This window comes from Gymnogyps californianus, chromosome 2 (genome assembly GCF_018139145.2).
Source record: "Gymnogyps californianus isolate 813 chromosome 2, ASM1813914v2, whole genome shotgun sequence".
Classification (NCBI taxonomy): Eukaryota; Metazoa; Chordata; class Aves; order Accipitriformes; family Cathartidae; genus Gymnogyps; species Gymnogyps californianus.
Genome location: NC_059472.1, coordinates 120,779,751 through 120,909,060, shown reverse-complemented (window position 1 = coordinate 120,909,060; position 129,310 = coordinate 120,779,751). Strand labels below are relative to the sequence as shown.

The 129,310-nt window shown below is 41.9% G+C and overlaps 2 protein-coding genes across 6 annotated transcripts; one reads left to right on the top strand and one right to left on the bottom strand.

The window, feature by feature from the left end:
• The first annotated feature begins 30,314 nt into the window (after positions 1 to 30,314).
• On the top strand, positions 30,315 to 86,322 carry SH3BP5 (SH3 domain binding protein 5). Its single transcript, XM_050892679.1, has 9 exons — positions 30,315 to 30,395; positions 32,527 to 32,589; positions 42,817 to 42,945; positions 64,726 to 64,890; positions 73,017 to 73,147; positions 78,392 to 78,434; positions 80,419 to 80,638; positions 83,929 to 84,189; positions 84,871 to 86,322. The coding sequence occupies exons 1-9, from the start codon at positions 30,315 to 30,317 to the stop codon at positions 85,050 to 85,052; spliced, it is 1,275 nt and encodes a 424-aa protein (XP_050748636.1). The 3' UTR covers positions 85,053 to 86,322.
• A 2,974-nt stretch (positions 86,323 to 89,296) lies between these two features.
• CAPN7 (calpain 7) lies at positions 89,297 to 123,454 on the bottom strand. Of its 5 annotated transcripts, XM_050891168.1 has the most exons (21): positions 123,353 to 123,454; positions 118,976 to 119,084; positions 117,116 to 117,273; positions 114,824 to 114,891; positions 113,505 to 113,705; positions 111,894 to 111,980; positions 110,853 to 110,979; positions 110,005 to 110,090; positions 108,985 to 109,078; positions 107,228 to 107,374; positions 105,377 to 105,483; positions 103,693 to 103,813; positions 103,306 to 103,450; positions 101,393 to 101,492; positions 99,664 to 99,799; positions 99,129 to 99,204; positions 96,640 to 96,785; positions 95,879 to 95,941; positions 93,079 to 93,209; positions 91,749 to 91,841; positions 89,297 to 91,667 (listed from the first exon to the last, which is right to left on the bottom strand). In XM_050891168.1, the coding sequence occupies exons 1-21, from the start codon at positions 123,452 to 123,454 to the stop codon at positions 91,523 to 91,525; spliced, it is 2,442 nt and encodes an 813-aa protein (XP_050747125.1). In that variant the 3' UTR covers positions 89,297 to 91,522. The 5 variants fall into 5 exon arrangements, with proteins under 5 accessions (XP_050747125.1, XP_050747126.1, XP_050747128.1 ...); XM_050891169.1 differs by lacking the exon at positions 113,505 to 113,705; XM_050891171.1 differs by lacking the exons at positions 96,640 to 96,785; positions 99,664 to 99,799.
• Between the last annotated feature and the right edge of the window lie 5,856 nt (positions 123,455 to 129,310).

Here is a 129,310-nt window from a genome sequence, read left to right as displayed (position 1 = left end):
TTGAGGTTTTGCAAGTCAGTTTCCCATTTGGAACTGAAATCAGTGAGTCAGAGTACTTTCTTTTATATCAAGTATAGTCAGCTGCTTCTTTCCTGAGCAGAGCTCTTAATTCTTTTCCATCCCTCTCAGGAAAGGTGTTGGTCTTTGCTGTTCTTATCACTAAAAGCCACTATATTGATGCTATGGCTCATAGCCTGCCACAAACTTAACTGCCTGAAGGAACTTCATTCTTTCCCTTCAACAGCCCGGGTGCTTTGCACTGCAGAACCTCTTCTTTGTTCTTGGATGATATAATCTCAAAAACATGTCTGGATCTTTAACCTGCATTTTGAACAGCTGCTCTGCAGCAGGGGAAGCTCATAGTATCCGGTGACGTGCAATGGGCTGTGCTGGTCTTGTGTAATGTACACAAGTTGCAACAAGGGAAGATCCAATGAAATACTAAGATTTTTTTATTTTTTGTGTGTAAGGGGAGGTCAGATACTGGGACAGGGCCCAGAGAGGTTGTGGAACCACTGTCCTTGGAAATACTTGGAAATAGACTGGGCAAGGCCTTGAGCAACCTGTGGCTTTATTTGAGGGTGGCCCTATTCTGAGTAGGGATTTAATCTCTTGCAGTATATATTAGTATGTGATTGATTGACTCAGGCTGTCATTCCACTGGACTTGTGTCTTGCTCGATGACCCAGTCATACACATCTGATGTGGACCAGAGGTGAGTATTTGCCTCTGTTTATGACAAACTAGCCATAAGATGTGACAATGATTTTTTTTTTTTCAGCACTCTTAACGCTGGCTGTGTGTGCATGGAGGGAAAGAAGTAATAACTTTTCCAGCATAAAGCCTAATGTTACAAAGTTAACCAGTCAGAATTTTTTGAACGAATTGGAGCTGCCAGAGGTCTTATTCAGTTTATATGTTTATAAATAAATTTGCAGCAGATCATTGCTTTGCGTCAGGGTACCACAGCTTTTTTGGTCTGATACTATGAGCCCCAAAGCTGAATTTATTGTATCATCAAACTTTGGCCTCAGAGGAAAAAGCGATTAAACCACACAATTCTCCTAATGACTCTTTGAGGAGGGTTATTACATGACATCTCCTTTTTTTATGGAGAGTATCATCCCAGGGATTTATGCATTGCTGACCCCTGCTGCGCAACCCATTAGCGCTTTCTGCCATACTAGTAATAAGTATCTAGTAACATTTATAGTAAATGAAAAAATAATGTTAAAAAGGGGTATAACAATGATAGCATTATTCTAATCTAAGCAATCATCATTTTGTGGCTTCCCTCAGCAAATGTTCATCTTTAGTACAGCAGTTCTGCAATGACTGCATGTAGCCTGAGCTCTGTTGATTTTTAGTGGGGTTTGAACCCTGTAACACCAAGTGCCTTACAGGACTGGATGTTTGGTCCTTTTAGAGTATATAGCGCATAAATGAGACTGAAGGATTGCCTTGCGTGGCGCCTGGTCACTTCACCATATGATTGTCAGCATATGCAAAGGCAAGTGCACTGAACTGGGCATCCCAAAATGGAAATAAAATGTAGGCAAGTATTAAAAATATTAATCAGAAGGTTTGAGTCAACCCAATAGACTTAGCTGCAGACAGCCATTGACTTCATTTTTACACTGAACTAACTATTGCCTGAGCAATAATACGTCTTTTTGTGGCTGGCTGTAGCTTCAGTGTTTCTGTGTATTTCTACTTAAGCAACTACTGTCACTTTTTGTGTAGCAACACATTAAACGGAGAGCAGTATGTTTAATTTTTTTATTTGTCATTCAGTCTCATTTCCAGTCAGACCTGGAAAATAATGTAGCATGCATTAGCACCCCTGCCAGAAAGGCCTTCAGCTTTAGTTGTCATAAAGCAGAGGTTATTTTGAGATGAATGGTCAGAAAGCTTTATTTGGTCTCTTTGTCTTTGCTTCTGTGAACTCTAAATCATTACAAGTTTTAGTAACTGTGGTAAAGTTTGAGGAAGTTGAGTCAGCTTTAAGAAATCCTTGCCTCATCATGTGAGACATGATAACTGATGGGGTGCATGTGGCTGTTGTAGTTCTGAGTAAAGTGGATATACTCCCCCCCGCAACCCTTCAGCCTTTCCAAGCTCATGCCAAGGATACCCATACCTAGTATCCTTACTTGAAGAACTGTCCTTAGGGAGATGTAGTAATCAGGGTAAATAGTGTCAAAAGGACTTGAAAAAAATATACATGCACTGAATCTTGCTCACCTTGCACAAACAAGCTACTACACTGTGATTGTAATAAGTGTCTTGATTGTTCTTTGATTTAGGTTGTCTTCAATCGATGGGGGCTGCTGAGACTGACTCAATTGTCTGTAGAAGATCTTCCTTTTGTTTCCCTTAAGCTGAAGTAGCTGCTCTATCTGGCAAGCATAAGTAGTAAGTTACTTCATGCCATCACCCTGTTCTGAGCAATATTTAGAATAGAAACAAGTAATTATTGAAGTAGTGGGACTAAGAAAACCCAATTTATTTATTTATTTTTAATTTTTTTATGGTTTGGTGCACTATGATTAAATTCTCTGATGTTTAATAAAGTATGAACTCTGGTTAAAGCTTTTCCTAAGTGTCACTTTCCAGTGTGGGATTCTCTGATGTCTCCTACTGGAATTAGACAGCATATATTAAGGGATCATGTTAATGGGGCAGTGCCTCAGTGAGGACATGAGTAAGGTCTGTCTGTTGGCTATTTTCATCAAGTTTACAGAAATATAATGTCTTTGAGTCTTCTGACATTTCATGTCCTTTACTGTTCTGTCAAATTTGGTTGATATTGTCCAATGTGTTTTACAACAGGCTAAGACTAGACGGAAATCCACACATGTATTGTGCATATACTGTATGCATGGGTAAGATTTCTTTCCTTAGAAATATGGGATACTGAGAAAAATGCATTTGAACTTTAGAGTAGTGATGTCACAGCAGGTTTTGTGTGGTTCATTTGATAGCTAAAATGCTATTTCTGTGCATCTTTCAGGTGCCTGAAGATTCCTTGGGTTCCAAAGGCAGAATATTTAAGCAGTTAATACAACACTATCCCCATGGTTGATTGTGCATTATTTCTATGAAACAAAGTGCTATAAAAGTGGGATCTGAAACTCTAGCATATATAAGCATCAGCAGCCAACTGTAAAACTTGCAGCCTTGGTCTCATAAGAGAAAACTGGTATATGACATCTGAAAGGTCACTTATAGGCCTAACTGATGTTCTTCTCTTTTCCTTGATCTGTTGTACAGTTTATACGTCTGAATATATTGAGAGATACAAATTACCGACTAGGAAGTGTTTTACTGGAAGAGTTGTTTGAAAGATAAATATATTTGGAGAGGCTATCAGTGTTGAGAATCAGTATGTGAAGGAAAAAAGGTAAGATTATGTCGAAGCTTCTGGCGAAAAAAAAGTTTTCTGAGTTTCACAGGCCAGGGATGACATGCCATTAAATGAGTTGTTCATCTAAAAGGTGAAATTTTGGAAATGAAAGCCTGCAGCTTCCAATACTAGACTAATGCTACAGACAGGCAGAAGGGTGACATCTAATTGTGTGTGATATTAGTAATACACGCAAGGCTATCTGGAAAGCAGAATTTTATATTGGAAATATAGTATTAAGATCCTGTTAGTGAAAATAGGTAAGTCTTTGTTTATGGATTTTTACCTCCCATAGTGTAGCTATGATGAATTTTTCACTGGTTATGCTTGTTGTTATTAGGAAGGATTGTGAGCCATTTCAAACATTTGGGAGCAAACATTTACTAGTTACACATTCTGCAAAAACATCTGGCCCTTGGGTGCAGTAGGTTCAGGATATGAGTATGTTTGCACTCTGTATTTGTAATGTGAGTTAATTTATTAGAACAAAGGCAGATGGTGAGCCTACACTGTGGGGAGGCACACAGAGGCATTACTTGCAAAGATAAAAGCTATTAGCCAGGTAAGATGTTCCATTAGAGAACCTTTTTCATTCCCATTGTGTTTGCAGCGGGGAAAAAAATACTGCTGCTGTGAAATCAGGGAAGACAAGGGCACAAGAAAAAGACTACGTGATTCTTCCAAACGACTAATGATTTTGTGTGCCTCTACTTAAATGATTCTGTTTGGGAACATTTACTCCGTTTTCCAGCAAGTCTTACGTCTCATCCTTGGAAAATTTGGTTGCTTTTGAAGGTCTTTGCCAAAGACACAGGTGTAACCAATGCATGCTTGTAGAATATACGAAGTGAAAGATTTGGAAAGGCAGCTGTGTCACTGAAAATATAAATCCAGGTTTGTTTTTCTCCCTTGACTTGTAAGAAGCTTTATACTTCGTTGTCACTTCAGTGCTTTTTCAGAGTTCCCACTCTGGGGTGTCTGTGCTGTCTTATCCTTGTTTAAGCTAGATGCACCATATCAAGTCCAGCTCAGTTTTCTGATGCCTGTAGTATCCAGAGAACTTAGAACGGGAATAACTGAGGGTAGTAGTAGGGACAAGTCAGAGACTAGACAAGTCACAGCCTGCCTACTGTCTAGGCTCCACTCAGTATTTTTCTACAGTCAGCTTCTCTGGACCCTTGGATTTCCGTAGTAGATTTTGAATAGCAGAGAAGCTGTTCTTCAATGGGGTAATGATGTCTTCATGCATATAGGATTGTTGTGCATCTGAAATTTAAGGATTTTGATGCGCCTTTTTTTTTGGCTTTTTTCCTAATTTCGGCTTCAAGCTTTTGTGTGAAAGATGACATTTAATTGGGATTTTTATCATCTAACAGAAGCCTTTTTCTTTTAAATGTAACAGACTTGTTGCTGTTTTGCTAAAACCAGAGTATTCAAAAGCAGGGTGGAAGAGGATGGGGGGAAGGAGAGGAGAGTTGTTTTCTGCACAAATACAATAAATGTTCTGTTCTACTTGTTTTATTAGCAAAGCAAATTTCATAGGAACATAAAAATACTTTGAAGAAGCCACAAAATGATTACCACTATTCTTTTTCTGAACTACCTTCAGAAAGATAGTTCTGAAATCCTGTACAACTTTTTAGACTTAGTTGTGACCAGCTGGCTGAAGTCTCTAAACACAGATTTCACATTCAGCATTCGAGGATGCTCTGTCATGTCCTTTAGGACCTGGCCCCAGGGAACATCATCTTTGTAACCTCTTGTCTGGATGAATGTGAGTCACTTATTGGAAGTTGAATATGCAGATGTTCTGGACTTTCCACCTGATACAGTAGCATACCCTCTTTGCTCCACAGTGTATGCCACTAAAGACTTTGGCTGGCTTTGGATCAGCTTCCGGTAAGAGTTTCAGGCTTTGTTTTTGATTTTGAAAGCAGCTAATAAATTAAGGATCAGCAACCATCTGTATATTCTTGATCTGTACTTGGCTGGGACACGATGGCCAAGAGAAAGCCTGTGAGAAATAAGAATAAAACTCAGAAGAGAGAAGAACCCGCTTCAAAGTAAACTGAAACAATCAAGCTGATACAGAGCCAGAATGTATTTTAGAAATACTGAAAACCTTCTTCTTACAGAATTTCCTCTATACAAAATATTAGCCTGCCCTTTTACTCAAGGGATCCTTTCCAAGCCACTAAATAAAGGTTTTTAAAAAAGAACATAACTGAATCTTAAAGGAAAAGAAAATACCACAGACTCTACAACATGAACCACATATATCTCTTAAAGTAGGGCAGTGGTGTTCTCAAAAGCCCACTGAAGAGAGGGTAAGCTTGTCAACTAGTACTGGTACTGAGAACTTTTACCTTGATTCCGTAATGCACAGTTTATACTTCATTTGTACAGACTTCTTTGTATGGGAGCTCTTTGTCTGATTTGGTCACCAATAGCAGATCAGTGAGATAGAATGATTTTGCAGTTATAACAGATAGTAAGGTGTATTAGTACTTCTGTAAAAGAAAGGCTTCTTGTGAATGGCTGATGAATTGAAGGAGCAAGACTGTTTTGTCAATGCCAGCGCCACATGGTTTGTTCATGTGCCAGGCTAGCCTGTTGTTTGGCAGGAAATGCAATGTCAGGCAGCATTTTGTAGTACTGCAATAAAAATGCAAAGATGAATATCCTTTAAAAAATTAAAAAAAACCAACCACCTTTAAAAAATTTAAAGAGAGGAGCTAGAATGTGCCTGGCATGCTCAAAAAGCATGCAAGTAAAACTGTAGCTGCAACAGTGGCATTATTCGTGTTTAAATACCGAACAACGCTGAAGATGTGCAATGCCAGACTTTGCTCCCGGGACACTCAAATGGTTTTGCAACACGGGCAGCAGCAGTGTAACTGTCTACTGCTGTGATGATATGGTTTGGTTCATGTAGCCTTGTAGAGAGTTGGGAATGTGTTACTGTTGACTACATTCATAAATATGAGTAAAATATGAGTCATAAATATGAGTAAAGTATGAGAAATTTGCTTTTGTGGCTTGATTTTACATTTCCAGGAGCCTTTAACATTGTATATCCTTACTTTAGCTAAGGTTTTTATTGCTATTGAGTTTTATTATGCATGTGTTGAATATTACAGGAGGTGGAAAGAAGTATAAAGTGCTGAAATGCTAGATTGTATGGGACTGCAGGAGGGTCTCTGAAACCAGGGTGAATGGAGCCCAAATGTCAAGTTTAACATATGGCATCTTCCGAAGAGGATTCTTTTGAACAAAGCCCTTCAAAAATGTTCACTGCATGCTTGTTGTAGTGATATCTGGAAACCCATGAATGCGACAGTATTGTTCTGGGTGCTGTAGGCACAGAGAGTAAGAGACAATCCCTGTCCTAAAAATTGTAACCATTCAGTTATGCAAGATGGGTAAGAAGAGGAAGGAAAGACATCCCATTTGTGATAAGACATCGAGATTAGTATTTTCCCTACTTCAAATTTAAATTACTGTGAAAATGGGACTGAAGAAATTATTTCCCATATCTTGGTTCAGTATCTAAATAGCAAGCCATCGTGCTGCAGGACAGATCCTCTGTTAATGAGAGATACTAGCTCTGATGAAGGAAAACATGGTTCCTGAATGTCTTGTCACTGCAATTTGAAAGACAAGAGTACCATTCCCAACCCTGCTGTTGGTTTCCTGGGTGATTTCAAGCCTTGCCTTTCACTTTCTACCCCGTAGGGAAGAGGGAAGGATCTTGGAATGAAAAATGCTACATAAATCTTCTTATTTTCCTACTGCTACAACCATCAAGTTTTTCAAAGTCTAGGAGATGAAGAGGTAACCACAATGCATCCTTGAAAAGGAAAGGATTGGGTAAAAGGGCAACACTGGAAGGTACTTTCCCAGATTGGAAATGGACATGGTAAAAGGCTCCTTCTGTCAAAGTCAGTGGGAAAACTTCACCTGACTTCCTTGAGAGCTGTTGCAACTCCAAGATGGCAAAGGGAATCGCACTTTAGGATGGGAGATCTAATGCATCCGTCCCCTTGCTGACCCTTGATGTTGGGAGAAGAGGATCCACTGATACAGTCAAACCTGATCATAAAAACTAATGAAGTGGGTACTCAAAATCCATCGGGGGGTGGGGGGGTGTCAGGGAGGAGAAAGAGATCTAAAAGTGCCTTGATGAGGGATACAAAATAAATATTTTATTAAGCAGAAGTGTTCCAGTTACAACTGCATGGTGCCAGGAGCAGACACTATAATAAAAATGTTAGAATGTTACAAGAAGTGGCAGTGCTGCCCTTCACCTGTTCTCTCCTGTCTTTTGCTGCTCTTCGCCTCATCTCTCCTGTCTTTCCAGTCTGGTCAGAACACAGTAAATCCAACCCTCGTGGAGTCCGTAGGGAGGTTGGAGAGTTGGTGATCCCTGTGTTTGGCAGCCTGCTGGGTTTATAGCATAAACCCCTTTATATTCGATAGTTTTAGTGCAACCTTATTTTCCACTGCTGTTTGAAGCCCGGGCACAGAAGAAACATAGGTTTTAAAAAAGAAACTGACCTAAAAAAGGAAGGAAAGTTTGTCTGTCAGTGTTGGTTAGCAAAGTCCGCAGCTGACATGATGTGTATTTCTTGAATAAGGGTAATATTAGGTATTGTTTGCAATGTAGTGAAGAAGGAATAGCTTCTCTTACTGTCAGCTGTACTGTAAAATAACTTTATTCTCTCTAGACTGTCTCTACTTTCTCAAGCTCTTATCTGGCCTGGTTGGAGGCTTAGTCTCATGTTTTGTGCCTAAATATGGAGCTCTTATAATGAAGTTACTTATTTGTGCAAAAGTTGGATTTTTTTTCCTCTACCCTGCTGCATAGGTACAGTTTGACTAAAAAGAGTGAAGGAAGGGTGCTTGGGATTTTGTTCACAAGATGGCACTAGCCACTAACCAGTGCTACCTTCCTTTTAATCCTAGCACTGAATTGTCTAAATCTTTGATGTGGTGGTAGGAAGAGCTGGTAGTGATTAACTATAGACAAGACAGCTAGAGTCTTTTCTTATATGCAGTTAAGTCATCTTTTTGTCTACTTAAATAGCTCCTGGATCTTGAAGAAAGAAAACAAAAGTTTTTTTAAAGAAAATATAGTTGCATCTCAGAGATACTTGTTATTTAGAGGGAATGTTCTTAGCACAATGTGAGGGACAGTAAGGTGAAATACTCTTACTGTTAATGGCAGCTGGGATCCTAATTGCCTCTACCCAGGAGGCAATAATTTGTTGCATTGACAACTTGCAGTTTGTTTCTGTTTAATTTGAGTCCTACTAAACTGTTACCTTAGAAACTGCGGTGACTTAAGATACAGATTTCAAAATGCAGTGCCTTAATAAAATATTTTTTTAACTCCTCAAAAATATTAGAAAAATTTCTGTTTATGTGAACTGCTCCTGTTTTCTTCCCACTTCTTTTGTTTTATAGATGAGCTCCTCTCCAGTTGAGCAGCCATTCAAGCAGAGCTGCGTAAGATGCACATGACCGGAGAGGCTGTATCTCTCTCATTAACTACTGTGTGAAGTCAGCTGTAGTTTAGTTTGCCATTTTACAGCTTCTCCTACTTTAGTAATCCCCATTTTGTCTCCAGCAAGCCCTCCTCATTTCAAGGGAAAGAGGAAGAATAGAATAAAATTACATTTACATCTTGCTGGCTTTATATCTCACTTTAAACATTGTGTGCTTAGTGTAATCCGTTACCAGGCAGCACTAATAAGCTACATGTAAAATTGCCTCAACTGCATTTTATGCAACAGTAATTCTTTTGGATATTAAATATTTGAATTAGTGTAAATGCTAATTATCTGCCAGTGCAGAAACCAATTTGTAAAAATGCAGCTCCTCTTCTTGCCTTTCTTACACTTTCCCTTCTCTTTCTTTAGGACTGGCTTATTCTTGCTTTTGCACAAGTGAGTGGGATCTGCTAATCCCAAAATAAGGAGCTCTGTGGAAAGGCTTCTTGGAGTGAAACCTGTCACCAAGCAAAGCGCAGAGGCTGTATCCTAGATGGTTCCTTCCCAGCAACTGGATGATAGGCAGAAATGGAGCAGACTGAGAGCTGCTTTTTCCTACTTCCCAGGACAGTGGTGAGTGGGACTAACGGGTGTGTTTAGCCCAGGAGAAGTGTCGCAAAGGACTCTCTCCCCACAGGCAGCCTCTTCAGGTACAGTTCTTTCCTGGCCCCTCTCCAAGCAGTATGTCTGTCTACTAAGTCGTCTTGTGGGCTTTCTTGCTCATAGCCTTCTTATTTATTACCAAGGGCCTGATCCTACAAAATGCTGAGTTGTGCCATTGATTTCTGCTGACTTCCATGGAGGGACCACGGCATCCCACAGGTTTGGGCCTTGAGACATTTCAAGAAAAGGTTACTTTGATGGGGAATTGCAGTAAGGGTTTACAAGTGACTATTAATAGCGGGGTACTGGAGTCCTAGCACATTGTATTATTCTTCCTTCCCAGTCCACCAAACTTGTCCTGATTTCTGCTGTGTAGAAGTAGTATGTGGCCTACCACTTCCTCTCTAAATAGCCAGTGATCAAAAAGAAAACGTGTCATTGTCACGTCAGCATTCATGTGTCTGTACAGGCTGAGAGCGCCGCAGACCCAGAGACAGCACCAGCTAAGAGTCTATTGGTGTAGTTGGGCAGGACGAGTTTTCCCTTTCTGGTTAACACAGGCTGCTGGAGTGTCACAGAACCATGGGACTGTGAAGTTTCCCCATTTAGGTCAGGATTGTGTTCAGCCTTGGCATCTCTTTTCAGTAGACACTGAAACAGCAGCAGAGCAGGGATGTTGAGAAGTACCCTGGACTGTGGTGTTTCTGTTGGCAGGTTGGTCTGTGTCACTGCCTGCAGCTCTGAGAAGCCATGGCCGGCTCACAAGGGAGAAGGATGAGACTGGATGCTTGCATCCTACAGTGCTTGCACCAAGGCAGGTGCTCAGAGCCAACAGCTGTACAGCCTGCAAGAGGGGTACTAAAACTGGCATCTGCCCTTTGTTCAACAGGTTGGATGATCCTGGCACATGCTTACTGAGGCTGCATCCAATACACAGCTAGAGACAACACCATAACCCCAGCCTTCCGGCTCCCCACCCCTCCAGCATTCTCTAGCACCAGGCAGGACAGTAGAATCACTAGGACAATTTGTATCCAGGATGTGCAGTGCTTTGCTCGGCTCCCAGCTTCATGGCCTCTTCCTTTCTGCCATGTTCCCAGCGTGAAACTGGGAACAAAAGGCATCCGGAGGCCTACAGAGTGGTCACTCCCTCGTCTCTTCAACAGAAGTTGAATGGAAGCATGACCGTTCTGTGTTGGAACTAATTGGTGGTCACAGCTGCCTGTGAGACTGTGCTGGAGCATTGTACCTCTGAGAAACCATGGCACAAGCAGTTGGAATTGGATGCCGTGCTATGTGGTGGCTCATGTTGTGCCAGGCTAAGCAATTAGGGCTAGTCCACTGAATAAAGCAGACTGTGGCCAGGCTTCTTGGCAGTGTATGACTATTGTACGGCAGATGGTACACGGAGTATAATGGACTAAGAAAATATTCTGAGTGGGGAAAATGTCACAGCTAAGAATGCCACCACAGCTGACGTTCTCTGGAAAAGCAGAGGCCAAGTGAAAAAGCCTTTTATGCAGACAGCGGGTACCAGCAAAAATGAAGACAGTAATGAGATTTTTTTTTCTCACATTCTGAATCAGTCGATGTCTCTCAGACTTTTGAGGCATGCTTCACCCTCCATGACATTAACCAAATAAAGATAAGAGGGGAGAGTGGGTTTTTTTGTTTTGTTTTTAACACGGGAATACAGAATGAAAATGCAAACTGAGGCACCAGCTTTTTCCATCAGGGGAGTTAACATAGTCCCTGATGAATTGCCATACGCTGACTGGGATCTGAGACAAAGCAATCAGAGAAAGATTATTACTAGAGAACACAAAACTGACCAGTTATATTGATCAATTGTAATTTGTAAAGCAGAGGAAAACACCCAGACCAGTTTCTGAAATTTATGAAGGCTGAACAACTGTCCAATACTGTGGAGGTACTGGAAAATGAAAACTACAGGCTACAAGTAAGGAGATCTAATGCAGAAAGGCATGCCAGAGCTCAAAACTGGATTCTCAAGAAACAAAATGTGACGATGCAGGGAGGCTGGCGAACATTGTGAGCCAAGACAATGCAACATTTGAAAGAAGGATACAAGAACACCTGTGGGTTGTATTACTTGCTAGCGGCAGCAGTGAGTATAGGTTGAACTGGAGGATAGTGAGCTTCAGGAAGGCAGGAAAAGTGGATAATGCTGTAGCTGAAGCTATATAGACTAATCTCCCCTAAAGCAAATAGGGCATGTGTTAGCAATGAGTTAGCCAGTGGGGCACAAACTGATATAACATCACGAATGGGAATATCAGCATTGAAACAGTGCCGGTAAGGCTGAAGAGAAACAGATAAAGCCTAAGTGATGATGGTAAGAGAGGTGAATTGACTATCTTGATAAGTTGTGACTGGCCACTATGACAGTTTGCTGGGGGGCAGGAGGGGGGAGGACAGTAATTGTTATGGGAATCTGGGACTTACCTAGTTGTTGACCTCCTCACATGGATATACCCATTAGAGAGGCAGGAGGCAAAAAAAAAAGAATTATAAAAGAATTTGAGAGTGTGTTCACAGATCAGCAATATTTGTAACACAGCACCAAACAGAGATACTCCAACTGTCCCGTAATTCACACCCTTAGTAAAGTTCTCCTTGCCCTGAGGCTGAAGTCTGGGGAGAGACAGGCAGATTTATTGCACTAGGAATCACAAAATCAATAGGGGAGCTAACAGAACAGATGCCCATTTGCTCATTATTGTGGGAGAGGGCAAAACCCAGAATCATCCACTTCATATATGAACCCAAAGAAATTTAATAAGCACTTAGAAAGGGAGCATTTTTCCATGACCGAGAAGAAAAATGCTTCAAGATGTCAAATATTTTTCTTAAGCTTAGTGTACCAGCAAAGTTCTGAAAGATGCTCCTAGCCTAAAAAAAGCGCATGCATGTATTCAAACCTCCTGCATTCCTGTGACACTGCTTTCTCAGGTGGTAGCTAAACTGTGGAACTCAGACCTGCACGCTGGCCCCCACATGACTGAATGTTGGGATAAGCTCATTTGTGCACCATTTCCCCTGCTCTCTCTTGAAGTCCTAGTTTTCATTAAAAAGGAGCATAGCTGTGCAGGCAGGGGAAGAGCCAAAAGGGTCTCAATGGGTACTTCCATGTGGCTGTATTATGGAGTATACTCATCCTGATAGCCTTAAGTTGCCATTTGGGATTTCTTGGCACTTGAGGGATTTCACTGGAAAACGCAAAGGACAATAAATGGTAAGAGGAGCAAAGATTTATACAGAGAGCTGCTTTGGCAGCCTGGGTCACTGCATGGGTCTCCTCCTCTCACGGACAATTGTGAGATAAATATTTTGTTAACTGACAGAAGGTCTGAGTGATCAGGCCCATGCAGTGTGTGGATGCTGATGAGTACCGACTGTGCACGGTTGGGAAGGAAAGCAGTGCTGCACCTTTTGGGAGGGTCCTCTGCAGAGTCCCATGTTGCACAGGGGTGCATGGTTGCAGCCTGCACTGCATGAGGCAGACGTCTGTTCCTGCTTGGCTCAGGGTGATTTCTGAACCAGGAAATTGAGCCCATAAGCAAGTCACCTCCTATCCATCCCTTTTCCCCCTTTTCCATAATGTCCTTCTTTCTAATTCTCCTTCCCTTCAGTAACTTGACTTCCCTGGCTTCTTTCTCCCTTCAGTGATACAAGCTACCATGTAACTAGTATTTGCCATTTGTATGTGATAAACATTTCCTTCCTCCTCTAGTTTTATTGCCTTTAGACTGCAAATGTTTGGGGGCAGGTTTGACTTCCTGTGTGTTTATGTGGTACTTAGAACAGTGGAACCCAAATTTGGGCTGAAACTACCAGGATTTAGTCACGTCTGTTCTTATTTATCATTTATAGAAGAGAAGCTCTACTGCTAAGTGCTCTGGCAAAAGCACTGCTGCCTCTGTTGATCCCAGTTCCTGCTGTGCTTCATTTGCAAAGAGGATGTGCTGGAGGAAATTGCTCTACACCCAACATGGGGTTAATTGCTCCTTATTATACCCTTATTCAACATCTCTTTGTTTTTTCTTTTAATTTCTCCTTTTTCTATTAAGCACTAACAAAAATGTTGACAATTCAGATTATTTTTCTTTTATGAGCAGTAGCAGCCTTCTCTGGCTCCTTGTTACGCTGACTAGCGAGTTCAAACAGTTTCATGGCACTCTTCACATACAGCTATGCAGAGTATGTCATCCAGCTTCTTCCCTTCAGCCGTTTGTTCCCACCTCAGCAAGCTCGTAGGCTACTAGAGATCCTAAATTGCATTAATTGGTCTGTGAACCTGCATGTAATGCAGCCTGGTTTGTGAGGCTGCACAGAAAGAGAGGAAATCTCATTCATGGTAAGCTTATGTTCTAATTTCTTTTGGCCAAGTGGTGCTTGCAGACATTTGTGCAAAGAAAGCACCTGTTCTCTGTAGAGCCAGGACCAGTGCCTATTTCCCAATTTTGGGTCATGTTCCCTTCAGAAAGTAGGGTGAGAGGAAGAGCAGCCCAGCTGAAAAGAAGAAGTGAGAGATTTGAGGATGAGCTTCAGCTGTTTGGCAAAACAGAGGACAGGCCTGCTGGAATTATTTGCTCTGGCATGCATGAGAAAAAGCACGCAAGCTGGTAGGCTTCTGCTTTGGTTCCAAAAATCAAAAGTTGGGGGATCTTGTAACCACCAGAGAAGCATGGGTAGAGCTAATTATTACCTAGAGAGTTGTTTCAGGTAAGGATCCTTACTGTAACATGAACACAGACAAAAGTCAACAGCAGTGCAAGATGACATAAGTGCTACTGCTAGCTGTGCGCTAAGCAGTTTGCTTTGTTACTAAGAGTTACCTGGCCAGTGGGATTTACACTGGCCAGGTAACTCTTGCCTAACAAACTTAAAGCTGGCTAGCAAATGGATGGTAGTGCCTTACACACACAAAAATCTGTTTGGAGAAACTTAAATAGCAGCTCCTGTTTCTTGAGGCAGGGGAACATTAAGCAGTAGAGAGTGATGGGCCATGCTCACTAGCAGATGCATATCACTGAGCTTGTATACTGAGACTAGCTAGGGCTAAATGGCTGCCAACTGTGCTGCCCTGCAAGGATATAGACAAGGGAGAAAATGCTGGGTTAAGCAGCTCTGAAGGTATTTTTGCCACTCTCACAGTCTGTTAAGGACATGAGAAAAGGACCAGAGGGAGGCAGGCTCTCGTTTTCCTTGAGGCTGGAGTTTCTTGGCTGTGTTTGCTTGTTTTCAGCTCTGTGGTTCTCTGTGTTCTCGGGCAGGAGTGTAGCCTGGGTGTCAGACTGGGCTGAGAGCTGCAGGCAGTCAGAAGTGACTCCCCTCTTCTTGTTTTCCCAAGCATCTCTAGCTGGTTCAAGGTTCTTGGTATAACATACCATACAGTAGCATAAGGCTCAAACTCTTAGTGTAAATAGTGAGGATTGCTCACTCGGCAAGACTTGGCTTTAGCTCTCAAGAAAGCTTTCATTGTCTTGCCCTGAGTTCCTCAGGTCCCTGCAAAAAAAAAGGTTGTTCAGCTGGCCTTAAAGTAGGGAACAAACACAGTACAAGAAAGACAAAACCCCATTAGAAGAGAAAATAAGCAAGGATTGTGGAAATCAGGTTTCATGAGCAACCTCAGCTCTCTACTCTATGCTGTCTTCCCAATATGCAGCCCACTTTCATAGTTTTCCTTTTTCTTTTTTCTTGGAGTCCTGGTTCAGGCTGTTGTATTCTTGTTACCAGAAGTGCAATCTGAGTTCCCAGTCCTCTGAGTTACAGAGCTTGAAACAATGGCATAAATAAGATAGTAAGATCCCCAAAATGAGGCTGTACTTTAAATCTATTTTAAGCCATTTTGTGGGGAGGAGGAGGATTTGACAGGAGGAGGATGTTTGGCTATACTGTGCAGAAGCTGCAGAATTCTCTTCCTCCATCCACAGTTCTTGTAGATGAAGAGGTGGGAAATGTACCATGTTACCTGGAGTTGCTGGGGGAAACCTATTTAGGATTTCTTGATTTAAAAACTGCTGGACTTTTTGTATTTTAACAGAAATATTTCATGAAACTCTGCTGTGATTCGTGTGTGTCCCTCTTCAGTGCTTGTGGTTTTTAAAGGTGTCCTAGGTATAATGCACATAAAATATATTCTGGATACTGCAGACAAGAATGCATGCATGTAATGACTGTTAGTATTTGCAGGATAGTAATCTAAGTCAGTAGGTGTGTTAGAAACACCTAGAAGAGAGATCTGCTCATCTGAGAAACCACACAGAACGGCAGACTTGAAAGCAAAATGTGTGGCAGATAAAAGCAATCAGTGTCTTTCAAACTTCTCACTTTTTATTGCTTGTCAGTCTATGTGTAAAACAGCTATAAGACCCTTTTAATACATCTTTTGGAAGGAAGAGTAGTTTTAAAACTCAGATTTTATTTCTTTCTCTGCATTTATTTTTCCCCTTCAGGGCATACAGGTGTTTCTTTGCTGTCTGTGCATGCTCATATTGCAATCTTCCATTTCAGTGCTTGAGGCAGGGGTGGTGGCAGCAGCAGCCGCCTGGTTCTCGGTCAGGCTGTAGCAAGCACAGGAGGAGGTATCTGGCAGATCATGCACTTGTTCTCCACCTCTGTTTTGAAACAGGCAGTGGGATGGCTCTAGCCAGCAGCCCTCCAGTTAGACTATGTGGATTTGTGAAAATATCAATTTAAAGTGCTTGGCTGAAAACCATGATTTAGGAGAAAAGTAGTTCAGTGTGCTTACTAAATTATTCCAATGTAAAGAATTCTTGCAGTTCTAAGAATAACCTTTCTTTACATAGCTTAAAAAAACCCCTACTGTTCCTTTTCTACTTTTTTCAAGCAGTTTCTCATTGTAAACTATAGAATACAGCTTTCTCAGAGAAAGTGTTTCTATTTTTCTACTGAATCGAAGAGTCGATGTTCTTTGTTGTGAAATCGGACTGTAAATATGTAACTCCTGAGAGTTCAAAGTTTCTCTCTTGCATGAGAAAGCAAATCAGGTCAGGAGTCCAAATTTCAAAGTTTTCTTTATGGGCGTTTATCTTAAGTTTTAAAGATTAGGATTGTGGAGAAGTAGGAGGATATGGACTAATAACATTCCAGAGGAGACTTCTGAGCTCTGAATTTGGTGTTCATCACCAATGTCCAATTTCCTAAAGTTTTGCTTATTTTTAAGCCATTTATTTACTTTGTCTGTAGTCGAATTATCATAAAATTAGGAAACACATTAGCCACACATCTGTTATCAGAGTGGTTCCATCAAAGCCTGATTACATTAATTTTTAAAATCAGATCCTGCAAGTGAAGTCTGTAGTATCTGTTTTCATCAGGATAAAAAGCAGCACTCCTTTTTGAAGAGGAATTGATCTGACTTTACACACTTGGATACCAATTAGGAACAAATTCTCACTGTAAAAGCCTAAGGAAGAGTGGGTGGAAGGTTGTACATCTCTTTAAAAAGGAACTGAAATAATACCCTTTTTACAGACATGTTAATCTTACCATATGAGTCACAGAATATACAATACCTTGAACACAGGCTTTTGGGTGTGGGGAAGGTGCACCTGAAAACAAGCCATAATTGATGAAAGGGTGCTGTGCTGCTCTGCTCCAGCAATGAGATACTGTTAAGTATTGTTGCAATGCATTTCTTATAGGTGAAGGTGTGATATGCAGAATTTTTGTACCCATTTATGTATTTTTGGAAGAGGGCCTGTTTCCTCCCAAAACAGCTGCAGTTACTGTAACCCTGTGTAAACAGTATCATTAGCTTAAAAGGAGCTTAGAATGATGTTGCTATTTCCCATATGGGTGCAAGGTCAGATCCATCATGTACATCCTGCATGAGACTTAGGTATTTGAGTCTCAGGCGTGCTCTGCTGTGTTGCCTTCATCTCCAGCCTTGTGTGTGACTGGGATGGAGGAGAGGCTGCAGTGTTATGGTGCAGCGGGGGTAGGTTTTGGGGCAAAGAGACCTCTTGCTAGAAGGTGATTTTCTATCAGTAGCTTCATACCATGGCCCTTCCTCCATCGTGCAGTTGGGAGCCAACCTTGTGCCCTGCCATGTGATGCAACCAGTGAAGCCTTGCATGTTGGACTGAAAGAAGGTGAGAAAGGTCTTCACCTTTGTGCCCATGGGGTCAGATGGGCAAGCAAGCTATAGCATGTGGGTGGCTCTGCAACAACTGTCCGTGGGCATACTCCTGTCCTTGGGGAAACATGGGGGAATTTGAGCTAACTTTGCTTGTCTTCTGGGTGTCTTTGTCTGTACAAAGTGGGTTGTACTACGTTATATCATGACTTTTGCCTGTAGGCAAGTCATGACTAAACCCCTTGCTTCTGTATTGTAACATTGTCCCTGCTGCTGACAAGGCTATGGGCAATCCTTCTTCTCCATAAGTGACCCGAAGGAGGTTACTCTGCACCCTCACCCTTTGGGGCTCTTCTGGCCTCTGTCCCCCCCAGCTCGGGCATGTTGGACTGGCTCTTCAGCTAGGGAAGGGGCACAGCTCCCTTGAACTCAGTGGAGCTCTGCTAATGTATGTGAATGGCAGATATGATCCATTATTGTTAGTGTTCCCAGGGGGTGATACACATCCAGATGCTGTCACTGTAGGCAGGGGATAAGAAGCCACAGTTTTGTCCTTAATCTGTATCTTTGTAACACTATGTTGGGGGGAAAAGGTGAAGAAGCATCTTGCCTCCTCTCACTTCTGCTAGTATTTACTCGTGGATGTGACAAGCTGTCATTTTCTAGTTTGTGTGAAGTGACACTTAATTTCCCTTCCCCCCATTGCAACCTTGCCAATATATTTGCTGCATGCAGATATAGATTTGTGTTCATTTCCCTAGCAGATGTCACAGTGATTCAGTGCAAAATCTGCTTGGGGACATGATTATAATTGAACTGTTCTGCAGGAAGGGGAAATGAATGCATTGGTATTTTCTGCTTCTGTTACAATACTAGAGCTTTGCATTTCAGATCTTTGATTCAGAGTTTTAACTTTCCATTTTGCACAAGAAAGAGGCAATGTGTGCAACTGTTTTAAACACTTCAGAAATTCTGTAGGACCAAATATAAATAACGAAAGTATCTGATCCTAAAAAATAACTTAGCTCTATGCCAATTTCGACGACAAGACTCTGAATGTCCAGGCGGTGGGATATAGTGCAAGCTGCTATTTCTAAGGTGTTTTAGGCAAGGCTGGATGAGATGTACTGACATACTAATGTGAATTCAAGATGGTGTTTCCTGCACATTACCTAAAGGTGTTTAGGAACTGACTTTATATTCGGTGCCATTGTGAAGTGACAGTTCTTTGATATTTAGATGCAAGAAAGTGTCTATGAGTACAACATGAATACTACTGTTATTTAAAGTAAGGTTTAATTAAATGCAGGCTCCTATTACTCAGAATTTTACTGAGAAAGCTTATCTCCTTTCTTTCACTTCTGCATCCCATTTAGATGGAAAAATCATTCTCTGCTAAGGAAGTGGCTCAAGAAGGTTTGGTATTCTTGTAACAACAACCCAGGGGCACTGCTTCCCCCTTCAGAACACAAGGTAATTACATAGCTGCAGCAAAATAATACAGGAGCCGAATTTAAAAAGAATAAAAGGCAATTATTAGCTGCTCACATTGCTCACATTGCTGCTGCTATGCTATTGTTTGATAGCTGTATACTCTGTGTGTGGCTGTGATATGCAATCTCTAGTTTGTGCGTGTGCTTGATGCCTATATATTCTTTCAGGAGTTCCCAACTGCCTGCTATTTTCTGTCGTTACGAGTGGATGCTTACATAGCAATGCGTCTCCAGCTGGCTCTTGACCAAGCCTTCTCAGGGCTTGTGGAAATATCCCTCCTTTAATAAAGTTAATGTCAGTGGAGATTGCCATCTTCAACCATTTTGATATCCTTGGCACAAAGGAAATGCTGTTTCCTCCCTCTGGAGGATTAGACGGCATTAAAGCTGCTCTGTCTGTGAAGATTAGCACACTGCTGGGTGGTTGTTTTTTCTCCCCTTCCCCCCCTTGAAGGAATTATTGCTCCAAAGGGGTGCCCGCAAGGGGAGAGCTGTACTGCAGACCACCTGACATCTGCTTTGTTCCTTTTGCGCTCTCTGCAAAACGCCTGCATCTGAAAATCAATTTCATCTCCTGCTGTTTGGAGAGGGTGTTCCTGTGCTTGCATCCCACTGCGCATCCCCAGCACTGTGCAATGGCAGTTGGAGGACCGATTGCACCACTGCAGCTATTGTTATACTGGGACTCCCTCCCAGTCCTGCTTGCTGGGACTGGGAAGCGGTGTGGATGCCAGAGTGAGTTAGGGTAACTTTTGTCCCCGTGTGTCAGGACTGCATTGGCACTGTTGACAGTTTTCCCAGTTTGCTTGGGAAATCTGAGAGACAAGCCTTCTGGGTCCCCAGGGTGTTGAGCACACTGAACCCTTTCTTGTGATGGTCACCAGGGAGGCAGATCCGTCTCCTTTCTGGTAGGCTTGCCCTTGAGAGATCTGCGTGTCAAACATATTCTCAGAATATTTTGCAATATGTAGATACGTCTCCAAACAAGGGCTGGATGATCCTCACACACCTGTCAAACACAAACCCCTTCAATGACCTTCCTCCTTATCTGCATGTTGGCTGGTGACCATGCTGATTTCCTGAGCCATTCAGTCCATTCGCTGAAACGGTCCTGGCAACAAATCACCTAGGCATCCTTTCCTTTCCTAGACACAGTGCCTGAACTCCTCTTTTTTACAAAAGCAATGTGCAAAGTTTAGAGAAGTGAAGGTATCCTTTCAGATCAAATTTCTGACATGTAAAATCCCACTGTCTTGCCCAGAACCTGCCCCAGGTATTCATCATGCCTACCATTTCCAGGGAATTCAGATACTTTGCATCACGGGAGAGTTGCTTGTGCCTTGGCAACTCATCAGAAGTGTGGGTGCAGGGGTGTATGTATGGCTTCTGGTGCTAACAGCTCACTAGCAAGGAGTTACCCTGTGGGAGGGTAGGAAATGAAAAAATGGGAGGAAATTAGAGGAAAGGCCAAAGAAGCTAAAAGGGAGGCTCAGGGGTCACATTTTAGATCAGCGGAACATAGTCCCCAGTGTGGAGTGATTTGTGTTCATCTGCATATTAATGAAGGACAATCTGTCAGGCACCCTGTGGTCCTCTTGGGCAGGATTTTCCGAAGGGCTGAAGCGTGCTCCCTTATCTCTTCCTGCTGTTGTGGAGCTTGCTCCTGGGATAGGTACTGCCTGTTATAGCTGGGAAATGGCCTGCCTGCACATTTGAGCTGGAAAAGTGCTGTTCTGATATAGTCACTGGCTGAGAATAAAGGAATTGTCACCTTACCTCCTTGTGTCAACAGAACAAGGAAAACAAAAAAATGAGTGGCCTTTTGGGATGAAAGGGAGGAGTTTTTTAATCCAGTTACCTGGCACATAGCAATCCTATGTACCCCCCACTCCGGAGGTCTAGAGGGCATCTCAAAAAAAAAAAAAAAAGAAAAAAAAAAAGAAAAAAAGTTTCCTGACCGTTGCGGGGGTTGCAGGGACTCCCAAGGTGAAATGCTTCACTTCCGCCCCCATGAACTCTTATTCAGTAGAATGGTAAAACTGCCCTCATATTGGAGAGATTTCAGTGGAGAAGAATTTGTTGGAGAAGCACCATATGTTAGTCTTTCCTAGGGTCAAGCATGTTTTCTGTGGTAAAAGAGACTCGTCTGGTCTGGGGAGGATCAACATACTCCAGACAGTACTGCAAAAATTCTCAAGTCTTGGGGTCTGCTTTTGAATTTTGCCATAAGATTCTTACGTGCCTTTTTGCAGTCATTTGGCCTCTTTATATCTTCATGGCTTTACCTGGAAAGTAGCTATAACAATAACACTAGTACAGGTCTTCTCTCAGTCTCTTACCCAAAGCTACTTCTGTTGGCGTTCTCTGGTACAGCGCGTGCTTTTACCGTCCAGGAGAGACCATAGGTAGCCTGGCCTTGGGAACAGATTTTTGCTGGTATATTGAATTAATATTTTTAAGCCTAGGTCTGGAACTTGTCTGCACCTGCTGGTGAAAGAGAAAAATCTGAAGCAGTTCAGCTAATAGTGAGACCAGAAGCATGTGGTGCAGGTATCTATAATCTGGTAGCTTTAAAGGTGTGGTCTTGTGCCTTCAGAGCTCTTCAGTTGATGGAGATCTGAACCACTCAGTGTCACGAAACTCTGAAGACCCTTTTCCCCCTCTGCTGCTGCGTATCTATGCTGTACTTTCCAGACATAATGTCAGTTTGTAGAAGCTGTAAGGATATTCCCTAATCCTCAGAAGTCCCCAAAGCAGTGGGCAGTTTTGCTTTCATTTTTTTTGCAGAACCTATGCTGTGTCTTCTTGGTGCTGCCTCTGTTCCTCCTTAGGTCCCTCAGGCAGCCCCAGCAGCCTCTGCTTTATGTCTGTGTTGTCTGCGTGGCTGAGGGACCTGTGGGGAAGAGCTGATGAAAAGTGGGATGGGTGAAGGTCAGCCTGAGGATTGGTGTCTAGTCTGGGCTGCAATGCTGAGAGCGCGCTACTGAGACTGTTTTGGTGGTGGAAAGCTGGGGTGTGGGGAAGTGAATGAGAGATGGGGTGAAACAGAGAAATGAGAGGAAAATTTTCGGCTGAGGAGAGTGAACAGCAAGTTCTGCTTCTAGGAGAGGGATTTCCAGGACGTAAAGTTGGGGAGATCGGAAGAAGGGAAAAAGAGAAATGAGGGACAAAGACAAATTAAGGAAGGAGGGAAGCAATGAGTTAAATGATACTTATGGTAGAAAGAAGGGGAAGGTATTAAGACTGTGGAAAAAAAGAGGCTGAGCTTGGATGGTGAGGGAGAAGTAGAGAAGACAGAGTTGAGGAGTGGGGAGCAGAGGTGAGAGAGCGAGCCCGTTATCTGCATTGCAATCCAGAAGTGTTTATTCAGCTCTTGGAGATGTGAGGCACTTGGTCAGATGCTGCTGGCAGCACGGTTGTGGCAGCAAGGCTTCAAAACCTGCCCTGTGCGTCTGACTTTGGATCAGGCAGGTTTCACAGCCTTGGTGCTGCCCTGGGCTGCTGTTGGGTACCAAGGTGGAAAGGCAGGGATGTGGCTCTGCAGCAGCATGCCCCTGCGGGTTGTGGCATGGGGGAAGGCAGGAGAGGGAACGCAGATAATCACTACTTCTTATCCTGATATATAAAGTTGGGTGCTAAAACAGACTACTTCACTCCTACACACAATGTGCTCAGTCGCTCGATTTTTATGTAACGGGAAGCACTGAAGAGTATGATTCTGCCAGGCAGTTGGTGGAGGGCAGAAAATATTGCTATTAATGGTAGGAGAGGGGGGAAAGGGGCTTTGTACACAGGAAGCATTTCACTTTTACAAAACTGAGACAGATTTCTTTTATTTGAATATTTTAAAGGCTTGTGGATTTCCATACATATCTGGAAGGAGACACTTGAAGTGTAGACACTTAAGATCTTGCAGGCATCAAACTCAAATTTGTTAAACTGACAATTTTTTCTGTATCTAAATACTTGATAAGCTCATATTTTCTGGCACAAAGTAAATTAGGCTATAACAGGCCTGGAAAGGAAACTAAAGAGGAGGGTAGAAAAAACATTTCCTATTTCTCCTGTCGCTGCTTATGGGTCAGCCAAATGTGGTTAGGAAGCAAAGAGACTGTGCAAAGACCTTTCTTAATACCTTACTAATGAGGCTTGGCTGTGGAAGGGTCTGCCCCCATCTCTGGGCTACCCAGCTGTTTCCTTCTTGGCTGCCAGTCTGCCTTCACAACTCAGAGGCAGGAGTTCCCCTTGGGTTGCCAGCCCCTGTCTTTTCTTTCTCTAGATATAGACCAGGGTTCTGCCTTTTCTCTTACACTTGAGCTGGTCATGATGATAATGAGGTCCCAAATCTTTTTGTAGCTACCTGGTCTACTCAGCTCCCTGTTTGAAAGCTCATTTTGAATAGGAGTCTGTTTCCCTGATCCTCTGGGCTATCCTTGTACTTGTCTGTGCTGTTTCCCTCCATTTAATCAATTAGCACCTGTAAGAAATGGGATTTGTGCAGGAAACCAAAGGGAAAGCTTCCCTAGATAGGTGATGCTTGAAGGGATGCTCTGAGATCCTCTGATGAAAGGTGTTCTGGAGGCTCAAGTTGTTAATGTTGTGCGCTCAGCAGCTTAAAATAGGATATGGGTGAATTTCCTGTCTGATTACTAAGAAGCGAAGTCTGTGGTCAGAGAACTTTCAGTGGTCATCAGGTTGCTTTTGCACAGAGCTGTGCTCCAGCCTGCATGCGCAGGGTAGCTTTGCTCTGTAGGAGATGCCTCACTGGCGGCGGGAAGGTGCCCGTGAACAGTGTCACAAAGCACCTCTCAGGAGCATTGCCTGTGACTGGGAGGTGTAAGGAGCCCCCTTCCTGCTGAGCTGGAAAATTACTCTGTACTGAGTGTATGGAGTAGCCATGCTGTGTGAGGGAAGGGTTGTGGAAACTGCCACCTTTGAGCAACCGTTCATGGCTCTCACTGAAGTACACCGGACACATGAATACCCTGAACCAGACCCACAGGAGCTTCACTACCTGGAGTTTCTTGGTTGTCATTACATTTTCATAGTGCTGTGTTACAGGGACTCCTGCCTTCGTCTATCAGGGTTGTGTTTGGTATCATGAGCAGTGTGGGCTGGTGGCAAGAGACCAGTGAGGGGATTTTATCCTTTAAATCTACCAGTGAGAAAGCTACTAATGTAGTTAAATAGCCACAAATATGGAATCAGTCTGAACATTAAGCAAACAAAGGACTGGAAAAATGAGATGTATTCTTGCACATGGCCAATGTTATTTGGGAATTAGAGGTAGTTCTTTAAATAAATGTTTTCAGTGTGGTTTGCATAGAAGTCTAAGTATAAAGAATGAAAGATGAGGGTGGGTGTTTTTGTACTGAATAGCAATGATGTATCCGCACCACTGCAGAAGCATTACTGAATTGTCAGGCTGGGTAGAAGAGAATGGCACTTGCATCTCATTTTGGCTCTCACAAGGCAACACCTCTTGTCTAAGGCCTTATTTTGAGTACAGACTAACACCTTTGTGTTTGATCCTGGTCCCACTGAAACTGATGGGAGACTAGTTATCGAGGAAAACAGACGGCAGAACTGGGAACCTGGGGGGATATATTCATCTTAAAAGGGTGCAGTATAGGGTTTTTCCCTGTTCAAGTATCAAGCACTCTAAAAGGGATCTTCCTTATTGTTCAGCAGCAGATCTGAGGAAGAGTCTCATGTTACTCTGTTATTTTCTAAATCTGCAAAAGCAGCACATGCTGTATTTTGGCCAGATGAGCAGCGGGGCTGCTCTGCTCCTCTGCATATGTAGTGTTGTTGTACTGATGGTTTCCAGTGGGAAATTCCACCCGCCACCCGCCTTGCCAAAAGACAGCTTGGAGGAGGAGAAAGTAAGTCCTGTAATGATGGTGGTTCTTTCCCAATGAAACAACAAGAAGCAGGGAAATCCATCAAGCTGTTAGTCATGCATTGTGTGTGTATATATATATAGCATAGTGTATGTGAGTGTGTATATATATATATATGTCCTAAACTACATTGCACTCACACTATCTGTATAAAGCATCATCAATATCAGGCTTCAGAATAATAAGAAAAGTAGCTCATGGGATATAAATGTATATCCAGTAGAAATTGGCCCAGCAGGTAATTTTGCTAATAATCCTTGTATTCAGTTTTTGTGAAAGATATTAAGATTAGTGTGGCTAGAAGATAGATTGTACCTCTTTAAATGAGCCTCCTTTCTTTGTAGCCCTATGAAGCCTAGAGGGTATTTTTAATCATCCTTAAATGGTGCTTGTTAAAAAGAAGTGAAATTAAGGGGTATTTTGGGATGTAGCTTTTTCTTTAAATACATTCCTTGTAGGTGGGGAAATCTACAATTGTTTGTACCATAGATGCTCAAGCACCATTAATGTGTCTTTGAGTGCATCATTTGTATGCAAGTTCATAAGACGATAGCATCTTACATACTGGTGTAAAAAAGATAATTGATTTTTAGTGCTTCCTGAAATGCAGAGCACAAGCATGCCGCAACCATTGTGAGTATGGAAGCATGAAAATTGCTTGAGAAATAAGCCAGAGGAAGTTTTGATTCTGACCACTTCTTAAGTATTTAATACCCTGCATGTGCATCCAGGGAATTTAAAATCTTTCATAAATGCAGCGCATATCTTCAAAAAATGTATGTGCTTAGCTTCTTATCAAAGATTAAGATATGGAGGACCAGATCTTCAAATGTACTGTGACAGTGGGCGAGATCCTACTTAATGTTTAAAAAATGTTTCGAACACGTGCAATATACTTCTGAAAACCAGGAAAGCATATGGGGTTTGAATGTTGACAGAGCAATGTCTTTGCTGCAGTTTAGAAGAGGGAGATGGTGACTTTGTTTTTAAATGAGACATTCCCTGAGCTAAACTAATTTCTGGTGTAACATTGCAAAAGTCAGTGTGGTAAACTGGTCTTCAGGATTAATTCAGTTAAGAAATTACATGAAGGATTTTATGCCCATAAATGTATTTGGGGGGCCATGTTTTATACACTTTTTTTTCTCCTTAGAATTGGACTGTTTATACTTTTTCTGTGTTTGTTTGATGGTAAGTTACTTAAAACCAAATTGCCACAGTGCATCAATATTTGAGGCCAATTGGAAGTTAGTCTCTAGCATCATAATCAACGAAAGCAGAAGAATTTTTCAGAGCAGAACTATTTCTCCAGTCCCCTTGAGGAGAGAGGCAGTATTCTGTAAGCAAGGCTCTGTCTCTCAGACTGTTTTCTCCACAAAGGTTTCCATGAACTGCAAATGTATCTTCAGTAATCAAATGTGTGTTAATTAGTCCTGAACTCTGCTCAATATGCTATTAGTGTTCAAAAAGAGGAGATACTTGTTTCTGAGGAAGGAAATGCAACTTTGATTTGTATTTTAGGCCCTTGCCTCTGGTGCTTGGGCAGAAGCAAGCTTTGAGGGCAAGTATGAGCAGCAATTTGAATATAAGATGAGATTTGGAAAAAAACCCAACCCTTCCTTAAAATCCATTCTGAATCTACCATTATCAAATATATGTAAAATTACACTATCCATTCACTTTGATTTCCCCCCCCCAAATTAGAGTCATTAGTATGTTTCCCCAAGCGTTTCTTCACTGATGTATACTTCTTCCCAGCTGATTTTATTTAAAATGCAACTTCTAGTTCCCCAATGTCTATTCAGAGGTATAGTACCTAATCTACAAACCATCCTCCAGAATGAGGGAGAGAATTCCTCTCTGTACTCCTCTCTTCAAGTACAGACGTTTCCTTCTTCCCCCTGCCAAATGCTGCCTGTACACTGAGGATTTCCGTGGGACCAAAAAATGAGGTTATCTAGCAACTTCCCCCAGAAGCATGACTGTAGCAGTGCTCTTGGCCAGAGCATCACCCTTGCCCAGGAGTTTCCGTGCTCCAGGATCTGGTCTTAATGGTAAGGCTTGTGCCACATATGCCTGCTGTCATGTCGCAACACAGAAGTGTTGCCTGGTGCAATTAAATTGGTTGTTCAAGTAACTTGGATCATGTGTCTTCCTGTACCGGTACCTCTCCTTGTGCTCTTTAGGTGAGCTGTACCATCTCCAGCATAGCTTGTGTCAAGCTGCAGCCCGGCCCGGTGGGTCTGGGCTAATTCTCCGCTGCGGCCACTTTGGAATCCCATTAGTGAAAGAGCAAGCTGTTTCTTCCTGCCTTCACTTCACAGTGCTTTGTTCAAATATTGAATGCTTGGGACCAGGGTTTTGAATAGCGATACAGGAGAAAGCACAGACTGTCTCAGTCAAGCCTTGTGCAGGCTTTACTCAGCCGCCTTGGCGCATGGGGGACCTGTGGGGGAAGCGAAAAGGTCAGTATGACTGGCTTTCTGGGAGTGGGGTGGGGTTGGGGAGGTGTCTGGCTTTTAACAGATCATGTAGGAGAGATTTGCTGGGATGAGATCACTCGTGACTTGGCAAAAGTAATACCCAAACGCCATTGTCCGCGGTTGACTTCTTGCACCGTATTGACTTAAGCGGAGCATGAAGCCTGCCTACGTGCTGTGCAGGATTGTTCCTCGGATACTCCCGGGGCTCTGCCACCCTTTGCATGTGGCAGCGGTTTCAGCCAAAACTGTTTCATGGGGAAGAGAAAAAACTGAGCATGCAAATAATATTCTTGAGTCTTTTATTGATCTTCATGTGTACTGAATAGTCTCCCTTTCCCTTTTCTGTCAAATCTTTCCCTTAAGGCCACTTTTCTGTTTATGCCTTAGTGATGTCGGCAGCGATGACAGACATATGACCTGTGCATTCTTCAGTGATTTTTTAATATATAAATCTTTCCGACATATTGGTTTGATATAAAATTATCTCAATGGCTTTGGGGCTCTGTGTGAGATTTCAGAGCTGTGGGGAAAAGGGCCTGTGTATTCATACCGTCTCTTGCACAGCACTAAGCTCTGCAGGCAGCTTTCCCAACATGCTAATTCCACTGTACGACTGAGGGAAGAAACAGCTTGCTCTGCCTTGATGGTAGCAGATTGATGAATTTGGCTGCAGGTTTTTTGAGCTGTGACAATCACGAGGACTGTCGCGGTGGCAATGGAAGAACAGGGTCCTCGCGCAAACATTACAGATCCCTTGGCGAGAGCATGTCTGCGCAGGAACATTTCTGTACCCCAAGCAGCGGGCAGTGCTTTGCGTGACATTGCCGCGGGTCAGATTGCGTAGATTTTTGAGAAACATGGCGTAGCTGCAGTAGCTGTTTTACGTAGCCTTGTTTTCTAGAAATGTAAGTGATAACAGCGGGATTGCCAGCATTAACTCCTCCATATGCTGCTATGTGTTTTGTGTGCTCTTTTAGGATGATGAGAACTTTGGGCGTTTGACCACCACTGTCTTGGCATGAGCCACAGCACACCGGGGATGAGAGACACCAGGGCCCTGGGAACCTCTGGCTGTGTGTACACATTGAATTCCTTTAATGGACAGCAGTAAAACACTTGGCTTTGGCTGATCTGTTTTTTTTTTTTTTTGCCTTTACATGATTTCTTCTGCTGTGAGAAATGAAGATGTTGCAAACAACCCATCTGCGTTTTTGCAACACCTCCTCTGTTCCTTGATTATTTTAGTTTGTTGGTGTCACTTTGCATGTTTATACTATTTTCAAATGTTTGTGCCACTCTCCTCTTCCTCCCATCTTTTTTTTTTTTTTCCGGTTGCTTTACAGTGTTTGGAAGAGCCTGACTGCTTTTCTTTTGCCTCCTTTTTTACCTTAGGAACATGAATTTTTATCTTCTTGTGCTTTGCTGAGATTTTTTTTCATCTTCGGTCTCACAAAGGAAGCTTCTTCACCACATCTAAACTTTTGTTTAATTTTTTTTTTTTAAACCTTTTGAGGAGTTGTCTAACAAAAATGGGGTTAAGTCAACAGCAATACTTTTAAGGTGGACATATATTCCTCATTTGTTTGAAATGACTTCTTATCCACCCAGAGGGAGTGAGGAAGCGGTTCCATGTGGTTGGTGTGATTTGAGGAAGGGCCTTGGCTCAGCCAGTTGCCACTTCTTGCCTTGTTTTTCCTATGTGGGTAGCCTGGCCCATGTGCTTTGGTGCGACTGTCTTCTCTGTGTCTTGAGGAGGGAAAAGACAAAGCATCATGTTTTTCCTTTTCAGTGACGAGGGAACGCGCTGTTAGTCTCTCTCTGGGGTTGCTGTGAGAAGGGAAGAGAAAGTAATTGTTTAAAATTTTATTTCTTTGCTGCAGCCCACAGAAGGGGTTTCAGCTGTGCCCGAGGCCAGCGAGATGAAGGGGTGCTGGAGCCCATCCCTGCTGGTACACTGCTAGTCAGACGGGTTCCCCACTCTTTTCCCATGAGTGTTGGGGTGCCCGTCTGGGCACTGCCCCCATGATTAAGGAGACCCTAATCTGAAGTGCTCTGCTAGCCAGGGGCCATGCATGTACATGGTACCAGTGCTTCTTGCAAGAAGTTCCTTTTTACTGACAACAAAAGGACATGTCTTTAGTATGTCTTTTTCTGCTGCTTCCAGTAGGTACGATAGTTGCTTGCCTCGCTGCCACACAATAGGAATCTGGGTTTCATTTGAATTTTCAAGGTTGTTGAAAGTGCCTTTATTATTTTTGCCTCCTCCCTTTCTCTCCCCTTTTCTTCTCCATAAACATGTCAGCCCCCAGCAGAGCCTGAAGAAGAGGAAAGAAGAAAAGAGGGGAAAAAAAAGGAAAAAGCCACTCAAGGTATCGTTAGCATTTCCCTGAAACTACTCATTTTGGTTTCATGCACTGCAGTTGCGTGCACTTGGTCCGCCCGGCGGGGAGGATGGCGGGGCGAGCACCGAGCACGGCAAAACACAAGCATTAACACAAAAAAAAAAAGGGGCGGGGGGGAGGGGGGGGGAAGGAGGGCTTAAAAAAAAAAAGGAAACCCCGCAATTTTGTGCTCGTTTCCTCCTTGCGGTGCGAATGCACAAAGAGACGGGGGGCGCTGTGGGGAGGGAGGGGTTCCCCCCGGAGGCGGGGCCGGGCGGGGGCCGGGCCGGGCCGGGGTGGCCGCGGCGGCGGAGCCGGAGCCGGTAGCGGCGGAGCGGGAGGCGCCGGGAGCAGTGGCCGCCGCCGCCATGGAGCCGGGGGGCAGGCGCGGCCGTGCCGCCGAGGAAGGCCCGCGCCCCGAGGAGGAGGAAGTGGACCCCCGCATCCAGGTGAGGGCCGCCGCGCCTTGCCTGCCTCTCCGGTGGGGGGGGGGGGCTTAATTTTAAAATTTATTTTAATATGCATATAATAATTGTTATAATGATTGCTTTCCCCCCCTCCCCCCCTTATTTTTGCTTTTTAATGCATATTTACGTACGTACACACATACATACATACATACATATATATATATATATAGTTGCCTGTGCCGGGCGGCGGTGCAGAGCAGCCCCGGGTGTCTCGGCGCCCGCCGGGTGCGGGGGGAAGCGGCCCCGGGGCGCCCCAGCCCTTTGTTACCCCGCGGCCCCGGGCAGCGCTCTGCGCCGGGCTCCGTTGGGCGTCCTTCCTTCTCCCGCTGAAATCCCCCTCCCCTTTTATTTTTGACCATGACAGGGTGACCTTGCTCGTGAAACAGGGTTGATGCTCAGAAATTCGTGAATGGGGGAAAACATAGATTTTTTTTTTTTTAAATTATTATTATTATTTTTATTTGTTTAAAAAAGGAGCTTTAGTGGAAGATGTTTTTTTCTGTCTATGAATGCCTTCTGAAATGCTTTTTATTCTTGCATGGTTTCTATACAAAGCTTTTCTCCCCAAAATCACGTCTTGAGCAATTGCCTGGTGCAAACTTCAGCACGCTGTGGTCCCTGAAATGAAATGTATTTTTAGGTCTCTGCAGATTTATGGCTTTTGCCTCCAGCGTTGCTGGGACCATTTGTCATGAGTGAATATAAGCATGTGTGTACATTGCTGAGAGGATGGATCCTTGGCATAGGGCCCTCCTTGCTGTAATTGTCATTCTTTTCTCCATCGTGAGCATTTCTTTTCCAGGGCTGAGCAGAGCAATTGCAAAATTCACAAAACATGGTTACACAGAGCGAGGCCCTCAGCCAAAAGCTAGCCTGTTATTGCCCTGATTTTGAGAAGCTGAGCTCCGTTAGTGCCTATTGATCTAATTTTGGCCTTAGCTTCTTCAGCTTGCAACATGTTTCCACATACCTGATTTGCACGTTATTGGTGGAACTCTTTTTGTTGAGTTTTCTGTTTGGTTTTAAAAACAGGCTGCTGTGTCTGCCTCTGTGAGAGCCGCAATGTTCTTAGCCTTACAGTAAAAGGCAATTGGGTAATTTCTGTATGAATGTCTGTTTCAGAAAACATGGATATGCAAATATGTATCTTCCAAATCCTAGGAGCTGGAAATTAAATCTGACCTCTGAGGATGAGAGAACTAAACTGTTGCAATTAATTCCTTTCTGATTGTAACCAGAGTCGTTCTTGTAATCTAGTGGGAAATCGCGCAAGTGACAATCAATTTACAGCGTTCGGTTTATACAGCGGAACAGTGTAAGGCGGATTCTGTTACACTGGTTGAAAATTAAATAACATTTGAGTTAGAGAACACTCCTGTTGAAATCGTAGGATCTTACATGGAGTAACATGTTGCTCGAATAAAGAAGGCTATTGGAGTCTGCTCCTGAGGGTTGCTTTTTGTGGTAAGAAAGTCATTAAGAATGAGCTTTGTTTTTACAGTAACTTCATTCATGCCAACACCACCTTTAGTAAATATTTATTCAAGGGATTTAACACCTCTGTTTTTGCTGTTAAGAGATCAAAATGTTGGCACGAAAGCAGAAAGTAAACATAATCGTATGTCCCATTGACTGGTTGTGTTCTAAAATGGTTTGCCAAAAGCGAGAGTAAAATGCCTCTGGTGCTGCAAGACATGTTTCTTATCAATGCTGTGCTTTCACTGTATGTCTCCTGTGATAGTACTAACTTTATGCTAATCCTTTTGGGGGGTGTGTGTGTATCTCACTGGAAACTAGCAGATACTGACTATATTGATTAACAAGACAGAACTTACTGTACCTTATGTTTATTTTTAATAGTGAGGAATAAGCCATCACAGGAAATGTACTGCCTTAAAATAGAACTATAGAGCTTCTCTGATTATTTTTCTTGTAAGCAGCAAAATAGAAGACCAGTGGCAAAGTTATTCTAAATGTCTCAAGGTTTCCTCTTTTCACTGAATTTGTAAGCCTTGTGAGCTTTCAGTGGGGATGCTGAATGAGCGTTCTCAGACACCTTTTTTCCCCTGATTTCTTAATATGCGTTTGACTTTTCTTTCTTTCTTTCTAGGGGGAGCTGGAAAAACTAAATCAATCTACAGATGATATCAATCGGAGAGAGACGGAGCTGGAGGTATAGAATTCATCCTTGCATTTTCCTTTTTGTGCATGTTGGATTTTGTGAGCAACAGAACAGTATTTTTAAGTAGGTTCCCTCCTGAATTGTGCCATCCTGAATGGTAATTTGGCAGCAAGAGTCTGGTGATGATTTTTTAAAGGTGTGAATTGAGCTAACAGCTGGAACAGAAAGGGAGAAGGTAGAGGGATGCTGACAGTGTAAAAAAATCTATGTGGAGAACCCCGCACCCCCTCCCGCCAAACCCTATTTTTAGGTTTTGAAACTAAACTTAGGCAAGTTCTGTTTTTACAAGTCACTCTTTTGGGTTTGTGTTCTTGTGATTACAGAAAGTGAAAGTTTATTTGGTTAAGCATCTTTGCCATACAATTACCTGCCAGGATCTCCTCCTTGGTGACTTTTTTTTTAGCTTGTTAGTTTTGCCTTTTTTGTCATTACTTTCTGAGTAAGGAAAGTAATGAAGGAAAATTGAAGGAGTTGAAGGAAAAGACTTCCTAGTTGGAAAAAGAGGTTTTCTTAGACACTTAAAAATCTAATAGTTCTGAAGAAATTGTTTCTAAGGCCCCAAATTTGAGCTTCAGCTATTTGGTAGTTGTTCTGGAAGGCTCAGCATTATTGCTCTAATAACAAATCAAAACAAACTGTCCTACTTGTGTGTCTAAATTTTCTTTTGTTAACTGCAAAACAAAGAAGATAAAGCCAGTGGAACTGCAAGATGAATATGCTGCTAAAGGAAAACTGGCATAAAATGCTACTTTACATCCTAAACAATTTTGATAACATTACAATGTTTTGAATACTGTATCAAAACATGCTGAGATTGCAGTGATGAACATACTCTGAAAGTACATCTATAGATTTCGGTTCTGCATCTTCAAAATGTCAAAGTCTGTGTTTGATATTCTCCCCCGCCCCCCCCCCCCCCCCCCCTTGTATGCGTGTTTCCATGAGATGGGTACCTGGAGCATGGGATGGTTGCCGGTAGTATTTTAAAATATTGGAGTATCCACTGTATGCACCAAACAGATTATAGGGTTATGAACTTCTTTGGAAACAAAGCAGCCTTGTCACGTGGCTATTTTCTTCTCCCTACTTGTTTGCATTTTCTGTGCTTTGTGGCATGTACATCATGAATTTATTGGCAAATAAACTTAGTGGAATGGGGGACTATTTGTTATGCAAAATTAAAATGTATTTCAGCTGTGAAAACTGTTCAGTGTCACTAACTTGATTTAAATTTTATGAGTGAACTTTAAAAATCAGTATGCTAGTCTGCAACAGTACCAATTAAATGGACTTCAGGACTCTTTATATACATGTATTAAAAAAAAATCATTATATATATCTTTTCAGTCTCCTTATTTCATGCTGAGGTACTGAAATTGAAAGATGGTGCTATGGATAGTTGCCTGGATTTCATTAATCTTGTCATAACCTTGCACTGAGGACATATTATGAAGCAAATAGAATAGTAATAATAATGCAGATGCATACTCATGAAATAAGTCCCAATGACTCAAGATGGGATTTTACTGCTTGATTAAAATTATTCATGTGTTCAAGTGGTTGCAGAGCCTGGAGATTTGTACCTACTCTGTGTGTGACACATGCTGAGCTCTAAAGGCTGAAAGGCTCCTGGACATATCATTGTAAATAAAAGAGCAGTGTTTCCACATTAGCTTTATCTTACATTGTTGCTCACTTAGTCTAAGAAATACTAGGTGTCAGATAGTGCAGAGAATAATTATATGATGCTTTCTACCTCTGTCATTAAAAGTTTACTGCGGATCTGTCTGTAGTACTTACTATAAGCAGTGTTTGATGGAATTAGGTTGAAATATCATCAACAGTATGCTTTCATTAATGTTTCCTCTTTGCTTTTCATCCGAAAATCTTACTGAATTGAAGCCGGTTTGTGCTATCATGCAACTGCATAATTTTTAATCCACAAAGATTTTCATTACTTTTGATCTGCTTAAATTTTGAGGACAAATGCAGTTGGATGATGTAAGCAAGGCTTAATTTATATACATGTTGATAAATGTATTTTAAATGGACTTATAACCTTTCTAGAGAAAAGATATTAAAAAAAAACAAACCCACAATGCTTGTGGTTAGAAGAAAATCCCTGCATTCATACTCTGGACAAGAAAAGAAAGCTTTGCCAAGCAGCCTTATAGGATAAATTCAGAGTTGAGGAGGGGGAGTTTAGAACTGGGATCATTCTGCTTCAAAGACTTCCAAAATCCTTGAATGCTGCTGAAAACGTGGGCTTCTGGAAGAGCCATGCTGCGTTTGCCTTTGAAGATTTGCTATTTTGGCTGTTATTAGCTGCTTTGGGTCCCTCTCGCTACCCCTTCCTAGTTTGTGGTGTTGCTGCTGTTGCACGGTATTTCATTAGAAGAAAGGTGTGGGTTTTTTTAATCAGACAATGGAGATATATTTATCCTATTCTTCTATTATTATTTTCTTCATCTTTTCAATATCCGATCGTAGTTGACTTTAACGGGAACATAGACAGTATCATTAGGCTATTTACAGGACAAGATGCTGATTGCCAGCTTCCTGTAGCATTACTTTGTGGTCCATACGTTCCCACTGGCGTGTTTTCCCAGAATAATCTGGAAAAGCAATGGAAGCATTTGAGTAGAAGGTATATTTCTTTGAAGGAAGTTCAGAAAAAGACACCCATGTGTTTGTGACTTGATGTACTCTCTGATAAGCAGGAAGAGTAACCTTGTGGCATCTAAGTACTGCCAGTCTGTTCTGGACTTCCTGTGGCTTTGCACGAGTCGCTCTAAATGGGACTGCTGTCTGTCTCCAGTTGCATTAACTGGGGAAAAAAGGCTGTAGATGTTAAATGCTTCTAAAGCTCATGCTTTTGTTCTCGCTGTGCCTCAGGTCTACATCTGCAAAATGGAAGTAAAAATGCTGCTTTACCTGATGGAAATGTTATGGGGCTGAAATCAGTAGAGGCTTCTAGGATTTTGAGACTACACTTTCTTGGTGTAGCAGCAGACATGTCCGTGTTTGAATGATGTGGAAAATATTGGCATTTGCTGCTCACAGAGGTGATAAAATGGGGAATTCCTTTTTAAGTTGATCAGCCTGCCTTTTTTTTTTTTTTAAAAAGTTCTGCACCCAAACTACATATGAGAGGGGTGGATTCACATGCGTGGCATGACTTGAACAGATACGTTGTAGTTGGCTACATCTATTCTTTTACTTGATATAATTACTCATTTTTTGCTCTTTTGACCTATCCTATTAAACCCTGGGGAAATATCCTGACCTGGTGATGCCTAGAGCCTGTTTGGGAGTTGCGGAGCTGCTAAAGGGCACTGAGTGGCTGGTAGTTATATGTTGTGTTAATGTATTGCCTGTTAATGAATCTTTGATTAGGCTTGATTTAAAATCCATAATGCTGCTCATACTAAGTGCAACACTGAGCGTTACTGACACAGCAAAAGGATGATAAGGGTCCTCCGAGGGATTTAACACTTGGCTTCGCTAACGTCCCTGTTTGTTTGAAGCGTCTGTGAAGAAGTGGGGGAAACATCTTGCAGTGGAGATACAAGTATGTTTTGGCCAAATGCAAGTTAGAGCAGCACCTTGCTATTTGAGCTTTTTTCCTGTTTCTTGGAAATGCATCTCCATCTGAACTCACATCAGCAGTTGCAAATGTACTTAATAAATGTGCATGACTCATCTGTCCAGCTAACTCACACATGTCTTTGGCTCCTGAAAGTACAATTCAGATGTAACAAATTCACCCAGGGACCCTCTGGCAGCATTGTGGGGAGGGGAAATACAGCACATACCATTAAAATTACCACTGGAATCCCAGCTATCCCAAATGTTGTTTTTGTCAGAGTTTTTGTGTTGCTGGAGCTATGAGCTTGCCAATGTTTGTTAAGAGGAGATGACTACACATGAAAATGAGAGCTGAACAGTGCTGCTTTCAGCAATGCTTGTTTTAAGTAGGGCCTGGTTAGGATCCTTCTTGTATGCTTGCCTAAATCCTCTAGTCCTGATCTGCAAGACTCTGTGTTACTTTTAGTCCTGGATTTATCCAAAAGGTCACCCTGGGTTGGTGGATAGAGTCAAAGGAAAGGGGTGTGTCAGCTGTGGTGCTCTTTCACTTGTGAGCCTTGTCAGCATTTGAACCCCTCTCAGAAGGGGAAGGGCTATTTTATTTAGAGTTGTTCTCCTTACTTCCTCACTAAACTACTTGGGTTTGGGGTAAAGCTCAAGCTTTTGACCCTGTCACACACAAGAATTTTAAGTAGACTTTTTAAAAAAAATCTTCAATCTTTCAAGTTAAGTAGACTTTTTAAAAAAAATCCTCAGTCTTTCAAGTTTTAGAAAAATGGCCTGTCAGTGGCAGGAATCTCATTCTGAGCACGCCTGCTTGGCCTGGGGAAACATCTATCTGTAGAAACATCCGCCGCCTTATCAGCATCCCTGTGCAGCATTTTCCAGTGTCCATAAAAGAGTACACAGATAAGGGAGAAACAGCTCACTGGCTGGTGTTCTTGCTGGTTTTTGGAGTGCGATATACATGCGTGATGGATTTGTCTAGCACTAGCAGGACAAATCTTTCTGTGTCTCTTTATAATCTGCTTGTTTCCATAGGAAATGGCTCCTGTGTGTGGATGGCTTGTTGTTTTGTCTTCTGCTTTCATCCATGGATGAGTAAGGAAAGGTTCCTTCCTCTGCTATGGCTCTGGAAAGATTTTGTCGCCCGAGTGAGTCAAAGGGCTTTACTTGATTCACGTTCTTGAAGCAGAGATGGGTTTCTAGCCTAAGGGAGGGAGGAAGGGTTAGGCAGAGAAATCTTGTTTTGGAAGGAGCACCCAGTGCCTTCCCCTGCCTGCTTTCCTCTCCCTTGTTTTAAGAGGACTAAAAATACCAGTGTGTTTGTAGTCTCAGTCTGTAACTGTCTGCAAGCAGGAGGTTAGAGCAACTTCCAAATACCAATTTTTATTGTTCTTAGATGGCAAATCAGTAGCTGCGTGGAAAAAAAGGCTTTTCCCCATGCTTAAAAATTGAGGTATTACTTAACCCCTTCCTTGCGCTTTGTTTTTAAGGTTTGGGTAGTCAGTCTGGTTTGCTTGAACTGCTCAGGCACCAAATAGATGTTAAAAATGTCGTTAACCTGTTCGATGCTCTGAGGTAGATTTCTGAGCACATGCGTGTGCATCTATCTGGTGTGTACGTAATTGGGAAGCCTACCTGCTTTCACACTTGGACGTTGTTGATACTGATGCTATTTTAACTTGGAAATGAGCTTTTGCAGCTGCTAGGTCTCAGTAGCAGAGGAAGGCAGGTATGGATACTGCCTGCCTCTTGGAAATAGATGAAGCCTACCTCTCAGTCAGCAATTTAATTTCCCATGCACTTCCCAGGCTGGTTTAATGGGTTGTCGGAGGTTCTGCACACCAAATTGTCAGAAAGGTCATAGGACAACCTTTGTAAATTAAATTTAGATGTGCTTAGTACTAAGATGCTTCATACCTGGTTGATGTGTTAAGTTCGCTTTAAAAAGAAAATTGTTTGAAAATACACGCTTCATTTGATGGGCAAAAATAGTTATTTGCCTGTCATCTGGCATCTAACAGCAGCTCATCACCATCACTCATGAGAAAGGAAAACAAGTATACTTTATTCTCCAACAGATGCAGTGTAAGTGTAAAATTGTATTTTAGTTTCTTTCCACATTTGAGGGTGGATCTCAAATGCTGCTGTCATTAAGTGTGGTCCCTCTTTTGGTGCAGCAGCAGATAGCTGCCCAACAGCAAGTTACTGGAAACAAAGTGTGCTTTTAATAATGAACTATTGCAGCAAAAGCATATATGGGGTAGAAGTCTGACTTGTTCCCTAGAACTGTGCTTGTGAAATCTATCATTTGGGAGAAAAGTGCTAAGGATTTCCAGGAAGAAAGTTGATCAGAGTAGAGCTTTTGCAGACGTAGAACAAGATGTTGAAAAGTAAACTGCAGCTGTTCACGTGATGCACTAAGTGCTATGCCTGCTAGAGCACGTGTATGACAAACACCTAGGTAGTGAGGGACTAGCTTTTAAGACTATAACTTAAGTGAGAAGTTTTGACTGCTACTTTTTTTTTTTTGCACTTTGTGACACGCATTGAGGGTAAAGTGCCTTAATTGGCTTTTGTTCAGCTTTAAAAACCTTTATCATCATCTCATGTGAGCAAATAGGAGGGAGAAAACGTTGGAAATGTTAGCCAGTCAGCTTTCATATCACCTTTCTGTTTGCAAAATCAGTAACAAGGTGTTCTTAAAAATTATCACAGAAGATTATGAGTGAGTAGAGGGGAAAACATGCTTTTGAAATGTTGTCTGGGTGTTTGAGATGTCTTTTGTCAGTTGCATTGCTTCTGTTACAGTTTATCTGGTCTGTGTATGTATTCAGTGCAGTGATGAGAAAAACAAACCCATGTGTTTTTTTTTCCAAAAAAAAAACCCAACCCAGAAATGGTGAGAGTGACTCACAGGGTTTGTACCTAAGGCTGCATGCTTGCTTTTGTCAATAACTACTGTTTCTGCTGGGAAGGCATCATCTTTCAAGGAACTGAAATATAGAGACTAGGAATTGAGGACTGTGCTAGAAAAATTGCATGGCATATGCTGCACTGTCTTGGTTTTGCTCATGGCAGCAAGTTGCAGGAATTTTCATCTTTTCCTTTCTCTGTTACCCATTTGTGCTAGGTAAAGGTCTGAATGAAGCAAGAGTTTGGCAGTTAAATAGTAACACTTGTAGGGAGGCACATCACACCAGAGGATTTGATAAGTAAGTTGAAGGTGGTGTGGTTGTCTTCCTAATACAGATGTAAGGCTTCTCTCATGCAGGGGACCATGGATGAACTGCACTGCAGTGCTGTTCCTGAGCCTCTAAGTTTTTGATTGAGTGTTCTTACAGAAAACACCATTAAGAGGATTTATAGCTTTGAACCACTTCACATGTGGGTCGAAGTGTCTCACTGAGAGTAACACAGGAAGCCAGACATAGAGCAGGGAATTAAATTGATTCTCAAGTTATTGCCTTGACCACAGGCCCATCCTTCCTGTGAACCACAGATGCGCTTTTCATGTCACGTAAGTAGCAAGTGCACCAAGCCCAGTGCTCCTGGTGCAATTGCCTTGGTGCTTCTGACCTCCCCAGTTTCACATGAAGAGTAAAAATAGCTGGTGCACCTGTATTTCTTATTTAAACTTCCCCAGGGGCACCTGCCGGGGGAATTTTGCGCTGTCCCAAGGGTGGTGACTTTTACAGATGCTCTGCCAGCGCATGGCAGGGCTGACACACTGAGCCGATGCACTGAGTGCGGCTGCGTGTTTGCAGGATGGAGCTGTGCCCCTGCTCACGGGAGGTGTTGCCATAGCTCCCAGATAGGAGCTGTGGTCACTGAGACCATGAGAGCTGAATTGGTTTGGACTGAGGGGGCTGATGGTGTGAATGCACTGGGTTGCTGCAGGAGCACACATAGTGTAGATATACAGTGTAGGATGATTTGCTTTTGTAGTGTAGTTGGGGCTAGTGGAGAGTAAAAGTGGTGCGTGTAGTGCAGGAGCGGGCATGGGTTTGGCATTACACCTTCTCAGAGACCTCAGCATCTTGTTGCTGTGTCCAAAGGGGATGGCTGGAAACCTTTGGTAGGGGGACTGATCCCAGCAGAGTACAACCATCCGCTTATTCTCTCATGCAGAAGATGGTGGAGCCTGCAGGCTTGTGTTCGTGACAGTCAGGAGCCTCAGAATAAATGACATTTAAAATAAGTCATGCGATAGATGACACGGGATAAAGTTCTAGGGTGTTTTGGTTTTCGTTACTGTTCTTCACTGGAAAAAATGAGGATGGTCAGACCCAAATAAAGCCTCAAAATATGAAGCAGGCATCTTTTGGGGACAATGATAAACTGGAAGTTCACACCAGTATATTCTTCAGCTCAAGCTCCCTATTCTGTGGAACTAGCTACTGTGTCAAGTGGGGCCGTGCTCATGGATAAACGTGTGCTTAACCATTTGCAAGGCCTATGCCTCGGGTGCCAGTTACAGGATTAGTTACAGTTTAGTAATTTGTATGTTCTTCATCTGAGTTGGTGGGAGATTAATGTGTACAGAAGTTGCTGTTAGTTTGGCTGCTCTGTCCTTGGTGGTTTTTGGTTTGTTTTTTTCTTTTTTTTAAACTCCGGGTGGAGACTAGTCCTCTTTTTCCTGTTGGATAAGAGTGTACGTAATTATCACAGGAATAAATTTGGGGTAGGTCTCTAAGCACAGATTTGGTAGTGATGGTTTCTTTGTTCCAAGTGCTTATCTTACAAACATGGGAATTGAATTTTTTGATGAATCACTGCGTAGGGCTTTTTTTTAGTTAATGCGTATACATTTATGTTTTTCTTTAACTATTTGCTTTCCACAACTAGTATCCTAATATGCAGCTTTCACAAAGAAAGTGAAAGACAAACCTTCAGGCTCACTCATTTAGAAATTAGTTTTTAGTTTTGTTCCTGCACTTGTAGGAAAACATGTTTTTGTTAAATATACTTCAGTACTTAACATTTTTCTTGCAATATAGTCATCGTGCTTGCAGTCTTACTTCAGTTACTTGTGAAACTCATTTTGAGCAGTGAACCATATATCGTCCAGTACTTTAATTGGAAATATTCAAACTCTTCTCACTGAGAAAATCATTGACCTGATACATATTGTCTGAATGATACATTTCAGGCTTTCACTAAGATATGAGATTATTGACTGGATTAGAGTTAATAAAATAGTAGGTTAATGTGCATTTAATTCTCCATTTTTGACCTTGTTACCCATTTGAATACTTCCTCAGAATAAATTGGAGTAACATAAGAATCTAAAGCTATTTGCATTAGACTGAAATATTACCAATGCTGGTTAAGGTTTTAGATAACACTAAAAAGGAAGCAAAGAAGCTTTTACTGAAGTATGTTGCTTTTTCTGTAAAAACTAATGTATTATTGCAGTTTTTTCCACTTCTGAGAGCATAGTGGTAGGTTCCAATGTATTTTAATTCTTCCAATGAATAAACAGTTGTGCATTCTAGAAATCCTCAACAATAATGACAAAACCCTCCTGAATTAGAGCACTTCTTCAAGCCAGCTGCTTCCTGATAATCAACATGTCACTCCAGCAGTCTGCATAAATCCTGCTCTCTAATTAGAATTACAAGGCTTGTCCAGAGCTCACATGGCCCTTCCTCTTCATCTCCTTAAATCCTGGGCCAGGTCCCAGCCTGAACTTGCATCTCTCTGCAATAATTCCATTGATTTAGAGTCTGTGTTGGACGCTGAGATCGAAATCAGAATCACTTTGCTTAAAGGTGTGGAAATTTCAGTGGAGCAGAGAAAGTATTTTAATTGCTTCAGCTAATCATGTAAAGAGGGCAACTCATCCAGTTTGGAAGTAGCTGGAATTTACTTTTCTTAAATGTAGTAAATAATAACAATCAAATGGAAGGTAGGTGTCCTTACACATTGATACAAACCATAGCTGAAAAGACTGGCTTTTATGGCAGGAATTCTTGCCACGAGGACCTGGAAGCTTTTTGCTGCTATTGAAGTAAGTAGGGTGTGTTTATAAAAGGAAAGAGGAGCTGACTTGAAAATATACCATGTGGGAAGTGTCCAGTTCTTCCTGCAGAAAGCAGGTCCTGTCCATCCTCACTTGCATTGTGAAATGGTGTGTCTGGGGGAATAGTACTACAAGTGTGATAAGAGATGCTGATTTGCCAGCCTGCTCTGTGGATTTTGCCTGCCTGCTAGCCCCATTCTAGCATTGTCTAAATGAGATGTCTTTGCCATTGAACTCCCTCTCAGAACTTGTTATGCTGTTGTTTGCCTCCTCACCGAGCGAGTAATTTACAAGCTATTCCTCTCTGAGAAACCCTGCCAGAGGTGACATCTAGCACAGGCTATTGCAGGCTTTGTATAAAAGCTGTCTCTGAAAGAACAGATTTGGTGTCCAGGATGCTAGCTTTCGGATGCGGTTCCGGGTTCCTGTTATTACCTCTGCTGAAGAATTCTGGCTTAGTCCAAATGCCAGTAACTGTTTTGAATGTCTCAGCTCATGTATGAATCTAAAGACCAACCTGAAGGTAGGAACAAACAGGTAGAAATAAATTTTAAAGCTCTAATCTGTCTTTGTTCTTTCTTTCCTTTCTGCAACATTTGAAGGATGCACGCCAGAAGTTCCGCTCTGTGCTGGTTGAAGCAACGGTAAAACTGGATGAACTGGTAAAGAAGATTGGAAAAGCTGTAGAAGACTCTAAACCTTACTGGGAAGCTCGGAGGGTGGCCAGGCAGGTGAGAACTTTCCGCCTGACAAGCTTGTGCTGGTAGTTGGAGAGCACATACTGATTTCATTGCTTTCCTGCTATTAATAACATCTTAAGCGTATGCACTTGGCTGACACTGGTCTATGTCTGGAGTCACATGTCAGCTGTGTGAATCGATGGCAAAAATGTGTTTCTTCACAGCCACAGCTGCACATGTTCTTCAGTCTAGGAACAGCTACAGCGGACACAAACTATCAATAGCAAAAGACTAGTTCTGTTCTCCCCTCACTGTCAATGGCCTTTCAGAGCCCTGCTCTTTACTATCAATAGTTGTAACTGTTTGAAAATACAGTGTAGACTTCGTGTATCTGCTTTTTCTTCTTAAAGCAAAATGCTCAGCAGCTAAATGGCTGTAACTGGAAGCTGCTGGGAAGGAGGCTGGAGTGGAGCAGACCTGGGGAAGCCTGCAGGGTTTGGTACTGATTAGGTTGTGCTGAAGCAGGAATGTGCTAAATGTGGCTCTAAAGTGTGTTGATTTTGGGAGAAACTGAGCTCTGCTTTCTGGACTGTCATCAGGACCTTACCTCCCTTGCCCCAACTACTATTTGATTACTGATAGGCACCTAGAATAGGCCCTTTCCAAACAAAAAAACCTGTGTGGCTGAGGCAGGGAAGGATGAGGAGTAGAAGTAAGGGTGTGATCTACTGGCTGCAGGGGAAGTGAGAAAGCTTGCGAGACGTCAGGCAGCTTCTCACCTTAGGGAAAAAGTAGCTGACAGTTGAGTGTGTGGTGGCTTAGGCAGTGCTTCTGCTTGGTGTCTGTGATGGGTTCTGCTGGTGTCTGAGGCTTTTCGTTTTTTCCCCAAGGGGGAGGCTGTTCCTGGGTGCTACTTCTATTTTCTCTCAAGGCAGGGAGAGGCAGAAGTAGGGGAAGAGTTGCCTAGAGCTGCTGCTCCTGTGCTTGGCTGGAAGGATGTGTGGAGTGGCATCTGTGGCTGGGTAACCAGGATGTGATTGTATTCAAGGGGAGAGTGAAAGAGAGATGGGGTAGCATGTGTGAAATATATAAAAATTACAGAAGGATTTTGTTTGTAAAAATAGGTAGGGAATGCGGTTGAGGGATGAGAAAAGTAGTGTAGGTGTGCGCCAGGAGGCAGAAAGTAAACTCACAGGGTAAAAGAAGGGAAGAGAAGAAAATACATCCTCAGAACAAGGCATAGAAAAGGGAGGCATGAACGCAAGCTTCATTGCTTTGAAAGCTGACGAAGCAGGAATTGGGTTGATGGGATGTGGCATGCAAGATAATATGTGACCATGTTGATCCTTTAAATTGCATGGCATTGTTTTGGAGCCATTGTCTAAGGCAGTGGGGATGATGTGTGGGGGTTATTAGGCTTAATCCTTCAGACTAGCAGCCGTGTGGCAAATAGGTAAACTCTGCTTCAAAGCACAGTAAGCATGGTATCTACTACTCATCTGTAACTGCTCTCAAAGCAATCCCTGCTCATAGGGCCTATGGTGTGTGCTAGAGATAAACCAGTAGTGTGCTAGAGATAAACCAGTAGTGAGCTAGAGAATGGGAGAAAGTTAGTAACAAAATAAGATCAAGGAATTGTTTATATTGTGTTAATTAGTATGTTCAATTTAAAAAATTTTAAAAAATTTAAAAGAAAAAATCTCCTAAACCCCGCCTCAGGTATGCTCTTATACTTCTATTACTATAAATAGCTGTGTAAGGCACAGAATGCATAGGACTTCAGGAGTTATACTTGGAAAAGTCAATGGTAGAAATGCGTACTCTGCAGTACAAAAAAATCAGATGACTTTGAGGTCTGTAACATCAGGCACTGAGAGCAGTGAACTTTGTCCTCTGTCCTGAAGTTGGCAGCAGACTATGTCCTGAAAATGGAATTTTTTATTCCTGCGTCTTTGCTGCCACTGAAATCCATTCAGTCATGCTGGTTCAAAGGTGTTTTGCAAGAGCACTAAAAAAACCAGACCGCTTAAGGTCCTTAGATTTGTAGAATCACTACTCCAGTATTAGGCTTGTTAGAGAGAACCATATTTTTCTCTCAATCCATTCTGTCATTTGCTAGGTTTAAATGCTACTTATCCCAGATCTGCTAATTTGCTACACACTCAATTTTCTTTTAATTCCTTGATAGCCTTTTTTTGTTTTGGGTTTTTTGGGGTTTTTTTTTGTTTGTTTTTTTAAGCAGGGATTCTCCTTCTAACTATTCATTTCAGTTTTTTCCATTTTGTGTTATGGAGCTTGTCATGGAACAGAGCTCCCTCTTTGTATCTCCTCAGCAGGCAGAGCTGGAAGATGGTCTCTGGTTTCCCTGTGGCTCTTTGTCTAATAAAATCTTGAAATAGAAAATGTGAGGGCCAAGAGGAGTATTTGCGTTGAAGGACAGCAAATCTACCTGGAAACCAGGTGATTGGAAAGATTGGTACTGATCATCAGTAAAGCATCTGCCTGAAGAGTTTTTCTAGTCTTAATTTAGTCTAGAAAAGTTCCATTTAACTGGGAACAAATTGCTATATTAAAGTGGGGAGAAGGGGTGAGTGGGTAAGGAAATATGAACTGGAGGAATATACCAGAATATTAATATGCTTAGGTGCCAGTCCGCATCTTTCTTTTTACTCTGATTTGTAAAACTGTAGAGAAATCATGGGAACAGCTTGATATTTTTCCATTCAAATTTATAACATCTAGCCTATGAAGACTGTCTTCCTCCTTCTGTCTTTACAGTTATTTTAGAGCCATTAGGCTGCCTCTGAAAACATAGGCACAAGGTTCTCAGTGGTTGAAACAGCCTTAATTAAACAATAAGGGAAAAATGCATGACTGTACTTGTAAGAGAAAGGGAAGTGTAGATTCTTGTTTGTTGTTCTCAGTAACGGGAAGTAAAAATATGACCTATAAATTGTCTTCTGGGAACAAAGAACTGCATAATTAATGACATCTAGTTTTAAAAAAATGCAGGAGTTGCCCAGAGTTACTTGCATTTAAGATCTCAGTTGTAGGGTGAGTTGCCTGATGCAAGCTGTATTTAGTCATATCGAGGAGCTTGTTTTCACTTGGCACCAGCATGATTCTCTTCTAGAAATACTTGTTTTATCTATTAAGATAAAACCCTTTAAAAAGGTATGAGGGCACTGATGTGGGGTCAGCAAAAAACAGATCCCCAACTCCAGTACTTCCCTGGAGGAGCTTTAGGACCTTGAGCCCTTTTGTCTACTCACCCTTACCCCCATCTGGTGCAATCCTGTGTTGGCAGAAGATGGTGAATTCAAAACAAATTAATTCTCCCATGCAAAAGTCCTGTAGCATCTTGTTTGTGTAACGTATGCCAAGAGAGCTTCAGCTTGGCCTATCTCAGGGTGAAACTTTGCTTTGACAGAACAATGGTCCCTTAACGTTAGGATTTGAGTGCTTTGCCCTCTGAAGTGGTGGCACAGGGAATCAGGATGCTGTCTGTTGGCACCAAAGCAGTAATGTTCAGCTTTTGCTGAGACTGAAGTGAGAGCTGGCTAATATTCTTGCCCCTGTAGATTTCACGCAACTTCTGCCAAGACAACTTTGTTGTGATTCCTCATTTGGTATACCCGTGGGCCTTTTGTGTTGATTGCAGGCACACCTTACTGTTTTGGAGCATTTTGATCCAAATTTGTTGTTTAATCAAATTTTAATGTATTTCTGCTGCAAGAACTTTTTTGCATTTGGCATATTGTCTTTTCATGTTGTTCTGTAACTTATGCCATAATGCGCATCTTCAGTGGAAGAACCTTGGCATATAGCGGAGGACTGTGTATGTACACAAGCAATGACCACTTTGCAGCAACATGAAATTCCTATAATCCAGAAGGTGGTCCAGGTTCTAAGTGTGGGGAAGATCAAACTTCCCAAGTCTGTTTGTTTTTTTGTTTTGTTTTTTTGTTGTTGTTTTGGGGGGAAATTGGTTTTTTGTTTGTTTGTTTTTGTTTGGGTTTTTTTGGGGTTTTGTGTTTGGTTTGGGGTTTTTTTGCTAGTAATCTGCTTCCCTGGTTGACTAGTTGAAGAATTAGACTTTTCTTGCCCAAAGGTAATGGGGAAGGAGGGTGAAGTTGTCAGGAAACGTTAATAATGTAAACAACAGTGTAGGTCTTGAGCCTCTGCGGTAAGGAGTGTCTTAAGCCACTGTTGACTTAGCATTCTGCAGGGCTGGGACTGGAAAGCGCCTACGCAATAGTGTCCGCAATAGTGTCTGAGCAGGTGATAGAATTTGAGAAGTGTGTTACCTCCCTAGTGACAGCATGCTCTGGGACAGGATGCTGTGCAAAAGCAAGTGTGGTCTATTGCGTAAATCATTGGGCTGGTAGGAGCCGATTTTGTGCTGCTGCACGGTGTAGATAAATTACTTCATCTCTCTCTTGGTTCCAATGTAAAATGGAGCTGTCAAGCTGCTGTGAAGCTGAGTTCATTAAGGGAAGTAAAAGCACTTTGGGGTCATTGGGTGAGAGGTGCCATTAAAACACTGTTATCCGTACATCATCACTTGGGAACCCAGGGATAAACTGAACAGGAGGACTTGCCTTTCTGCTTTGCTTCTGCTGGAAAAAAAAATCTGATAAAATGTGTTCCCACCCACCCCCACAAATAAAACAATCCATGCATTTGTAGTGACCCTAACCTGAATAAAAGCCCTGGGAGTGTTGCTTTTAATTAAGCTTTAGCTGCTATTACTGAGCGATATTTTTGCAGAGTGAGGAGTTACATTTTAGCTCGCAGGACTGGCTCAGATCGGGAGTAAGTGCGGATGCTTTGCTCAGCTTTAGTACTGAGCTTATTTGGGAGGGACATGGTTTTTGCTTTGTGATATTCCCCTCACCCTCCACCTTATTTAGCTTTTACAAAAGAGTGTCAGAAAACTTGCTTCAGGCAAAAACAGATGAAAGATCTATGCTAGGTCATATCTATATGCATCTCTCAAAGGGACCCATCTGTAGCAAGTGTTCAGAGAGCAATATGTTGAAGGGTGTGCATGTTCTGCTTCCTCTTGGGTCACTCTTCCTGGTTCAATTTTACAACTAATTCTTCTTTTCATGTTGTTGGCATACTTTCTTAAGCAGCACCCTTTTATCTCAAAAGGCTCGGAAAAACACGCTGGAATTGATATGTACAATGGTTCTTCCCTGCTGAAGTCTAGGCATACCTGAGAGGAAATGCAGTTGATGGACAAGTAGATTGTGTTCAGCAGGGACAGCTAACCTGTCCTGTTCACTGCAACTTTTTATGTAGTAGAGCTCCTTCCTCTCACCTCACTAATAATCTTTCTCTCATGTAGTATTTTATACTGGATTGCAACATCTGTTTGAAGAAATCAGCTGACAGAATAAAGAATTATCAGAGATGAGCTTTCAGATATTCAGACCCTGGGTCTCCATTCTGCCTGTCTTCATAAAACTTAGGGGAACCCAGTTACCACTGGGAAATCATTTCCTCTCTCAAATGTGAATTTTGGTTGGATTTGACCACTAGGGTCAGAAGTTAATAGTGGACACCAGTAGACCAAGGTGGATGTATAGGATTCACCTTGATTAGCTTTACCTACTGAAGTGTTTAGAGTCTAGTCTAAGATAATCATTTGGGCCCTTAATCACTGACTGTAATCAGTGATAAGAGGTAAGTGCATGTGAAAAGCCTTCTGAAATACGTCCCTCCTCCTTAAATACAGAGGGAGTTCAGACACCTCATCGTGGGTTGTTTAGCCATTTTAAAGTTGTCGGGTGAATCCTGCATCAAGTGGTTCAATGAATCTTATATCCAAAGTGAATCAGGATGAAAAGTAGCTGCTGTAATCTTGTAGAACAGGAACTGAGGAGGAACTGAGCCATTTGATGGTGAAGGTGGGAGGGGTGTAAGCAGATAAGAGCACACTTACCTAGTTGGAAGAGTCTTGCTCAGCAGGTGAGACTGATACCATTCTTTGCCAGTCAGGATTGCAGTGCCTATAAATGAACTAAACTTTCCAAAGTGGTCATTGCATCTCAGTTTCTAGGTGTTGAGCTTGAGATGTCTGAAAGTAATGTGGCAAGTGTAGAAAGTTACAGATGGTAACTTTCTTAGCTCAGGAGACAAAAGCTTTTTAAATTCATGTAACTTAGAGGTTCAAAACTGCCAATCACCCTTAAAAAATTAATTAGTAACTGGAAACCGTGGTCTTGCCAGTGTTGCTTCCTGCAGCACGCAAGTTTCCCATCCAAATTCACTCAGTGAGTGAGAGCTAATTGGATCATGGCACCAGCTGGCTCTGCTGTAGACAGGAGGGAAGTATTGAGTGTGGGTGACAGCTCCTGGGTCCAGATCAAACAGTGGTGAATATCCAGGTCTTCCCCTCTGATTTCTAGGCACTAGATGTGTTATCTGTCAGTATATTGGAGGTAGCCATGTCATAAGGCATCTTCTTTTCGATCCTACTTCTATGAGCTGAAGTCCTGATGCTCATGTTTAAGACAACAAGGAGTTAAGACTGATTTGTATTATCTGGTAAGCTTATCTTGGCAAAAAAGGTGGAGGGAGAGGGAACTGGAGAAGCAAAAATTAAATGTCAGCGGAACTGTGACAGACTTGCATTCCTGTTTGGCAACTTGCCATGGAGCTAGTAAAAAGCAAAATTATTGGCACAGTTACAGTGGAACAACCAACTGACCTTGCCTGGCTGAAGGAGTGTTTCTGGTTAACTGTTTAGAAACCAAAAAACTATCTGGTGGATTCACATTTTCAAAGCAAGGATACAGAAACTTGAAAATTGACTTTGACAAACCTTCTACAAATCCTTCCAACTGTTTAAGAAAAAATGCAAACACCCAAAGCACTTGACTGCTTTCTGTGGCTGTAGTTTGGTGCTGCATTATCATTGGTAAGTAATGATCGTCTGTGCAGCACTGCTGCTAATGGACTGTTAATTCTGGTCTCTCTTACAGTTTGTTCATCTCACACATGGAGAAAGCAATAGAAGGTGATGTGTGCAAAAGTGCCCCTTTTATCAAATGAGAACAACTCTGGTCAATGTGGGGTCAGTAACTGCCATAGGCTCCTAAGAGTATTTCCACCCATGTTTGTGGTGGTGGAGCCAGCAGAAGGTATTCTGTATGGATGTTGCTCCTCCAGCCATTTGCAATGACCAGTCTAGGCTGGCAGTATAGGTTATGTTACTTGTGGTCTGCCTACGCTGAGAGTTTGCCCTTTTAATTGAAGATGCTGTATTGCAGCTGCCCTGGCGGCTCTTGGGGAGCCTCACAGTAGTGTGAGGATAGAGGAGGTAACGATTTCTGGTTTAGGAAGGTGGGGTGAATGGTGTGAGAAGCGGCTTGCTCCCCAGGTGTGTAAATCAACCAGATACAATCATACAGAAATGGCTGTGATTTGTTTTTAGATTACTTAGGCTGGTGGGGTGGAGAGGCCACCCAGAGGCAGGGGAGCAGCTCCCTTCCTGAACTGGGACTTACCTGTTGGTGGTCAAGAAACTTGTCTGTGGGGTGGAGGCTGACATGATGGCCTCGGTTAGCACTGGGGCAGGCCAGGCATGGGAGGGAGGGAGGCAGGCAGGCAGCACAAGCCTTGCCTGGGAAGAGATGGCTGGGGTGCTTTGAAGGGAAAGGAGACATGGAAGTTGCCATGTGGGCAGTTGGGGAGCACAGCGCTGTAAAGAAACGGTAAGGAGATGAAATGTAGGTGAGCTGTGCAAGAAGTGGTGCCTGAAAGGATGAAGCATGGAGGCTGCGGGTTGTACCTAATGGCCTAAGAAGTTTTGTGTGTCCTTTTTCCCTTTCTGCTCCCTGTGGACCTGCTCTAGACCTGAATCCCTTCTTCCCACCAACTCTTTCATTTTTTTTTGTTACGAAACACATCATTAAATCTTGGGGAAACCATGCCGATGTGACATCAGTCCTCTTGTGAAATGTGGAGTTCCCATTGCTGTGATTGCGAGGGGTGTTCTCAGTATATTCATCTCCCTTTCCACATGGTGCGTGGCTGGCTGTGGGGCCAGGCATCCGTCTGAAGAGGAAATAAGCCAAGCCAGGGAATCTGACAACAGTAATTTTATTATTGAGGGTGAGGAGTCACTTCCTGGACTTCCACCAGGGAATCCACTGAGTTTTGTAACCTTTATTTCTACAGTAGGATGCACTTTGGGTTAAGTAAAGAAAATGTTTTGCCACGCTCAAAACTTGATGGACTGCCTCTTGTGCTCTCTTGTCATGTTTGCTCAGTTGTGATTGAAATCCAGGAGCTGCTACCCTGCGTTCATGTATGTGTGGCTCAGTGTTTCACTGCTGCCAGACGGAGCTTGTGCTTGGTGTGTTCAGTTTGCTCCACTTGAATGCTTAAAACCTGAAAACTGTATTTCAAGTCTTGCATTATGGTTCTATTGCATTTTTCTTCAGGCCAAAGTTGTGACGATGCCTAGGAAGCAGGGAGCTCAGGAAGACTTAACTGGGTCAACCAGTTGGGTTTTGCCTGGCTGATTTATTAGCGCTGTTATTTGAGGACTTAAAGTTTAAGTAAATAATTTTACATTTGTGTTCTGGCTCTGTCAGCTGGTTGAGCAGAGTGATATTCGAGTGTCTCAAACTAGCTGTCCTTAAACTGCTGAGAAGATAACAGATGTTGCCTGGTCGGATTTGGAAAGTTACGCCAAAGATCTGATCTGTGAAGGAAAGCTCCTGAATGTGTTTGTCTTCCCATCAACCCTGCTAATGCAGGATAGTAGGTCAGTGTGACTGGCAGGTTTCTACCCTCTTAATCCTGAGCAGCTGGAAATCTGCCCCGCATTTGGAACGCATAACAGCTGCGACTTCACAGATGAACTGAAAGAAGTCCTTACCTGATTCATATTTAGTGCTCTGTTACTTACATTTCCTGCAGACTAGGTGGCATCTGTAGCAAAACCATCTGCAAATGCTATGTTCTTGGCACCTTTGGATAGTAAGAATTAATTTTTAGCCACTTGGTTGTTGAAATACCTGTATCAATAAATTCTGCGCATATATGTGCCCCCTCTAAAAGTTAGACCACCTGCGTCTGTCTATGCTTTCTATGCCTCAGTGAACGGGTCTAGTTATTTTGGGTTGGTATTTATACATCCTACATTTTCATTTTACGTGAGCACTATTCAGCTGATGGATGATTAGTTTGTATAAGCTATTGATGCAAAAACTGTAATTGGTCTTCTCATCAGTAGTAGAACGTGTGCCTTGGAGAGCTCCATTTTTTAAATTTGTTAACTGTGCACTGTGAATTAGAGGTTCTTCCCTCTTCCACTTTTCTTTCCAGAAGCAGAAGAAAATACTGTTTTCATCTAAGTGTTATGAAGAATTCATCTAGAAGAGATGAAAAAAATTACTCTCTTTTTTGGTGTCTCTTTCTCCCACTTTCTCCAACCCCACAAACCATCCATCAGTTCTTAGCTATTCTGGATGGCAGCACTACAAAGCCAGCTAGCTGTTCAACCTCCTCTCCATTAATTGTCAAGAATGCAATGACCTAATTCTTTTCCCTACCCTTCAAGAATGTTTTTTCTTTTTCTGTTGTGAAATACTAGAAGTGTTGTGCAAGTAGGTCTGAAATACTGGAATACTGGGGTAAGTTGGTGTAGAAATGCCCTCTGTTCTTTGGAGTAACAAGGAGAGGGCTAGGGCAGGAAAGTTTGGGGCTTTTTTGTTAGATGTCAGCTGATTTAGGCAGAAAAGTGATACAGGTGATCTGGCTATTATGCTTAGCCACAGATGCAATGGCAGATGCTGGAACTGGCGGGAAGGTGTAAGCAATTCTCAAAGGGTGCTGGGATGTGAAAATGGAGATGAATTCCTTTTTCCTCTGCTGTTGTCTGAGGATTTGATTAACATCATTTTGCATCCTCTTCAATTTAGAAAAACCCAAGAGATATAGATTGTGGGTTCCTTTGCATAGCTGTAGCACTTCGCATTGCTATTGCCAAAAGGCAAATATACAGCATTTCAAAAAACAATAATTTAAAGGAAAGATTGCCTTGCTTTATTCTCTCTTACTGTTTCCCCTCCCAGTCTTTTCTGGCCACTAGTAAACACTATTTCAAGAGATTGTACGCCACAGACAGGATCATCTGTTAAAAATAGGAGCTGGCATTTGAGCCCAGGTGACTTGAGGTCAGGGTGATATCTATGTACCTTTTTTGCATGCTAATTGCTCGGGGATGACTGCTGAAGGCAGCACAAGTCTTGCAACTTTGGGGAAGTTGTTCAGCCACCCCAATCTTTATTGTGTACAGTGGTCTAAATAGGTGAGAGTTTATTACGAAGTGATAAATGTTCGTGCTAGGGGCTGCTGCCAAAACAAATCTGATATGGATGTTGGTTACTGCCTTCTGGGTGTGTTTCATTATGACTTCTAGTAAAACTACAAATTTATGAGCTCTTGTCTGTTCTTGCTGGAAAAGATTATCTGAAGAGTCTAATTCCTCTGTAGCATATGTGGGAACGGCTCTGCATTGACTGTTTCTGTAAGAAAAATCTCTCTTAATTGCAGCAAACTTGCAGTTCTACTGTTAGAAAATAAATTTCGCTGCCAGGATGTGGAAGAAATGTCCATCTTTTTTAGCTGTGTCTGCTTCTGATGTTTGTTTTTTTTCCACTTGGTAAAGGGTGCTAATGGTTTGTTCTTAAAGGAGGATTTTATTGCTGTCAAGTGGAATTGACATTTTGTCTGTTCGTGCTGCTGCCTAGACTTTTTCCTTCAAGGAATGGACTTAGCCCTTCATTTGTCCAGGACACCACCCCTTTAAGTGGAGCAAGCCTGTTATTCCCACATGCTATGAAGTCGAATACAATTCCACTAGGAAAAATTTTGAAGGGTCAGTAGATTAGTTATCTTCAACAGGTCCCTTAGGAAAATGACTGTCTCATAAGTAGCTGTGAGCATGCAGTCAAAAATGTACAAGGTCAGCCTGGGCCCTTCTTCCAGAGCGTGTCCCTGCTATTGAGGATGGGCAGTTGCTGGTGCGTGTGAGGCTTTCTGGGGACTGGGAGATGTCCAGAACAGCCCATCACCCAGGTGAAAGTCCTACCCACGCACCTTGTCTTTGCTTATGTCAGTATGCATGCATACACAAGATATGCTTTCAGAACCAGGCTGCCAATCCCTTGCAAACCCTCTGGAAACTTCTGCTTAAAAACATTTGCTGCTTTGGTGGCAGTTATGTGAGACAACGATCCGGTGTTTCTCCTGAACGTATCTGTTGCATCTGTATGTGCTGAACATTTATATTCTTGGATAATTAGCAAAATCCACTAGGGCAGGTGGTGTACATCTTGCAGCATGTATTTGTGGGAGTTTGTTCCTTGCTTCTATATTTGATTTCAGCAAAGGAGGCTGCTGCTAGGTGCAGATGAGCATGCAGAGCCTCTGTAAACCTAGAAACCAGCTGTAAACCCTAGACTCGTTGAGTCACTGCCTAAGCTCTCAGAATGCAGGTGCATATTGGGGAGAGGATTATCCTGATATTTCTCTTTCTTAATAAGATATTTTACCTTGGAGAGAAAAAACTGGACATATTCTATGATCCTCTCTTCCAGAAGGCAGCAGCTTTATAATTTTGGCCACAAACAAATGCACAACTAACAAGCAGATGGCAGCGAGTGCCCAAGAAGGCTGTGTCTGGATGGTATCAGGATGAACAATTTGTCATATTCTGGTGCCATAGACTCATTAATTAGTGTAAGTAACTCCAAGCAGACCAGCAGCTCACAACAACCTCATGAAAAACGAGGGAGGGCCAAAAGGCTTGGTGTAGTATCTCCCATACAATCTCTGTGCCCAAATGAGCATTACCTCCCTACTCCTGTGAGGCAAGGAGCTAGGTCAATTAAAAACAGCGAGGAGTCCAGTATGTTTCAAATGACTGAGTGCACAGTGGTGACGATCGGCTCAGAGATTATATTCTTGCCCTCAGTTCACAAGATCCTAGTGTGCAGCCTAGATGGTAGCCACTAGAGAACAGAGAAGGGCTGGAAGCTGATTGTTTGGTCCAGTCCAGGATTGATCTTAACAGCGTTTAAGGAAATTGTATGTTTAGATATTTTCTTTCTCATTTCCTTCCATAGCTCCTAAAGAAGGGAGGTGGGATTCTGTCTTTGAGGAGACCAACTGTCTGTATGTTGGTAACAGAAGTAGCTAATGAAGTGAGCTGCTGGTTGTGCCCTGAACTTTTTGTCTCTTGGAATATGGCTTGGGATCCTGTCTTAAGGGAGTTACACATATCACCTAACTTTAACACAGAGCTAATGTCTCTCAGAACATGCTTTCTAGGTCTGCTCTTATTTCCTGAGCCTTTTTATAGACTACAGGTTTACCAGGAAAATAAAACAGAGCCAGGAGTCAGGTCAGTTCTATAACAATTAAGCTGTTAGAAGAGGAGGAGTGGATGTATGGATGGGACCAAAAAGCCCAGCACAAGAACAAGACACCTAATGAAAAGCAGAGACTAAAGGACATCTGGTTATTGTATTCCACAGGCATTTCATTAGGTATGCAGCAGGGAGGAAATGGTTTGTGCTCCAAAAAGCTCTAGCAAGGCTTATTTTCACCTTCTCCTCCCCTTCGCCTTCTCCACCCAAATAAAAATCTTCAAATCTGCTTTTGAAAAAGCAAATTTTAACCCATGTACAATTTTATAGCTTTTCAATAAACAGCTTAAAGAATACAAGGGTGTTTCAGACTCTTGAGAGACTGTATTTTCTGTCATTAATCTGTGATGATTGTTTGCATTACTATATAGCTCACAAAGCCTCATAGATCTGCCAAAATGAGGTCACTCCCGAGGCTTTGGATTTTATAAGTTGTTTATAAGCATCTGTACACAGCCTATAGCAAGAAGGGGTTTCTGTTTTTTTACTGCCTCTCAGTTCTGGTTTGGCTTGGAGTTTTTAGTCTGTAGGGAGAGGGGAAAGGAAGTTCATGGTCCTTAAAAAAAGCAAACAAAACCCCCACCCCTCAACTGCACCACTAGCCTGATTATTCCAGAAAATAAATGCGTGGGTCTGAGAATCTAGGAGAACATTCAGCATCACTGCAAATTTTTTTGCAACTATGTTCATTCTTTTTTGAGAAACTGCGAGGAAAAAATGGTGGTATTCGATAGAAATGCTAGTTGTACAGGACCTCTGGAGGTCATCTGATTCCAACATCCTGCTCAAAGCAGAGCTGTCACCGTTGCTGGACTGTATCAACCATGGCTTTGCCAAGTCTTGAAAACCTCCAGAGATGGAGATTTGTAATCTCTCTGGGTAACCTGTCTGTGGGTCACACTGCCCTCCTGGTAAGAAAGACTTTTTTAATGTGCAACCTGAACTTCTAAGCCTCCGTATGTAGCTGTTGCTCCACGTTATATCATCCAGTACTGCTGAGAAACATTCTTTTGACTGTCATCTTTGCAGGTCCCCTTCAAATTTTAGCTGGCAGCTAATTAGATTACTCCTTAGTCTCCTCCTTGCTAGACTAAAAAAGCCCACATCCCTCAGCACTCCTTGTAGGAGTCATTGTAGTCCTCTGGACCCTGGCTTGACATCCCTCTTGAACTGGGGGGCCTGGATGTAGTATTCAGTGTGCAACCTCACCAGCGCTGAGTTGGGAGGAATGATAACTTCCCATGATTGGCCAGCTGTGGCCCTCACTGCAGCCTAGGATGTGGTTTGCCTTACTCACAACAAGAGTGCACTTTTTCAGCCTGACACCCGTTGTAATGCACAGGTCCTTTTTGGCAGGGCTGATCTTCCCATCTGTGCTGATCATGGGATTATTCCACCCCAGGTGCAGGACTCCACACTTCTCCTTGTTGAACCTTGTGAGGTTTCTCTTGACCCAGTCGAGATTCACAAGGTCCATCTGGGTTGAGGTTCTGCCATTTTCCTTTTCAACCACCTCCTCTAACTTAGTATCATCTGCAGATTTGCCGGGGGTGCAGCTGTGGTGGTATCAAGATTATTGTTAGGATGTTGAGCATTATGGGCCCTTGTGTTGACGTCTGGGCTGCTCTTGTTACTGGCTGCCAGCTGCATTGAAACACGTTGAGGAGAACTGGAGCCAAAATAGCAGCACTCAGCGGCTAGTTACTGTGAATGCTGCAGCAAGCACTTAACAGCCTTCATCTTGTAGGCTTCTGAATTATTGAATCTGCTGCAGTGGTGGGCAAGACAGGTACACCGTGGTCAATGAGTGGTGATCCTGCTGTCCTCATCCCTGCCAGAAGCTTGTGCAGGATGCTGTGGCGCAGTCACTGCTATCAGAGTGATCCCTGAAGACAGGCAGTGCTACAGCAACTCTGGTGGGCGACTGATGGAGGAGAGTTCCTGTTTTAAAAGATGTTCCCTGTTGTGCTTTGCATAGCAAATTAACCGTGGGATGTTGTTAAAAGAATGGAAACATCTGAAACTTGCTTCCTTCTGAAGAGTGTGACTGGAACACAGTTAATCATTATCTATTTGGTAGTAAGCAAGTACGTGTTTGCTGGTAGCAATTAAACTATTGTTTTAAAGATTAATGAGTGGGAGAGACATTGGTTTCACAGTAACAAACAAGCGCCTTTTAGAGCAAAGGCCTTGGGCCAGCACGTGGTGTGCTGGTGCCTTGTTCTGAGCAGCAGCTGTGTGTTCCCTTCATGCTTCAGCTTACAGTGATTTTATAAACAGAGATTGTTGGTGCCTTCTATTGGCAATAACGCAGAGATGCTGAAATAAAGTGGGTGTCAAGACCTTGGCAGGGTGGGATGAGATAGGTTCACCTGGATAAACAAGAAGTCAGTTTTGTAAATACTTGAAAATAACTGATCTTTGCTGACTGCGGTTTCTAATGGGAAATTTGCTGGTTGTGTTAGTGATGCCCTTTTCATGAATTCATCAACACTTGTGATCTGGTCCTCTGGTGAGGGAGGCTGGCTGAGGGGAGAAGTTCTGTAGCAGGCTTGGCCCCACAAAACGTACCCTCTGCATCTATTTCTGGCAACCTGGCTTGGCAGTTAGCTGCATGCACATGTGCTCATGGGTCAGAGGCTAGGCAGTGTCTACCAGGGTGTATTAGATGTCAGCTAACCTCGCAGGAATGCTATAGCTGTGTTGCACCGTATTTCGGTGTCAGTGATACTGTGCAGTCCCGTAACACTAGGTAGGCAAAAACAAAAATTGGAGATTAGATAAAATGAGGAAGAGGAGTATATGTCTTGGTTGATGTTAATGCCGAAGATTCAAGTTATGTGTGGTAGGATGGGAAAAATCCTCTATTAGGTCAGCTGGGCAAGGGCTCTGGCTACAAAGGGGGATTGGGGCAATAAAAGCTATGTGGACTAAACAGAAAATTATATTTCATAATTAAAGAGTACAGGGTTTTCTGCTTTGAAAGTGGACAAGCAAATGTGTCTGTACTGGCCTGAAAATCTGTCTGTACGCTGCTGCCAGTTCCAGAAGAACGACTGCATTTTAAAAAGTGCCTGGTTTTGTTTTCTTCTATTAGCTTGCCATGGCCTACCTTTTTTGTTTTCATCACTATCTTTAGCTAACAACATAATCCAACTGTTGTGCACGGTTCCCTTCTGTGCAAGGCCCTGTGTAGACTAAGCGGAGGATTGCCCATGAGGGTGCAGCTTTTATCCCCCCCAAAAGAGATTTTCGGAACAGAGCTCCTTTCAGCAATACATTAATAGCTTGCAATTATGAGCCCTGTCAGTACCCCTTTAATTTTACATCATTGTTTATTTTAAAAGTTGACATGTTTTATATCGCAGTGCTCCATTTGCTTCTGCGAGTGCTGCTACTGTGTGTCACCTCTGAGTCTTTGGGAGCTGGCTGCGAAGTTCAGGGCTGTGCGTATCGGAGCCAGGGAGATCAGCGGCGGATGAGCTGGTGAGAGGAGATCACCTGTGCGGAAGAGCACAGGGTGAACAGTGGCAAAGAGAAAGCTCTCGGCCATGAGGAGAGGTAGAGAGGAGGGGGCTGAGCGGGCAGAGCAGGACTCTTGGGCGTGCTGCTTGTTGTAGGGAAGGGATTTACTGTTGTGGGAGGCTTGTTTGTAGCAGGTTGCTTGCAGAGTACTGAGTTGCAGAGGAGGGATGAACGCAGCGGCAGAAAGAGTTGGTGCTCTGTGTGGATGGCGTGTGACAGACTGCTGTGACGGTGGGATTCTCCTTAGCTGAGATCTCTGGCTGCTTAATTGGATTTCTCAAGGGGTCCCATTTTATATTTTACATTAATAGGGGAAGGGTCTGCAGTGGTGAAGACATTCAGTTGAGTTTCCTGGCAGAAAGCACTGGTGATGAGGCACAACGAGCTCCTTGTCACGGTGGCAGTGGGAGCTGGGGCACAGGTTCCCCATTTCCCAGGGTGTCAAGGCTTTCTTGTTTTCAATAAGGGGTTTCACTGGCCTAGCTCCTTCTGACTTTTTTGAAAGAGATGCTCACTTTTATATCGGGTAGACTCCATCAAGCACCAGCGATACGGGTGACAGGCAGAAAGTTGACATCCCACTTGCCTCCAACCTCCCTTGGAGATTTTTGTCCTCATGCCTAGTACATTTTCCCTCGTGCTACCCCAGGGCTAAACCTCTCTCAACTTGAACACCAGTTTGTGCTTGAAAGCAAAATAACCTAGTTTTCAGCCATTCATTTGAATTTTGAATTCTGGTCTTTTGAGAAAAACAGCCACTGTCGAAAATGATGAAGTTCATACACAATGTCAGGAGGTTGGATGGAGACATGAGCTCCTGTTGTTCTCTGTGGTTTTAAAAGCACATGAAGAACATGGCTACTCTCTCTTCCATCAAACTGAGTGACCTGCAGGCTTGACACTGAGAGCGTGAGAGCAATCTGTCGGTGATGGTGCAGAACAACTTGTACGTGCTGGAGGGAGTTTTAAATGAAGGCTAATTATTGAGTAACTGTACTAACTAAAAAGTGTTTCAGTATCCTTTTTCACATTGGCAAAACCACAAACCTGTTGATGTTTCTCTAATGACTAACGCATCATTCTTTACCCTAGCATTTGGCTTTTTTCTTTCCCAGGCTTTCAGTAAATTGCTTAAAATAAAAGACTGTAGACTGACTTCAGATAACTGTTGAAGCTAAATTGCTATTTGGACTAACTCTTTTGCTTAAACCAAAAAGCATTTTGTGTTCCAAAACAGTGTTTCCAAACTGCCATTGCAGAGTAGCATTCAACAAATACAGCCGGGAGAGAGTATTTAAGTATGGTTTTTCAGTTTTCCATTTGCCCACACAGTTATGGGGCATGAAGCTGAACGTGGCCAGAGTTACAGGCTTACCTGTTAACAGCTTCAGCTCTCAATGTCCTACAGGTCCATGTGCAAGTTGAAGTCTAGCTGAACTGTAAATTTAGCTTCCGGTTTTCTGATCATAAAGAACATTTTCCTGCTGTGCAGCCAATTGTGCTTTAGAGGCTTCATCAGAAGAGCTACTAATACTGCAAGCTACCGCTAAATGTTGTTTTCCGTGGGGATTTAGTAACTCAGCTCCTAATGCTCTGCAGACTTTTTGCTGGCTTAGATGTGTTGATCCCTGACCCGGGTATCTGTGCCAACAGAAACTTTCAAGTGCTGATGCAGTTACGGTGAGAAAACTGTACTTCTCCTGTGCTCGCATTGCCCCTGGGATCTGGTTTTACTGGAGTTTCGACAGCAGTTACTTGCTGGTGCGGTTCTGCCTGTGCTAGGAATGGGTCGCCAGTCTGTTTTCCTACGTTTGTAAGTCGTTTCTTGCGCGGGCAGGCTCGCTTCTGCAGCAGGGCAGCCATGGAGCTGAAGTCTTCACTGGGGCTAGGCTTTGACAGCCTTATTGCCTGGAAGTTATTGGGATATGGCTCCCTCTTGTAGGGTCTTCCATGAAAATCAGTCCTGCTCTTCCTCCCAACATCCTCAGCACTGTTCTGCAGTACTTGGTGCAGGCTCTTACTGGAGTCTTGCATTTTGTTTCACTTTTTAAAATCCCATCCCAAACTATTTTTTATGGAAAACTTTTGGCCTTTATTTGCATTTGATCCCTTTACTAGCATAGGTCAAACTTACTGGAAGAAAAAAAAAAAGTTGTGAATTTTCAGAGAATTCAGCAGAGGATATTTTGGAGACTAAGATTCAGGCTTCTTGCTATGTCCTTTTTTGGAAGCTTAGGTTGAGCCTTGTTTAAAGATCCTCAGATGGCTCTCCTGTGCTTGGTGGGTACCATGGTTTAGGTTAGTTAGTGGCTAAATTAAAATATTCTTTAGTCAGGCTTACTCTGAATTTATAAAATGTGTTAATACATTTGAAACAGACAGCTGGTGACTGGAGTGGTGAGGAGATGTAATGTGTGGATTTTTTTCTTAGACTTTCTAGGAGACCATATTAACGATGAATTTACACCAGGATGTTGTTCATCCACTAATATTGGCCCAAAGCTCTGTGCTGCTTTGGGATGTGCAGTCCTGCGTGGAAATTAACACTTTAATGCCCTGGCTCTTCGTGAAGGCTTTAGGCAGGGTGGTGTGGTGTAAGCTTCCTGAAAGCAGCAAAGGGCATGGTTAGATGAATTTTTCTTCTGTGGAAAACACCAGCAGCCTCTTCAGAAGGAAGTGCATCAAGGACCTTGGTTGGAAGGAAATTACTGCACTGATTGTGATGACTTTGATTTCCCTCCCCAGCTAGTAGCTGAAGGACCTCTGACACATGACTCCTATTTTTCCACAGTCACTTTGGGGTGAAGTACCTCTCTGTGATAGGGGGAAGGAAGTAAGAAGAGCTTGCTGCTATTTCAGGACATTGTGAGGGAAACTTAATGTGCTTTATTTCCTTTTGAGACTTGTGTTTAAATTAGGAGTCCGTCTCCCCTGCCACGGGGCAGGGAGGGAAGGGTTTTTTCCATTACCTTTACAAATAACTGTGGTGTCTCAAGTGTGAAGGTATTTGATGCAGCTGGTGTTGAGGAGGTGTAGCCAGCTGTTTGCTGGAGAAATGCACCATTGTTCTACTTATTTCTCATTTTGTATCAGGGATTTTTAGCCACTTCCCAAATGACCACCATTTCTTCACACTAAAACCTCTTCCTTTATTCATAAGACTTCATCTTCCTCAATTTAGTATTCTGCATGTCAGAGTCCTTTCCCCTGTTTCAGCCTCAGACTCCTCTCTGTATATCACGACACATAAAGCTTTATTTGTTATTTTGTTCTGTCAGTCATGTCTGGTCAAAGACATTTCCCGTAAGTATAAGCTGGGTAATTCCAGTTTATTTTTAAAAAATCATTGAAGTGTAAACGAAAACTGTCTTCACAGTGCTTGATGTTCAATTAATTGAATGTGAAGCTTACATCTGAAGGGTGGTGTTTCAGTGCGAAACAGCTCAAAAATACTCCTTTAAATAGAAATTTATGAAATATATAATGTAGAAAAGTTCAGGTAAAGATTTTACTTTTGAGCCAAACAAGGTGTTTGTGCGTCAACCTCAAAAGGGCTCTAGAGCAGTAAAGTGCTGATATAGTTAAGAGACAGCAAATGAACACAAAAGCTTCAGAAATTAAATTCCCAGTGGTGCCTTCAGAGGCTGAGGGCTTGTGTCCCTTTTCCAATTGCCTTGTCAATGCCACCTTCCCTAGAAAGTGATCCCAGCTGCTTGGCTTCCCTACCCTCTAATTCCAGGCTATTAGCCCTGTTATCCCAGCATTGGAGCAGCTAGGTGATAATGTGCTCACCTGGACGACGGCTGAAATCAGTTCGCTTAGTAAGGGATGAAGATGAACCAGGGTCATCATGAGAACAGGAAGAAGTAAAAGCAGAGTAAAAGCAAACTGTGGCCTGCACTTTGCTGCCAAAGGGATTGAGAAAAATGTGTTAGCGATATCAGTTGTGGTGTACCACTTGCCTGCCTCCGACTCCAATTCGTATTGAAGTTCTAGCATGTCCGGTACGGCAGCACTCAGCGGCAGCGTGACTTCATTCAGGCCACCATAGTCTCCTGTTAGTCTCCATTAGACTTTCGCACTGGCCATATGGGACTGTTAAAGGGTGGTCCTGCTGATCACTCCAGTTGACGAATCAACTTATGGATGGGAATCAGGGAGTCTCAGTTTGTGTAATATTGCTGCCAGTGCACCGTTGTGGTAGCGATTGGCACCTGTTGTTCTTCGACCCTTAGCAACCCCACAACCCAAGGGTCCTCAGAGAGACCAGGCAAAGTAGATAGCTGTTTCATTTCCTCTGTCTCCAAGGCAGCTATACCAAAAGCCTACCGATTCCCCTTTGGGTCCTTAAAATACCCTCTCCTGAGATAGTCTATGCCAAGGATGCACAGAGCCTCTGGGCCAGTCACAATGGGGTGTTTCTTCAGAAATTAAAAAATTTCTGATGAAGGAAAACAATGTGAAACCTGCATGTTTGAAAGCCTGAATGTTAAAATTGCTAGTCATTCAGTGATAACTATAAAAAGAGAGAACATCTAGATCTTATTAAAAAAACCAAAAACAACCAACCAACCAAAACCCAGCCAACACCAGTGATTTGTTTATGGATATTTTTTGTCTATTTGTTGTAGAGTCACCTATTTTGAACATTTAAGACTTTGTCACTGGTACTAAAGTGCAACACTGCAGACTGCTGAACTCTGTGATGACTTTTGTCACCACGGTGCTACTGAAACCTGCAGTATGACTGGCATTATTTCTGCTTTATTGGCTGCTCTCCCTTTTTGGTCTGAATAGACAAGGGCTTGCTGCTGCGTTAGGGACCCTGGAGGGCTGATGCTCAGCTGTGAAAAATGGAGGTGGCTCCAGCCTGCAAGATGGGATGTGAGCATTTTACTTGTGGACTGTTCAGAGTGGGATTTGGATATTGGGAGAGCCTTGTTAAAACCTTCAGGAGAGATGTAGGTGGTCTGTAAATGCAATGTCTTGGAGAATTTTTTTTGGTCCAGAATAAAAGAGATCACAGCTCATTGATTAGATGGCTTCTAAGCTGTGCTTCCTTTGCTGGGAAAGGTCGTATGTTGTTTTGGAGGAGTCTTTGCTCTCACAGCAAGAACCATGTAGTTCACCAGAAGACTCTGTTCTCCCCTGCTTCCATGCAGACACTTGAAAGTGCTTCCTTCAAGCTCAAACTCTGTGTTCTTTTGCGGAAAAGAAGCAGCAGTTTCCAAAGGACATAGCAGGGCCTTTATCTGTCTGTGTTTTACGTGCATTGCAAATTCCCTTGGTTACCTTCGTGTCTGTGTACTGGGGACTTGCTGCACCAGTTGTGTCCCAGCAATAGCAAAGTAGAATGTCCAAAGAATTAGCAGCCGCCTTCTCAGAAAACTTGTTTATGCTTTATAGCAATGTGAGACTTCCAAAACATTTCCTCAGCGTGATTAACGGTGCACCTGATAAAAATCCACCCTGACTAAACTCAGGGAGTGCCATTCTCAACGTGTTCTTGACATGCTACAAGTTTGCTATTGTATTTTCTTTTGTTATGTTTCTCAGTGATTAAACCTACATCATAAGGTATTTATCTCTCAGCCAGGTGCTTATTTGTAGGCCATCAGCTGTGCATTTTTTGACTATGAACATCATGAGACAATTCTTTACAAATTACCTGTTTGGGTGGGAACTTATGTCTTAGCAGTACTTACTCCAGTGAGGAAATATGTGTCACTTCCAAGTAAAAGGTTGGGAAACAGTAATGCTGGCGTGGTGTTTTTGAAGTGGGATTAGTGTGGTAGATCTTCTAAATGTGACTGTGAGGGTTCCTTTGTCTCTGATCCCAACTTCTCTTTTTTAGGCACAGCTGGAAGCTCAGAGGGCGACTCAGGATTTTCAGAGGGCCACTGAAGTGCTGCGTGCTGCAAAAGAGACCATTTCGCTTGCTGAGCAGAGGCTACTGGAAGATGACAAACGTCAGTTTGACTCTGCCTGGCAAGAGATGCTCAACCATGCTACTCAGAGGGTAATACAAACTTGCCCCAGCATCTGTTTTTTCCATATTTTGTGTTCTCCTGTGGTGTATGAGGGTTAGTTTCTGAAAGACCAAATTTTTGTATTGGTCCAGATACATGACGTGTAGGAAATGAAGCTACAGAAAATTATGAAGCCTAAGGTTAAATGATTTAGGCCTTAGGCTGCTACTGGGACAACTATAGTTCTCTGTCTGGCTGTGCTAGGAGCTAGTGGAGTAGCTCTGTAAAAAGAAAAAAATTACCATCTATGTAATAGGGATAAACAATGTCTTAAGGCATATCTGCATTTGGAGTTATGCCAGAATAATTGTATAGGGATGGCTATTCCTGAATACACGTGTTATGGAAACTCTTACTCCGGAAAAACAAGGACATGTTCCAATTTTAGTATAACCTGTTCTTAGTATGGAGTAAGTTGAACAAGGCACTTCGCTTCGGAAACGTGTGTTTGAACTTAGAATTACTCAAAAATGTGTGCTGCATTTTAAGCTTGCACACTGCTCTATGCTGAATTAACTTTCAAATTTAGACAAGGTCTTACCTCCTTTGTAAAGTCTTTTTAAATCTACAGAAGAGATGCACCGTCTAACAATGAAAGGCGGTATTCATTTTAGCAGCTGTCAAGAAGAATTTTCCTGTCATTTGCTGTGTCTCTTTTTTCCTATTTAAAAAAAAAAAGTAGAAAGGTTTTTTTTTAACATGAAGGAACCAAAAATCGAAGTTAAAAACCTCTGTTCTGTCAGAGTTCCCTTAATATGCCAGTGAAGCTGAACTTGCTATTCCAAATACGCGAGCGTGCCATACAATGTTCGTATTGTCTTGCAGTCCTCAATGCAGTAGCTCTGTTCTGTTGCAGAAGCTTCTCAGTTATAAGAAAGCCTCTATTTCAGAGTGAATTGTAAAAACCAGCTGCCTGATGAAGAAACAGGGAACAAAAAGGCTGTTGGCTGTGTGTAGGGGAGAGATGGAAAACCTGGTATATATTAAAAAAGAGAAAACAAACTCCAGGGTATTGTTTGTGTTACTGTCCCTGTTACCATTAGGTATTTGCAGATCTGGTAACCTCTGTGTGTTTCTGAAGGGAGCCCCACCTTTGCAGTGCATGTGTGCCAGGACACCAGCAGCTGTCACTTTCCTTAGTCATTATCCCTGTTCAATATGAGCAAAGTCCAGAAATGCATACACAATTTTTGATTCTCAGAATAGATAGGTGAGAAAACTGGAAGCATCTAAGGAGTTGCTTAGAGCTCCTGACTGCTAAACTGCTGAGATCTGGTGGAGAGCCATAGCAACCACTATCAGCTGCCTCTCTCTAGGTGGCATAATGAAAATTTGTGTTGGGGTGGGTGAGGAAGGAAATGCTAGCAATTTTGAGAGTTCAAATGGGTTCCTCTTTTCCTTGGATATTTCATAGGGGTCCCTGTGTGCTTCTACAACCCTTAATCCTTCCCTGGCAGTCTGCGAGAGGAGTGCACCTGAGATGGGCAAACCCAGTGATGTAGAGCAGAAGATGGCTGCTGACAGTGTTTGGTGGAGTCATGCTGGTGGTGTTGATATGTATCATCACTGAATGCAGAATATCTGCTTGTCGGAGGACTGATTCAAACCATAATGTCTCTGATGGTTACAGCTGAACAGTAATAGGAACCTTAGGTTTATTTACTGCAGTTATAAAATCTCCTAGGCACAGACTGGATTGTATAGAGCAGCTGATGGCTCCTTGAATGGAAAGCATGTTACCCAGCTCTTCCTGGTGCTTAAAATAGTCTGGGTAAGCTCAGTTCCCAGAAAGCACCTATCTGCACCTTTCCAGGGTACAGCAGATTTTGAAAGAGTTACGTGGAAGTTTGTCTTGTGATTTTCGTTGGCCATACTGGAGGTCTTAAGACTAGGGCCAGAGCCAAGAAGGGTGAAAATGCTGTTGGAAGTCCTGACTGAGCAGACCCAGCATTAGTTTGTTTAGAGTGCTTGACTGAGTTTTATAACTTCTTTAGGAGCAGAGTGAATACTTCCTTGGTTTTGGTGCATGCAATTAGTGAAGTGCTTAGTGTTCAGTGAGGTAAACAGAGTAATTGGGGTCTCGAGGAGCAGAAAACGTCATCATTCCCTACCAAGCTATGAATGGAAACAAGTTGGAGGATGAGATCTACTAGAACAAAAGTTCTCCTTGACTGCCACAGTGTTGCTGTTAACTCAGATTGTTAAATATTAATTCCATTAGAAATTGCTAATGGAAAAAACTGTTTCTGAGGGTGAAGGCTGAGGGTTAAGAAATAGAATTCCTCTGCTTCTACATATAAAATCACTCTTGGAGAAAGTTTTTGCACTCTAGTTGTTTGGATTTGCTAGCTTTTTTTTCACGTATTTATAAATGACACTTGTACTGGGCAGAGAATAATCTTGCACTGGGCCTCGTACAGCAATGAATCAAATGCAGAAAAGCACCTCTGTGCCAAATGTTAGAAGTGGGCTCCTAATTCATTTGTTTCTCTATTGATAGAAATGTCAGGCAAGAGTAAAGTGTTTTTATTTGCTATTCTTAGGCAGAGGTAGCAGGCTCTACTGTATTAATCTGAAATTTGGAACAAAACCCGAGCCCTGTAGCAGCTTGGTAGCTGACAAACAATGCAGACAGAGAGCATAAAGGAAAAGGGTAGCCAAGAGTACAAAGAAGACACTTTTTTTTTTTAATACAGGCATGTATGGAAATACTGCCAGGTTACTTTTGCACTTGACCCAATGGATGCGGACAAAAACTTGGGTTCCAGAGTATCAAACAGGAAATGTTGTTTGCAGACCCTCACTGGGAGGAAATCGAGATAAGGGTTGCATGTTGTAATTGCTTTTTGATTTCTTCATAGACCAAAAAGCTTTTAACACTATTTTTAATGTGACAGTCTAATGGGTTACTGTAAACAAGGCTTTTGTAGCCACTGATATAGAAAATCATATAATTAAACTGATGAGAAATGGGAGAGTTACTGAAATTTTGCTTATCCTGGGTGGGCTGGAAGCATAACACGTGGAAGATGTTTCCATTTGTGGAGCAGACAGGACCAGCATGAATAGGTACAGGGAGTACAGGCTGTCACTCAGCAATTTTTTCACCTTGCAGTTTGAGCTATGTTTCCAAAGGAAGCTGGGTACCTAAATAGGAGCTGGATGCCTGCCTGCCTGTGAAGATGCAACTAATCCCTGTAAATGTCGGTGCTTGAGCTATGTGTTGACCACAGCGAAGCACAGGACTGTGATGTGATCATGCAAGTCAGGCAGCTGCTTTACCCGCTTCTACTCTTAACTTGATGTGTATTTTCGGGTAAATTCCTGTGGTTTTTTTTCCTAGATGTCCGTTTCTCCACAGATCTGAGATAAGTGTAATGACACTTAGCCTGGGATTTAGTTCATCAGTTTCAGGTGTCTGGAATATTACTTTGTACGTCCCAGTTACTTGCCTAAACTTCCATTATAGTCAAAGGAGGTCTGACCAATAAGTGGATGGTGTCTGGAGAACAATTCATGTGACCAGAGGGGCAAGTCCATTGCCAGATGAATTCTCTGTTGATTATAATGGAAATGTAGTCACCTAGCTTGCATGTAGACAGGTTTGATGAGCTCTTAATCTGCCTGGAGAAGAAAAGTACTGTTCACTGTTAGCCATTTGCTTACCAGGTTTTTGGTAACTGCAGTTTGTGTTCAAAATTTGGAGAAAATGTTTTTGGGAAGTGGAAGTGTGTTGCCTGTCTGCTAGTACCTTGAATTATAATGCTGCAGTTTGGGGTGCAGAGAGCAGGGCTATAAAAGAGCCAAAGGATGGAGAATTTTGGAGGGATGAAGGAGAGAGAGATTCACATTTATACTCCTGTTGAAAATCATTCATAAATGTGTACAAAAGGAAAGTGCTGACAGATGCGTTACCTCAAGTCTGAGACAAATTGGAGCAGAAAGGAAGACCCTTCATGAATTTCAAGAGAAATTGCTGATTTCTAATTGCTGATGCAATCTGCAATCTTAAAAAGGTTCTGCTTTTACAGTCTTTCCTGAGATATGTTCAGTTCATAAATTCTGGCAGGGAGAAGAAATGTTTTGGCTCTTGATCATGAGACATTTTAAAAAGCAAGGGATGAGGGGAGAGTGCAGAGGGAGGAGGCATGCTCCCTCTTGGTTTAATTTGGCTTGTGAAGCTCCCTTTGATATTACACCATGAAGTACCATCTGTCAGCATAAAATGCGTGGGTGCTTTCATGATGTGGAGAGAAGAGATACTTCCTGCAGATAGAAATACTTGGAGAAAAAGGGGAGAAAAAGAAAAGTCTGTGAAAGAAACAACAAAAATATCCACATCCTTCCCTGCCCTGATTGCTCTATTACTTCACTCTGGAAATGCAGGGGTTAAATGCAATCCCTTGTCTTGTTGATTCTGTCCTCCTGGTTTACTGATCTTGCATTCTCTCTTACCTCTTTTATTTCTAATTCTTCCCCTAGAAGAGCCATCAATTTAATTTTTTGAGAAAGAAACAGTTGTCCAGAGTAATTCTCTGGCTTAGATGGTCAGCTTTGCTTAATTTCGCTGATAAATTTTTCTTTTGCATCTGTTGTTATTACTGAAATTTTGCCTGGAGTCCATCTTTGACTTTAGATCATGCAAATCTTTTGAGGGGAACAAAGCTACTTGTACAGACTTACTCACTAAAAATATATATTCTATGCTGACCTTCCTTTCCCAGACATCTGGGTTGGAAATAGAGGGTAGGGAAGGAGAGAAGAGGAATTGATTGATACCTGTGTTGGGTTTTTTTGATTGTTTTGTTTTCCAGTAGTTGTATCTTGTAGCCTGTGCTACCTGAGAGAATGAGTTCTGCCTGGAATAGGTGATCTAGTAATTAAGGACAGGTGTGGGCTACAGAAATGTCCAGTGAATGTGTGGGCATCCTAGAAGTTCACCCACCCTGGATGTTTTTGTGCAAGAGTACGTCCCCTGCTTGCCCCAAGGGTATGAATGGCAGGTACGATGTAAGGAGGAGAGGTATGTCTTGAGCAGTCTTAATTTGAAGAGGTGTCGTCCTCACTTTTATCTCTGCCTTTTTCTAAGTGATGCTGTTGCATCTGTGATGGCTTAGGAGCATCAACAAGGCAAGGCTGGTGGTAGAAGCACAGTGACTTTTATTAGACAAAACAGCATATTAGGTAACTGACCAAAACCTTATTTAAAAGTCCATATAAGACTGCTTTTTCCCCAACCGTATTATTATGCCTCATAAAAAATACTTCTTTCCCACACAAGCCTTGTTGGTTGTCTTCTAAGACCTTTTTAAAAGGTGAGGGGTTTCCCTAGCTGGTCTTACATTGAACCTCCCGGATGTAGAGGTGGCAGCACAGTTTGCAGTCTGTTTCTGTCCACCTGCCCTGATGGACAGCTTCTCTGTTTAAAGCCCGTTTGGCTTTTGTGGAGGGGTGGATGATCTTTTTGTTTCTTCCTGTCTGAATGAAATGCTTAAATGCATCTTGGCAGGTGATGGATCTCCAGAGATACTTCACAATCTTCCAGGTATTGTCCTCAGCCTTGGGCGTGCACCTTGAGCCGCTGTCCTGGGGGAAGGGGACAGGCTGTCTCTGGCCTCTCCGCAGACTTGTATGGGTAATGTGAGTGCGATGACCGAATGCCCGTAGGAAAACAGCGGAGTGAGGGGAGATGGTTTTTCTTACATCACTGATTTCTCAAAAGGATGAAGTATGCAACCTTTTTTTTTTTTTTTTTTTCTTTCTGGAAAGGATAATGAACGTGGGTATATATGGCTGGCAGCAAATTCCATATTTTGTTAGATATTTTGAGGTGTTTACGATCTGTCATCCTCAAATCCCAGTTCTGCAGGGTTCAGCATTTCTGTGATGTTTGATATGAAAGATGTGAAAAATCAACATGATACTGGACACCTAACCTGCTTGACGACCCTGATGCTGGTAGTACTTATCATGTGGTTCTTCCCAGATATCAAAGTTGATGCTAATTTTGCCCAAAGAATGGATGCGAGGGATTGACATTTAATTGAGCATTGGCAAATTCCAGCCGCTCCGTTATTTTGTAGCTTCCAGCATTTTAAAATTGCAGCTTCCTTGCCACACTACGAAGAAGGTGAACCAGCTTCTGTGCAGTCTTCAGAGACTGCATTTTAATTTAAGACACTTCCATGCTAAAACCAGCCTTGTCTGACATATTTCACTAGGGAAAGTCATCGCATCAACCTAGCTTTCAAACAGTTGTTCAAGATAAGAGGCTGCAGCTTGTTTACAGGATGCCGGAGAGAGCCTGTTATGAATCTGATAGTTTTTGTTTTTGTTTTTTTTTTTTTTTTTTGACCTTTCTTCGAAAGTGGATGCCTTGTATATAAAATAGTTGAAGGGTGTTGGAGATGAGTATGTTTTATATCTAATAAAAATAGCCTTTGGAAACGTTTCTTTCTCATAGTTTAAAGTTCTGTCTCATAGTTTAAAGTTCTGAAGCAACTTCTTTGTTTAATAGTAAGTGGTGTGTGCAGCTGAGCAAAACGTGGCCTCCAGTTGTGGCAGCAAGAGCTTCTAGTTGATGCTGATGCAGTTCAGCTTTGGCACGTAGCAGTTTCACGCTTTCATTTAGGCATCAGAAAGGACAACACAACAGTTTTCCTGAGAGGAGCAGCACTCCAAGCAAGTCAAAGTTGACCATGCTCTTTTCCCTGTTCAGTTCAGCCTGAGGGCTAGGACACTTTGAAGAAATTAGAGCTTTGTGGGTGAGGTTATTTAAAATCAAGATATCTTGAATATTCTCTCTCTCTGGATCTGAGAGCTCAGATGCACGTTCTGGTGGTGGGAGCCAGTTGGAGCAAATTTGCTTGAAGTTGTGGAGTAGCTGGTTTCACAGCTGACTGGAGAAAATCCAGCCCTGCCATTTTTTGTATGGATACCTTCATAGCTGCAAGACAGGGAGCCTGACAACTGCCTGCTTTCTCCTCATTGCCAGACCAATGGAGAGGTGTCACCACTTTTCTTCCTTTAAACAAATCGGTTACCTCCCTGTCTGGATCTTGACTGCCAGTGCATTAAAGAAAACAAATGTTCTGACTTACACCTCTGACATCTCAAATTTGCACAATAAAAGTACCCTGGATAGAATTACTGGCAATGCCTGACTGTGGGATACCAGCAGAGCAGCTAATGGAGGGACATTTACTTTTCCTGTTGCTTTTGTAGACTCCTACTTGCTGCAAAATGCTACAGCAGTGAGCGTTTGTTTATAAAGCTTTGAAGAAATGATTGCTTGAAGAATTTGCTAGCTTGCGTGCAGGGCTGCAGCCCAACTGGCTGGGGGAGGCCTGAGCTGGCTGTGGAGAGCGGCCGACGTGCTGGGCCTGGGACTGCTGTGCGTTAAGCATGTGCCTGCACGGATAGTGGGCTGGTCATCAGCATAGCTTCCCCTGTCTGCATGATAGGAGTGTCAGCTCAGGGCTCAAACCTCTGTGCATTTTCAGTGTTGAAACCATGATTTGAGGCTGGTCAACTGTTCTAAGAGAAAAGCCTGCTTCCTGCCCTTCTGCAAAAGGGCCATCATTGGACACGCTGTTTTCTGGTGACTGGTGATTCAAGCTGCACTACATTTCAGTCTTCCCACCGCTGTGTCTGGTTTTCGGCCTTTTCCAGAGGGTGGGACTGCAGCCGGGGGCTGAGCAGCCTGCCAGCTCCCTGCTGGGAAAGGCAGGCTCCTGTGAGTGAAGCAGGAGGGGACAGAAATAACGCTGTTAAATGTAACTGGGTGACTTCTGCTAGCACTGCTCCGCTCCTGAATATCTAACTGGGTTAAAAAACGGATGATCCCAAAATTTGAGGCTCTTCTGAACTTCCCGTAAGAGATATTATGCAAGAAGCTGCAACACCTCTGTCGTAATTAACACAGTGTTTGCAAATCTGACATACTGCTGCTCCTTTCAGGAAAGACTTTTAAGTAGGTTCATTGAAAGTAATTCTTTCTATACCCTCACTTTCCTGACATGAGCTGATTGGAGAGATTATGAAGATGCTGTTAATTAAAATAATAAGAAATGGATCATTGTGTCTTGCCACTCAACCTGTATTTTCCCTCTTGAAGGTCATGGAGGCGGAACAGACCAAAACGAGAAGTGAGTTGGTTCACAAGGAGACTGCAGCCAAATACAATGCTGCCATGGGGAGGATGAAACAGCTGGAGAAGAAGCTGAAAAGAGCCATCAATAAATCAAAGTACGTTTTGAGACGAGTTTAGTGGTGAAGTCTGTTTGTGGGAGATACCGATTCTGTGGGTTTTTTTAAACTTGTGAAAGTGTGTTGCCCTTTGTACCTCTCCCTTTGGGCTCCTGTCTGCATGTGACAGCCTTGCAGCACAACTGGTACTGGTATTAGTCCTTGCATTTGTTGTCCTTCCAAGTGTCTTTTGAAGCACCTGACTTGATAGACAGGCGAACTAAATGGGATAAGAAACCTTTTCTGGGCATATTCTTAGTCTTGTTCTAGTGCATTGAACCCTTTGGTGGCGTGTGGCGTGGTTTAACCCCAGCCAGCAATGAAGCACCACACAGCCGCCTCCCCCTCCCTTCTCCCAGTGGGACGGGGAGGAGGATCGGAAAAAAAGGTAAAACTTGTGGGTTGAGATAAGAACAGTTTAATAACTGAAGTAAAATAAAATGTGATACTAACTAAGAATAATGAAAATATAATGATAATTGTAATGAAAAGAAATATAACAAAAAAAGAGAGAAATAAAACCCAAGAAAAGACAAGGGATGCACAATGCAATTGCTCACCACCCACTGACCAATGCCTGAGCAGCGATCCACCCCTCCCGGCCAACTCCCCCCAGTTTATATACTGGGTGTGACCTTCCATGGTATGGAGTATCCCTTTGGCTAGTTCAGGTCAGCTGCCCCGGCTATGCTCCCTCCCAGCTTCTTGTACGCCTGCTTGCTGGCAGAGCATGGGAAACTGAAAAATCCTTGCCTTAAGATAAGCGCTACTTAGCAACAACTAAAACATCAGTGTGTTATCAACATCATTCTCACCCTAAATCCAAACCCCAGCACTGTACCAGCTACTAGGAAGAAAATGAACTCTCTCCCAGCTGAAACCAAGACGGTGTGTGACTTGAGAAACAGCCTCATGGGATTCACATAGATGCTGCCTACAGAACCACAGAGCTCTGTGTGTGGATGTTTTGCAGCTTAGGATTGTTTGCAGTTTAATTCTTATTTTTAGTTAGGAGAGCAACGAAGCAAGTGACAGAAACCTGAAAGGTGCGAGACTGCATCAGAGTAGCATGCTGTACATCGGACTTATTTACTTCCTAATGCTGCCATAGCAAAGCTGCGTGAGAGCTGTTCTTAGGGAAGGAGACGCACTTCAGAGAGCATAGCTAAGCAGCAAGCATCATTAATGAATGTATCTGCATTTGATGTGCAGTTTTGCTCTGTTGTGGAGAAGTGAAACAGCTTTTGCTCAGAACTTGTTTAAAATTTTGGCCCCGTTTACAACCATTTCTTAATACTCTATATTTCAAAGTTGTTTTCTTTGTATTTCCAGACTGTAGCTTGTCTAAACAATCTGCTTGCTGTATTTAGTTTTTAATCCCTCCATCTAAAAATGACTTTTTGGTGAAATTGGTCAGCTAAAAATCTATTTTGATTGGTGTTTGCTCAATTCAAGAAAGGATTAGCACTTCTCAAGGAAGATTCAAGCATGTTTGCTAAAACAGTGTAGCAGCGTGGCTTTGTAGAATGAGCTGCATGCTGTTTGTCTAGCACTGCACAAGGGCTGTGGAAAAACATAGTCAGATCACTAAATGACAGATTCCTCTGGAGAAGAGCAATATCTGAGAAGTGGTTTGGCTGCTAGGAGTTCCTTCCTTACAGTAAGATTTCAAACAAAGACCCTGATAAATTGTCAGTGGGGTCCTACATACCTTTTTATAACAATGATGGTGCTGTGCTGATCCTGATGCCCCAACTGTCTCTCGTGTGATTTGCCTTCTGAGTCTTCATTTCCTTGCTGAAACTACCCTTGTAGGAGTGTTGTCATTCTCCTCAGGACAAGCTGGTTTTCACTTGTGTGTAGAAGGATCCCAACGTACTCCTTTTTGTCTCGCAGCAGGGCTGACTGCAGCATAAGCCACCTAGGTAGGGTGTTTTGGAGATCCTCTAATAAGGGGTGTGCAGAAATGCCAATTATTCTAACCTAGTATTAAAGTGGAAGATGTCTAATGGCACGAACAGGCTTATCGTGGATGTATTTGAAGTCATACTATGTAGGGATGTTGAAAAGGTCAGCTGTCTCTCAGCATTGCAATTTTCACGTAAAGGAAAATTGAAAGGGAGCTGAAAACATCAGTGCTGTCAAGTGGCTACATAAAACTGGGAAATGAAGCTGCTGAATTTGCAGCTGCTCGTATTGTAGGGTGTAACTGGCTACTAGCCGCTTTTCGGGAAGGATTTAACACCAGCAAACTGCTCTGCCCTTCTCCCTGGGTGGTGCAGGAGGCTTGGCTGTAACGCCTGGGCCTTTCAGGCCCATGTTGTCCATTCTCTTTCTCCATACACTCATGGGTAGACATGCTGAATGAGTTGCTCTTTTCCATGCAAAAAATGATTTGCATTTGCACCTCAATTCAGTCTGGATTAAGATGCCTAAAGCATCACTATTTGAAAGTAAGACTGGGATAGCCTGGAGGAAAGTCATTTAGATGATTTGCTGTTGATGAGTGGATGATTACTGGATTGTTTTGTTTTGGCTTTGCTTTTAATTTTGTTTCTGGGTGCTTACTTGCTTGTAAGCTATGAATGTGCATAGGGCTGCATGTTCTTAACAGTCACCAGATCTTCTGGCTCAGTGCCTCTGAGCTGTACGATAATGAACTCGCCTGTGTTAGCTGGTTTTTGGAAGTCACTTTCTGCTCTGGTGACTTGGGCAAAGTGCCTTTCACTCTTCCTGTCATCTACTTAAAAAGCACTTTGCTTGACTATGCAATGTCATGGACTTAGACAACTGATGATGTAGGACGCCGATTGCATCAGTGAAAGATGCGCCAGCCTTGCTGTGTCATGGACCAGGTTTCAATAGTTACAGGGTTGTGGATGTAAGAGAATGAAGTGACCCGAGGAGATGCGAGTCCCTACCCTGCCAGTGCATTGCTTTCTGCTAGCATCAGATGCCCGGCTGTGTGTTAGTGATGAGTGAGGAGGAGTGCTTACATTTGAGCTCCTCCACATCAGGCTGTTGGTATCCTTGTCCTGGCTTAGGTGGCATCTTTCTTGTCTGTTACCTGTAAACTTGCCTGCTCATACGTGCATGTATATGTATTTGTGTATACACACACACGTATATACACACATACATGCATATATATATTTTTTTTTTTACACCACACAAACACACACATGCTTGTTTGCTGATAGAAAGGGGACTTTTCCTCCAGGCTTGTGGAAGCTGATGGGAGGTTAGGATTCAAGCCTGGTCCCTCCCAGTGGCACCAGGGTGTCGTGGTTTAACCCCAGTCAGCAGCCAAGCACCACACAGCCACTCCCTCGCTCCCCCGCCCTGTGGGATGGGGAGGAGAATCGGGAAAGAAGGTAAAACTCGTGGGTTGAGATAAGAACAGTTTAATAACTAAAGTAAAATATAATACTAACAATAATAATAATGAAATAATAATAATAGTAGTAATGAAAAGGAATATAACAAAAAAGGGGGGGGGGGAACCCAGTGATGCACAATGCAGTTGCTCACCACCCGCTGACCAATGCCAGAGCCGCGATCCGCCCCTCCTGGCCAACTCCCCCCTGTTTATATACTGGGCATGATGTTCCATGGTATGGAATACCCCTTTGGCTAGTTGGGGTCAGCTGTCCCGGCTATGCTCCCTCCCAGCTTCTTGCACACCTGCTTGCTGGCAGAGCATGGGAAACTGAAAAGTCCTTGGCTTAAGATAAGCGCTACTTAGCAACAACTAAAACATCGGAGTGTTATCCACATCATTCTCACACTAGATCCAAAACACAGCACTGTACCAGCTACTAAGAAGAGAGTTAACTCTGTCCCAGCTGAAACCAGGACACAGGGTAAGAAAGGGAGAGAATCAGGTCATTTGAGGTGAGTGGGTTTCACTGTTTTCCATGCACATGTTTCCCTGCAACACCATTTTGTCAGTGTCTCTGCCCTCCCATTGCTTTGGGGTATGGCTGCAGGAGTCCTTTAACTGTTGGATCCAGACTCCCAGCTGCGATGTTTTACCATGCTTGGCAGGTCCATCTGTGTAGACTTTGGCAGGATTATGTCCCAGCGAGGGAAGACAGAGGTGCAGTTTGACTGGATCAGTGTCACTGGAAACATCGCAGACTTGGCTGTGTGCTCCTAGTGGCGGCAGTGGGGTTGATTAAAAACATAGAAGCTGTGAAATAACCTAGTCTCAGGGAAATGCGACTTGATTATTTTGTGTATGACTGTGTAGTGAATTCAACCCTTCAAAGCATATAGGATCAGAAAGCCACAGTTTTACACTCCTGAGTTCTGGTGCACAGTCCAAAATGCAGCAGCAGTAGGACTGACAGCTCGGAAGAGGCTTGCTCTCAGGGTAGAAATATGACAAGGGTAGTTAACATTCTATTTCATATAAAAACATATCTGATTGTTCATCTCTCTCATACTTCCCAGGAGAGCTTCTGAGAGGTGAGGAGGTTTAGTGAGCCCTGCTAAAAATCAGGGCTTTTTTTGCTGCCCAGTGTTACATTGGATGATACTGGCTTGTGGGCTTCAAAACTTGGAAGCTGGAATGCGTTTTCTGGGCTTTGTACTGTACCTCTTGTGCCCCTGTCCTCCTGCAACCTTCTAAGCAAGTTTTGTTGTTCATAGTGAGAAATGGACCAGGTGTGACACTGTCTTCTGTGTCCGGGCAAACTGTTGGAGAGCAGTGCAGTGGGACGGAAATGCCTGGTGGGCCACTGGTGGGAAGTGCTGGGCCCTTGGATGTGGTGCTCTGACTTCCCTTCATCCTCTCTCCTTCACTGAAAAACCTAAGAACTGCCTCTCCACCCCCACATCTGAACATGGGGGAGTCTAAGGTTCACCTTCTGTGGGGAATTTACATGTGCTGCGGGCTCTAGAATTAGATGGATACAGAGAGGATGCCTACATCTGAAGCTGGACATTGCCTTTAAATATCTTGCAGAATCTAGGCCTGAAGGAATTATGCTGTCAACTCCAAAAACTGGAATTTTGCAATTTGTATTTAGGTCAAAAGACCCATGAGAAATGGATATATTAGAGGGGAAAAGAGAGACATTGAGAGCACACGTAGGTGTTCTATCATCTAGATAGTAGTCTCTCGGGATTACAGTGAAACACAAAATAGCTATGTTAATGCTATGAAGAGAGCAACTCCCACTCCAGTACTCTGCATTCAGTCCCAGTGGTTGTAAACAATTGTTCTTTGTTTTTCCACAGACCTTATTTTGAACTCAAGGCAAAGTACTACGTCCAACTAGAGGTACGTATGAAATTCAGATCCATCTGAAACTCTTTACTGCTTATGGTAAATACTGAAATTACATCTAAAGTGCTCCGACAACTGTGTTGTGTTTCTGTACAAAACCAATTCAATTCAAACCCTCTTGAGCAATTTGCTAAGCACATTTTAAAGATAAAAGACTAAGAGAGGCTTTGTTTCCTCGTGTGAAATAAGTGTTCGAACCCTGCTGCTCACTGCCAGAACCGAACAAATACCATTTGACTGTCTCTGCTTCTTGTAGTTGGAAGTCTCTGGGGTTTGGTGTTTTGTTTGGTTTTTTTTCCCCCTGTGTTTTATGCATCAGACTGTTTAACTGTGCTTGGGGTGCTCTTTTCTGTTCACTGGTTGGGTGAACTAACAGAACAAGTATCCTGCTTGTAGTACTCAAACATCACACAGATGTGAATTTCTGATTTTGGGTTTGGCAGAAGTGGGATGTCAAGCCCTTGGCCTTGTGGCTGGATAGGCTGCCAGGGCTTTTTTTGGCATCTCTGCACTGCACTCTGTGTGGTGCAATGATGTCTAGCCAGCGCTTGGGCACAGTGCATGCCTTGCAGGGCACAGTGGCCCCGGGGTGGGCATGGCAGTTGTGCATGGGATGGTAATCGCTGCTATTACAGCCCTTAGTCTTGGAGCTGCCAGGAGTGGGAGAGCAAAGTCGCACTAAAAATTCAAATGCAAGATTTGCTCTCTTTCTATTTGAGTGACTTTTGCTGCATGTGGCCCCCAAAAACTGGGAGCCTGGCTCCTCTGAGTTGAAGGGTAATGGCTGGTGGCTGGTGCTGTAGGTGTGTGGGATGTGCACAGGGTCGAAGTGGAGCACATTGCCTTGCACTGTTGGTCATGGGTGCAGGAAGGCTCCAGCGGGGTGCTAAGTCAGCAGGGGCCTAGCTAGAAGCAGATTCCCATTCCTTGCCTGGGATGGCAAGGTATGTCCCACACCTTCTTTGTGAGCCCTTCCCTGGGCTGCCTGAGATGCAACAGCTCTTTATAAGCCGCAGAGACTGTGGCGTGCACCTTTTCCTTGCCAGGATCCAGGCTTGGGCTGCCCCCTGCTCCTCTGTCTTGCCTGCCTGCGCAGCTGTGGTCGGCAGCTGCTGGATGGAGCCAAACCCTCGCCCATCCTGGGCTGGGTGCCAGCCCAATAATCCCTTCTGGCTATAGGCATCTTTTGAGGAATCTCCTTTTCTCCATGGGCAAAGACCCACTGTTCGGGGGCCTGTTGCTTCGCCATGACAGCTGCTTGGTGCATTCCTGAAGAAGAGTGGTTGTGTAAAATTTAACATAAAAGACAGCACAGATTTGCTTTTAATGTACAATATAAAACAGAGTTGAGACAGCTATAGATACCCAATCAGTGTTTTACCTTTGGGGAATGGGGTGTACAGCACAGATTTGCCCTTGCTGTAGAGTGGGGTTTGTGTCTGGGGATACAGAAACTGCTCTATTACAGCTGTCAGGGTTAGAGGCTTGGTGCTTTCTGGTCTGCAGGTTTAGTGACCAAGAAGTGATGGGTTTGGTGCTCAGAGGAGAGTGAGGCTTAGCCCCTTTAGGGACGACCCACAGCCATGCTGTGCCCTGCAGGCAGGGGCTGCCAGCAAACCCTTAGGGATGGCTGTGGGATAAGCAGTGACGCACTGTTGAGAGCTGCACTCATGTTAACGAGAGATCCTGCATGTTAATGGAGGGACCCCTGCTCTGTCTTAGTCGGGGGCTATTACCACGCTCCAGAGGCAGTCCCAGCCCTTGGCTCCTGTGGTTTCCCTTGCTGCTGTCTCCTGTACAAGTCCCACTGCTTGCACTGGGGTGCTCTTGAATTACAAACTCTCCCATCACCTAGATACCAACCCTGGTTTATGCTAGCTTGCCTGTGCAGAGCCAAGTCAGGTGGACCTGTAATGAGAAACGCATACTGTGCGTCGTTCATAATGAAAGCACATCTAACACCTGTCTTCCTTGTTAGCAACTCAAGAAAACGGTGGATGACCTGCAGGCAAAACTGGCCCTGGCAAAGGGAGAGTATAAGACTGCCTTGAAAAACCTGGAGATGATCTCAGATGAGATCCACGAGAGGAGACGGTCCACTGCCATGGGGCCCCGAGGATGTGGCGTGGGCGCTGAAGGGAGCAATACTTCTGTGGAAGACCTGTCAGCAAGTAAACCGGAGTCAGACACCATCTCCAGTGAGTACAGAGTGCTCCCGTGCCTGTGAATGTCCCATGGGCATCATAAGAAGTGCTGAGATGAAGGTTGCTCTGTGTATTCTGCAGCTTGAAATTTGCTGGCTGTTGCAGGACTGTGGCTAACTTATTACGCTTCTTGTAATTACAGGAGTTTATTGTATTCTTTAATAGCCAGTTTTCAAGGGGAAGGGATATGAGTTGAAGTGCATCAGCTGTTCCCTTAGCGTTGCTGCTGGGTTTTGTACAGTGTGGTATGAAAGGAACAAAATTAACGCACTTCAAAGCATGCTCCTAATTTTTAAGCCAGTGATGCTGCTGTCAGTGACTTGCCTGGGGTGGTCGCAGGCTGTTGTAGATCATTCGGTCAGGCTGCTGAGGCAGCAGCGCTGTTTGGAAACAGACCTTTTGGATCAAGCGCTTGTCTTGCAGTCCTGGGCCCACGGCAGAGGGACTAAAGTTGCAGCTACAGTAGTACAGAAAGGCGTGACGCTCGCACAGAAGGGGTGTAAGGATAAGCTCCTTTGCACTGTAGGATCTTTTGCCAATATGTGATTTCAGCAGAGCATGTGTGCTGTGAACAAGGGAAGCGAAGTAAGCAGCGATATGCTAATGCAGTGTACTGAGGCTCTGTATGAGAGGCGTTTCTCTTGGGTGACAGCAGCAACCACTGAGCAAGCTCTAAGCCTAGGTAACCTCTGCTTTCTGGTGGCACATGGGGAGCTTGGGCTGCAAAGACTGGAAGGGTCTGTTGTACTGTGAGTGTGCTTTTCTCCTGGCTCTGGGTGAAAGTGGATAGATGGACACTGCATGTGGCCCGCTTTTTCCTCCCTCCTGGACACTTTCTCCCCTTCTTGATACAGAAAGTCTTTTTTTGCTGCCCAGTCCCACAAATCCCAGTTTAATCTGTATTTCAGCTCCATTTCTGTAGGGAAAAGTCTCTAGGTCAGGATTGCAGGCTGAATGTGCAGTGCCCTCGTGCGTACCAGCGCCGAGGCCCTGTAGGTCCGCGGTACAGCCCGGCTGTGCTGTGGGAGCTGGGAGGCAGCCCTGGGCTGGCCTCAGTCCTCTGCAGTGGCAGGAGTTTTTGCACGATGTGCTGGAGCTCCCTCACTCGGTACTGTGCAGCTGGGACCTGAGTTGCCACAGCAAGTGAGTGCGGTGTCTGGGCCCGCTGATGCAGTGGGGTTTTGGTATGGCTGCATATCTTCTGACTCCCTAAAGTCCCAAGGTTGAGCCTTTCTGAGTTAAGCAGGGATTACCTCTTTGGATACCCAGAAGTCCCCCCCTCCTTGCGCAGAAGGCCTCCCAAGAGCCTTAGGTATAACTGTGTTGAAGGTTTTCTTGTGCTGAAGGAGTTCAGGGGCCTAGTATGTAGGGGCAGAAAGAGCCAGGAAGGTTAATTCAGAGCAACCACTTGCTGGCCCTCCTGGCCGCTGCTGAGGCTGCAGGCAAGGACGGGCTTATCGCTCTCTTTGAATTGCACAGTCTGACATATGTGGAAGGACTCCAGGCTGTGTCTAGTGCTAGCGGAGAACTGGGTTACAACAGGGCAGGACTAGCAGCCTGCCAGACATAATAACCAAAACAGCCTCGACAGGTTAAGCTCTCATGCGTTGTAGCATGCGGGGGGGTTCTGCCAAGGCTCTTTTACATCTTGATTTCTGTCTGCTGGAGTTGAATAGAACACCTCATCATCAGCAAGAGTTTTTTTGGCCCTAGCAGAAGCTCCTGTGTGGTATGGTAGGTTTAGATTGTGATAAATAAGCTACAGTTTAAGTTGTGTGTGTTGTAGACTGGCTGGTGTCAGCGCTTCTCGCCAAGTAGAGGACTCCTGTAATTGGAAACATCTTTTTTGCCCAACCATTTTTTGCTTTCACCCCCTGCAAAGTTATCTGTATTGCTCACCAAATATTGATAAAACACAACATGTGAGAAGAAAGGCCACTCTGCAGTCTTGGATTTGACATCCTTAAAAACAAAACAACAAAACCCAAACCACAACAAACTGTCTCTGGGCACAGGCTGCCCCGGAGGGGGCTCAGGAAGGTGGATAATGCTGTTACCCATTTTATGGTTGAAGCCTTTTCGGGCAGTTCTGCAATGTGTAAGTACAGTTCTGCAGTCTGCAAATACAGCAGAATGAGGCTGAACATCTCTGAAGTAACCATGACGGTAGCCGCCTCCATTTGCACCCTTCGTGTCCGAGTGGTGCACATGAGCCCCAGGCTGCTGAGGTAACAGAAGAACTGCTTTGAAACTTCTCCTTTGAGCTGTTTCGTTAATGCTGCTGCTTTGCTCCTGCTGTTCTTTCAAGCCTGTTCTGAGCCTCTCTGACAATAGCAGGAATCGCAAGGAGGCGTAATTGAAGATAACCTCAGATCATTGTAAATGTCTTGCTGTTCGTGGGACTTCTTCAGACCAGTGTGATTCCAGCACACACTTTTGTTGTGCAGAGGCTGATGCACGTAAAAAACCTTCTGATCCCAGTGGGACTGCTTGTGTGCAGAAGTCTTTGGTTCATAGGTCCCCATCTCGCAATGAGCTGAGAATGAAAAATGCTGAATTTTAGCAAAATCTACACCCTCTGTGTTCCACAAAATGGAACCTTTATTAATGGATTCCTCCTCCTGTTGCTAACAAAGAGCCTGCAGCTTAATCTAGCCAGACAGTCTGGAGTTGGTTTGCTTTAATTAGAATTCAGATCTGAGCAAACATGAGGAGGGAAAATGATATATGTGGGTGGGGCTTTTTTTAATTTGGTGTTGCTTGGTGATCCTCATCCAAAAAGAGATCTTGGTAGTTCATGCTGGATTTCAGCTGTGAAAGTGGGAAAGTAAGGTGGAAGCAATCTGCCTTCTAATTAGTGCCTTAAATGACCAGGAGTCTGTGCTCGGATCAAGATGCTGCTGGCGAAGGCGGGCACAGGGGACTAGGCCCTGGCCTAAGTTACGTACTGAAGTCAAGTGATCAAGGCCAGCTGGGAAGGGGGCAGCAGGAACAGTAAAAATCCAAGAGCATCTTGGCATGAGGAGGAGTAGCTACTGTAGAGCTGGTCTTGCAGGGCATGGCTGGCGGGTGCGCTGTTCCTCAAAGCAGAATCAGGCCTTCATGATCCATGTAGGAAATGCCGTGTTAAGGCTTTGCAAAGGGGGCAGAGTACAAGAAGAGGCAGCCCGTGGGTTAGCAGTGCGTGCGTGTACAGAAGATGCAAACCTGAGAAACTGCTGTTGCCCAGGAAGGTGCAGGAGCTGGGTAGGTTTGCTAACTGGAATATTCTTTGAACATTGCAGTGGCTTCAGAAGTGTTTGAGGATGACAACGGCAGCAGCTTCATATCCGAAGAAGATTCGGAAACTCAGTCGGTGTCCAGCTTCAGCTCTGGTCCTACGAGCCCCTGCGAGGTGCCCGCTCAGTTTCCTCCTGTGACGCGACCTGGAAGCCTGGATCTGCCCAGCCCTGTATCCCTCTCTGAGTTCGGGATGATCTTTCCTGTCCTCGGCCCCCGAAGCGAATGCAGCGGGGCATCCTCCCCCGAGTGCGAAGCTGAAAGAGGTACGCACAGCTGGATACGCCCTGGGCCAATGTTTTTCAGCTTTATAAAGGGAGCAGGAAAACCTTCTCAGCTCCCCTAGGCATATCGCCAGCTCACTGAGCTCTGACCCGCTGGCCGCTTCCTTGGGGAAGGCAGTTCTTGAAGGCCCTGCATCCCACAGTTAACGATGACATCTAAAATGTTTTAATTATTCTTCTCCTGGCTGGGAAGGTTCCCCAGTTCTGTCTCAGTGGTGGGGTTCGAGGTTCCTCACGAAATAAGTGATCAGTGGGATTCTGATGGTATGTTTATTTTAAGGAAAATCTGACTTTTTTTTTTTTTTTTTAAATTACTGTCCTGCTTGCTGAAAATCCTGCTTTCCAGGAAAAAAAAAAACGAAATAACGTGCCAAAAGGAATCTCTTGCAGGCTCTGCCAGCCCTTGCTGACAAATTCAGACTAGAGGATTACCACCGCTCTTGTGTACTCCAACCTAAGGCTGTTTACACTGTAATGTGCTGATGCAGTGCACAAGACAAGCGCAGCTTGGAAGGCCAACTTCGGTTTCGTTAAAGCGTCTTGCTCCTGCTCCTATATTTTTTTTGCGCGCTTTGGTGAAGGAAGCTGCAGAGGCACCCGCTTGAAGCTTAAGTTGCAGAATGAAATCCGGGTTTAACATCTAGTTTAATCCTTTCTTTGCAGGGGATAGGGCAGAAGGGGCTGAGAACAAGACAAGCGACAGAGTGAACAAGAATAGGAGCAGCAACAGGAGCAGCTCCGCTGAGGGGCTGGCTTTGGATAACCGAATGAAGCAGCTCTCCCTTCAGTGCATGAAAATCAAAGAGGGGATATGCGCAGGCAGAAAAGCTGCCCAGATTGGCTGAGTCCTTCTTGTGCCCTGTCCTGATTAATGGGAGTATAAATATTTATACATGAACTTCTAAGTGTTTAAAGAACATTGTGCCAATAATATATGCCAAATCTTAAGCGTTTACTCTAAGAATTTAAAACTGCACTAAGAAGTCTAATTGATGTGGAGGGCTGAAGTTTTTATTCAGTAAATCCTTTGTAGGCCGGACAAGTTACCAACTGTTTAAGCTGTGCTCATATTTCACAGACTTTGTAAATTGTTTTGTAGCAGCCTGGCTGAAGCAATAACTAGTAATGTTCCCGTGTAAATTCATGCCAGTAGGGGGTCTGAAATTCAAGCCAGACATTTGCAGAGAGCGGTTTGGCTTCAGTTTTGTAGAATGAAATGCTCTTTAGATACAGTGGATCTCTCAAGTATAAGTGGCATATTCTTTAAACATCTGTATTTGTCTGTATTATGCTGAAACTGTAGAAATATTTTGTATACAGGAAAGCTGTTGCATGTGTGGGGTCTAAAAGCCTTCACTCTTCCCTTGGTGCTCACAGAAAGGATAAAGATGAGTCACGCCTGTAAGAACTGGTGTTAAGAGACAGACAGACAGAAAGGGGATGGTAACGCTCAGCGGTGGTAGGCCCCTTCCAGCCACCTTCCCGAGTCTGGCTTGGACTCTGCGGGTGATTCCAGTGACCAAAAAGAGTTGATTGGCCCCCTGCCCTTCCCCTCCCCTGAGAAGTGAAGTATTATTTTTCAGCACTTTAAGTGGTTTTTTGCTCAAAAATGGGAGTCGTAGATGTTTTCAGAACAGTGATGATAAGGGATGCGCCTTTGAAATATGCATGAAGAAACGGAATTGCCAGTGTAGATTGACAATGTGTTCTTAAGCTTCTTCGTAGGTTGTACTGTGTGGGGTTTTATAACTGTTAAAGGGACTTGGGATTTTAGTAGCCCTAGAGAAAGTGTTCAATAAAACTAGAAAGGGCACAGGCATGTTTTGCCAGCAGCTGTTAGGCAGTAGTAGTGTCTGGTAATTATGCTAATAAGTGGTAGTAAAAATCCTAGGGCTCTTCAGTTTTGGTGGCTAAGCATTTCTGAAAGCACCATTTTATCTAAGATGTCAGTTTATATTGTTAATTTGATGGGAATTTTAGTATTGCCCCCAAAGTATTTTCTATTCTATGTTTTTGCAGTCCTGTTGTATTTCGTCCCTGCCCACGGCTTGTGTATCTATTCTCAAAGTTAATGTAAAATTCTTCACACTACAGTAAACACTTTTGTTTTCCACATTTCGAGTCTGTGCAAGCTAAGTGTATCTCAAGCGCTAAGAACTGAATCTTCTCCCGCAGCGAGTTTAGTCTTTAAAATATCCGCTTCCAGTTGAAGACTGCAGCCCGGCGTCGCTCTCTTTGGCATTGGATTCCTTTGCAGTATGTGGACAACTGTTACCTCCTTCCAGCTTCCTCAGTCCCTGCATCCATGATTCACTTTTTATTCTGAACCGCGCGAGACCAGAGCTTTAGCCACGTTTTCCAAAATCCCTTAGTATGCAGAAAAGAGGAAGGTATTCTGTTACATAACACCTCTGTACTTAATGCTGCTGAAATTTGCTGTAAGGCCATGCAGAATTGGAGGTAAAGAAACCTGTTTTCATAAAAATTAGATTCAACACATTACAGCTGTTCAGCTGCAACAGCTTTAAATATTTATACATTCAGACCTGAAGGCTGAACTCTGCCATTGGTAGCATTTCCCAGCCCAATAAAAGCTTAGGAAAGAAGTCTGTGGTTCCAACTTCTGATGTGACCAATGCTTGGGGAGAAGCTGGGATTGACAGTATTAAATACAAAATGAAAAGCAGTACAGAAGTGCCACATTGTATTAAATGCTTTTACTTAAACTTTTGTAGTTAAGCTATTGTCTGTGCTGCATACAGTCAGAAAAATTAGCAGAGGTATTTGTGGTTGAACATCTTATTTTTGCAGACTTGCCAGTCAACTCCTATTACATTTCCCTGGGTTGTTTGGGTGTGTTTTTGGTGGTGTTTGGTTTTTGTTTTGTTTTTTTAACCTGTCTTGCTATCAAACTTCCTCTCATCTTGCCAGTTCAGACTGGAAACCCAAACTCCCTGCACTGGGGCAATGAATTAATTTTATGTTCAGCAGGATATAAAAATAGTTGCGTGCGCTGCCTTGCTTATGTCCTGACCGGGTTCAGCTCCCAGCAGGCTAAAACCATTGATCAGGAAGTACGAAAGGGTGTGGAACCCACCATACCCTTACTTTTACACCACGCTTTTGCAAGATTTGTTTAAAGATCTTGCTGCAGCCTTCTTCCTTTGGCGACCCTTGGACTTGGCAGGTAAATCACCCTTCAGACGTGCAAGCAAACAGGCAGAACTGCGTGTCTAATAAATTAATGGAAAACTCATTTTATTTAAAACTTCATAAAAGCCATAATTATAAATATGACAAACTTAAATGACCATACATCACTATGGAGTACAGGTAAATGAACAAGCTTTCTCCAGTTACTTTTCTGTTGGAGCTCTTTATGCATTCTGAAGTGTAACATGATGGTAGCTGCCTTCATGGGTATAAAAATAAGCCTCTGGTGTATCAAAGTATATGTGATCACTTCAGCTGCCCTGAAGTGAGAGTGTATAAAGCAAATGTGAATTCTACTTCTCTTTGGTATTATCAAACAATTTAAATGTCCTTTTTGACTAAGCAATGAAAACCTCTACTGTATGTACACAAACGTAGTTCTAAATAGCTGGCTGTTCAAACACCGCATAGATTGTGTGGTCAAGTGCATAATTACTGTACAAAATAGTTACATGAAACTTGCATCAGGAAATGAGGACTGAATCTTGGGCTCATGAGGCAGATGGGATAGAAGCTGTTGGTACCATTCAGCCATGGTACTACCTCTCACTCAGTCTTTGAGAACTGATGGATCAGATTAACCTGTGTCTTCCTAACAAAACAAACTGGGGGATGTGTGTGTCGCCGGGGGTGTCTCACTCTGAACTACAAACAGCAGCATTATGGGGTCTTGTATGGAGCTTTAAAGTGGGATTTAAAAAAAATTACACAGAAAAGGCTTTGCAGTGCATAAGTAAGGAGAATGTCAAAACTTCTGAAGAGGCTATCTCCAGTTATCCCTCTGCACCACTGATAGAGAATTAAAAATCATTTCTTTGTAGTAGTCTGCCCTTAGTGAATCAAAGAAAGTGTAAATCCTCTTAAAGCCCCTTACAGCAACTGTCTTTCATTTTGTCAGTTATCCCCCTCGTTCTGTAGCTCAGGCAGTAGTTCAGAACTGTACAGTCTGTGACAAACAACTTAGGAGTGCAGGATGCTTGTTGGTATATTTTATGAGGCTTTGTATTTTAATGTTTAAAAGCTTGAATTGCATGTTTACAGGCAGAGAAGACTTAAGGGTCAAGAGGTGCAGGACTGTCTAACTGGAAGTAAAGTAACATGACCAATATACCTTTGTTACAGTCTGAGCTGTTGTGCAGCTACTTAAATTTTTGCCCACGCAGGCCTTATTCCTTTCTAAAAGTCTCGCTGCGTAACATTTCCATGCTTACATCAGCATTTAATATTCTCTGTCATACGGATCAAAAAATGCTAAACAGTATAGGGGAAAGAAATTGGCCTGAGGCTGTGTTAAAATCTAAGGATCAGTTCAGTTTCCAATAATTTTTCCTGATTTATTTGTAGAAAAAATATAGAAGTACATATTTGACAGAAAATACCAGAGGAAATCATAAGTGCTTACAGGAACATTTTTTTCCTAAGAAAAAAGGGCAAGAAAATTTTGTTGTAAAATTAATTTGCCACAACCAGAATCTGTAGACTAGAATTTATAAGAATATTTTGTATTTCCTTTTAAATACTCCACCTGAGTGTTCTGTCCTATATCTGAAGGGAAATGTACAGTGATGGTATTCTAGTAGCCTATGTAGGTGCAATATTTGAATAGGACTTGCGTTATAAAAGGACACTGATACTGAGCTTAAATCCTGTGCATTTATGGGGATGAGCCCAATCCACTGACTGTACTGTACGTGTAAGAAATGTTAGTGTATCCTGGTGGGGACAGGATCCTTTGTCCTTAATGCCTTTGTCTGGCATTAAGAAAGTGAGTACATTCCTTGCTTTTAGTTTAGCACAGTATGGAAGCTGAGCCTTATGCTTGTTTCATCCAGCATAAGCTTTGGCACTAGCTTGTGCTCGGGGGGGGGGGGGGGAGGGGGGAGAGGAAGAAAGAAAACCCCCTTCCTGCAGAGTAGAAACCAACTACAGAAGACGAACAACAGATTTTACTGTAGGCAAGTCTACCAGCTTGATCTCAAACAGCAGAGGATGTGCAAGAATTCAGTACTGAAAGCTGGCAGTTCCGGCATCTGCCTTTTGTACTGTCAAAAAGATACACAGTTGAGACTTCCTAACTACCTCTAACTTCATAGGTGATAAAATATATGCGGGACTCCATTGCCACTCTGGTTTAGCCCGAGCTAAAAACTTAACATAAATTTGTAGGGAAAATGTGAGTTGAATGAAATTTTAATTTTGTAGGGATGAAGCAGTCCTTGGCGCGTACTCCCAAAAGTCAAGGATAACCACAAAGAACCTAATCTGTTTTTTTGCTCAGCTTGTGCCCATGCTGTTCCCTCTGTTGATTTGTTGCAATAATCATCAGTAACTTCCCTGCAAAAGAAGGTAAGTCACACTGTGACAAACTTGTCACAAATTTCCTAGCCCAGATGGTCTTTGAGAGAACTGCAGTCAGAAAGGCATGTGTTTTCCATGCCCTTTTAAAGCTAGACATTTGTTAAAAGCAGCTGTCTGATGAAGGAAATGAAACAAAAGGATCTTGTACTTTCTGGAGAGGGCTAAGAGCAGACTTCTACGGGAACAATTTTAGCCCACAGGTAATATTTCTGGTGCTCCTGTAGCATGTGTGCTCAGTTTCCCAATGACCAAATGGCACCTGTGCTCTACAATAAGATTTAAATGCTACCTTTTTGCTTGGAAAACCGTCAAACCAACCTGAATGGCAAAGAACCTCCTATGGCTGTTTTAAAAACATCCTCCCCCAACTGCCAAATATAGTGGAATTTTAAGTCTGCCATTTGTAAAAGGACAAAACCCAATGCATTTTAGCATCAGTGAGGCAGTTAGTATTTAAATTAAAAAGAAAAACTTGGTTATCTTTAAGCCTCTTCAGATACAATGTATATAGATCTCCTGGAGGACGAGCACTGATAGTAGGCGTCTAAAAAAATCTTATTCTGGACTAATCCCACTTCCACTATTTTCTTAAGAACTCTGACCCTACTCCTATTGATGACACTGGCCAAGTGCTCAATTCATTCACTGGTTTCAACTTAAAAGAAAAAGGTACCTTTTAAAAGATGTCTTGTATAATGGGAGCAGCAAATGCATTTCTTGTGGCTGTGGTTTATTAGAGGGAGAGGTTTAAATGATCCTTCCCCTACAGGCTGAATACTTATAAAAATGATAAGAATAAAACATTTCTTTGCTGGGATGCTGGTGGTGGGTAGTTCCCTATCTCCTCTCACCAGCCAATGAGACTACCTCAGTAGGTACAGAGAATCTTACAGTGCACCTGTAGATGAAAACCTTTCACAAAGGGTGTGCTGCGCTGTTTGTACGCTACTGCTGGCTAACCTCCTGATTTTACTGCTGATCTGGATCAAGCTAGGTCTTGCAGCTAGTAGGAAGAAAGCCATAGAGTACGTTGTGCTGTAATATTATGTGTAAAGTAATACAGACATGAAATAACAGCTCTCAAAGTACATGTAACATGAGTGAAGCCATCGCTTTTCTTTTAGAAATAGGTAAAGCAGGAATCTTCCTTTTCCTTTACTCCTATATACATATTCTAGATAAGCTGAGCATGTTAGTCTGAAATACTACCTGCTCAGCAGTAGTAAATTTACATTTAGATGTGAGAACTAGTTCAATGCTGAAAACATTCAAGATAAATAGCAGCACAAATATGTAGTAAAAGCTATTTGGTCCTGAGACTGAATAAGCAGAATACACAAGAATATTTTTTCTTACATGTTTACTTTTAAGAATAAAATCTTAAACCCATAGACCCTGTATTTTGGGAGAAGAGAATTTCAATGTTAGTTTTTCTCTTAACTTACTAGACTTTGAAGTGTGGAAAAACTGCAATAAACTGAGTTCTGCCAGTTCATTTGAATATAAGCATTTTAGCCCATTCATGAGCCTGTTGAACAGTGCTCACTCGAACACCATAGCAGCAAAAACCACAGCTAACTGTCTACTACAATTAACTGGCAAATCAGTGATTCCATGCTTTTGGCTATAACTTAGAATGTAATTTTCTTTTATGCATATGTATAGTAAGAGTTATTCACCTGTTCTCAGACTGTAGGACAGATCAAGAACACCTCCTTAAATGGTAATGCACAGATCTGTCTCCTCACTGCAGCTGTGATACCTTAACAGGAGTAGCACTGTTAAAATCTAAGAAAAAAGGACCCTCTTGTTGAGGCAGGAATGTGGTGGGGATAATGTTGTAAACTCCAGCAAATACGTTCTCCACTTCCAAGTAGCAAAATCCACACCTATGATAAAAGAAACTACCTGTTAGAACCAAGATCTGAAGTATGTTTCAAACCTCTAAGACTTCATTAAGTGAGTATTACCTGTAGTCACCACTGCTCTTTTTCTGAAAGCCATAGGAACCAGGATCTCCTACAGTCGAGACCATGACGAGTTCAAAACCAACGCTGTATTGCCTGCAAGTGATGTGACAGACTGTTACTTTAGTTATTTGGGTCATCAGGATTACTATGAAGAGGGCTATTTATTAAAAACCTACACAGTATAACTGGAAGACATCTAAAAGTTTTGTCACATTTGTGACAGAAACGCTGAGTCAAACTTACCCTGACATGACTGTAGAATTTGGAGGAAGGCAGAACACATTTCAGGTTTGGAACTAGACTATATGGAAAATGCCTGCTCGAAGTCTGCCTCTGCATTTAAGCACACTTCAAGCAGTTAAACTTGTGGTGACGCACTCCTGTGCCACATGGCACAGATCATGGGGTGTGATCTGATCGCTGTCAGAGGAATCGATGTCAGTGATCTCAGCAGAGTTTCTCATGTTGCACTATAACTTGGGAGAGTTTGTGTACTACCTGTTGACGCATGTGACAGCTACCACTGCCCCCGTCATTCAAACTACCCAAATATGATCTGCAAGTGCAGAAAAAAATGCATACAAAAACCCCACTCAGTCAGTGGGAGCAGTATAGCCACACCTTTGCACTCATTTTCATTTCATGAGAGAAGGGGTTTCCTCAAAGAGGGGAGGATGGATAGAAAAGTCCTGCCGTTTTGTGAGGCCCCACTGTACAGCTTTGCAAAAGATAAACATTTGACTGCATGTCAGGAGATGTTGCTATTTAGAAGCGCTGTATACTGGTATTTTGAGGTAGATCATGAATTTTGCCAAAGTAATTTGACCTGCGTAGGTCTACTCTATAGGGCACTGACATCCAATACTTCTCCTGGCCTGCTAGTGGCACAGTAAATGCACTTTCAGAGCTGAAGCTACTGCATAGGCCATTGTTTGAGAGCCTGTAAGGGTTTAGTATCCTGCATATTAGCTCTACTACAAAAGAAAAGAAATTATGATCATAATTAGTTTTAAGAGGAAGAAAAAGTCCTTTGTACCTTCTTCCCTTCTGTGCAAAGCCTAGCTCTGCTCAGACCCCAAAACTAAAGAGAAAGGCAGCTCCTGCTTTCCTTGTAGGAAAGGTTTAAATCAAAGTTTAAATGTGCAGGTTTAAATCACTATTGATGGTGATGTTAGAAACATAACTAGTACTAAATCTGAGCTACCTCCCCATACCTTGTCTTCTGGATTTTCAGGGAGCTTCCCACCCTCCTCATGGAGGATACTGACAAAGCTTTATCTTTAGCATGTAATACTCTCGCTGTGTTGATGCACGCTTATTCTCTACAAACCTTGGTCCCCGTAGTTCAATTAGCAACGGTCCATTCTTGTCCAGCTGGAATTGATAAATGGGGTTATTTTTGTAGGTGTCTCTGAAATTTCCACATCCTCCAGCACTGTGACCTTTCCACTGTCCATTAACCTGAAAGAAGTAAAAAGTACAGAAAATACTTTATATCCTGAGGATTTGTATTGCTTATCTATACACACAAACAAGACGAGAGGCTCCTCTCACTTTAGAGGTCACTGACTTTAGTAATCTCTCCTAATTTTTAAAGTGCAAGTGAAAGACTGTGTTAAGTGTTCAGAAAGTTTCACTGCAGTCCTCCACCCACCTCAATCAAAGCCTTAGATCCCTTAGAAGTGTACTGTATTTTTTCAGCTTATACTAAATAACAAGTGACTGCTTCTGACTATGACAAACTGCATCTAACGGAAGATCTATATTCCCATCTGTCCCATAACCTGGACTATGCAGGTTATGTTTTTTTGCTCAGACACTCCTCTGTTGCGCTAAATGAGAAACAACAGCGGTACAGGAAGTACAACACTACCTGTGTTGTAACCTTTGCTTTTGAAATTGCTGCCTCCAGCCCTGGCCATTCACCTCTATACACTCTCAGAATCAGCATTACAGGAGACAAGATACCCATAAGGACAGATTCCACAAGGACAAAGACATTCAAGAGGAAAAATGCTGCTCAGACTTTGAGAAACAGGCCATCTGTTTGCAAGTTCCTCCTGCTAGTCATTAAACTGAAAGGTTACACTTGTAAGACGTGCCAGGCATTCACACAAATTCATAGCTGAGATCCATTTCTCCTGTTACTTCCCTCCCCTTTCTGTCACATCAGCAAGGAGCAACATTTTTTTCCTGTGATTTAATTCCTTTACTCAGTGTCCAAAAACCTCAAACATGGCAAGTTTGGAAGCAAGGGGGATTTCTCTCCCCCCACCATGCTACCACTCAGGAACCTAAAACTGCTGTGTGCTGTTAGCTTTCCAGGTCTTTTCCACCTCCGCTGCACTTAGTTCCAGGAATCCCCCTAGGGCTTGGTGAGCTCCAGAGGTGACCACTCAACTTTAGTATAAGACAGCTAACAAACAGAACTTATTTTACTGGTAAACTGTGAATTAGTTCTCTGCTTGTTTTAAGTGTGATGACTGACTGCTAAGCAAGCACCAAATAAGCATTAAGCACAGGCAACTAACTTTTTGTATTTAATCATAAAGACAGAGCTGGCCTTAGATAGATAGAACATGTCTTTTATTTGAATACTAGACAGACATCTTCAAAGTATTAACAGGAGGTTTCCACATACTTAATTTTCTTTTGAAACATAATACAACATAAAAAAAATGTCCTGCCTCAAACAGGCTGGTCACCTTCAATGAGTTTTTGACCTCTTAAAGCAGTCCCCCAAACTAAGCCCAGTTTTTAAGATCTAAAAAGCACAATGGTTTCTGGAAGAACCAAGCAAATCATCTCACTGTTCCCAGGAATCTCTCTAGCCACTTACTGTTCTCCAGAACAGGCTAGCTTCAAGGGGCTGTTCCAGAAATAACAGCTGGTACGATACACTGTCTGAACTCAAGAGCCTAGCTGCAAACCAACGTGTCCCCCTGACCACACACAGTAATGGAAATCCTTGGCTTCAGGCATGAGCGTCCTAGAAAATTGACCGTTCCACTGTGGCTCAAACTAGCCTTGTTTCTCCCTTCCTGAAGAAGTTACTGTTTGGACAGAAGACTTCTGCCTATAGTAGGATTCCCCAGGGTATGCATGGTACATACAGAGATTAAAATTAGCAGCTACTGGCTTATTCTTTCTTGAGGATAAAATTGCTAATACATGAAAATACATGCAAGTTACTTTATCCTGTGAGCTCTTGGCTATATTTGTACTTCAGCTGAAGCTATAACTGCAGTTCACGTTGACAGCTGAAATATGAACAGCAGCTGGCCCCAAAACTGCCTGGGCTTCTGACTTAATTTCAGTCAAGTTTTCTGCTCTTGCCCCTGCTGCTGTACTCTCAGGGAGCATTTCTACACAAAATGTACCATGGGTATATTGCCTTGATCCTGTTCAGCAATGTGAGCGCTTATCCCAATTGTTCCAGACCTTTGAGATGTCTTCACAAAATTTAGGAACAGTAATGTATTGTGATACTGCCATCCTAAGTCCGTTTGTCACAGTCTTGCTACTGGTGCCTTTGGTGTGCCATTGCTGATTTTGTCCCATCGTGCCAAGAGTTTTTCCAAGAAAATCATGCAATTCTCTCAAGGGAAAACGAGCAACGCTTTTTTGCAGGGTTTTTACTCTGCAGTAGTACTAGCACAATCTGATCTCTGCAGAGTAATTACATATCAGGGTACAGGTTGTTATTCTAAAGGCCAGTCTATTCTACAAAGGCTTCACAGTATATCTGCAGTGGTACAGCTATAGCAACACGCTCTCCAATGAAGGTGGAGCTTACATACCAAATGCCGGTGAAAGTTAAGCTGCCATCCATCCAGAGTGGTGTGAACAGAGTGAGCCAGCCCAAGGACTTTTATGTTGGTATGAATTATGCTAACAGTGCAGCTAATTGTTTGGCAAATTATATGTAATTTAAGTACAGGATTGGTCTTGTACTAATGAAGCTTAGATTAAGCTTTAGTTAAGAAGTTTTGTTTGTTAGAAGATGGCCTAAGCTGGCATTTTTTGGGCAGTAGTATAAAAATATACTTAAAAACCTTGTATATCTCAAATAAGGAAAAGCCAAACTAGAATTATTATCCAGTGACCCATAAAAGAAAATACTTCTTTACCCGTTTGGAAATGGTGTAAGGTGTAGGAATCTTGGAAAAGGTGAACTTGCACAAGGAATACACCTGTGTTGTAAAAGAAGAAGAAGATGGTCACACATTCATCTGGCACTTTTCATATGAAATCATGACATGTTAAAAAAAGCAGAACTGCCTACACATCATTTTTAGATACTTGTTCACTACATGCCTATATTACTCATCAGGCGACCCTGTCTGAAACTCAAAATCCAGAATAGTGCTGGGACTACCAAGACTTAGTTCTACTTAATTTTTCTTAAAAAAAAAGCAAAATGGAAACAATCTGCATTTTACTTTTTTCAGTGACAAAAAGAGACATCTAGCATTGATCATCACATGACTCTGCAGTTATAGAAAAACCCAAATACTGAGTTCAAGGACTTAGAGGAGTCAAAAAACTTTAAATCCTAACTGGCATCTAAAATTGGCTTATTTTGGATACATAGAGAGCCAATGCTTTGCCTGTACACAGATATTAATTTTTTATTCTAGGAAATGAAAGTACTTTTCAGCTGATTTCATTACTAAAATTTCATTACTAAAACCACACACACTATATTGTCTTAACTACAAATGGAGAACATTATCAAACACTTCATCCAGTGGTTCTGCTCCATCGTTCATAGCCTTCCTCCCCAAAATAACAGTATCGATCCATAAGTACACTTTTTTATCAAACTTACAAATAAAGGATGCTTTATAGTTTAATTGTTTACATTTGTTATGAAACCAACAGTACATACCCTGATGGTGTAATGGATAGTGTTTTGTTTCTCATACTGGGACACCACTAAGGTAAATGTATGGGGCCCTGGAGAGGTCAGCTTTATCTTGGTCAGATAATGAGGACTGTTAATCCGAATACCATCAATATACGGAGGAGGATCAGCTGAAAAAGAAAAGGATGAACACCTTTCCCCGATCAAAAATCCCCCAGCTTGGTAAACTTGTTAGCCATTTTATATCAGTGAATTTTGCCAGGAAAGTCAGATTGTTGGTACTAAGGTTAGACTGTAAGCAGACCTGAGTGCTCTCAAAAGAACAGAGCCTCAAGATTTGCTCATAAAAAGGACTGATAATCTTAAGAGCAACTATCATTTTCAGGAGAGGTACATCACACGTGACAGGACACAAATTCTGCACTTGAAAGTACAGCTTAAATCCCATGACTTGCAAGAACTGCTTATCCACCTCCCACCAACATCACTACTCAAAGAAGACCTACTGTGATTATGTTGAAATTTAAAGAGAAAGATAAGGAATGTTTGAGCACTCTTTAAAAATCTCTGAGGAGTCTGTTCCTTCTCCATTGGCTGGAGAATGCAAGCTGCCAAAATCTTTGGCCATTGGGTAAACAAGACTTTAAAACATGTTAATGTCTTTAATTAAATCACACACACTTTCTCTCTCTCTCTCTCCAAATCCTTGTGATCATTACACAGATGTAGTTGCATCCCAGTACCAATGCACGTGCGGTACTTATTATAAACATCCCAAATATTTGCTTTTATAATTAGACAATGTAATTTGTTATTTGGCCTCTAATTGGTTCTTTCCAGACTTCTTTTAATTTCAGTGAAGCAGGAACAAGTCTAACCAATTACTTCAATAGGCTCAGGATCACGTCCTTTTATTTTCTGCCACAAAGCAACATGGGAGAGGGGAAAGGATTAATATAAAACAACGAGAAGCTTAGGAATGGGAAATCTCGGCCTCACTGCCAAAGGATTAACCTGCTTTGTTCTGATCTCATTTTAACAGATGGTAAAAATAATACTGCAGCTTGACCAATCTGTTTCCATGGAAAAAGGTTTTAAACAAGTTTGAGCTCATGAGATTAAAAGTTTATAAAAGAGTTTGGGTAGCGAGACAAAACATATGAATCATCCAGTTCTTGCTAGTGGCCTTACTGGAAGACTGTCTCTTTCAAGCACAACCGAACAATTCCCTCCCACTACAAAAATCTGTTTGGTTTGCCTACTTAAGAACATTTTCAGTAAGACACAGGTGTAAAATAAGCCCTGCTACAAGTATTAGCAACACCAGAAGCAAGTCTTGGGCTGTAAGGAGAAGCAGATGCTTTAACAAGATCAGGTCTTGCAAAAACAGATGATGATTTGGTTAGGTCTCAACAGATGCTTTCTGCAGAAAGACAGCTTGGATTCTAGGGGAAGTGGTCGGCAGAGTTCACTGAACAAGACCAGAGATGAACAATGCAACCCTTACCAGCCGTTCCAATAGGAAAAAACCCACAAATTCCATTCTTTGGTGAAAAGAGCTTTAAAAGCTACTCTCCAATTAATTGTTGCTATTACCTGTTGCATGAGCTGCTACCTGAATGCAACCCTGGTTCTAAAGAGGTTCCCTATTTGTAAAAGCAACAGGCCAAATCCTACCTGCCTTAGGATGCACCTTCACTGAATTATTCCAAAGAATATTTTTACAGAGATGTCTAACTTGACGTAAAGAATAAATAAAAATATGATATTATTAGCTCTTAAAGTTGTGGTCTACCCTATCCATTCAAGCTGGGCATTACCTTTACTTCCTGTGTCTCAACCTGTGTTTCAGATCTGCTATCTGTCTTGAAATAAAACATACATGGCTTTTTCACAGCTACAACAAAGCTCCAAAAGCCAAGCCCCTTCTTCTGAAGGTGAGTAGAATCTGACCTATAATGACCAAGAGTAATACTTTGATAAAATTTGAACATCTAAGTATTTTTCTTAAACATTCCATACCTGATACTTTGAAATATGTTGAAGTGTTCAGCTGTATCTCATGAGCTTGCTTAGGTACTTTAATAAGCCAAGTTCATAGAACAATTAACCTTGATTATTTTCATTTAGTGGAAGCCGTAAACCTTTAAATAATTTCACAAATGTGGGAAATAATTACGCTATCAGATAAACAGAAGCACAACATCTGTTCCCTCCCTTCTCCCTACTGCCACTGCAAAATAAAGAGAACAATAAAGAAAATGCTGCACCAAAGTAAGTGTCAGCAGGACTATGTAGACCTCTTAGCATGCTTCCAACATGTACAGCTTGGTTTATTCCTTCAGTGTAGACTGTTGAAGGTGGTCAAACAGAGCTAAACAACTATTTCAGAAGATTGACCTCTAAGAGTGAGGCATCTAGTTTTAAAGCAAAAAATGCCTTTTCTCTCCACAAAATCCTTTGCAATTCTTCATTTATTTCTAACATAATCTTGATAATTAAGGTACACTAACCTGGATAGTAAACTTTTTTGCCATCAGTCTTGTATACAACCATTGTAATGAATTCCCGATTGTGTGCAAAGTCATCCTATAAAAAACACAAATCAAGTAGAATTGTACACTTCTGTGGAACATAACTAATGCTTAATCAGAATCAAGTACACATTCTGTCACCCCCTTTTGTCACCACACGGTATGATCTGATATTTGTGTTTATCGAGATACTCGATCCAATTCTTTTTAAAATACCTGAAGTAAATAAACTGCCACTAATTTCACTTATAACGATTCAGGCCCCGAGATTCAAAGTTACTTCAGAACCTTTATGGCAGAATATAATCACTTAGCTCAATTTTTACTCTGGGTCTGTTTCAACAATCTTGTTTGTAGGTACATGCACCTGCTGAATTTATAATTTATACACATACGCAGGCATACATACCTGACCATGACAACATAAGCAGTAATATACTAATAACAGAAAGCTATAGGGAAAGATTTACGGAAGATGTTGCAGAACTGATAATACAGAAAAAGAATTCGGCACCTTATCTGTGATGTGCCTGCTAAGCAGAACCCAGACGGCAGCACCACCTGGTGGACACTGGACCTCTAGCTTGTACTGAGGATTATTGGCCAGGCTGTAGGCATCCTTCACCGGACCTTGCTTTGCATCCCAAGTACTAAAAGTAATACAGACATGTTATTAGACAAGTAAGATACTAATTCGTGCTTTGAAAACTAACTCCAAATCCTACATATATACAGAGCTATCTATTATCAGTAGCAAAGTTACTGAAGGCTAACTTTCTACTGGAATCTGACAGTGGTTACATAATACAATCGCGTCAGAAGCATTATCTTACAACTTTGTTTTATAAATGACTTCACTACAGTACATGCGTGATAATAAAAAATGCTAAATACAAACAGCTTGTCTGTTTGGCATGGTGACTGCAACCACACAAAGCACAGGAAAAGCTGAACCATTCAAGGAGCCTGGGCTACCCAATTATAGTCATGATTGCACACACCAATATTAAGTGAAAAAACTTACGCTTTTGTAACTGTAGAAATCCATATATAAGCTATGGTTACTTTCAAAAGCTTGCCACATTTTTTTCCTCCAGTTTTTTATTGAGGTAATTTTTATTTTAAAATTTGATCTGTTTCATGTTTGGAAGGGTGCCTGCACGAAGCGTGAAAGATCTCTGAGGTACCCTATTGCAAAATCTGCCTGCTGCCTCATGAACTGTCTAGACAAGGAAAATAACAGTGTGAAAAACTAAAAAGTGCTGATGACTGAATGCAAAGCATGGCATGCTGGAAACACAAATGGATAAAGCTATTCATAAGTCAATTATCACCACCATTACTCCACTTCTTATGGCAATTGCCACTGTGCTAGGCCTTTCCCTACAGAGGCACAACAATCACTAATAATACAAGGAAAGACAGACTAATAGATGAGCTTTGAGATTAGCATACACATTACCTCATCTTGCTACATCACTACAGTGTATTTTAGAATTAATTTGAACACAAAGATGGAAGGAGCCTTTACAGATAAGCTCAGCAGTTGCACTATGGATGAAGGAGCTTGTGCAGAGCTAACAAACGCAGAAACAGTGTGGAAGCAGTGGCAAAGTGCAGTATAGCGGAATGGAAGAACAGAGAAACCCTTGCTTTCCGAAACTGACACACACACTTACCCTCAAACTGGGTGACAAAAAGACTGAATGTGATGGATACTAGGTAGGAGACAGGTATCATGTTCAGAAAAAAAAATCAGCAGGCAAGGAAGATTACTTATGATAACTACAACTGGTGAAAAATGGAGTTAAACTACTCTGACATCAGTGAACACACCCTGTAAAGACAACACGCACTGCACAAATGACTTGCAACTGGCCAGGAAAATGAATTTCAAATAAAAATTAGGTCACTCAAGCACTGTCTGCTCACTGCGTAAAGACGGACTGCACAAAAATATGATCTCTCTTCCAATAGAGAGATGTGGGACTGAGGTCAGAATCTGGTTACTCAACCTTAGGTCCACAGCAACATCACAAAGGTCACTGGAGTTTCAACAATGTTACAGAAGTAGTCAAAAACAAAGTCTGGGCTGAGAATTTAAAAGTGTAAAGTCAGGCTCAAGAGAGCATGGTTGGAGTTCAACCTCTTCAAGCTGTAACTAGGAAGAATGGAAGGAAGGAAACACCACATCAGAATATTTAGTGAGATATCGACACAAAAGTTTTATCTCTTGGACCAACCTGTGAATACATGTAGATTCTTTAAAAAGACTTGGGTTCCAACTCAAATAAATAACATCATAGTACTGGCACAGGTCCTCCCAGGCAATCCAGAAAATGCCTAAAAAGGAAATGTTATTGTTTCCTCACCAGACACCTTGATTTTACTTGTTTTTCAAAAGTCTCTTTCCAGGCAAATGATATAGCTTATATAAAACAACATTTCTGTAAAACTTACTAGTAATGTCTGCATTGCCCAAATTTCTAAATTTAAACTTAACCCCCAAAACAAACAAGTTAAACCAAGAAAAACAAGTTAGTCTCTGCTTATCATCAAGGACTTTCTGAAGCTGTCAGAATGCTTTTCATTCTCAAGCACTAAGCAGAAGGCATGAAAGAATCTGTTATATTGAAAGAGACATCATTAGGTGATTCTGACCTGCCTTCCCCTTTCCTAGGTTTCTGAGGAAAAAAAAAAAAATTACATAGTCAAACAGGTTCCCCCAGTTCAACAACCTACTTCAGTAGTCATCCAGCATGATCATGTATTCAATCAACATGTGAGTACGTTTGAATGTATTTCTAAGATACTTCATCCACCACCTACATGACTTGCTTTGGCACCCTGAATCTGCTTCATCTTTACAACATTCTCATGCATTTATTCTAATTCTCCATAGCTCCCTTAATTGCAACTCCAGCCAACAACAATGCCTGCAAGCTGATGAAATGAACTCTCAAAAAGGTAACAGCCTTATAATTCAAATCTCTGACACAGGCAGTTGTAGATCTTGCAGCACTAAAAAAAAAATGCAGTCATAATAGCTACACACTTAAGACAGTAAGACCAGAGTGTAAATCTAGTCAGAAGAAACAACTCCCTTAAAATTACTAATGTAATTTTATATAAATTTTAACTACTAGATGTTACAGATACAAATTCCTCGCTAAATGAATTGGTAAATAAATAATGAGCTAGTCTCTCATAACTGTCACAAAATCAGGGCTGCTAGTCTTATATTTAAATCAAAAGTTTTCCTTATGCATTTGCACAAGGCTTATCAATAAATGCTATAATTTAATGGGTTTGGATGCATACTCTTGTCAAAATAGAGTAGCACTGAACAAAAGGGCCCCCTCACAGAGATACACAGACAGCAACTAGGATACTATAAAGAGAGCAGACATCTCTTTCTGAATGTAAAACGCAGCTTCTGCAGAATTTCTAAACTGTCAGCAACCTGCCCCTCCACCAGCAAACCCACACTGACTTTCCAGATGCTACACTCTTCTGCTCCCTAAGGAAGGTGGGACAGGAAAACACCAGGCATCATTCCAAGTGGTTTCTCTGGACAGTGACATAGTAGTACCACTGTCTCAAAGACGGATCTCAATGTACTCTTACAGCTGGAAATAGAGTGTATGTAAAGATTTATTTATAGATATATTAATGTAATGCAAGGGAAAAAAACCCACTTACCTCCAGTGCATAACCTCAAATACAGGCAAGACTAATTTAAATACCGATCACAGTAAGCATGTTGATACACATTTGCCAATGTTGGAGGAAACCCCCCCCGAAGTCGATTCATGTATTAAAAAGCAGCATTACACAGCTTACTGTCAGAATGTTATCTTTGCACTGAACTCCCCCATGCCTAGATACTGAGACAGCAACACTTAAGCAAGGAGGTAATTTCTTGTCAATGAATTCGAGATATATTAAACAGTCCAGATGACTTAAATGCCAGACAAACTTGTAATAACAGATTTAAATACACAAATACTTCCTAAACTTTTGGGCTATTTAGTTTCTACTATTTGTTTTACTCTCCCTCTCCTTGCGCTTAAGCATTTCTTTCCATCTTCCTGCAGGGATACACCACAAAGATCCATATTATCTGAAAAGACAGTGAATTCTTAAACCTTATTACCATTGTCTATTTTCTGAGCTGTTCTTGGATCAAAGTTCAAGTATTTTTGTAAATCTGGGGTCCAATTTCTTGTGTCATTTTCACTGTATCGTCCCTTCCAACGTAAGTGGCTCCAGGGATTTTTCAACTGAAGAAATCGAAGTCCCTAAAGAAATACAAAATAAAATTGCTGGATTCATCTTGTCAAGGTAATTTTTATATTTATATTAACATGGAATATGGACCAATAGCTCAAGAAAATACACCATCATTAAGCTTTCTGGAATTTCCCAATGGAGCTCAAGACAAAATAAACTATATTAGCCATTAGAGCAAAAAATCAGTAGCTACCCATCGCAGACAGGTTTCAAAGAGGCATCTGAAAACATCTTCAGTTTTACTTGATACCTTATATTCTCTTATATCCAAGACTGCATATGCATGGGTTGGAACTAAACCCCATTTTTCTCCTTCCTCTTCAGACATCACCCCTGTTGCTGTTGTGATAAGGACATCTCCCTTGTGAAATCTATTCAAAAAGAGGTGAAAAATAGCTTAATTAAAATCTTGCAAGTTGCAAACTAACATTTGCCAGACATTGTAATAGTATGTTTTCACACTGTCGATCAGCATGACCCTGCTTTATAAAAACTGGAGTAAAGTTTTTTTTTTCAGCAGAAATCACTCCTGAAAAAGCTTGAGAAAGTGGAACTATTTTCTTTCAGTATTTAAGTGTAGACTTTAAGTGAAAAATTATTTTCATATAGTTTCATAATTTCATATTTTTTATAAATAAAAATCAGCATTTATCAACCCGAAGCACAATCTGTGTCACTTTTTAAAGATACTCTTCACAGATCTTCAGCTGAACACAAATGTGGTTTCATTAGCCAGTCACTGCATATAGCAAATTAACAGCTCTGTCACACCCCCAGGATTCTGAAGGAGCTTCCCAAAATCTCAAGAATGAGAAGTTCATGCTTCTATACTTCTGCAGGTGTTTACACTAAAGTTTTGTATCCCCCAGCATAGGTCTTACAGGGTCTGAATTGTCAACCCACAACAACTGAGTTCTGCAATTGTTCTGAATTGCAATTCTTAATTTTGCAACAATTATTGTTGTGAAAACACACTAGCATGTTTCCCAGCCCATGCTAAAATGCAACTACATGCTCAGCATCCCTAGAGAGTTTACAGGGTCACTGGACTATGGATCGACACATTTTCTGTCTAGCACAGGTGAAAACAGTGATGCTATAATGGCTAGATCCCATCCTAATTGCAGTCACACCTCCAAACTGCAACGCCGGAATACCTGAAAAGTTGTTGACAATCATCTGAGAGCTCCTAACCAACTGAAAAAACACTGTAGAAAGAGTCATGCTCTTTTATCATGAATGCAGATGTTTCAGGCAACAGAATATCCCCCTTCTACTGCATTGAAATGCTTAAGAAACTGGTGGCACAAAACGGTTTTGAAAGAAATCAAAGTACTTCCTAGCTGACATTTATAAATTACAGCTACATCTTTCACCATAAGTAGAATTGTTATGGTAGGTCTGAAGATCAGTACTGCAGTTTTGATAGACTTTTGCCGCTCCTCCAGGAGATTTACTAATGGGGCATAATAACCAAGATCTTGTGATATGGTTAGAAATACTATATTATATCTGCTTGCTAAGGACAGCAGATCAATGCCAAAGTTCTGAGGAACTGTGTGGGAACACAGAACACATTTCCTTCTACTTTTTAAACACTTTTAACTTGGATATTGTTCCAAGCTGCTCTTTTTTGACTCTATATTCTATTTTCTTCATCAAGAAATGGGCTACTATTTTTTTTTTCTTCATACGTAAAGAAGAAAAATCACCTCAAACAAAATACCACAATATTTTACTCTTCTGTTCTATCAAAGCCACCAATATCTCAGTTTTTCTTCTTCCAGAAAGCATATGGAAGTTTTATAAAGCACAATTTGTAATAGTACCAAAATGCTATCGAAGGATCTGTGGTGACTGTACTGCTTCTACAGTGGTAACGCAGCTACTACACAGCAAGTATTTTAATTACTTAGGAAAGAACAAACTTCTACCTCTGATAAAGCATTCTGAAAGTACTATCTTTATTGAAAGCTTGATTGTCAGAGTGCATAGCAATTCTTTCAGGTATCCAACCAGTCAGTGCATGGAGATCAATATTCTGAAATGCAAGCAGTCAAAAGAAATCAGAATAGATAATCCATCTATAAGCATATAATGTCTGTACACAAATTATAAAAGCGCCTTGAAAGAAATCAAGTATACACAAGTTACAATATAGCTCTACACATAAAAGCCTCACGATTAAGACCACATTAAAAAAACACACCAAACAAAAACTTATTTGATTAGTTTAGGACAACATTTCCAACCAGCCTCTAAAAAAAACAAAAAAAAAGCTGGGAAGTGAACCGATGAAACAAACTGGAATTTCAGAGCAATGGAAGCATAAGAGAATGATCAATGGTGCTCAACTCTATGATGTGTTCTATTTATTTCGTTGATTCACAGACTTTTAAAGCACAGTCTCAGAAGCACTATTTGGAACCTTGCTATTATACATGCATTTTAAATAATTTAAGTTTTACTTCCAAGGCTCAGGGTTTGGGTTTTTTATTCTTTTTGGTAAAGCTGACACTGACATGTACTTCCATAAAAAGACGCTTTAATCTCCCCATTTCATCTCCTTGAAATATTGCTTATTCCCTTTTCTTTTGCTTTGTACTCCTCAAAGCAAAAGCAGAGACTATAAATGCTTGAAGTGTCAATAACCAGCACTGGTGGGTGGGAACTTGAGGAATTACAAGTACAACACAGCCAGTAAGTAACCCTGATTATACAAGGAAGCTATAATACAGTCGAAAGCAGAGGGGGCGGGAAGGGTAGAGATTAAATGTCACAAGTCAAGCTGTTTTTCCAGATAGCAAGTTAGAGGACAACAACGGGAATAAAACACAGCTATTCTTACCAGCTTCTGTCCTCCAAAACAAAGCAGCCCAACACTGACATAAACATACATAAAAACGTATGCTACATTTCCCCTTATACAAAGCCACATTTGTCTCCATAATAATTTTTCAAAAGGTGATGATTACCTAGTATACCCTCCAAGAACACGATTCTCAAGACACCAATTAGAATGTGAACAGCACCATGAAATCAAAAATATACTGTTAAAATTTTAAAGAATTTTAAATTAAAATCAGAAATGCTTCCTAAGTAACGGATGAAGATTATGCGGCCTCCTCATTTCAGTAAACTGGCCCTCTTTAAAAGAATAATTTTCATGTCAGCCTAGCTGCAGTACGATGACTGGTTCTTTAGTAACCACATTATAGGAACCCATTACATATTTATGTAAATGAGTGGAACAATCTGATAAACTTTCACAGATCAAAGTACTTGCTCCCTCTATACACACGTACTAAATGACTAGCCTGTTCCTTTCCCAGCTGACTCCCCTATCTAATGAGGGAGAACTGTCCTATTTATTGAACGAGTTAGAAACCAAAATCAGCAGTACTGATATGGGCAAAAAATTTATGACTTTACCCAACACATTCATCTAGACTCTATATAAGCACATACACTGCCCAACTATAAGTGCCAATCCTGCAGTCAGAGAACTAAGATTAACTCTTCCCATCAAGATGTCTTGCTCATTCTATTTTGATGGAATAAATCTCATCAAGTACAGCTAAGCATATTTGTGAAAGAAAGAAATAGAAAAAAAAGTAAGAAAATGTCAAACCCAATACTTGCCTCCCCAAGCAATTAATTTATTTCACTAGAAGGGAAGTTATTTGACCCAAGATTATCTAAGTGGAATTTTTGCCTCTTAGGCAAAATAATCTAGTTTTTACAGAAATTATCTGTAGTACTCACAGAAATAATCTAGTACTTACAGAATTTGATCCAGGAAAATCATATCCTCCCATGACCTTCATGTAAGCCTTTTCTATTAGCGACACCCATAATTCATTCTTATTGTTAGAATAAGAGCAGAGAAGTTCCCCACTATGATCAACAGGTAACTGGTCATCTATGATTACCTGTGTGAAATAAACAAATGAAAAATCATCATCAAGCTAATAAAGTATTTCGGAAGTATTTAAAAAATAAAACCAAACTCTCATTAATACACAGCTTCTCAGACAGCCAGATCTGACCATCGGTCTCAGATGTGGAGACCTCTATCAATCCTGCAGTGGTTTGCCCAAGTGAACAAGAAATTCTATTGCCAGCTCTTACTTGCACTGGTCCACTGGGTGACCTGTGATCACCTGCCTCGCTTTCCTCTATGTAAAATTGGGATGATGATGGTATGCTCTTGTAAAGTGTCTACTATCTATTGTAAAAGGTAGCCACAGAAAAGTTCAGTGTAATTACCAGCATAAAAAGTAAAGAAAAGCCTAACAATATTCCTCACCTAATTAGGAAACAGAGAATGGACTGTGCTTGGTAGCCAGCAGAAAAATAAACAGTTATTTATCTATAAGGAAACAAACTATGTGTCACATCACTTTCATAGTCTCTAGTTCCAGATTTAAATTTCTTCTCTCTGGAAAAGAAAAACAACCCAAAGCAGCAGTTGTGAAAGTATTAACATCTCTTCTTTAAATTAGGTAGAATATATTCAGTATTATTACAGATTGTTACTGCAGTATTTGTAGTGGTCTGAAACAGTTTCCCAGAACAGATGTTTCAGTTTCACGTTGGCATTAGTCCGTTACCGATACAGGCTACCAACACAGTACATTTTCTGGTCAAATCCTACCTCGCAGGAATGAATAATCCTTTTCATAGAAGAGCAAATGGCCATTCATCCTAACAAAAGGCAGCCATTAGGAGATATTTTGGAAAGTGTATTAAGAGCAAGGCAAGCACATAAACGCTACTTCCCTGAAACATTCAGATTCCGGAATTTTGCAACTCAAGGACTTCCTGACCCAGAGGTTATATCTTAGCAATTAATATCCTTTGAGGACTTTCTCCTTACTCCCCCGCCCCATGAATATGACCACTCAACTTTTGAACTCCCATAAACATTCATCAGTCACTATGATCTGCAATAATCAGTGCTACAGTTAAGTATTATAAGAAGAAATACATTATTTTATGCCCTTATTTATTGCACTGAAAAGAAAATGAAGCCATTTGTGAGTTTACGAAGTTCTGTCATGTATCTTCAGGCATCTCCTCTCCTTACAAAAAATCTGTGGTCATTTGAGTTATTCCTCTATGGTCATTCCATGTTTATACTCTTCCTGGATGTCCCCCTCTGTACTTTTTAGTTCTGTAACTTCCTTTCCAAGATGGAGTGGAAAAGTGGATTACTTGCACACCCTATTCATAAATATGGGATACATAATTTTGTTCCTGTATGGTTTTCATAATTCTTGTAAGCAATATAAGGATTTTTTAATTAATTTAATGTGAGTAAGGCTATTTTCATGAATGTCTGTAGAAGAAATACCTACATTCTGTTACATAGTTCACAATCAAAATGAATCTCAAAAAGTTTAACAATTAAAAACCACTTTCCAACAAAATGTGTCTAAAGTTTTTGCTATGCAAGCATAGCTTCACAGTGAAGCAGATCAAGCCTTTAAAATATATGACTTAAACAGTAACAGTATTAAGACTCGCCAAAACCATTTACCTTTCTAGGTACACCATTGATATGAAGCTTCACCATGTATTTGCCACATGGATTATATTCTGGTTCTCCTTTCTTATTCTGAGGGTAAATTATACTGTTTAAAAAAAAAAAAAAAAAAAAGAGGAAATTGTGACATAAATGACTTGGCTGTACAGACACTGATAACAATAAAAGTGGGATTAACATAGTCTGTTTCTGGAATTTACACTGAACATAAATATGGAATTTTTAATGAAAGAGCAACTCAAATTTAGTAAAACATACAATGATGTTTAAATAGGTTTTATTTTTCAGGCCTTGCTCTCGCTGCAGTTCTCTGCTTAATATAGTAACAAAAAGAACATAAGTAATCTAATTGTTTCTCCAACAGAAGCAAGGCAAACAAATTTATCTTACTATTAAACAAATGGTATTTACATATCTGTAGTATAAACACAGTATTTGCCTGAATGACAAGTGAAACATTTGAAGAAGGAGAAGACACTGCAGAACTCGCTGCTCTTGAAAAGAATACAAGTTCAGTTCTAACGAGTATAGGTTAAAACAAAAAAATCCAGGAAGAACGTTCACACGCTGGTCTGGCAACGGGCTCCTGGCAGAGTCTGCCAAACCCATGCCAAATTTATCACAGGGCACCAGTCAAGTGGAACTGAGATAGTGTTGTTAACATTAATTCGAAAATGAGATGCAAGATGGACCACCTGTTGCACAGCAGTTGGCACAGCAAAGTAGGAAAATAAACCTATAAAGCATTATAAGTAAAATTTCTATTAAAAACCAAAGAAAACCTTCCAAACTATTTATTACTCCTCAACACACATCTGAAGTTAGAATCCAGTGTCTGTATACATATCTATATAAACCTGGCTTCCCTCTCAGAAGTGCTGAAGCCACATGAGTGCCAGGGAGATGAAGGTGAAACAAATGCTAGTTTTTACTGTGTCCAACTGTCATAGAATATACTGCAAAAGTTTGGCAGTATTAAGTCTGAAGAGATCGTAAAAAGCAACAGCTACTTACCTTGTGATCAATTTTTTGTTATATCTTCTTTCATATGCTGCACTGATAGCTAGTGATGCCACGAAAGAACAATCTGACACTATTGTCTATAAAGAAAAGAAAACCAGTGAGGACATTTACTAATAACTTAGATACTGAAAGACAAATGGGGTGTGTGGAGGGAAGGAAAATCATCAGCTAGTAATTCCCTTCAAAAGGGAAAGATTTGAAGCAAGTGAAGCAAAGTTACTACTAAAAAGGCAGGAAACATATGCTTGCTCAACATGAGGCCCCTACAGAGCAAACCAGAGTTAGGATTATTAGTGACAATCAGAGGCAGGTGCAGATACCTCAGCATTCACTCACACTTACTGCCTCCTCCCCAAAACACACTGTGTAATATAAACCATATCCAATGGCATAATCTATTGCTGATTTCAGAATAGCTTGGGCCATCTGCAACTTAACACTAATCAAGATGTTTCCACTATTCTCAATGGGCCACTCTGCTTCCTGTCAAATAAAAATTTAAAAATCTTGCTCATTATTTTTTCCATGCAGAAAATTAAGTGAATAATTTGCTGCAGAGTACACCTTGCCTTTTTTCATACTAACCTTACCACTACTTCTGGAAAACAGGATTTTCAGCTGGAATTCAAATTCGGATTTTCACTTCCACTGCTAACACACCTGTTATTCTCATGGCTAGAAAATGCACGGAATTTGAAGTGATACTATTTATTTACTTATTTATTTAATATCATGAGAACTAAGGAAAGCACTCTCACATTTGGGGATTCCTTTTTGAACAAGAAGGTCCCCTGCAACAAACTGCTAGCTGCATGCATTTCTCTTTAGGAACAATTTACCTGCTTTATGCTGAAACTTGATACAGTATAAATCATCGTAGGGTTATTTGTTATGTCATCTGGTCGCACCCACTTGGCAAACATTGCTTTCTGTTTGGGGGATAATGGTAACTTCCCACATTTATCACTAGATTTAAGAGAGAAAAAAGCAGAAATAAATCAAGAGTAGAAATAAATCAATAGCAGTTTAGAAAAGCTTTTCATGGTATGTCCAGTCTTACATATGTCCGATAGATGGTGCAAAATACGTGCAGAACAATTACACAGCTTTGTATACAGAGCTGTAAAACAATTTCAAAGAACACTACTGCTAAGCTTGTGATTTTTAGGGGAAAAAAGCAAAAATATTAAAAACATGAAATAAAACCCAAGAGCTTCCTTCATCTACGACTGAACAGGAGAAGGGAATTCCAAAAAGCCATCTACACCAGCAGAAACTCAAATTCGTCACTTTATTTCGATATGACGAACTAATAATAAAAAGTTTCTTTAATTCTGAAAATATCGAGGCTTGTCTGATTGACAAGCCTCTAGCGGAAAATTGAAAAAAACCCAACAACCAACCAACCCCAAGTGTCTTTGTCTATTATGGCTATGTAATCTTAACATACTATTATTGCTCATGAATGAACATCTAGCAGTTACATATCACTCTTCCTCGGAATAGTCCTTTACAGAGGAAACAGCTATCACCTTCATTTTGCAGGTAACAGAGGCAGAGGGAGCTAAACTCGTTAGCATGCAGCAGAATCAGGAAATGGACCCAAGCTGCCAGGCCAGCCCAATATTCCAAAAAGCCAAATATAATGTTGTCCTTATAGGCCTGAAGACACAACTGCAGAGCAGGATCAGCTTACATTAAAGTTTTAAGATCAGACTGGAAGAAGGAAGTGGTAGTATTTAAATATCTCTGCCTGAATTATGCTTAAAAGTCTACTTAAATAATTTTAAACTCTGAAAAAGAAAACACAGAAATACCAAACATGGGAAAGCTTTAGAAATAAAAACAAAAGTAAAGTTCAGTAATTGAATCACACTTACGAAAATGGCATAGGGAAGGCAAAACGTTCCCTTAGATCAACACTCATGAAAGGTACATATTCAATGCCATTAATTTTTGAAGTCTTCCTGCGAGTCATAAGAAAAAAAAAAATGCAGTTACAAACCTATCTATCATCTTTCAAAGACTAAGTTCCAGAAGGTAACAACAAAATCAGTTTTTAAAAACTAACAAGACACGGTGCTTCTGAAAACAAGATGACTACCTCTTGAAAATGAAACAACCACTGTATTTATTTGGCTTTGAAATGTGCAGTACTTGATGGCTCAGTCACTAATCCTGCAAGTACATACCTGCGGACGAGTCACCATGCCAGGACAGAAATTATCAGCCACAAACCTCTTCATAGTTCTAGAAGTCACACTTAAAACTACATCTGACTAAATACAATTTCTCAAGTCACTTAAGCCTCTCATTAAAGAGAGTCTTAGGATAAGTTGACAGCAATTAACAATTAGCAACACTTAGATTTCATCTAATTGGGGCAGTATTTTGGAATGTTTGTCAAAAAACAATAACAAAAATACTGCACAAGTTTATTAGGACATTTTTGACTAAAGCGCACAGAACACTTTCTAAAAAAAATGAGAATCATTTAAATGTGAATGTAATTTAAGTTTCAAACAAGGAGTTAACTGAAAAAGGAATGCAAAATATTTTTAAATCAAATGATGATTAAAGATGTGAAACAACTTGAAGTTCTCTTGCAAGACTGAAACAACAACAAAAAAAGCCCGAAAAAATCCCCCCCAAACCACCTAAACCATCCACAAAACCAGAAACAGTCACTGCACAGGGACTACAAAGGAAAAAAAGTGAAATTTTAATAATGCAATTCTTAATGCTCTGCAACTTTTCCAACACACGTACATTTCTGTCTTCATGACCATATCCTCAGTCCATTTAAGTTCCCTAAAGTCAACAGGCAGACTAAATGTTTTATGATCAAATCCTAGACAGTATTGAGCATCACCTCTGTCACAATCTTTTTTATTGCATGGGGAGGAGGAGGAAGGTTGAAACACCTATCAGACAATGCATTTATTTTTTTTAAGATATATTTGATAATTTTCAAAATTCACAATTTAGGCTAAAGGTTTTATGGATTATTTGTAGCTTATTCCACCTACAATAAAAATCAAAGCAAAAGGAACTGGATGTCACAGAAGTCACAGTCCTACAAAATACTGTTCTTCCTCAATTTCCAGTGAAGTAGTAGTTGTATAATCTATAAAAACATCTTTGTATCTTGGCTTCTCAGAGCCAGATCTTTCATGAACTGTCAGGTAGGTTACATATAACATACAAAAATAAGGCTATGAAAAATAATCCTGGCAGTCAGTTACAAGAAATTGTCTTCTAAATACAAACTAGAAACTATGCTCTGTGAATAAAAGCCGCTAATTATAGTACTGTAGAGAATACAAGAATTTATTAATGTGTAGGTAATACCAGCAATAGGGTTTGTAAGAGGTGGTTTTCCAACCCCGTTTATACACCTCTTGCTTCAGCTGTTTCAATCTCCTTTGTAAGATGCACAAAGGATGTGGGCACAAATGATAACATTTTGGAAAAACTTGTCTTCAACTTACCTGAGTACTTCAATCTCCTCTGCAGTGTACCTCTGACCTTGAGATTCACTAGCTTGTACTGCTCTGATTGTCTGCGGTTTATCATTCAAAGAAAAATCAGGTCCCAATGGAAAGAATGTTCTCACTGGCTGATTTGGTTTAGCTGCAGTGGACTTCTCCTTCTGAGATGACTTTGACACAGACTCCTTCAGTGCCTCTGCTCTAAAGCAAATAAAAATGCATTTTGTTTACAACAATGATAAAAATATAGTTATGGTTCAACTATTTATTTGCTTGGTTCACGTTCCCACATATGTTAAACTGAATGAACAAGTGCCCAAGTTGACCAATACCACTTTTCCTAAGAAAAATTGATTTCTGATGCCAGTACTTCTTTATTTTCCTGTTCTAGAATCAATTAAAATATTTCCAATTCATATATAAGCTACTTTTGGCAGAACTGGTTAGATTTTTGTTGCCTTTAAATTATGCTAATAGGAGAATTTGTGTAAGTGTTCATTATCTGGAACCTCAGAACAAGACCACTGAAACACAGAGAGAGAAAACTGATTTGCATCCTCTCATATCTTCAGGATTTAATTTGTCTAGCAGCTACAATAGCAGTAAAAACTCACTAGCATTTTCACAACCCAACATTTCAACTGCTTGAAGACTGTGTATTCAGGAGCCATATTTTGTTGTTGTTGCATTAAGCTGCTAGATAGTCACACATATGCAAAATATGGGGGTTTTTTTGAACACAGACAGAGAAGTGCTGAAAACCAGCTTATACTGAAACTTAGCCCAATATAGTCCGTTATTCGCCATCATACAGCTGATTTAAAAAGAGTTACATTGAACTTACACTTATGTAACTTGTGTGAGATATAGATTCGACTCCACTAGATCTACCCATACAATTAGATTGCTACCGTCAAGATAAGTGTTTCCCAGTTTCCAAGCTGTCTTCCTTATGATGGGACGCTGACACCCTGACTTCATGCTGGCCTGAATTCAGCATTTTTATAAAAGCCAAAAATTGTAGTAGAGTACTCTGATTTATATCTCTGAAGTCTGAAGTAGTGCATTGGTACTAACAAATACACAATCCTTTCCTAATTCTGCGTGTCCCAAGATTCCCAGAAGGTTGGCACAACAGCTGCTATATTCAGCGGTACAGCAGCTGGCAGCTATCTCCAAGGAGAACTCTACAGGAGCTAGGTCTACTGAGAAGCCATACTCTTTGCAGTACAGAACAGACACGCTAGACTGAGAATCCAACTCAGAAAGTGCACTTATCCCTGACATCAAGTATGTTTACTAACATTGGCCATACTCACCTATCCAGTGCTTGTCGAGCCAGCTGTTTCAGTTTTGACTGAAGGCCTGCTTCTGAAGTTTCAGTAGCCTTAAGTGCAAAATAAAAGAAAAAGCTACACATCCAAAAAACCTGCAGGTTTTATAAGCTCAGTTTGTCAAATTCCACACTTACAGATTACAGCAAACAGTAACTAGCTGTTTTTTCCAATTCTCTTTTGAAATGAGCAAATATGGGTTTTTTTTTTTAAATCTCAGCATAAAAAGCATACTAAGTAAGCGAATATAATTTTGCTGTTCTAGTGAATGTTCATAGAACAGAAGTGATATTTAAAATTCTTCAGCATGGGAAACACTGTATACACAAAAAATTGGTGAGAAGAATTAACCATATTAAAACACTATGGGCAGAAAGAAGACAAAAACAAATGGTACTTATACTACTGAGTTTAAATGTGTTCCAATTCTTTTCCCCAAATGAATCAAAAATAATCATGGTAACTTAGGAAACAAAAATTTTGAATGTTTACTTTCATAAAATACAAACAAACAAGACTGTTTGCAAGTTAAAAATCTTGTTCTTGCACATCTAAGGCATAAAATAATCTATGACAGGGCACCAAAACAGGTATCAAGAGTGCTAACTTCTGTTCCTAGTTGGGAGGTCAGCTGTGACAGTTCACACTTTTGTTTTCCTTACAGATGAAGCATGGCTACTGCAGCTTAACAATCTGCAAGAGGCACAACATGAGGTGTGGCTTCTCCTGTGACACCCACAAGCAGGTTTCAGGTTCTAGCTTTGTACCTTGACCAATTCTCTCAGGTCAGCTAGGTCAACTGAGGAAACAAAAGGCAAGCTACTTTCACCCCAAGAAACAAAACTAGAAACACCCTCTATAAGCAACTATTTTCATTTGCAAATAAATTACACTCTGGAGTTCCTGGTTGGAAAAGACTTTGAAAGATGTATGAAGGTAAGCAGTGGAGATGGAACACCAGCACACTCATCTAGGAGTCAGCCATAGAAGAGGAGGAATGGCTGCTCTCTGAGTACTTCAAGGGTAAGGAAGAAACAAATCTCTCCACCTGAATTTACTGAGGAGAAAGACAGAAGTAAAGCTTCAAGATAGCAGAGTTCCTTCAATCTTCTTTCATCCTGGGAAGAAGAAGGTACTTTTTGATCACCCCAAGGGACAAAGCCTACAGTCGTCTCAACAAAATAATATGCTAGTCAAGATTAAAAGAAACTTCAGCAGTATCTGTACCTAATGAAATACCCGATAAAAGCAGTTGTCAATGAGATAATTTCAGACTAACTTCAATATATGTAAGTGATATTTGCATGCACTGACACAACAGAAGGAGGAACACAGAAGAGGAAAAACAGTATGCTGCCGCAGTAAATTTTATGTAATAGACTGAAAATGTTCTGCTCCAACAGCTCAAGTGGAAAAACTAGAGCAGTTCTACTAATTCTTGACCTGGTTACACTGTATCACCAGGGTTTTTTAGCCTACATAAAACCAGTTTACAGAATTCAGAGAAAAGATTTTACTCTAGCATGTAGCAAAAGTAACATTCCCCTCCCAACAACCCACATATATTTACATTATAAAAAGGGAAAAGAAGGGAAAAAGAAAAACAGACTTGGTGGAGTTACATTATGATGGTGAGCTCTTCCTGTAATGAGTTAGTTAAGGCAACTGGACTTAAGGGAAAAAAGCAGTACCTGTAATTATATTGTCCATCATTTATGTAATGGCCAATTCATCCTTACCATTAATTTCAGCGTGAACTGATTTCACTCATAACAGCTTTAATGTTGAGCCTTGAGTAATCAAGTAGTATTTTTACTAGTTGTGGCATCAGTAGACCGTTATGTTTTCAGCAAGCGTTACACACAAAAATTTCCCTTAAATTACTTCCTTTAATGTAGTCAGAAAGTAATATAGCTGAAACATTAGCAAGTCACCTTCAGTTTTAACTGTTTTTAATTTCTGTTTTAGTGTTGCATTTGCTCCAGGGCAAAAATTAACATGAAAAAAGTTCCAGAATATTTCTAGTTTTTAGTATAATCCAGTTCAGGAAAAACACATAAATCACAAGTCCTCATAAACTTACAGTGTTGAATAGCAACATAACATAAAGACTGGAAGAAACACTAAAAAAACAGTGAAAAAAAAGATTAAAAAATAGTTTTTAGAAATACAGGTACTCCATTTTTAAGCCAGCCTTTAAGGGTCAGTCACTTGTGTAAGTGGAAGAATTTCTTACCATCACATAATTCCACCAAGTTAACCTGTAGCTTAACATACTGTTTTCAAACAGAGTTCCACCGCTTCTGTGTACAACTCTATAGCTTCTTCTGCATTGCCTTTATCATCTTCATCAAAAGCCTGTGTAACTAGGAAGTGAGCACGCTCCAAGTCCAACTGTTGTTTTGACTTCAGAGGGTCTGTGTTCTGTGACTGAACTAAATGAAAAAGAAAGTATTTAGCTTTCTACAGCAGCAGACATGTAAAAACATCCTTAACATGGTACTGAAACACTAGCAGTTCTAATCAGATGGGTAATATCTATTTCTTGGCTGGAAACCAAATCTTTCTAAACTTTGCTAAAAACATCTTTGCAAGGACAAGAAAACACCACCACCACCCGCCTCAAAGCAGAGATACACTCTCAGGATATTTCACACGTCAAATAATGTAAATAAAATCTCTTTCATACTACATTAAGGACAAGGATGCTTAACTGTGTAAAATACTGCATCATTTGTGAAAACACATCACCTATGGTAATATACAAGTTCCTTAGGTGTCTATCTCATTTAAGACCTTAATGACCTGAAGGAGAAGATGGAGTGCACCTTCATCAAGGCTGCAGACCCCACCAAACTGATTCACTCAAGGACACAGCTGCTATTCAAAGGGACACAGACAAGCTAAAGTAATGGGCTGACAGGAACCTCATGAAATTTCACCAGGACAAATGCTCTGCCCTGTGTCTGGGACAGACTAACACCCTGCGGGGTACAGCTCTGCGGAGAACGGCCTGGGGTCCTGGGGGACAGCTGGGTAAGCCCAAGCCAGCAGACCCCTGGCAGCAATGAAGGCTAACAGCACCCTGGGCTGTGTCAGCAGGAGCATAGCCAGGAGATGGGGGAAGCAATTACCACCCTCTACTCGGCACTCAGTAGGCTGTATCTGGAATACCACATCCAATCTCGGGTCCCTAATGATGGTTGGGACTGGAGGACTTCACCTTTTGAGAAGAAGCTGAGGGAGCATGGCTTGTCTAGCCAGGAGGAGAGACGGCTTTGCGGGGACCTAATAGCAACCCACGAGTAACTGTGAGGTTATCAAGAAAATGGATTCAGGCTCTTCACTGCTGTGCAAAGAAAGGGAATGAGAGCCAGTGGCTATGAATTGAAACAGGGGAGAATCCAACTAGATATATTAAAAAAAAAAAAAAAAATCACTAGAAAGACAATTGCACTCTGGAACATTGGCCCAGAGGCACTGGGGAATTTTTGTCCTTAAGCGTTTTCAGGACCCGACTGAACCTGAGCAACCTGGCCCAAAAATCAATGCCTCCCCTGCTTTGAGCGGGAGATTGGTCTATAGACCTCCCAAGGTCCCTTCTTGGCCAAGTGATTCTATGATTCTAACTGAGAATTGCAGGTGTGTAAAAATTTGAGATTTTGGTATAAGCACAAAGACTGAAACTGGATCAAACAAGGAAACCCTTATGAGAGCAAAGAGCTCTTTCGCGCTCTCAAAGTTAATAATTCTACATAAATACAAGAACCCACTTGCTTCGAATCCATCATGAAGCTGAGGCTTAGATGCAAGTTTTGATTTGTTCCTGATCATTTATTTTTTTGCTATATTTAATTACTTTCTCAGGTTTGCTCTGCAGATGTGGTTCCCTATGAATATTTAAAAGGAAAGAATACCCACACCCAAGTCCTTAGGAAGTAAGTCTCCACTTCATTTCTGACATATCAGAATTCGAAGCACTGACGTGCTCATTGTATTTGTGGTCCTTCACAAAGGACAAGAAAATCAGAATAATGAAAACCAGAGCAAACATCATTGATAGATATTTCACAGCACCGAAAGGCTTTCCACTCAATTAATTTAAGCAGAGGTTTAATTAGAAAGCTCCTTACCCACCTGCTGAATGGAGAGCTTGAACTCTCTCCAAGTACTCATTTATTTTTTCTTGAATATTTTCCAAGTTGGACCCTGCCATCCCAGCATAAATTAAGGCTTGTGCAGCTTCCTGCAGGGAGAATAATTTGAGACAAAGTTAATGTTTGCTGCCTAGAAAACTACCTTCCATAAACAGAGGGCCTACAGCAGCCACGAATTGCATGAAAGCAAGCCCTTGCATTTGCAAAAAGACTCAGTGGCTGCAGGAAAATTCTGCTGGAAAGAACAAGTTGCAAGTTATAAATGAGATCATGTTCAATTTCTCACACATGGGACAAGGTATAGGACTACAAAAAACCCTTTTGAGGTTCTATAAGGCCCGATCTTAGGCCTGTCTGTATAGTAATGCATGGAATTAGGAGATTTTAAGTAAAATTTTTCAAGCACGCACTGAAATCAGGTAAGTAAAGCTCACGAGCCACAAACTGCCTTTTATTTTTAAAGCTGCACATTTAAGGTTAGGAAAAAAAAAGCTACTCACAAGTTATTTGCATTTAATCTGATAATAATGAAAGTAAACCAATGTAAAAGCTTTTCAAAATCAAATGCATAGAATTTTGGTTTAGAAAGTCTTTTCTTTTAGTCTTACTCATATAAAACTATCAAATCTGGAAAGTCTACAAATTTAAAGTTTCCTAGCTCCTCAAACTTTGTTTTTTAAATGTTTGTATGTACACAAAACACTGGATATTGATGAAAGTCTACTTCCAGGAGGGAGTGTAGGCCTCCAGCTCAGAAGCACAGTACGTTATCTGCATTAAGGCTTTTTCCATACTGCACAAATCTATTAAGAAAAAACACCTTCAGTTGCATAAGCTGTCTAACCATTCACTAAATTTATGAAAAACATGTAAGGTTTGGCAGGGTTGTAATAAACAGTCAGAGCTGACACAGTCTCAGAACCATATGGAGAACTGAAATTTGTCACTCACAAAAATGAGGATAAAAACCTTATTTTGTCCTCATTATTGGCATGGAAAAACCCCCACACTTTTGCAGCAGTGCTCGTCTTCCCAGCAGCAGTAGAAGAGAGGAGGCAGTCATGTAGCAGGTCGAGTATGTAGGAAGCAGAACAGTAACTAGAGAGCTCCTCCACAAAGATGGTGCTCAGAGAGGCTGCTCTGCATAGGGTAAGCACAGAGCCATGGCCAGAGGGTCTCTTGTGTGCTTTATGGCCATGATTTTTGTCCAGCTTAGCAGTTTGCTCCCATACACATCTGCCTAGTTTGCCCAAGCTTAAAACTGATCCTGATACAGTCTGTATTTGTTATCAGGATACATTTTTACTGACAAGCATCACAGAACCAAGTACCACATACTCCCTGTCAACATCCATCACCATATTACATCACATAAAATATCCACAGCAACAGAAAGGTAAATCAAATACTGTTCCATTTATATGTAGCAACTAACTACTGTGAAGGTCTAGCACACAACTATTTTTTGCGGGGGAAATAAGTGGACTACAGATATCTGCTCAAAGGATGTATATATTTGTCTGTGACATACCACAAATACAGATTGACAAGACAGGTGCTGTATCATAATGGTAAGTTGTCTACATAGGATGCAAAGAACAAATGTGGACTTTCAAACCAGTTCTGCAAAACCAATGCATAATTGATGTTGCTTCTGTGATTTCAAGCACAACTGTTTTGCCTGGTTTTAAGATGTAAACATAATGAAAACAGTCTTTTATAAATTAAGCCTCTAAAGGATTGAAGCAGTTGACCAACTGCCTACAGAGCCAGCACGCCAACTGTTTCCAGTGACAAGATGGACGTCCAATTCAGAGTTAGTATTTATGATCTCTTCAATGCCACTACTGTTCTTTGGCATGAGTAGTGTGCCACAGTCACACTAAGCTAACTAGTGATCATCAGTTTGCAAGTTGCTAACTGCTGGTCAACAGCCAAACTTAGCAACAATCTTCAGCAGATTGCTGAAGTCATCAGGTGCCCAAATACATTTCTGACATTTCTGCAGAGCACCATTAGCAAGTTACCCTAAGCTGGTTCACATGCAGCCCTCCTCTAGGGATCTATCACAGTTACACGATAGCAGGAAGCAAACAGCACTTGCTAGCCATAGGAACTCCACTCGGACAGGTCTGTTTGTTGTCTATCAGCAACAAACTGTAGCATTTCCCATGCTTCATCCTTAAGGTCAAGTTCTTGCAGAATCCAGTTCAGCACCCAAGCTTTCCCACATGCTTAGTAATTGCACCAGTGGGCTCTGAACTCCTTAGAGCAGTTGATAAGAAAGTTGGTGACGGGCCAGAGCTTATTTGCACTGTCCAAAAAAATGCATAAAGTACCCCCAAAATACTAGATGATATTTTGTAACTCCTCTTGTTTAATCTAACAGACAGTGACTCTTCAGGCAACATCCAGAAAGCCAAACTATCTAGGCTAAATCATACATAAAGAATTCTACTTTAACAATATCTGCTGAGTTTGCTCTCACTCCTCCTGATCACAACAGGTTTTAACACCCGCACCTTCACATATAATCTGACACAAGAGTCAATACCTAATCTTGGACTGTCAAGAGTCACCTGTCTGAATACCAAAAATCTTAGCTGCAGTTGTGATTCAAAGCTTTCCTATTACGTAAGTGTCCATAATTGTGCTGCTCTGTGGCCTACCTTTTACATACCAGAAAACATTGTCTAGATTACACTCTTTGTCATGAGTAACTTGAAGTGTACCAAGACTGCCAGGGATGCATTTTTGCTCTTAGCAAGAATATCACCCATATGCAACAAGTGAAAACGATTTTCCATACACTGTACAAAAGCGTACAAGAGCGATTATTTGCAGGAAAAGACGGATAATTTCTTCCAGATATACTGAGAAATGTACTGTAATAAAGTAGTACTGCGCATAGCTATCAGATCATGCACACACACTGTTGCCAATAAGCACAGATCTTATCATCGTTATTATGGGTAACTACAACTTTTGCATATATATACTTTACATATATAAACTTAGCTCACCCCACATTAACAACCAGGTTAAAAAAAAAAAAGATACTCCTCATCCTATCCTTTCACACTCACATGCATAGGCCACCTTGATAATAACACTATGCTTTTTATACATTTCAAAGACACCTAGTACTCATGAAGTAAAAGGCCAACTACAGAGCTCTTAGCAAGTTAATGGAAGAGAATTACTTTGGCAGGATAATGGAATATATGGAATAATTACTGCAACAAGGATAAACATAGGCTTCAAAAATCCCTTCTCGCAGGTGAGAAGTAAAGCCAGTGGGATATAGAACTTCAATGTAACTTTGCAAAACATAAATACAACAAAATGAGACAACTTACACAGGTAAAAAATGCATAATAGTTGCACAGAAGCCACTAAATACCAGTAGTAAGTCTATAGATATTGAGCAAGACACCGAATCTACCTCATCACACCCTTGGTTACACCAACCTGAAGCTGTATTGAAATAATAAAATCGGATCCTGAATAGAAAGAATATTCACATGTGGTTAAAAACATGTCACTGGTAGCTTGTGATCTGAAGCAAGCTTACTGCTGAGCATCTTGTATTTCACCATATACTTCTCTACTTATTTGATGACTGATTATACAGCAAGGTTGTTTCCAGCTGCACACTCAAGAGCTGCAGTATGCCCACTTGCAGTTCTCCAAAACGCTCTGCGCTTACACCTCCAACATAAAATTGAACAGTCTTTCAGGCCTGGCAGGGGTAGGGGAGAGGCCAGGAATGAAAGTGGAGAACCAATGGGGCAGAGGCGTTTTTAGCTAGGTTACGACAAAGCTTCCCGAAAAGCCCCGAAGGGATTGTTTCTCCAGCAGCTGGAAGAAGCGCCCGCACCCACTTTTCAGGTACCGTAGCTGCAGCGCTACCCCTAAGCCCGTCAGTAAACGGCAGCGCACGGGCAGTACTTGTTCCCACCTAAAAATAAAACGCATTTCGCAACCCGCCCTGAAGGACACCGCTCCTCCGCAGACAGACAAACTTTCGACGCGCACGCCCGGCCTTCCGCTTTCTTCTCGGCTGGAACCGCCACCTCTTCCCGAAGCCAAGCAGCGCGCTCCCGTCTCCAGGGCATACCCGCCAAGGGAGGGGAACGGCTGAGGCAGCGCTAACCCAGCGCACCTCTCCCCGCCGGCAGGGCCGGGCCGGGCCGCAGGGGCGCGGCGGGCCACCCCTCCCTACCCCGGCCCTCTGGAGGCCGAAGGAAGGAGCGCAAACCTACCGGCAGTTCAAGGGCCTCCGGGCGGCTCACGGTGAGGGGGAAAGGGACACCGGCGCCCTGAGGGAACCGACTGCCGCCGGCCCCCTCCGTACCTTGTAGTAGAAGACCGCTTCCTGGTAGCGCCCGCTCTGGTCCCGCTGCACCGCCAGCTGCGCGAACTTCACCGCGTCCAGCTCCAGCGTGGTGGCATCCATGGCCGGCTCCCTCCCGCTGCCGCCACCGGCGGCGACGGCAGCACCCTTCCAAGCCCACCCCGCCGCCGGCTCCGCGCCCGCTTCCCCCGCCTTCCTGACCCCGCCACAGCCGCCAGCCCCGCCCCCATCCCAACCGCCTTCTCCCCTGGCCACGCCCACCTGCCCTGACAGCGGCTGCCCCGGCACCCGAGGCCGCCCGCGCCCCACCCGGGGCCGCGGGGGCGGAGTGCGCATGCGCCCAGAGGGTTGTCTCGGGGGTTTTTTAAGGTGCGAGAGGATAGCCTCCTGCCGGGCGGGCGTGAGGGTTGCATTGCGCATGCTCGGGCGCGTGTGGGAGAGCGGGGTTCTCGGGTTTGGCGGGCGGGCGGGCGCGCTGCGCGACGGGGCGGGGGCAGCGAGGCGGGGTGGCGCGTGCCGGCCTGTGGCAGTTCAGGGGCGGGCGCGCGCGCAGGGTCGTGAGCCCCTCAGCCCGCCTCTCCCGCGCTTGTGAGCCACTGGAGGGGTGAGCTGTGCAGTTGGGCGGGTTGGGGAGGCCCAGGGGTGTTACTACTGTATTTTAAAACGGAGTGTTTGGTTTTTTTTTTTTCCCCTTTCCTCACTTTTTAATGGAGGTGCTTGAAATAGTAGCTTCTTCGAAGCCCTAAGCTGTAGAGGTGGGTGTCTTAGTCCTTGTTTGTAGTTAATGTTTTGCTTTTGAGGCTAGTTTTTCTAGCCTTGAAGAGAGCATTTTCAGTGTATACCTGTCTGTCATACAAGTGTAAAGTAGAAAGCAAATAAGAAAAGGTGTATTGTACTGACCATCTTTAAAAAAAAAAAATCTTAATACTTCTGGTGTGCTTCAGGTTGGCAGTTTTGTAACTTAGATCTCTTACCTAGGATGTTCAGGACTTTTTTCTTCCTTAGGAGTAGTGTAGGAGAAAACTGCCCTCATTGGGAGACAGCTGCCAGTGCTTTATTTCTTGTTTGCATTATAGCACCTGCTTTCCTCTTCCCCCCAGCTTGTGTTGCAGGATGAATTCCTAAGGCTGAGCTGCTCCGAGAGCCCTGGGCTGGGAAGCCTTGGTCTGTATCCCTTCTGGAAGCAGTGTCTTCAGGGCTGTGCCCTAGAAGGGTTGTGTCTGTGAATTCAGGAATTGCACGGTAGTGTGAAAACCAGTTCAGCCACATGTTCATACTTTCAGAGTCTCTGAAATTAAGTAATTTGGGGGGCGGGGTCTTTGGGGGGCGGGTCTTTGGGGGCGGGGTCTTTGGGGGCGGGGTCTTTGGGGGGCGGGGTCTTTGGGGGGCGGGGTCTTTGGGGGGCGGGTCTTTGGGGGGGCGGGGTCTTTGGGGGGCGGGGTCTTTGGGGGCGGGGTCTTTGGGGGGCGGGGTCTTTGGGGGGGGGGGGGGGCGGGGTCTTTGGGGGGCGGGGTCTTTGGGGGGCGGGGTCTTTGGGGGGCGGGTCTTTGGGGGGCGGGGTCTTTGGGGGGCGGGGTCTTTTTTTAAAAAAACAAACCCAAACCAACCCCCCCCGTTGCTCAGTTTAATTTTTTGCCCCCTCTCCCCTGCTTGTAAGAAATTACGATCACATCTCACATCTTTTAGGCTGCCCATAAGTTTGTGTTCTTCTTTGCTCTTTCTTCAGTTACTTCTTTCTTCATGCATTTAATCTCTGCTTGAACAGAATCCTCTCAATACCTTTGATTTATCCTTGAGGCTCTTTTCAATCTCCCCTATGTTTTCTTTGAGATGGGGTGACCGGAATGGTGTGCAGTATTAGAGTAGTATCATTAATTTTGTATCCTGATGTACTGTTTTATTCTGTTTCTTACATAATCACTCCTAACACTGTATTCGCCTTTTTAACCACTGCTGAGCATTGACTGAAGTACTGAGGACTCTCCAGAATGACTCATCTTTCCTGAGAAAGGACAAATAATTTAGCATCTACCATTATGTACTTAATGTGGTGTTTTCTCCCCTGTGATTTAACAGCATTTAATTTCACAGGCTGTTTATTACACACACAGTGATATGAGATCCTTGTGCAACGTTCTGTAGCAGGCTTTCACAAACCAGAGTATTTGTATCACTGGCATACCTCTTCACCTTATTTCCTGCCATTTCCAGATAACTTCTGAGTTTTTACAGTAGTTAAGCACTTTGTTCAGAAACAGAAGTTGGATTTGCTGTGTTCAGGTGCCATAGAGACCTCCCCCATTGCCATTTTAAGAACTGGCATCACATATATTTTACTGATGATTAAATTTTCCTCCATCTTCTTGTTAAAGAAAGGCACTGTGTGGGAACCTTTAAGTGCCCCTGTATTGAACTGCCTTCCAAATTCTTACTCTCTTATGAGCGACGTAAGAGACTATCCTTTCCCTAGCACTCTCATAAGGTGCTTTCAAACCTTCTACACAAGATGCTGTTCATATGCTGAGCCTATTGGTTAGCCAGGACAGTGTTATCTCATTGCTTCTGCGGACTGTACTGTTTTATGTCTAGTCAGACTATAGGTAATTTCCTTCTATTTTTACAGTTCCAAGTAGAGCAAGGCTATGATAGAAGTTGTCACTACTGTAAAATAAATAATAAAATTAATCACTATATTGGACTCCCCCTTCGTATAATTTGTATTATTTTAGTCATGTTAAGTATGTTGAATAATCTCTTTATTCTACATTAGAAGATTGTAGGTTTGTGTTATCCAGTTTGATTCAGTACAGTAAGCACCAGGTAAAATTATTTTAGACATGTGATGGTTAATATTTTAAAGACCTGGGCAGACTTTAGACTTAGAGGCATGCACCGAAGTGACAAGAAGTTAAGGAAGGTAAAATAGCTCACTAAACAATGACTGCTGTTTTTTCAGAACATCATTGAAAATGAATACCTGTTTCTTCAATAAGTTGTTGAACCTGTATATGCAATTGTTAAATGGATTCTGCAATAATTTAGAGAAATGTTGCCTATATTTTTATCAGCTATGTAGGAGCAACTCCTTATATCTGTATTTGTGGGCCTGCTTTGGTTGGGCTGTTCCGGAGCAAATCTGTTTTAACAGATGATTGGAATTTGTGTGTATTGTCTAATGCATAAAATGTTTTCTTAAACAGACTATCTGATCTTGACCTATTTTTATGCTAAGTACCACCAGTTTATTGTTACATAGAGTACCTAAGTATTGTATTTTCAGGGCTGAACCCTTACCTATTGATTATATTAAACTCTTTTCACTACAAAATGAAATTTTCCTTGATTGAAGGCTTTTGAATCTGAACCCAGACCCCTGATTTCTACTGATAGTGCTTTTATGAAATTAAGAAGGCAGGTAAAGCACAGCTGAAAATAAAGCCTTTAAGTGTGTATATGGTATTTTAATTATTAATATGCTAGAAAGCACTTCTGTTGATAGGGCTTTGAATATATGAAGCTACTTGAAAAAAGGAGTCAGTTATATTACACCACTAGATGTCCATCTACTGTTAGACTGAAGCTGGAAGTTTTTGCATAGTTAACAGAAATTGAACAAATACATTTTTAGTTTGGCTCTGGTTTAATTACAAGTGTGGCTGAAGTTGCTTTGGTTCATTTTGGTTTTGAAGTTTTCTTGACTCAGTCACAGAGATTTAGATTTGGTGTTTGCAGTCAAACATCCAGTATCCAGACTGGCCAGAAGTTTTGGGTCCCCCTGCCCCCCAAAAACTAGAGAAATAGCAGTATGAAATACAAAATCATGTTATTGTAATTCTGTAATTTTTTATTATTAAATAGCACTGTTTCAGCAGAGATTATTGCAGTCCTCCAAAATTTCTTAAATCAGTTTCTTACAAAAAGTACTACGATTCTCTAAAAGTAGAGTTTCTCCTTACACAGTTAAAACACTGGCTCTCAACTTTATAGGCTGTAATTTGTGGCATCTGTTTGGAAGCAAATGGTCACAGTGATAGGGACTGTGATCCTAACTATGGAAAGAGGGGAAAAAAGTGAGAAATGTGTGTTGATAGCAACAAAGCAACAATATTCTTCACCTTCATAGTTAGAAAGTACACTTGTTTTGGCAATTGCATCTGCAAATTCTTTCTTCTGACTATGTTGACGGGGAAAAGAAGCTTAATAACGAAATACAACTTCATATGAAATAAGTTTGAGTGGAAGGCACCAATGACACTATGAACTATTGCATTAACTAAGAGATCTCCACATGTTATTTATGCATATATATAATCACATGCATCACAGTCTGATGTAATCTTGTATAAAGAGTAAGAAAAATTTCTGCAGTGAGTTATGGTGGGGTGGCTGTTTTAATTTACTCAAAATATTTTTGGGTTGATGAATCTTTGAATTTAGTCGTCAGAGAATTGTAGAAAATGTTAAATCCTGAAACTATTGCAGTCCTCTCCCCTCTACTTATATTTCAAAGATGAATTCTGTGGTTTTAGGAGTCTACAAAACTTGGTTTTGGTTTGTATGAAATTTGGTAACATTTTAAGAAAAAACGCAGACTACTGACCAAGCAGAGCCAGAACCTTTGTTGTGCTTTCTAAGGGAAGCTAATATAAAAATATGGATTGCACTAGGGAGAGGAATACAAGTTTTATTCAAGTCTCATAAATGCGAGCTGTGATGTGTTAAGACTTCATGAGTGTGTTGAACTGAGGTGAAATTTTGAGTCTGTTGAATGACTTTGCCAGGGACAAGTTTTCCCTTTTTAGGGACTGGTGGGAGGGACTAATGTAACTGTGTTTGATAATCAAAGGTCTAGCTGGAATCATTAGTGCCAAAATAAATTGTTAAATGCTATTTTCTCTCTTAAGTCTGACATGACAGGTGTGATAACAATAGAGTCAGTACAATATAAAGATGAAATGTAATTCCTATGTTGTCTTTCACTTATTTATGCTGACATGGGACCAGAAGAGTTACTCAGTTGTGCACCAAAAGGTATCTAGCATGCTGGTTGGTATGCTCTTTGTAATTTAGTTCAGTTTCTTGCCATGAGCTATCTCCTCTGACTTTTACCACAATCGCTGTCTACTTTTCAATGCTAATTTTCTCCATTCAGTAAATGAATTACAACAGATACATATATACAACAGTGTCTTAATAAAAGCTGGGTTGTCACTTAACAGCAATTCTTTCCTTCCTGTCTGCTGCATTATACACTGAGGAAGTGCTGTGGAGCAAACTAACACCTGAGCATTGATAGTTTCTTGCTATTTATGTCCCATGTTACTCCTCAAAATTGCCAAAAGTACTCAAAATAATGAACATAGCCCTAGTTAATTTTCGCAATTTCAAGGACAGAAAGATTCTAAAGTAGATACTCAAATGCACATCTCTCATCTGTTGAAAAACATTTCTGTAAAGAAAACAGTATTCTTTACAGGATAGCAAATTTTTACCAGAAGCAAATCCTAAAGGGGTTATATTGGCTGATTTTTTTTTTTTTTTTCCTTTTTGAAGAAAAATAATAAGTAATTCCGACTCTGTGCATTGGGTGGGAGGGGGCTTTTTTTAAGGTGTTCTGTTGGTGCTATTTATTTTCTCATTCCTGATGAAGGGTTTTTAATTAGCATGAATAATGTTATTTGTAAGAGACTTGAATTTAATCAAGCAAGTCCTTTACTGAAACGGCTTGTTATACTGTAAGATTTGTACTCCCAAGGAATTATAAATTTAAAGCTTTGTACACATTCCTCATTGTGGTGGGTTGGCTTCAGCTAGCAGCCAAGCTCACATACTTCCACCTCCACAGCAGGACAGGGCTGGGAGAGGAACAGAGAAAACAGGAAGAACAGGAGTGAGAAAACTTACAGATCAAAATAAAGACAAGGAAATCATTCACCAGTTGCTGTTGTTGGCAAAACA

Bases quoted from the DNA above. Each gene is read 5' to 3' on its own strand.
- SH3BP5 (XM_050892679.1), top strand. From the start codon at position 30,315: ATGGAGCCGGGGGGCAGGCGCGGCCGTGCCGCCGAGGAAGGCCCGCGC. The intron at 73,148-78,391 runs GTACGTTTTGAG...GTTTTTCCACAG, and splicing joins AGAGCCATCAATAAATCAAA to ACCTTATTTTGAACTCAAGG. The intron at 80,639-83,928 runs GTGAGTACAGAG...TGAACATTGCAG, and splicing joins GGAGTCAGACACCATCTCCA to TGGCTTCAGAAGTGTTTGAG.
- CAPN7 (XM_050891168.1), bottom strand. From the start codon at position 123,454: ATGGATGCCACCACGCTGGAGCTGGACGCGGTGAAGTTCGCGCAGCTG. The intron at 109,079-110,004 runs GTAAGTAGCTGT...TTTTTTAAACAG, and splicing joins AACAAAAAATTGATCACAAG to TATAATTTACCCTCAGAATA. The intron at 99,800-101,392 runs GTTGGTCCAAGA...TATTACTTTTAG, and splicing joins GAATCTACATGTATTCACAG to TACTTGGGATGCAAAGCAAG.